This window comes from Dicentrarchus labrax, unplaced genomic scaffold (genome assembly GCF_905237075.1).
Source record: "Dicentrarchus labrax unplaced genomic scaffold, dlabrax2021, whole genome shotgun sequence".
Lineage (NCBI taxonomy): Eukaryota > Metazoa > Chordata > Actinopteri > Moronidae > Dicentrarchus > Dicentrarchus labrax.
The window spans coordinates 9,731,130-9,861,228 of NW_026136722.1; the positions used below are offsets into that span (position 1 = coordinate 9,731,130).

Genomic DNA, 130,099 nt, shown 5'->3' on the forward strand with positions numbered 1-130,099 from the left:
TTGATTTCTTTTGCATTGTTTTGAATGCACATGAATTTCTGATGCAAAGAAGTCTTTATTAAATGCTCTCTGCACTACTGCTGTCTGTTTTCTGCACTCTGTTTGCATGTACATCTTACAGTGGTGTTGCTGGGAAACCTGTTCACATTCATGGCAAAAAATGAACTGACTCCGAAGTCTTGAAATGCTGTGCCTCTCATAATCCCATGTGGTATGTTCCCACTTAACTAGTAATTGTATTTTCTCTTCACGTATTTAATAGAACAACATGGCAGCAGTGCTCTTAATTTCTTCCTTGTGCTTGGAGGACAACTCAAGTGTTGAGTGCACGGAGAAGTGCACACAATTAGCTAATATAATTCACAGATGTGCTCACTGAGGTTTTTTTCTTCTTCTTCTTCTTCTTCTTCTTCTTCCTCTTCTTGCACAGCAGGCTGGGTGACCTGAGAGTTTGGACACGGTCTCTGCTCTCACCCCACTGTGACCTACTGGCACATACATTTCAGATGACGTAGTAATTAAAATACACTAATTTGATAATAATGCAATAACAGCAGCACCCTGAAGGGCTAATTTAAAGAAAACATTTTCCCAGACCGCCAGTAAAGCGTATGTAATGCCCCATAGAAAATACAGTAGCCTGTTGGTGTGCTTACTGAGGTCTCGAGGGTATTTCAGGGTACTGATTTCATACCACATTCATTAAAATCTTCACTCCCTTTTGGCTGAGAGCGTCTGACTGGCGACAACTCCTGTGAATGATATTGGATCCCCAAGGTGTAAACTTGATGAATATCTGAGGCTGTTTTGCGAAGGGTTAAGTCTGAAGCTCCTCCACAGATCAAGGCACAGAGACGATTCAAAGCTGAACTTCGTATTATTGTAACTGGATTGCAAAGTTCATGAGGTGTTTCTGAAGGGTAAATAGATACACATGAGTAACTCAAGACAAGTATAAAGGGGCGAACTGATTAAAATTGCTGACCTAGATTTAACATCCCTGAATTTTTAAATGTTATTTTGTGACATCATCTACCTTTCCTTAACAGCTCACGGGGGGAGAGAGCAACAGAAAACATGTGGAGAGCATGGGGTTACATACAGCAAGGTTTGCTGGGCATGTTCAAACCAAGCATGTCTTCAACCATCGGACCACCAGGAAAAGTGATTTTGTTTGAAATATTAATACAAAACCATATAATTTTAAATAGAGAGGTCAAATTTTACACACAGTCTTGAATACTGATTTTGAGTCCTGATTGCTGGTATATTAAAGACCCAGCAGAGCCACTTATTTGGAGACAAAATGACCCCTAAATCCCCTTCGATCTGACCCTGTAGAAGTGTAATACACAATTCGCCTACAAACTTTGTTGAACACCGTTATGTTATTAAACAAAGTGCTGAGCATTCGGTCAAATTCTCCTGTAGCTGCAAACCAAAATAGGTCATTTCTGCACATCATTATCCAGAATCATAATGAATCATAATAACCGCATGATCCCAACTGTCAATCCCCCATGAATATCATTAAATGTGAGCCACGATGCACAGTAATTTTTTCCCTAATTCCTCCTCATCAAGAGACAAAGACTAGAAACAAACTCAGAGCAGGGGAAAGAATTTGGTATCCCCTTTTGTATCCTTCCCTTTGTACCATTGGCCTGGTGGCTTTGAAGCCTACAGAAGTGGAAGTGAAAGTGATTGAACTTGCTCAGTGAGGCTTGTCCTACAGGACTGAGTTGCGCAAATCACGCCTCATGACCCACTTGTGGGTGTGTTTATTAACCCCATGTACAATACTTCCACATTTGAGTTTGCTAATGAGCAGCGAGGACATGACAAGATAGCGCATGATCAGCATCACCTTAGCCTGGTGGATTCGGCTGGCTGACAGCTCTGGTTAAATCTGTCAACTTAGGGTTTTATCCGTTACATCATGATTTGTAGATTATTTATTTGGGTGAAATCTGGAAACCCTACGGTCTATGACTGCTCTTATGGATATCATTTGACGGCAGACTCCCAGAGGGTGGTCGCTGGCATGGTTTACTTTCACAGGCGCATGCTTCCATTTGTCATTGTTATGCTAAACACTGCTTTGGTATAGAGGAAATTGAATTAAGGAGCCGTCCAGCAGCAGTCGTATCCTTATCATTTTCATCAGTCTGATCCGAAACACATTGAGCTCCCACCAACAGAGGGTCAGAAAGTCAGCTAACCTTAGGCAGGCAGCCATTTCCTGAGCAGTCCATCATGGATAGCCTCTGCTGGCAGTGATGTAACATGTATATAAACAGCAATTTACTTGTGTCCTACTGTAGTACTGCAGTTGAGAATCTACAGTCTCTCAACTGAAGATGCATAAAGGGAAAAACAACTTTAAGTCTATTCAACTTTGCGAAACTAATTTATGTAGGCGTTCCAATGAAAACGGTCCAGTGATATCTGTGGATTATTCAACCAAGACTGGAGATTTCTGCAGAGACACTGTTCAATTTTTTAAAATTTTAGTAAAACCAACATTATCTGTATGGGCAGATACCACTCGGGGAAGTGAAAAACGTTTTTAACCTGATTTTGCTCATAATTGATTTTAGTCTCAGAAGCAGAATCATCAACAATTCATTACTTGTTGCCAAACTGCTGCCGAGAAAAAATTCTACTGTCACAACACGACTAAAGGATTTAGGGTGCAATTTATAGCTGACTGAGGAAATACTCCAGTTTGTGAACAATGGCAGATACAGACATTAAAAATGCACCAAAATATAATTGTACTGCCACAACATATTGACAAATAATTAAACAAATTAGGGCGATATTATATGAGGTGAATAAGACACCACATTATTAATTATTATTTTACAATAGACAAAACATACACAAAAGGTGACATTTTCGTTTTACTGGAAGCAGTACAGATTTTTTTTAAGCACAGGTGAAAAAAGTCAGGGATGTACGACAATAACAGAAAGTAGATTGTATTTTGTCAATGTGCTAAACTAATCATGATAATTGAAAAAAAAAAAAAAAACCCAAAAGGAAATAAACTTTAAAGTTGTTTTTTTTAACACAGTGAATTCAAAAAGTGAGAGAAATGGAAGTGCAACAAACATATGACACATCAACGTATCACAACTAAACAATGATAGAAAAAAGGAACTGAAATAACACCTCATACTTGATAAAGTGACTTCGGTCAGCGTGATCTTAAGTCCCCTGGAGGTAATCCAAATTTTGTACCTGAGATGTGTCAGAAATATTTTTTTCCTGCCTCTTTGGGACAGACAAATTCACATTACAAGTAAAGTGCAAGAAAGAAGACTTTCAACTCAATGGAAATGCTGAACATTTTAAGAAAATGGAAAATATTACAAAACAAAAACAGATAATGGATGCATTGTTCACATCTTCATATAGGTGTGCTGTAAATATGAACTGCACGCTTATTCTGGTGCACTATGAAGCTTAACAAATGCTTTTAAAAAGGCACATCTCTGCATACATTATATGTAAAATACAGATCACACATCCATACCACTTCAATGTTGTCGATTCATCATGATTGTAAACTTCTGTGGGATCTGATTTGAGGGGGAAAAAAAAGAAGGCAGACCAAAAAACACTTTCATCTCGTCTTCATTGTCTCTGACGCTCCTGCTTGAAAGCCACAATGAACTTCCAGGCTTCAACATAGTGGGACAGGAGGATCTCCTGGGGGAAAAGCTCCTCTACATCAAGGGGGATGTCCAGGTCTTTGCCCTCCATGTAAGGCATGAGTGTTTCTTTCAGGCTTTTAAGAGACAAAACATACACTTTATACATCAGATACACATACATACATAAACACATATTCCAGTCTATTTTTTTTGGTCTTTGTTTTACTTAAATAAAATAATACTATGAAGCTAAAATATGTAGCACACTACATTGAGGTTGTGGAGGTTTTGAAGAACTATTGATACAGAACATTCTAAGTTAGTGGCCATGTTATTTAACAGCACAGTATTGACTGAGGCGTAGTGTTTCAATTCCATGGTTTCATAGGGATAGAATTTGTACAAAATATATTTTCTGTGCCAACTTTGACCAAATTTAACTTCAGGTTTGTTTGAATGCAACAATGGGTTTTAAGTCCTCTTTTTTCTGTCTTTCATTGTGAGTTTCTACAAGATTTCTACACTTCAGAATAGACAGACATAATATTATTATTTTTGACATGATTTCAGTCATTTATACAAGTGTACAAAGCTTTGAAAACTACAAATACTTTAATGAAAAAACATTTTCTCCTACCCCCAGTCAGGCCTGAAGGTTTCAGGTGCATTGGGCTTTTTAAGGACCAGCACCAGGAACTCATGCATCTCCAGCAGGAAACTGTCAGCGCTGTTCTTGGAAAAGAAGCCAGTGAGGAGCCTGCGCTCGTCCTCACCCAGGGCCACTTTGTACTTCTTTGAGACTCCCACAAATGGATCCTGAAGAACACAGACAGTGCATGGAATAGGAATACTGCACTTTTATAGCAGTATTTATTAAGTCATCTGTAATACTGCTCCTATAAATGATAATAATTGTATTTCCATTTGTTTATCTGTATAGTGGTATTATGTGGTGCCTTACCCTCTTGAGCCGCAGCATATTTTCTGATTTGAGTGAGGCCAGCAGCTGCCACAGAGCCACACAGTGCTTTAGGCAACACATGCTTAGGGCCTTTGGGCAAAACAGGGAAAACATTAACTTTTATCTCATGTCTAGCACATAAAAAAAAGGACCCACACCATTTAAATCAATTATTCAGATCAGCTCAAGTCAGATAACAAAACAGTGGCTCTTAACACATTCGGAAAAACAACATGTATTTAAGTTTATTCTGTGGAAGCGAGGCAGGATGGGATAACCTGTGTCTTAGATAGGCTGACCTTGAGGATATGCGGAGCCAACTGGTTTTCCATCTGCAGCACCTCCTCCAGGTAGCAGGACAGCTGCATGTGAGGCTCTCCCCCAGTCCTGGCGAGGAAACCGAGGGCCACTTCCAGCGTGGACAAGGCCTCACATACCTCGCTGTAGGAGTGCAGCTCCCCAGCCACGGCAAACAGAGTGAGAATCTGAAGAGGCTCCTGTTGAGGGCAAGGTGTTTAATATAGTATGTGATAAATGAATAATAGTTAGTGGGCTACCTGTTGTACTTTATATCACAACTTACTTGCTGGACTTTTGCCTTTACATCCTTCAGGATAATCTCATAGTTGCGCTCATGTCTGTTCACCAGTGTCGGAATGCCCTGTGGAAAAAGGACATGAGATATATGGTATTTTAACAATTTTCCAAACAATTTTCCAAACAAACAGAACTCATTTTTTGGCAAAAGCTACAGTGCTTTTTTTCCATCTGCTCACATTGAGAGTGATGAGAGGTTTGCCCAGTAAGAAGCGGGACACAATCTGGTGTTGGATCTTGGGCAAGTCGTACTCATGAAGTGTCTCCTGGCCTTTTTCAATGCTGTACTGGGTGTTGGACAGAACCAGAGGCATCAGGTCCCTCTCCAGCTCATACCGAATCACATGCAGGTCGGTCAGATCCGCAGGGCTCACTTTGTAGCTGAGAGAGGGATAAAAAGACAAGTAAGCCAACAGACAGTGGAGTATATCTTCAAACAAGTTTTTTTTCTGTTTTCACCACTTTATGGCTGTGGTTTGGTAATTAAAAACTTATTTCTATAGTTTTGACAATATGTCAGTAAACCCCATACACAAATCTACAGCAGTATGCATTTGGGGAAGAAGTTCACACACTGTGCTCTTACAACCAAACAAGTGAGAAAAATGTGGCATGAGCGCCCCCACCTGGTCTCCTCTCCAGTGTGTTTATCCACACAGTAGACCAGGTCATTGTGCAGGGCGATGAGGTAGCTAACAAGGGCTGTAGAGCACAGGCCTGGGCCTTGTCGCCGTGGTAGCAGCACCTTAAAGTCACTGTTGAGGTCCAGGTCCTTCTGGCAGAACTCAACCGGGATCTTAATCTCACCTGAATGACAAAACATTTCAATTCAAGTCAAATCATGACAGTGTAAGTGTAATAAAGTGTGTTGTATGCAGTTGGTGTCTGTATTTACCGTTAGTTGCCAAAGACACTCTGACCTGATTCCAGGTTGTCAAGAAGATTTTGATGTATTTCGTATACCAGACGTTCAGCGAAGCTGCACACATAAAAAAAAAGATAATTGAATCCAAAGTGTACACACTTAATAAGACATAGTTGTTCACATCAGTGGCTCTCACGTGTGGAAGACATTTTGCTCTTTTAAGAATACTCAATCATTGTCTCCTTCCAGCTTAAAACAACTCATTCCTTGGCAGGAAGGTTTTTAAACTGAATGTTGCCAGCTATCTTACAACGACATTTCCGAGAAAGAGGTAATTAGTAACTGCGTGGAACTTTGTATCTCTTGTGTAAGTGAGTCATACAGTTGAAGTTGAGAACCGCTGGTGCAGACAGTTAGTTTCAGTACCTGCTTTCTGACTGCAGAGGAATTCGGCAATGGTGCCACAAGTCAGCTCCGTGACGTTCTGAAACTTTTTGACCAGATCTTTCTGGAGTGTGAGGATGTCAGGAAGGTGCTTCACCAGTCGGAGTTCTGCTTCCTGAAAAACAAAACAAAGTTGTGCGTCAGTGGTTTGTTCAGATAATTGCTTGTTAAATGTTCTTATGAAATGGTAAAGTATGTGGAAATCAGTCTTCCCATTTTTTTTCTGACATCATAAATTAAATATACAATTTCTGTTTTTTGTGGAACCTTAAATAAACAAAACTTTTTTTGAAAATAAAATAAATAATGTTTACAATAATTTATATCTTAATTATAAAGAGATCTGTCTGTGAATTACCAATAAATAAAAACATCTTAAAAACCTTTCCCCCTGAGCATTGCAGAGGATTTGGAAGACTTTTTTTCAGTCCTGAGTTGGGTCTTGTAGCTTCCTCACAAGCTGCGTACAACATTCACTATGAAGGGAGGGCGGTTTGGACGTTGCCTGAGAGGTCAAATCCAGGGCAAAAAAAACGCTGCCTCATAAGTGTCTACTGCTACAGCTAAAATGCTGGGAGTCTTCGTTAATAACTGAATGAGAGCCAGAGGAGCATTTTGACATTTTAATCAACTCATCTTCCATCCGCTTCTGGCGGTTGGACAGCAAGAGGACACAGTTGACTGCTCTTTTAGTGAATTAATCAAACTGAAACTTCCTTTTTTTCATATGTAGCAACACTGCAATTGACTGGTATCATGACCTGTTTTTAAGGGAAATGCAACACTGTCTACTCTTCAGTTTAGGAGTTACTTCTCCAAAACCTGCGTTAAGTAGGACAACACACAACTCTTCTGCAGTCTCGCTTGTTCGGTCACCGTTTTCTTACCTTGTGCAGAAATCTCCAGAGCACTGGCAGGGTGTCTTTGCCATCATTCTGCTCTACAATGTGGGTGAGGCTCAGCAGACACACTTTCTCCCTGCAGCTCCACACAGCAGAACCATGAATCAGAGAATTTGGGGGAAGCGAGGCCAAGAAGAGACCAGGATCGCCAAACAAGAGCCTCATGATTGGATTGGCAGAGATGCGAGAGTCAGCCCGGATGAATGTATTCACTTCCTTGAGCTGTCTATCCAAGTGCTGTGGAGATGACAGAAGAAAATAAGAAAACAATGTGTTATTTGCTGAAATTAGAACGTGCTTTTTTTGTTCCCTTTTAGAATAAATACATAGAAAAAAACATATTTCTACCTTCAATTGAGGTGTGATGATGGTATTGCTAACTTCCATCTCCCATCCATTTCTAGCCTCTTTGGTGGAGAGCAGATTGTCATAAGGAACAGGCCCTGAAAGGAAAGAGCAGCTGTGTTTAATAGTAGAAAGGTAATCCAATGAATTTAGTGTTTCATTTTGGGAGGGCCAAAAATAAAATAAAAATAAAACAATAAATCAACAAAAATAAACAATATGTACTTCAACATATATTCCTTTTGTGAAAAACATCTGAACATTACAAAAAATAACAACAGTGACCCCTTTTCACATAGATATTTTCTTATTTATTTAATTCCCTACTCAATTGACAAACTACTTTAATCTGTTCTCCTTGCTTTCCCCTTTAGTAGTCTTTTAGACACACGCCCACACCTTCTCTCTCTCTCTCTCTCTCTCTCTCTCTCTCTCTCTCTCTCTCTCTCTCTCTCTCTCTCTCTCTCTCTCTCTCTCTCTCTCTCTCTCTCTCTCTCTCTCTCACACACACCAGCTTGGCCCTCCCCACCTCTTTCTGTTTCTCTCTCCCTGCATGTTGACTTCCTTCAGCAGTTCGTTTTATAAAGTTGCCGCTCAAGTTTGGGATTTTTTCACCCACAATCCCATTTTCATACAGCAGGGAAGACACGTGTGGAGGAGGCTTGTTGTTACTGGCAAAGCATATTAAATCAATCGAAAAACAACGTGGCACTGAATGATACTGGCACCAGCTGATGTGTTTACTGCTGTTCATGCTTGCTTTACTTGGTCTGTGCTTGTAAAATATCTGTGCCAGAGAGACTCTCAGAGTGTTTCTCTGCAGAGCATGTGTGACAGTCACTAAGACTGTACAGGAGGTGGCTCGTCAGGTCTAGAAGAACTGATTCCCTGGTATCTATGGTACCTTTTTAAGAAGTTTGGCATTGACTTGGTACTGAAGTATCAGTTCTCGTCATCCCTACTACAATGATGGACACTATTTTGACATTCAGAATCCGAAAGTTTTTTTTTTGGTATCATTATGTCTGCCAAAATATTGACATAGCACATAATAGTTTTACAGCAGGAAATGTTGCTTACATTGTTGTTGCTGGTGGGGTTCCATGAGGCTGCTGATGAGCAGGTGAACAGTGCTGACTGTGTCATCTGTCCCCTTACCAAGGGATCTAATAAGATGTTTCAAGTCCTTTTGCAGGTGAGCAAGTAGAAATACATCTGGCTCAGGTACTTGAGGCTTGATGATGGCAGAGATAGACTAGAAACACAAGTAAACTGGATGATTCACTAGACCAGACATATTAACAGAGCTGAAATGATTGGGTTTGTTAATATTTGTTTTTCTGCTGTCACTAACAATGTACAATTGTATGTATTGTTGGGAAAATTATCACAATTAGAACTGTAGTCATTATTTTGTCCAAGCTACCTGTAGGTGGCTGCATGCACCAAGCAGCATGGCCATGTGAGTGAGCATGCGAACAACAGTGAAGGGGACAGGGGAAATGCTCTTTGTGTCCAGCATGTCTGGATTGTCCCTGCGATTGGGGTTGCCGAGGATGTGGCCTGTCTGAGTCCGGTCGCCCCTGTCAAACGAGAATTGATGAATAAACACAGATTAAAATAAAATATACAGTCATTAACTTCTTAACTTTCCCAAATTAATTTATAGATCGCTTACTGCAACTGAACAGCTTGAAATCCCTGAACAGGCCTGTGGTCGTTTCCTCCGATCACAACACCACAGTCCAAACAATGACTTGTTTGCATGGGCTGCCCACACTAGATAAAATAAACGTGACACAAGAAAATTAATTATGAAAAGAATACTACAAAAAAGAGACTCATTGCAACTTTATTAGGAGTCAGACTGAGCATAACATACCTCTCCAATGGTGCAGGGGTGACCATTTGGACAATCTAAGGGAAGAGTAAGTCAAAAATTACAAAGTATTAAGTGTGGCAGTACAGAATCTTAAATGATATTTCAAATATGAGAAGATATTTTTTTTTTTCTGTTTGTGACTTACTGTACCACTGCAAAGTTCCAAGAGCTTGTTGAGCTACTGCTAACATATCATCTGCCATGGTAGGTAAGAAGGCAGCCTGTACCAAAAGATAAAAACATTACATTCACTTCAAAGACGAGGAGTTGCCAAAACTGACAGCAGCTGACAATATACATACCTGCATGTTGGCAGGTGCCATTGCCAGGTGCTGCAGGGGAGCCAGGATCCCCTGGTTCCCGCAGAGCAACACAGCAGCCAAGTGAATAGTTAAGTCCACCAACACACACTGGGCACCCGGGGTCCCGGGACGAATCCACAAAGGCCCGATTTGGTTGGTCACCAGAGCCTTGGCGAAGGCCTTCACCTCTGGGTTGGCAAGGAATTTAGAGGTCTGGGTGAAGGCAACCAGAGCTTCCACCTGCTGTAGGTACGAAGATATATAAAGATATATATGTACTTTACTGACACAGACAGAAAGGTCCAGTAAATAACTACACAACTTGTATTTGGTAGGTTTAATTTACATTTTCCAATTGCAAGCTAACTATGCCTTAATTCATAATATGACACATTATATAACAGTAGCTCAGTAACTCTTAACGTAAGAACTACCTCAAGTTTGGGATGGAAGCTAACATTGGCTTCTCTGTAGAGAGTGGTGATCTCTCTGTACAGCGCCAACAGAAGATAAACAGCTGTCCACTGAGGTGAGCATTTGCAACCCTATGAAGAAAAAGCAAAACAGCAACATACCTGTGTAAATACACACACAAAAGCAGAGTCCTGACCTCATGCTGAGTTTCTAACAAGAAATAGATGAAACAATACCTCACAAGTCTCGTCCAATCCGTCCACTTTGCCTTCCATAACTACCTTTGCGACAGCATTTCTGATAGTCTTGTAGTGCTCCCCATACACAAGATACTGATCTATTGGTGTGGCTTCTTCATTCTGGGTGTAATGAAAATTTAACCACGCAATTTAATTACTACTAGCATTACATTTAGAATATAACATTTGCCTTCATTTGGGCAGTAACACTGAAAATCGTAATGTGGATAACTGAACCTTTTTCAGAACTTCTTCAGGGAAGAGCCAGCGCATTTCGTCCACTTTGAGGAGTTTCAGGACAAACTCCACTCCATGTTGGCTGCAGATCTTACGGATCAAATAGACACGATACCAGTTGTTCCCACTGCGTCTACACAGGTTCACCACACTGGACAGGAAGGCTGTGGTTCCACTTTGATCACTCTTTTTAGCCTCTGGTGTAATTAAGAAACAAAAAGAAAAATACAATTTTGGTAAAATAGACACGAAACACACAAATAAAAACACAAACCAATTACAAATGTCGTTACATGTTCCAGTCACTAAAAAGTGTACAGTATGGGAAATACTGTATTTCATCAAAATGACACACCTGTGGCTCTTTGTTTTTCCACAATGAGGCTAGCAGCCATTTCCAGGTCCATACGCACTCTGGCCACCTGCTGCAGGTACTCCACAGTGGCTGTCTCCTCAGACTGCGACTGCAGGTAGTCAGTGAGGAAGGCACTTTCATGTTGCAGACACACCTGCTGGTCTGCAGTGGACCTGAACTGCAACCTTTCAAACATGGAATCCTAGACAAATTAAAAGGTAAAAAGTGAATACATCCTGTGAAAACAGCTTTGATATTACAATCCACATGTTATAGACAGACAGACAGACAGACAGACAGACAGACAGACAGACAGACAGACAGACAGACAGACAGACAGACAGACAGACAGATAGATAGATAGATAGATAGATAGATAGATAGATAGATAGATAGATAGATAGATAGATAGATAGATAGATAGATAGATAGATAGATAGATAGATAGATAGACAGGTAGACAGACTTTATTAATCCCCAAAGGGAAATTGGGTCGTCATAGCAGCCAGGTACATTTAAATACAATAAATTACAACAACAGAATAAAATACTGAGGTAGAAAAGATAAAAAAGATAAATAGAAGGTGCAAGAAGCTGTAGTTGCAAGATGGTGGTATTAGTACTGATGATTATGAAGGGTAGTGTTATTGTTAATAACAATATATAATAATAATAATAATAAAATAATAATAATAATATGATATATAGCATATGTATATATGCATATATTTGCATTTTATTTATCTTAGTTTAAGTGTTGTTGAACAAAGGCTTTGTTTAAAACATTCAGTACAGTCTAATTCATGTTTACCTCCAGGCAGTTAATGTACAGTAAGTATAGTTCAGTTTTGTCCATCTCCTCCAAGATGTTGCTCTGCTCAACTGCCACCAGATGCTGCTGCAGGTAGCCTTTGACTTCATCGAAGCTGCAGAAACAGTACAATTTATACAGAAAATGAGAAAAACAGCTAAAAATGTTAGAAGTCTATATAAGTAGGCCTTATGCGATGCGTGACCATAGCACCTCACCTGTACTTCAGCAGGAGTTTGAGCACTACTGATCGAACCACTGGATTTTTATCCACAGAGTCATCAAATGGAGAGAGCACCTTTGTCAGAATTTGTCGTTTACCTGGCAAACAAACAAAAAAAGGATAGTCAGAGCTGGGAAAACATCTATAAGAAGAGACATGGTTGTGTACACACACTAGAGGGGCTGTGTCCTACCTCTGAGAATGGGGACAGTGTTGGCCTCCACCATGAGAAAGGACAGCAAATGGAGAATGATAGCTGAACTGGGGGGAGAGTTGTCCTTGAAGCACACAGTGGACACCAGGTCGATGAAGAAAGCATTGCACTGCTTTCTGAACCGAGCATGTTTGTTGATTAGAATCCTACACAGAATAAGAGACAGAGTTACAATTTCTTATGAATCAGATTCACACAGCATGATGTTACCTAGATCCTATGAAGGAACTACTACCAGCAAAGGATAAATTAAAGGATTTTGTCTGTGTGAGTGGACCAAATCAGGACCAAATCACATCTGTTTTGAGGAAAAATACAAATGAAAGTAAGTTCCTGTTTTTAATTCGCAAGAAAATACAAACCTTATGTCATCTGAAGGAAACAAGGGGAAGTCATCTTTAACTGGTTGCATGCAGAGGGGACAGTACATCTGACCAGGGCACAACCACTGTTTGATACAGGCTACACAGTAGATGTGTTCACATGGTAGGCAGAGCGGATCTTGAGGGTCTCCCATACACACTGGGCACAGCCTAAGACCAAACCTGGATAAAATGTGAACAACAGGTCAAGACCCAGGGTGGAGGCAAAGTACAGTAGAGGAGAGTCTGATAAAATGTACAAGATAGAAAACTGAACTTCTACCTGAAGATGTGTTCGACAGCTCCATCTTTGCAGGTTTTGAGCAAAGCAATCACTGCCTCAAATGCCTCATGAGTTTTGAGGTCAGAGTTCTTTTCCAGTACCTTATGAGAGAGCAGACAAATAACATTTAATTAAGGATGGAAGAATTATTGTTGTTATTGTGGATGCAGTTTTATGGTAATTCATTCAATTAATCTCATGAAGGAAATAATCTCATGAAGAACCAACCTGGCAAAGCCCTCTTGTATGCTCCAAAACCAAAGGTGTCAGCTTCTTCTCTACCTCCTCAATGCCCAACAACATGTGCTCCACAAACAGAGAGACAGAAAATATCCGATTCCATCCAGCTCTAAAGAAAGACAACAAACAAAACACAAACAAATAACCATCTGATACAATACAGCTAAACCTCCCACATTAACCACCTAAATATTTTTTGTTAGGCTCGACTTACTGGACTCTGAAGGCCATCGCCTTACTCCTCTCTCCATAGCGCCTCACATTGTCTTCTGAGCAGATCAACTCAATGGGAACCTGGAGTTTTTTGACCTGTCTGAGCCAGGCTTGTCTTTGGACATCTGAATCCAGGACTCTTGGCTCCAGGTATTCCACACATGCAAAGGCTGCATACACATCGAGTACCTTGGAGAGAGGGGAAATATGATCACTACACATCACTGGTTTAAAGTTACGCATGCACAATAAGTAGGCCCAATAATGCAAAATGTATATTATTATGTATAATTCCGATAGTTGGATTATAGCAGATAAATTGTAGGTCCATTAGATGTATCATTTATTTTGAATTCCTATGCAAAGCATTTGATAGAATAGAATAGATGAAATGACAAAATATTGTTCAAAAAAAACTTAAATAGTCTTAAGATGCTCACCAGTTCGACCCCATCTCTGGAATGATGATTCTTCAAGAGGTGCTGGGTCACCTGGGGCTCAATGCATATCATTCTTGAGAGGTTCTGCAGTCGGTTCTTGAACTCATGATAAGCAGCATGAACCCATGGAAGAGATGTTGTTGTTTCCATGGCATTGAGCTCATTCAATCGCAGCTCATTGACACAACAATTCAAGGCACTGCACAGGAGCTAGAAAGGCAAATAATGTGCATTAGTACAATACATACATGCACACCCCATCATACAGATGTAGCATGAAAAAATGAAAACCAACCTGCAGATCTTCCTCACAAGTCACGTTCATTGTCATGCAGATAAAATCCTGAAGGTAGCGGTGAAAAAATTCAGTCTGCATCTCTGGGTCTGCTTTTGCAATGTATCGTCCCAGTGGCGTCTTCCAAAAGAACTCATCAAACTCCCGTTGAGTGTGACCTAAGAGACATTTAATGTAAAAGCAAAAAGTCACAACAATATCACAGTTCAGTCAGGACAACATTTATTTATTTCCAAATGCAGAATGTTATATTTGGCAGTATGTTTCTGTTCTGGGACCTCCCTGCCCTTCCATGTTAGCTCTGATCAGCTGATGTAGCTGGAAATGAGAGCGAAGCTTGACTTTGTGGCCTGCCTGAACTAACGCTTAGCTTAATTAGTGACATGCCAATTATGGAGAGCACCTGACAACAGGACATTACCTTCATGTTGACGGGCATGAACCCAGAGTTCCTCCAGGTAGTTCTTGATCCTCCAACTGAAGGGCATGCTACAGCTCATATTCCTGTCTTTAGCAATGTAGTTCTGTACAAGGATTGTTCTTGTGTCAGAGCTGGGAAAAGAGAAAATAAAAATGTTAAAAGTGCAAAGTAAAGCACGGTAAAATTAGTTTTATCCTTTATGCAAACTGCAAAAGTACCATCACTTACTTGTGGTCCAGTGTTAGGTTTGGGATTTCCAGCAGCTTATCATTGCTAAAGATATCTAACCAGAGCCTCTTGACAGATTCACCACAGCTTTTATCTAGCAGGATGTTCATGTTTTGGTCACGGTCAATGATTGAGACCAGTTGTGCCAAGAGGGGGACGACCACAGCCTGAACACGCTTCCATAAGGTGTGCCTGTCATGAACCCCCAAAAGTTAACAGTGCTGTTCCAAAAAATAGGAGCATAGAGACAAATGTAGAAATGTATTCTGTAGCTGAAGCACTCACCTGAAAGTGCCTCCCTTCTTGCAAGGCATCAATGTTTGAAGCTTCCTTAATGACCCAGTTGCTTTTGATGGATGAAATAGTGCCCTCATGAGTTGCCAGCAATGAGTGAAGATGCTTCTTCACAGTTTGCAGAAATTCGCCTAAAAGAGTTGGATAACATGATGAGCACTGCAACTGCTGTAACAAAAAGAAAATACTGATGTAGCTGTTAATACCTTTTATTTCATCATTGTCATTGAGGAGCGTCAGCAGGATCTCAACTCTCTGAGTACTGCGGCGGCCACTTTCCACCTGGTCCCTCAGCATGCCTACTGCACTCTGCACACAGCTCCGCACAAGTGCTGTAGTGTCCACAACGTTATCACCGCCCTGCAGCAGGAGGACACACTGGTCAAAACTAGTGCCACAAGCAACCCAGAATAAAATTACATGTAATCGTTGTCAGACAACATATGTCCAGTGCTAGAAGAGAAGATTTTCAGTTAAAGTAAAAATTTAATTTGCAGTTTTCCCATAATAGCATATGTTTGAAATGTGTTGACTCACGTTTTCCTCTAACTGTGCTTCCTCCTGCTCATTCTCAGTGTACATATCATCCACCTCCATGGCTGTAGAAAAATAATTTGTAATTTAATGCCACAAAACATTTTAAACATTTTAAACAGAGGGAATTGTCTTTTGCTATCAATTATAGATCAATTAGTTACCTTCTGGCTGACTCATCTTCGTTTCAAACATTTGACTGATTGTCATGTTTTGCAAGGTTTTGATGTCTGAAACAATGTCTTTTGACCGCCTGAGGTCATCAATGTGAGCTGATCTCCAGGGGCCTGTAAACATCAATGTGTCTCAGATTATTTTTTATTCTTCAAACAATGGGATAATATTTTTTAATAAAGTACATGTAAGTCACAAGTTTAAGTAACCTTACCTCCATGAAAGCCCACATAGGAAGTCCCTCCTTCCATTCTTGGCAGTCTGGTGATAAAGTAGACAAAGACCTTGCTTCCCATGCTCTCCTGAGTTATCTTGTTGATTTCATTTATGGATGAATACCTAAAAATTAACAGTAAAACTCAATATGGCAAAACGACACAGTGGTTTATACCCAACAGAGAGAAAATGTTGGACCTACTTTGCAGATGCAATGAGATTGGCACTATGAGAGGCTTCATCAAAATCACTCTGAATGATGAGAATCTTGTTGCAGGGTCCAATGTTACTGCTTCGATTTTCAGCAGTGAGAAAGTTCCTGCAAGGAAACAGATCTTTAGACTCATACTTCAAGATCACAGGAGTTAGGTATATTATTGCCAATAATTCTTCAGCACTTTTCTGAACATCCATCATTACAAACATACTATAACAATACAACAATCACATTAAAGTGTATATAAGTAAGAGAATAACTGACCTTGGATATGACAAAGTTTCTGTCCATGTCTCGTTTGTATAGATTTCTTTATAACTAATCATACCAGTACTTAATAGAACAGCAACTATTTTCATAGCTCTGTTAATTGCAGTTTACTTTGTGAGAATACCAACCAATTTCACGTTAATGGACCATAACTGTGACCAAGTGTAAAATGATACGTTCCCCAATGTAATCAACACACCTGATTTTCTTCAGGAAGGAGTGCTCTGTGTCAAACTGCTGCAGTGAGAGAAGCTGAACACCATGCAACATTTGCTCCAGTGGTTCCAAGTCAGATGCTGTCAGAAGTCTGGAGAATGTTGTCACCTATGGATTCAAATTATAATTATTGAGGTCTTATAAAGGACATACAACTTCACAAAATACAGTACTGAAACTAGTATTGTATAACAACTTTACAGTTACCTCTGTGAAGGAGGAGTAGTAATGGACTTCCTGCCTTGTCTGAGCAAGAATGAAGTCAGCTAAACAGGTGCTATTCTGCTCTTCAAAGTAGACCCTGGCCAGATGTTCACTTTCCACTTTGGGAAGACCTGTGCAGTCCAACCGCACCACTGAGTCTGGTGTAGCACACTTGAGCAGTATGAGTTTAGCCTCATCCAGTAGTCTCCTCTCAGGATCTGAGTTTCCCAAACTGTCTTTCTGCTTCTCTATTACTTGAAGTACCACAGAAGCACATGTGTCTGAGTGGTAACCAATGAAGACGTCTGGTGGTTTGTACTTGTAAGTCTGAGCTACGGCTGTGTTTTGACTGCTGAGAGACACAAAAAGTCGAACCCATTTCTCCAATTCAGTCACCATCCTCTTCTGTTCAGTTTTAAGGACAGTGTGGATGTCCAGGTAGTGTTTCTCCAGCCGGTTGATGAGAGGTATTGGGAACTGTTTGTAGACCACTTCTCTTTCCTCAATGACAATTAGCCGGAAGTCTTTGTGCACCCTGCATTTTACACGGTGGGTTCCCAGTCCAAGGTCCACATATTTCTGTCCTCCCAGGCAGACATAGTATTGATTGAGGGCATCGTAGAGACTTTCATAGAGGTTCTGCAAGTTCAGGAGCACAACTGTCTGACCTGTCTCCATGCAGATCTTTACTCTATTGATGTTGCGGCAGATTTGGGTATACTCTTGGTCTTTCGGGAAACTGGATCCAAAGATTATTTCTGGCTGACCACTTTCTGAAAAGAAGGTTTGCTGCAGGATCTGTAGGGCTGCATAGTTTTTTGTTAGCACCAGCAAGTACCGACATTCTTCTTCCTGTCCAACTGCGTGAATGTTTTCTCTCACAAACTCAATGGCACTGATGTTCTCTAGATTGGGTGCAATTTGCAGTCTTTGAGTAAAGACAGTAACTGCATCCACATCATCCCTGCCACTGAAGTTTCTCAACACTGCTTTCACAGTTTCCTCTGCAGTGGGTTTCCGTTGAGAAGCCTTGGCCACAGCAAAAATCATCTTAATTAAGCTGTAATAGTCACGTAGGCCAAAAAATCCTTTGCCCCGTTTGTGGCAGATGTTCAAGTAGGCTCTTGCAAATGGTTGAAAGAAATCCCTGACCTTCTCCAAAACCATTGCATCAGATCTGCATATGCCTTTAGCACTCTCGATGAGTTCCCTCTCGTCAGGGTCACCACGGGAGACAAAAATCCCTCTGTTCATCTTTGCAGGGTCTAAAGCCCAGTTGGAGATGCCAATGAATCCAACTTTTTTGTGTGGTAGTGGCTCATCATCAATGCATCCCTCCTCTAGCAATGGATGAAGGGTTTTCAGTGGCATCTTTGGAGAGTCCTCAGCCAGCCCAATCTCATCAAGAACCACAACTGAAATATACTCATCCAGATTCTTTCCTTCCTGAAAGCGTCCGCATTGCTTGAATGTATTAATGATGCCTTCTGGTGTTGAGTGAGGGCTACACTGGAAGGACACCAAATGGACCTGTTTCAGCATTTTGTAGAGGTCAGAATGAGCAGCTTGGCCTTGCATTGCATCTGCCACCAGAGTTTTAGACAGAGATTTTGAACTTCCAGGTTTTCCAACTAAGAACAGAGGGATTCTTAGCTCAATGCAGATAACCATCATGAAGACATTCTCTTTGAGGGCACTGTTTCTTGCAATAGTGTCCCCCATTGGCACACCGCTCAAAAGTAAATCCTGCATGAGTGAGATTTCCTGCAGTACCTTTACTGGGCTGTATGCTGGTGGTAGGCTTTTGCTGACTTTCTGTCTGTATTTATCCTTATATTCTAGGCAGGCATGGTAGCACACTCCTATGGCCATGACTAGAGACCAGAGCACAGGGTCTCTGACCTCAGGCTGTCTCTGATGCCTTTCATTCTTCTCAGCATATTGATTACTCTCATATTCCTCAAGTTCTGCAAACAACATGACATGATTGTCATAGAACCAAACAAAAGACTGCATGCAGCGTTCTACATCTCTCAGGCTGACAAAGCTGCATTCATCCTTTTTTGTCCGCATATACTTCTGTGACGCTGAAAGTACATCAGTGATCCACTTGATGTAACTTTGATGGATTGCTTTGTTTTCAACCACTCTTTGCACAATCTGCTGAATGTATATTTTCTCTGTGTGATCATTTAACTGTCCAAAGTCCCACACCAGAGGAATCATACTTGGTGGCAATGCTTGAACTCTATAGACCAACTGGCGGAGAGGAATGGACCCAAGCTTTTCATCTGTTTCCTCAGCTCGAACTCTGTACCCAAGGCCAGCAGATTCTAACCTCTGAATCATCTCATCTGTGTGCTTTCGGTAAGGGTTGCACGCTGCAATAATCTTCAACCCACAGCCAGGTGTCAAACTTGCCCCCCTGACTGTCTTGTCACAGAGGACCTCCTTAATACTGCTGATGGCCTCGGTAGTGTTGGCCTCATCAAAGAAGAGAACAGAGTCAAATCCATAGTCTTGCTTGTTGATGGAAGCAATGTCTTCAGCTTCTCTGACTTTGGTGTAAATCATCTCCGATGTTGTCCCTCCATGAACCTTGACCAGTTTCATGTTCTCAGTGGCCACTCCACTCCTTCGCAACTCACAAAGGAATTTGATGAGCCTCGTCTTACCACACCCTGTCTCTCCCATGATAATGACAGGGATGCCACACCTAAACCGCATATGGATTGCCAGCATCTTCAGTATGTTGTCAGTTGTAAGCTCATATGTTTCATCAGGGTCAAGAGGCCACTGGATTCCAAGAACATTGCAGATTCGTTCTATTTTCTCCCCTCTTGGAAGGCTATCAAAGTCGATGTTGAAAGGGACTCTCTGTAGCTTCAGGCCTTCATACAATGCCCTTGTCATGACATTCTTTTTTATCACCCTGCCAGAGGTGGGCTCAATCGCATCAACAGAGTTGTGTTCATTGGGTTGAAGATGGAAACCAATGAAGGTCATGGACACATGGTCATCATTAAAGAAGATGTATGGATGTGGTTCTGTTTCCCATCTCTTTCTGATCAGAAAAGGAGCCAAGTCTTCATCGCGGACACCAGTCAAGTCCATCTGCAATCTTCCAGGGCTCTGGTCAGAGATGCTGAGTGATGGAGTGGCAAAGTCCTTTGCCATCAGAATCATGAAGTCCACCACAAAGGTTTTGAATCCAGTCAGCGTGTCTCCAGTGAAAGTAGCATCACAAAAAACAGATGTCTCACAGTCTTGCAGCTGAAGGTTAAGGAACCATGCAAAATTTCTCATTTCTGCCCAGGATGGGTCCATAATTCCACAGTACATGAGAAGCATCTGAAGACATTCCACGTGGGACCCTTCAACACCCTGACATGTAAACACATCAAGATCACTGTGGTTATGAAACCTTGTGAGATACTGGTATGGCCGCTGAAAGGCTGCACTCTTGAATTCTTCATCATCCATCAATGGGTCATCACTGCTCACAATGGTGGGATCTTCTTGCTTCTTTATCTCTAGCATTAGCACTTCTTTGGGTGGTCGGCAGAAAATATTTGGAAACAAATCTGTGAATGTATTGTTCACAGTCTGATCCTATGCAGACAAAGATGAAAACATAACATATGGTAAGCAGCTGTTTAAAATCAGATGACAAATGATGAATGATGAGTGTTAGTGCCAAACTTGGAAAAACTCTTACCTGCCGTGAAGCATTTCTGGTTGGCTCTAAAATCTCTATTAGATACAGCTGCTTGTCACTGCACTTCCACATCTTCCCCTCAGAGTCCATCAAATAGCGCAGAATCAGCAATTTGAAAAGAAACTCATGGAGACCTTTCTGCACCTTTTAATCAAATCAAATAAAACACAGTCCATTAACACCATATGTAATCTATTGAGACAGGTCCTATTTATAAGGCTATATTACTAAGCTAAGCATTAGCTTGAGACTTATTATTACCGATGATGTGATATCAAAATGGAACATCATGAGGTCTTTCCTCTTGGGAATGTTCAACAGAGATTGAAGGATGACATTCTCATCAACATTAGGTTCAATCAAGCGAATGCATTTCATCATTGATGACTTTTTGGTTGAACGCTTCAGCTTTTCATATAGCCTCTTGATGTAGAGAGATTTACCTGCAATTCAAAAAAAATTAAAATTAAAAAGTCATTATGGCAGGTATAAATATTCTTAGGAGTGAAATATTCACCATCAGTGAAATGTATTAATTTGAAATAGCTGCATACTGTAAATAAACATACACACCAACACCAGCCCTTTTGGATGAGACAACACCAACACACAGTCGGTCTTTGAATACAGCTGCAGCACTGCATTGATCTGCTGGGACAACAAAGTGGTTGTGGAGATACCACTGGATTCTCGTCAATGACTCCAGGGGAATCATGTGCAATCTGTACTGGCTGAAGACTGAAGGAAGGTAGGCATGTTCTCTTTCTGAGCTGCAGATGACAACTAGTCTGTAGTCTTTTCTGCTCTGCATTTTCATTCGCTGAAAAAAGTTCTCAACTTTAGAGCTCACATCATAAGTGAGCAGATCACCATACAGTAGAGAGTATATCTTCTGTCCCCTGTAGCCTGTGCTGAGACAGCGTCTGAGGAATAGCTCCACCTGTTCGTATGGTGTTGAGGAGTTGCACAGGAGGACCTCATCATAGGTGGGAAGTGTCTCGTTTTCGCTACTCATGTAAATGGAGATGCAACATGTCAAGACATCATCGTGCGGGCAAACAATGAGATTTGGATTTCCGGTGACCAGGCCTTTAGGCAGCTGCCTATTTATGTGACTCCCCATGTTATCATCAGAAATGTCTTCTTCACTTTCATCTTCTTCACTCTCATCTCTTTTGTTGGCCAGTATTTCCAACAGTCTTCCAAGACTTTTTATATCGAGAATTTGCGGAAGAAAATTCTTCATGTCTTTCATATAAGCATTCCATATCAGATAAAATTTTTGTGAGCCATTTGCTTGTTCCACAAGACTTGGCAAAGCCAATTCACTGGTGAAGTCTATGTCTCCTTGCGCACCTCTTGGCACTACAACAAAAGTCTGGAATTCAATATCCTCATTTTGCTCTTCTGGTTTGGTGAGGATTTCGTACTGGAGTTCATGCCTGACCTGCCTCAAGTCTGAAGCTGTGCAATTTGGCTTGATGAACGAGAGCATCATGAGAACTTGCTCCTCCACATTGGTCACATTTTGCTGAGTCAGCTTGCTGCATAGGTAGACAATTTGTTCAGCTGTGTAGTAGTTCAGATAGTAATGTTGGGATCTCTGTTTGTCCACAAAATCCATCCAATAGTCCAGGCATTTCTCCATTTTCCTGCAAAATTCAGGAAGCTGTTCCTCTATGCTGCCCTCCACAATGACAACACTGACAACACTGCCCAGGTTGAAGTCCATCATAATGCTGGGTTCCTCACTGCATAAGCAGCAGTTTATTTGAGCTTCCCAGTGTCTGAACAGAGGATTCCCAGCACTGTAGAGGGCAATGAATGCCTCAGCTAGTCTCTGAACACTGGCAAATACCTGAAAAATAAATACAAACCTACAGTCACATGCAACTGTTTATCTTTTTATGACTGATTGCAAATACTATCTAAAACACTTGTGATTATTTAAAGAACATTGCATAACCTCTTAGCTAGGGATGGGGATCAAGACCCGGTTCTATAAGGACCCAGTTCTAAATTTCTCGAAACCCAAAAATCCATTAGGTTTGAGCTTATTGATACTGCTATCAAGATTAGCAGGTCATATGTATTGATAGTGGTATTGATAAAGACTTGGATCGTTAAGCAGTCTCAAAAGTATAAATATCAATAAAAATAAACTATCCCCATCCCTACTCTTAGTTCAAATTTGATACTTGAAAAATACTTTCTTTCCATACTTTATTTCTTTTAATTTTTGTATTGTATATAATATTTTATTTTTATCTTGTTATCACAACCATCAGTATGCACTTTCGCAAATAGAAATCACTGAACAAAAATGTATGATTATGATTAGAAATAATTAGAGTGATCAAAATGACCTTTGTTCATTAAATAAAAAGGGAAAATTTCAATATACCTCTGCAAAGTGATCAACTTCACTCTGGCCTTGATCCCCTTTCCCTGACATAAGCATGAGTTTGTTCTGCAGCTCCCGCAGGTCCTCGAGAGAATAGCAGCGCATCTCCCGACCCTCATCATTCTCCTCTGGAATCTGCAGCTTCAGGACTGTGTCAAGACTCAACTGGATTGAAAAACACAAGTACACTCTTATATATAATTTTGTAGAAACTTTGCTCTTGGTGGTGATTTTTGGGCTACATGGAAATAGGGATGCTAGCATCTTTGATTTTGTTATTTACCTTTTTTACATTTTGTGCACTGATCAGGTAGATACCCTTGCTGTTGATGGCCGATGCTAAAGAGAGAGATGACAGCTCCACTGACCCATGACTGTCCTTCACAGTCTTCAGCCATTCCAAATGGCGTGCACTGTCCCGCTACAAAAGAAGATAGCATTCTTAACTGTGCTGTTTACAAGGTTAGGGTTAACCCAAGTACACACAACTGGTTACTGATGAAGTACATGCCTCTAAATTATTTAATGTCTATCAACATTCACAGCTGCCTGTGAAGTTACAGTGGCACCAATAAATAGTAGCATTAACACTCTCATTGTTGGGTAAAGGATCAGACCAAAAGGCTGAATTGCAATACTTCATCATAATGACGATTCTTAGTGTTTTTTTAGTGGTATTAGCAAGTCCTCCTCTTACCAGTTTCTTTGGTAGGTTGCTGTCATTCTCCAAAGCTCTCCAGAGCTTTTTGAGCACTTCTTTGAAGCCATGAAAATCTGAGTCTGGTTTGAGCTCATAAAGAATTGAAGAGTACCCGAGGACAGCATCATGGAAGCAAGCGACACGATCCACATCCATGTCATTCTCCCCCGCAGAGATAGAAGCCAGGTCAACAAACACCTTCAGCTCATTGATATCTGAAAATAAATAACATATTTAATTTAGGAATTTTCCTGATTGAATATAAAAATAAATAAATAAATATATATATATATATATATATGAAATAATAATAATTACTCTTACCTTCAAGTGCATCTTTTACCCATTTTACAAAGTTTCCTCTGAGGCCCAGCTCTTGCAGACACAGTCTGCGGGGCTCAGTGATGTCCACCAGAGCCTTCTTTGCCTGCATCAAGTCATTATCAATCCGATTCAGCTGCTCTTTCTGAAAGTCTGCATTAGTCTGAAAGGAGGAGAGAGCCAAAAGTTAAAACTAACTTTGCTCAAACACCTCTAAGGAGACCAGGAGACACTTATATTATGTTTTAATGTTGCATTCTCTGTACACATCTTTAAATACACTATATGCAGAAATGGGGTTTTAGCCTGAATTTTCTAATAATGTGTAATATTTTTAGATGCAACAAAACATTTCCACTTACAACTGTTGTGAGTGTCTCCAGAACCCTGAAGTCCCCTTGAAGTCGAAGCGTCTCTTTGACTTTCATGATAATTTGAGCTGAAACCACAGCTAGATGAAGTTCATGGTACTGCTCGATCTGGTGAACCCTTGTGTGGATCCACTGTTTGTCAGTCGATTTATCAACTCTGCACATGATGTCCAGGTCCTGCGCTAGCTCTTCGTACTTGCCCTTGTAAGCGCTGAAGAGCTGGTTTACCTCCTCAAGCATTATACTACCATTCTTCAGACAAGTGTAGATGTCTTGGTAATCAGCAAAGCAAGGCCTGAAAATGTTATCATGTATCATTTCTGGTGTTGCCATTATGTCTACTACTTCATGTTGATCAGGATCATCATCTTCCATTTCTTCAGTGGCCAGTCGTTTGGCTTGTTTCTCCCAGCACACTTTGAATATGTAACTCTCTCTGAAGGTGTACAGGACCTCAGCCATGTTTCTGATTTCTTCGTCCAGATTGAAGTAGGTAACAACGCCAGCCATAGGCGAGGACATTTGGTCAAACTGATGAACCTCCATGAAATGATTCAAGGGGCAGACCTCAATGTTGACCTGCTGCCTCTCTTCCATGTCGGCAACATCAACTATCATGGAAATGAAATAAATGCATGTTATATTTGCAGCTACTGCATGATCAAACCAAACACTCAACCACCAAGCCATACCTGTCATATGTTCCTCAAGTTTGTGGCTCATTGTTAAGAAGATGGCCACAAGCTCCTTCTCATGGTACACAGCGTCCACTTCGTTTTGTCTGCATTGTAACAGCCTCCTCATTTTGGCATTATCCCTGTACTGTTCATTCTCAGACAGGCAATCTGTTAAATCACACACACACATCTCAATATATATTTTGGGTCAATGCCCATATGAAATAAGCACTTTCTGGGGGTTATTTATTAATAAACTTGGGAGTTCTTTATGACAGGCCTACTGTTATTACCGATCTTCAGCAGGTCTAAGAAAGCGTCTCTCCTCTCCAAAATGACATTGAGTAGGCTTGTTTTAATGCTTCCGTTGACCAGTTGATTGTTGATGGCTGTGAATGCTGATATGGCTATAGCAATTCTGTCCCTGGCATCTTCAGAGAGCTTCTCAATCAGCTTTTCTTCTGCGCCTGCAATGACAGAAATTACACGTCAAAAACCACATCAATTATTACAATGCTTAACTTCTGTCATGAAGTCATAAACCCCTAACCCTAACCCTACTAATGGGGGGTGTTTTGCTTTTATAAGTGAAAGATCATGACAAGGTCTCACTTGGTTTTTTATCATTATATTCCACCTCCCTTCCTTATCGAATATGTCTATTTGTCTCTGGTGTGTGCATGTTTAAATGGTTTAGTTTTTCATAAGGATATACCGTGTAGTTGGAAAATGTTTTTGGCAGCAGTCCAGGAGAGGAGATGCTGAAGGACAACTTCTTTATCTTCCTGGTAATTTCCTTGATGGTCCTTTGGCCAGGATTTCTGGATAATGGTTGAGATGAGTTTCCCGAACTTCCAGTTTATCTTCAACCTCTCAAAGAGTTTTCCCTCAGTCTTGCTCTGCATATAAGATAAAAACAACCATAAACATTACTATGCAAAGAGAAGCAGAGCATCTGTGACTCAGCAGCATATTAAAATCCTTTAATTGTATTTTTTTATTTAACTGGTAATTTACTAATTTTTGTCTACAGTATAAAATTTTTATTGTTCTTAAATATGACCAAGACTGTTACAAGCTACGCCATTAATACTTATGGATTTTAAAATAAAAAGTCTTCATACCTGACACAAAGATGTAACAGCCTCAAGAGCACACTTCTCAATACTAGCAGCAACAGGTGGATGGGATTCACGGAGATCCTCTATCTTTGTGCAGTAGTATTCAGTTTGATCCAGAGCAGATTCCTAAAGACAGACACACACATAACATATATTTAATATTTTATAGCTTAGCCAAAAATCTAATAAACATGGATCTGAAAAAAACATGCCATGTACCTGTTTGTACTTGCCCTCAAAATCCATTGTGAATGTCTGTCTCCATTCTTTTGTGCACTCTTCATCTATGAATTGGATGGAGATTATGTTGTTCCACACCTGTAAAACACACCAACAAAAGAACCATTTTCTAGATTTCTCTACTAATAATGGGTTGTGAACACCCATATGTATATTTTGTGTATTATTTACAAAGTATAACAAAATTGCTCACTTCAATCTCTGGTTTGGTCTCATCTCTTATCATTGATGACCAACCCTTGGTGAGCAAACCCTGTCTGAAGAACCGACTGATCCATTCTCTGGTAATTGTTAATGCCTGAGAGATCAAGTCTTTTTCATATCCCTGCTCTGTTTCCCCTTGTTGAGTCTCCTAAATGAAAATTAGTAGAACAGTATGAGATTAGCAAGACATTATTGCATCTGAAATGCTAACAGCTTGCCTTATAAGATTCACTTCACATACCTGTTGCTTGTTACAGTGGACAAAGTTTGACACTGATGCAACCAGATTCATACAAGCCACAGGAATATCAGTGTATCTCTGGCTATATAACTGAGATTTGACTCCTTTGCAGAGCTTCTCCAACAGTTTCACTGCTGTTGATAGGCACCCTCTCCTATAAGTCTCAGTAAAAGTACTGTAAAAAACAAAAACAGAAGTGAAGCTTAAAGGATAAAATGTAATAATTATGTTAAACACAACGTGGAAGTTTGATTTCATGGCTTGCACAGCAAATTACTCAATACAATAAAAATGTACCAACAAATAGAGATTATCTATCTCATACTTTTCTTGAAAAGATTCTATTGAAAAGCTGTCAAATTTAGAAGAGCAAATCACCTGTATTTTTCATCTATGAGATTTCCTTGGATATGTGAGAGAATGTCAGATACAGTCTATACAAAAGAAATCAAAGAAAGATAAATTAATTTAACAAAACTTTCTACAACCCCAACATATATTATTCTCAACTAGTGTTTCCATTTTACCTCAAAGTTACTGTAGGAAATATCCACAGGAGCCTTGAAGGTGAAAACATGAAGAATGTCCAAAAGCTCAGTGTTAGTGTTGATGACACACTCCATCAGTTCATCAAGTGACACTAAGTACAAGCAGGATCGCACTAAAAGTGCATCCACTTCCATCAGGTGACTGTAGTTTTTCAACGCATTCAGCAGTGCCCTGAAAACAGAAGAGCAGGTAAACACATGTACAACACTATCCATCTATTTCTAAATAAATACATTGGAGGATATTTGTGCAAGTATTTTATGTACTTCAAAGGTAAAGGAGAATCTTACTTTTTATCTTGACTGTTCATGTATACTAAGGCACTCCTTTCAAGGCCTTGCAAACCTGCCCAGGATAAGTCGTACTTCGAGTTTACACAAGTTGGTATTTCAAAGGGCTTTGTGGTGCCTTTGAGGAGGTGGAGGAGCGGTAGTACCAGAATCCATCGGGGCATTCCCGCTGTTTTCACAGCATTTATCACAGACACCAACTTTTCTTGCAGACTACAACAAAGATAATTTTATGAGCATCTGAGCAGAAAATTAATTATTTGAGAAATCACTAAATTATTACTCTTAGTCAGTAGATCATAAGTGTCATTTCAAAATTACTGGATTATTCACAAACATTAGGTACCTACTTTTTGAGAATTGAGACATTTTGTGAAAAATCTGCCCAGTATTGAAGGAAATCCTCTTTGTTTAGTTTGGGAACAGGCACAATGCAGTGCAGAGCCGATTAAGTTCAGCATCATTCAGTCTGAATTGCTATAATGTCTCCACACACAAAACATGATCACAGCTGCCCTCATGGGATCTTGAATGTAAAGCATCTTCCCATCTCCGTCCTTCACCAACTGAGGAATCACGTTTGTCAGCATGAATTCCTTGAGCATCCTCCTCACCTAGTAAACAAAGGTGATTTGAGAGTAACATTATCGGGTTGTTTCTAGATGGTGTATGCTAATGTATGAATATTATGAATTTACAAACTTACATTATCTTTCCCATAGTCTAAGGAGTACCATTTCTTTTCTTGTTCCTCATACACAAAAGGTTCCCCATAAACCTCAAAGAACTGATTCAACTGGATCAGAAAACTTCTCAAATTGACATCAGTCCAGCTCCTGAGAAGATCAAAGATGGTCTCCAGCATTATATTCCCTGCAATCTCTCTGCCTTGAATCAGATTATTCTTTTGTTCAGGTAAGAACTTTTCTTTAAGGCGTTTGAGCAAGTTCTTTGATGGCTCTGCACAGATGATGTCATCATATTGATGCCAGTCCCCTTTAAGGAAAAAGAAAAATGACAGAAATTTCAGAATAATAATCAAAATATAATGTTCAAATGCTGATACCAAGCAGGCAGATGTAATTACAAATAGCCTCAGGTAAGAATGCATTTACCTTCTTGATTAAGGAGGTGGGGTTTCACAAACAAACATCTGTTGGTTGGTTGTGTAGAATCCAGTTTGTATATGAACTCATACTCATATTTTTCCTTTTTATTGTTGTAGACAACATATTTGTACGGTATCGACACAGACTCAGCTTCCCTTTTGATTGTTTGCAAACTGCCCTCCACCAGAAAACCATGTTCTCCAAGATCCCTGCATGGAAAGGAAAATAAATTCAAATGTACGTAGTGTTATGTCAGTGAGCACTCTTTTATTTTCTGGAGCAGGGAATTAAACAGTAGGGCTGAATTCCAACCCATCACCACAGGGCCAGTAGTCGGCATTGCAGTTGACCAGTCCACTGCTATGGCTGGCTGTACCTAGCAGTGGGGATTGTGTACTGAAAGAAAACTTAGCTTGATTTTATAGCAATTTGCCTAAAAGGCAAAGTTTCGTGACAATGCCATTGCAACGTAATAGTAAATGTATTCTATGTTTACTCTTTTTAATTGTTATATTATTTTTTAGTAATCAAGAAAAAGATATGTGGATTTTGCAGGATAATTTTTTGTTGTTTGTTATGCCTATGTATCAGGCCACCATCTGAACTTCATTAACCATTAATTCAAGTACCTGGACACAGACAGCTCAACCGCATCTTCCTCCCATTTCCCAATTTGGCGCCCTGCCCTGATGAAGATACGATCTTCTTTTGGATCGAATTTGAAATCCTTTGAGAGAACTGCATGGAAGTAAATTGTGAGTCTCTCACGTGCAGCAATGGTATTGTTCCTGGTCAGCCTACAAAGCAAAAACAAATAAATACAGATGTAGCAAATGTAATGCACTGACACAAAATAACTAAATCAAATGTGTACAAGGATATGAGAGAACTTCATCACCTTTTGGGTGGCGGTGCCGCTGGGGTGCTGGATTCGTTGTTATCCTTTCTGCCAACTTTACCTTCCTTGTCAGTGTCTGTTTTTGCAGCAGTTGAGTCCTGTGCGCTACCAGACTGCTGAACCACCATGTCCTCAACCTTCCCCTGTGGGTCAACACTTGAGCCTGTGCTGTGAGCCTGTAAAAGCAGCATTAAAACTGTCTGTCAAATATACAACTTAAACTCTTTCTTCACTAAACAAATAAAATTACAGCTTATTTGTAAACAACGATTGTTTTAATAAAATTTTAGCCAGCATTACCTTTGATGGTTCCTGAGAGCCAAAAACCATCTTTTGTTCAGCTGCAGGAGCCTGCTTCTGTTTCTGCTCCTGCTGACTCTTTCCCTTCGGTTTGGTTTGTCCTGTCTGTTTCACTTTCAGCTCCACGTTGGCATTCTGATCCAGTGCAGGTTGTTTTGTGGGGACCGTGTCTTTCTTGTTCTTTGAGTTCTTGTCAGTCTTTTGCTCTTTAGAGTTAGTGGCCTTTGTCCCTTTGCCTGAATCTGACTGAGGAGTCGTACTCTTGCTGTCCTCTGATGTGGGCTGTTTATTTTTAGTGTCAGTCAGTGCTGTCTTGAGTCTTTGATCCTGAGTTGATTTCGGTGCATTGCTCTCTCCCTCATCAGGGTTACCCGGAGCTTCCTCAGAGCTTGCGGTCTCCATTGGGGCTGCAGTTGTTTCACCTTGTATGACTTGTGCGTGTTCAGATGGTGCAGCAGGAGTGTTAGCTGTTAAGGAACTAGGCTGGCTCTCTAGGGAAAGCCCATCTTGGAGTGATTCTGGTGTTTCATCCATTGCATTATCTGAGCTTTCACTGTCAGAGGACTCTCTTTCGCCCTTTGTCGTCTGCCCCTGGTTGTCTCCCAGGGAGACTTGGGACAGTTCGGACTGGCTTGGATCTTGGTCTAAAGACAAGGTGCCATCTTTCTTCTTTTTGTTTTTCTTCTTCTTTTTTTTCTATGATGACCATAAAGAAGAGGAACAGTGTTACAAACCACTTTATTACTAATAGCTTGTCCTGACTGCATGCAGACGTCTGACTATTGCATTGAATTATGTCGGATGCTTTCTGTCCACATAGAATCTTTAAATATGTACTTCTGCTGCCCCTTAAACAAACCATGTACCATCATCATCAACACTCAAGTAAAAGATGGGTGAGTACTTGCTTAATTTGTTTTTTATTTAGGTTGTTATTAGCTATGGTGTGTTCTTTAACAAGAAACTCCCAGGTCCCTGGTGATTTCCCTCCAGCCGGCTGCCTCCACATTTAGCTTTTTGTACTTAAATGAGGAGGTATCATATAGTACTTATACTACTTATTTTAGCTTCATGAATCAGTTGTTCCTCATCCATATGCAGTGCTTCCACTTTGAGCAACAGGAATAAACAGAAACAGGCCAACTGACAAAAGTTCAGCTCAAAAAAAAAAAAAAAAAAAGCTCAAAACCCCATTGCACTGCATCACTTAGTGTGCCCCCAGTTAGGACATCATATTATAATATAAAACAATACAATCAAACTTATTTTGTTGATGTTTGTTTCTTCTAAAAGCTATTTCAGTAATGTCAGTATATAATAATTAGCTTAGAATTGTTTGACTTTCGTTTTCAAAGAATGTGTGTGGGAATTGAAAGTGGAAGTGAACCAGAACTGTGTGTAAGAATGAGCAGGAATGTTAAAATATGCATTTGCTAAATCAATTACAGAAAACCAACAGAACCCTGTGGGAACCTGGGACATTAGCTGCACTCACCCTTTTCTTTGGGTTGCTGATGGTCTCATCATTCGGACGTTTGGGGGATTTATTGGAGTCCTTGCTGCCCACAGGAGACACCGATTTCTCAGCCTCTGTGTCTGCTACCAAGGATTTGGGCTGATCGTTTGTATCTGGATTAAAAACATGTAGTATACAATTCAGACTGCATCCAGAGACATATGTAAAAACTACACAGTGCTGTTGGTCTGGGAGTTAGCAACAGGAGGCGAATCCAAATCACCTGGAGTCCACACACAACAAAACATACATATGAAACAATACATAGAACACGGGTAGTAGCCTGCCTGGTATTGTGGCTATGCTTGAATCATGAATTTCCCTCGGGATAAATAAAGTATCTATCTATCTATCTATCTATGCTTTCTCTCAGTTATGTATGAGTACAGACAATTTGATTGTTCACAGTAACAAATATTCCAAAAGAAACTCATTAGATTGCATGCCAACCTCTCATGCCAACGGACAGGGCAGTACGAGCTTTGCAGCTTTATTCTGAGCAATTTGGAGCTTAAACATTTTTGGCTACAGCCAACCAGACTGCTGAGCAGTAATCAAGGTAAGCGCCTGTGTCATTAGCACTCTGGAGGCTGGGGTAAGAAAAAAAAAGATAGAAAAAGACGCATTCAAACATTGCAAAGAATATAGTTTGGACAGCCATCTCCATAATGAGTACAATCATAACATAAAACATAATTCATGTATTATTACTATGGACCCATCTGGGCTTTTTATTTGTATTACTTATCTTTACTTAATTATCAGTTACAAACAAAACACCTAAACTTGAACATGATGTCACATGGCTCAAGTTTGCATTTTCCCCATGGGCTCTTTATAAAGTAGGTCACAATACAGACCTTGCTCTCAATGTCAACTTACTCAGTATGTAAAGACGCTGTTTGTTTAACCTGCCAATGACCATTTGTTTCACGATTTTCATGTCAAGCAGTTAGTAATTTAGGAAGAAAGTGACATTTATTTTTTTTCTAATTATATTTTGGATGCTGTATTAACAAACTGAAAGAAAATAAAACATATTATATTAAACCAGATTTCTAAATGAATGTACTTACCTTGTGTGTTTGCAGGTTGGACAGACAGCTTCCGACCACATTCACTGCAGAACTTGGCTGTTTTCTCCAAAACATTATGGCCACAAGAACACTTCATCTTCAGACTTCAGAGATGTCTGCAAATGAATAAACAAGTTTAACTCTAACGTGAGATTACATGTATGTCCCACCCCGTAGCAGAATCCTTTCACTTTCAATTCTGCCAGCTGAGGCCTGGTGAGACTGCGTTCAGCTCCACCACCCAGAGCAAAGCTGTTTCTATTATTTGAACTTTGAGCAGTCTTACTCAACAAATTGACAAATAATCATATTGTGCAGTGATAGAAATGGAAATAGTGTCAGAGAGCCACTGCACACCCACCTTTAGTCCCGCTAACTAACACCCAATAATAAACTGACTTCAGCCAAAGAGGAGAAAAAGAAAAGAGGTCTCACTGTCACTAGACCTAAAAAAAAATATGCTTTAGAAAAATTAACTAGTTAAAAGAAGAAAATATCCAAGTACTCTTCTGTAGAAAACTTGCTATAAACTTACTTATTCATAAAATATTTTACACACAGTGCTGCTATTAATTAGGGGGCAAAGGGCAGCATTAGATAGGCATTTACATACAGGCAAAACAGGGTTAGTAGACACTCCTATCCATCTGCAGATTTATTCTGGTGTTTTAGAGTGTAAAATGTATAATCTGATTATTACTATTATTATTACTATCATCATTACTTTCTGAAAAAAAATCACTTATGGAAATTAAAAATTAATCTGTGAAATCACTGCTCTCATCTCTCTCTGATGAAACTCTCTGGATTTGTGGCTACACTCTGAGGAAACAATTACCTTTACTGTTTAAACCCACAGTCAGCAGTGTTCTCATTTGAAAACTAAATAAGTTTTTTGCAGCTCTGGTCCATCAGGGCCAGTAAAAAGAGAGAGATATACATTTAATTCTGTGCATACATGTTCAAAGTTTATGACAACTTATTTTCACACTAAGAAATACCAATTTTAGTAATTATGTTATTCATGAAAATACACAAAATATATCTCCAAGTCTGCAAATTCTTAATATGGAAAAAATGCAAATGACTGGCTTTGGAGTGTAGCCTACTTAATTATACACAACTCACAAAACGTTAGGGATATTCGGCTTTCGGATGAAATTTCAGAATGTACATAAAATGCACTATAACCTTTCCAGGTGATCTTAATTTGACCTTCTACTTAAATGCCCTACTTTCATGATATAATATCACTGTAGCATCAACTTTTTACATTTTCCATAAATTTCACCCGAACGTGGAATATCCCTAACTTTTTGTGAGTAGTGTATATGAAGCCTGTTTACTTAGGTAAATAAAATCATAATAAAAAAACAAAAACACTGTCACTGAAACATAATATAAAATCATATACTAGTGGCAATTTTAGTAAGCATGAAAAATGCTAAGAAAAATTGAGCCCAGAAGGTGGGACAACGTTTATCAAGTGCGGAGTGATACCTCTCCTTCATGAACAGATCTTCGGCTGCTTCGTTCAGCCAATCTCAATATTCGCTTTTCCAAAAACTCTGAATACGTCATTTCCTGTTTCTTTTGCAGCCTACAACCTCATTTGACAAGCGCAAACCTGAGAACGCTAACTAAACAAAACCACCACCACCAGCACCACCAGTAGCACCAGTAGAGAGCGTTGTTATCACAGTCTGAACGACACATTTATCGGCCGCAGCCACAACACACTAAATGAGCGACCTCGCTTACACGTTAGCAGCGAGTTAGCGTAACTAGCCCACCACCCCGCTCCGTAAAGGCTATACTGTAAGAAGAGCTGCGTACGTTAGCTCACATGAGCTAGTATGCTCCCCTGTCTCACGTCCCAGATAAACAGTCATGAATTAAAAACGTGCAGGTGCAATGGCAGGTGTCAACCGCGTTACATGTGAGCCCCGTTTGAGCCAGACTTACTCAGACGTGTCCTGTGACAGCGGGGTCTGATAGCCACTGAAGCTAATAGGATTTGTTTATGCCTCGTTTGTCACAACGTAAGGTCTGACGCTATCATTCCCCCCCCACAGCTTTATACAAAACAATGAACGTTTTTTAGGAGGCTTACCCGAGCTGGGTGCGACCCTTTTTTCCACCTTTCCGTTTATTAGGAAAGGAAAAGCCCAGAAGTCATCTCTGCTGGAGCGGCGGTGTTACCGGCGACTGTCTTTTCACTTCCGTACGTCCTGTAAAGTTTCGTTTTGTCAGAAATGGGCGTCAACTAATAAAGTTGACTTTCTTAATGACTCATATTGGTATATTTCTGGAATATGGAGGGTGACTAAGCAAGTTCACGTGTGGAAAAGTTATAAATTAGGACACTGTGCTGTAGCCTAAATCCTCAACCTTCCTCTAAAGACATCCAATAATTCCAGTTTCCAGTGATGTTGGTCCTGATTTTGCTTTCTTTAAATTAAAATATGACTACATTTTATTGTGTTTTGGATTTGTACTGTTAGTTTAAGAAGCAGAAGTTGAACCCTTAATGAAAAATGGCCCAAATGGTGTGTAAGAGAAACATTTGTGTCCCTTTTTATTTTTGTTATTATGAAACATATTTCTTATGTTTTCAATCTGTTACATTAAGGTGCTTGATGTTCTCTCCTTAGAGAAACCTGAAGAGGAACATTTGCACTCAGCTTGATGGCTTGTGGCACAAAAGTATTTGCTGCGATTAAAATGACACTTTTTGGGTCGTTTTAAATGTCCTTAAACAAAGATTGTCATATTTCTGGTTGGTTATATGGTGACAAAGCTTTCAGGCCCTGAAAGAAAAATGTCTGTGTGTGGCTGCACACCCAACTGGTCGTTAGAAAACCAGGCTTTTCCCTAGATCAATATAAAATAAAACATTCAACAAGTAACCCCCACATTGAAAGAACATTAAAACAAAGTCCACAGAGTAGCAGGACTGGACCAGTTCCTATGAAACACTTTATAAGCACATTGCCCCCCCCCTTAGCATAGCAAGGTCAGGTTTGTTTCATTTTGTGAATTCAGACTGAGGAAGCATGTTTGTAGCTCTTGCATAAAGCTCCACTACTAATGCTGTGTGCTGTGTTTTCAGTGAGAAATCCACACGTAAAGGAGATCCTGTTACTGTCAATAAAGGGAAACACGCTCAACCTGCAGATGTTTATAGTTATAATATAATGAGTGTCCTGTGATGACCTTTTATCCCGTTACAAGCTGTGTCTCACATGACACCCACTCATCCACTGAGGTTGTGTGTTGCCTGTATAAGAGCAAGGGAGGTGTCTGTAACTTGTCTCAGAGTGCTATGCTGTCAAATGGTCAGCAGAGGGCAGAATAACCTGAAATTTGAGGTAAAGTTTTGGGTATGCATCAAGGAGTGCAGGGACTTTTTTCATTTCAACCAGACATCTGCAGCACCAAATGATTTCACACATGGACGCTGTGCTCTTCGGGTAAAAAAAAAAAAAAAAAGTTATCTTGCTAAAACACCCAAGATTGGTGTTTCTGTTTCATTTTGTGCGGGTGGGCTACATTACCATGGCAACTTGGACTGCACTCCCAGGTCAGGAGTCATGTTAGATTCAGGCTGTCAGACCAAAAAGGTATTAAGACCTGTCTTCACCACACTACCACCATCACTTCTATAAACTAAAATAGCAATACAGTCATAGAGTCCTGTGGCCGGAAATAGTTCAAAGTTCAAAAATAAAGTTTTTATAAAAAAAAACAGAGGAGCTGTTTGCAGGGTTGTTTATTGTCTCAGATACAGTATACAAGAGGAAATGTCAAAGCCATTTTGCCCACTTGGTTGCAAATAAAAGCACACATTGCAGGTATAGCTTACATATTTACTAATGATATTAAATGTGCAGGTGTGTGTTTTTTCATCATCCACATTCATGACAAAAGCCCCAGAGGACAACCAGACATATGTTGTGAAAAGAAATGAAAGAAAGAAAACTGAAGCTTAATTGGAGTCAATGAGTAAAAATTGTTTTAACATGAAAAGCAAAAACACTTCTTTTTACTGTTTTACTGTATAGTGTTTTTGTGTTGCACTTATTTGAGTTTCTACCTCACACAAAAGCCTGTATCTCAGTTCTTTCACACATTTCTATCTTTTACAGCCTGTTGAAGCCGTTGCAATTGTGTTAGTGGGTATATGATTTTAGTAACCTGGGAGCCTCAGGAACTAAAGACCACAGAAAGCAAATTAACTTTTGCACACAGTGCCAAGACCACAACACAAGAGCATCTATCAATATGTAAAACTCTTAGCAGCAGAAAACAACTTAACAGCTGATGGCGCACTTTTGATCCAGAGGCACAATGAAAGAAATACAATAACATGCATTAAAAAAAAACAACACTCTGAGAGGATTTTTGATCATCTTTTGTTATTGACTTTGACTGACTTCAGGAAGATAGACTAGTGGGAGGACGCCATCCGGGATGTGTCACCGTCTGAGTCTCACAGTCGCTTGTGTTGAATCAAGAAAAGAAAATGGCACACTATAGACTGAATACATTTTATAGGTTCTCACTGTGCAACTAACACAATCATGGCAATTATAGTAATGATGTATATCAAAACATTTATCCTCTGAGCAGCCTGTTTAAATACATTTCCCATCAGATTATGTTTTAATGTGTATCACCTTTACAGACCATAACATGATGAGAACAGAGGCTCAGTGCACATTTTTATTTCACGTGTACCAGAGGAGTGTTTTTAATTTCTATTAAAGTTTCTGTTGATTTATACCTCACTGATCTTAAGAGTACATTGTTTACTGCAACCTTAGATAAACATTTATTGAGATTCTGTTGAACTTTTTTCTTTTCTTTTAGTTACAAGTATTAGTGTCGGGAAAGGGGAAGAGTTCCAGCTGTGTTGTTTTTTTTTTCTTGTTGTCAGATTTTGACAGTGTAAGGAAATAAAAACCAAAAAATCATAAACCAAATACCCTAAAAATATCATGTCACTACCCCTCTTGGCACGTGTCAAATCAAGGCTCAGAAGAGTACGACGGCTGGCTCCTGAAAAAGAAAAAAAGAAAAACACATGCACTTGCCTTAAGGAAACCATTATTGATGAAATGTGTAAGTTCTTGTTGAGCCTTACTTGCACACCGTGCTGTAAATCACGTCTTCGTCATCGGGATGGGAGTCCATATGCTGCTGCCTGCAGGTGATACAGTTGACAAATACATGTGTCTCTCACGCAACATAAATTGTTACTTGAAAAATAGGAAACAGTTGTAAGGATATCTCACATGTTCGACTTTCTCTTGGTGTGAAAGTCAACCATTGCGTAGATGAGTTCCACTGTTGCTCCCTCACTCTGGCTTCCCTCTTGTGATTGGTTTTTGTCTAAAACAGGCCAGTTGGCATACACTGCATTCTGAATATATAACCACATGATTAATGAGTGCAGAATGAGTGCAGAACATCAGATTAGGGTTTGCAGACAACCTCAATGCAACTAAAAGCTTAACCTGTAACGTACAGCACACAGTTTATGTGGCACAGCTTTAATTTACATACAAATCAGACACACACTAACACTAGTAATATGAGAGTGCTACCTCTGTGTCGTCCTCACGGTCCGCCTCTGATGCTGTTGTCCTTTTTTTGTTGAGTCTAAAAACACAAGAACAGACTTCGGAAAAACATCTCATGGTTGTTGTGTATGAGATATAATAGTGATACAGTGTAAATACAGCTACCTTCTGAGGGCAATAACAGCAGTCACAATCAGAAGCACAGCAACAAGAGGAAGGATAAGTAGATATATTTTACTGTTAGGCGTTGCCTGATATTCTGTGTAACAAAGGAAAGAGCACAAGAATTAAATCCAATGTGATCTACTCAAAAGTGATTGATTGGATTAAACATTTATGATCCTTAAACTATATATATAAAATAAAATAGCAAAAGTGCCCTAGTGCTATCTAGGGTGCTCTTAAGTGGGTGTCCTTAAAATGAAAAAAACATGATACGGGGGCCTTCAAGGGTGCTTTACGTGAAATGGGGTATGTAACTGTTTCAATATGCATCACCGCTGTCTGTGCACTGAAGCTCCACCACATGCATCTGGTGCCATTTTAAAAACATTTTTTCACCCCTGCCCTTCAAACAGCCTAAAGGACCAGTTGTATCATGAGCATGTAACGCAACTTACCTTTGATCTTTAAAGTCACAACAGAGGAGTTTTGACTTCCATGTTTGTTGGTGGCAGTGCAGAAATACTGGCCTCTTTCAGCAGAGAGGAACAAAGGCTGATGTCCGACTGCTTTGTTGTCATCTTTGTCTATTTTAAACCAGGTATAATTCTCCACTGGGGGGTTTGCGTGGCTGCTGCAGATCATGGTGAAGTTGCTGCTGGGGTCTTTCTCAAACGATGGTCTGACAGACACTGACGTGTTCTTCGGACCATCTGAAAGAAAACCGGGGTTGTTAACTGACAGAGAAATTGATTATTTTGTTCATTTGAGTGAAATTTTCTAAATGTTTTAATTAAATCGTACCAATTGAATTCTCTTTCTGTAAAGTGATGATGTTGTGTCCAATACTTACATTCAACATCAATATTTATGACTCCTGAAGTTGTTCCTGTGTGTGACTTCAGAGAACAAGTGTAGTTTCCAGAGTTTGTGGAGGACATGTTGCTTAAATAAAGTACAGGTCCTTCACTGAATGGTTCTCCACTTTTAAACCAGGTGAAAGCAGATGAAAGATCATCACAGCTGTTTATGCAGGTCAGATTGACGGACTCGCCTTCGTTCATTGTTCTGTTCCCATTAGGTTTTGTCATGGAAATGTTCAAATCTAGAAGAGCAGAGCACTGCTTCAGTATCAAACTTTACAGCTTGAAGTGCGGAGAAGATTTACAACTATAGTTAGTTTATGAAAAAGAAAAAGAAAACTTACCACCAACCTTTAATGTTGAGCCCTCTACACCAGTCCATTTGCCAACTGCAGAGTCAGTTATGAATCTAAAGGTATATTTCCCTGTATCATTAGGCTCTACGTGGCTTATTTCCAAAGAACAATTGTGTTTTTTGTCACCATTATAGTGAAATCTTGGGAGCGTATTATTGGATATGCTTTCATATATGAAAGGACCATCATAAATATTATGCCTCTCATGACCCCACATAACTCTGTCCACTATCTGATTGCCTGGATAGTGAAATGAACAAGGAATGACAACAGTCGAGCCTTTCACTGCACAGATATGTCCCTGTTGATATTCCACTTTATATTCATCGCAGAGGACACCTGAAAAAAAAAATGCATTACTGCATAAATAATTTAATTCTTTAAATGTTACCTTAAGATTTAAATGTTGTACTTACCATATAGAAACAGTAGCATCAGAGTCCGTGTCAGGTTTCTGTGGTGAAGACACATGTTGAAACTCTGTCTAAGTAATAACAAAGCATCTATTTGATCTTAAATTCTTTGCGAACGGTTTTGGCTACATTGATCGTTTTCAACTCAAAATACCAAAAAACACAAATGACCATGTCTTCTCTCCTCTACCTCTACAGAGCAAAGCTTTATATAAAGTTTCTGATTGTTCTCAGCCCCTGAAATCAGGTCACACACACCACAAACTCAATGCACAGCTCAAATTTGGATGTAAGCGTATGAAACCAGGCCCTGCACAGAGGAAATATGTCACATGCTTATGCCACTTTTTTGTGGCACAGTCAGAGGTACTTTGGCATTGTGATATTTTTAATACAATTAGACCATTCTGACCAAGTGTTACTATGAGGTTGTCTGTATTCAATTGTTGAGCATTGTTTAGCCTATTTGTTTTATACAGGTTCAATGGTTATCTTTGGTAATTTGGTTCTTAAATGGAAAGTTATAATATCTGCATACATGGGATCTATTGTTGAACATGTACATTTTATATACTGTACCAGTAGCAGCTACTGAAAAGGGGGAACTCCACACTTTTACACATCATTTTATTCATCATGTCTGTTCAGAGGTCTTGGGGAGGGGACCGTACTCTAGTTTGCACCCTGATATTTTTTTTGCAACTACAGTGAAAGTGAAAAAAGGGAGGTGAGGGGGGCTGCGTGAAATCTGATATTGCCTCAAGTAATGTCACTTGAGTCAGCGTCGGTCGGGACTGAAGACTACACGTTTGAAAATGAAACGTCTGGAGGTGTGGAGCCCACCAGACCTCTATAGCTCGCTCCTCATCTCTGCTTCTGACTAGAGTTTCGAGGCAACATTAGCCGCTATCATAACACAAATGAATCTCCGATTGCACGGTGGGCGGTTGAGTTGCAGCGTGGGTAATGTAGATCAGGTTTTGACAAGGAAGAAGATTCTTTTGATGTTTTTTATTAAACTGTCCATTATGGGTCTGACAATGTTATAAGGGTAGTAAATCAGCGCAGTTCTAAAGGCAGACTAGAAGACACAAGTGTCACCTCATTCTCTTGGTTCTCTTGTTACAATTTGTTGAAGAACTTTTACGCAGCATTAGGCAGTTTTTGCCGTGAAGACTTGCATGCAGACTCTATGTTGTGTATATTTCTGTATGTGTTAGGTGGAACTATGGGGACTTTATCCTCTTTGGTACATTGGCACATTGTTGCATCAATAAAAAGAAAGACCACTAGCTGTGAGCAAATGTACCAAATTTAATAAGAAATAAATGTCTATGCATTTTATTTCTTTCACATTTTCCCAGTTTTTACTGCCTGTTGAACCTGCTACAATTGCTGGAGGTTTACAGTTGGCAACATCATTTTAGATAACTCTTGTTGAGCTCAGGAACTGAAGACTACAGAAAGCTAATGAACTTTCACAGCGCCAGAACCACAAGAGTGTATGTGATTTGAAAACACGCCAGAAAAAAAACTTTACAGCCGGTGGGTGCATGCACAAACCACACGTTTGACCCAGAGGTGTGATGAAAGAAATACAAAAACATGCATTAAAAATACAAATCTTGGTTGTTGTTTTTTTTTCTCTTTGATGAAACTTTTTCACCATTTGACAATAATTTTGGCTGCAAGCAGACTTCACCATCAGAGACAAGAAAAGGCATGATGTGAAAATATGTCAGAATGGGTCTCAGACCACCAGTCGTTCCTTTTTTATTGAATCAGGCACAAGAAGAACAATGAAACACTCTATACTACAGACTCTTTGTGAATTCTAATACTCACACAGCCAACAGAATCATTGCAACAGCAATATTTTTTATATTTACTGCAATGCAGGTGCAGCAAATCTCAAAATATTGTAAAATATAGAGCAATATATATACCCTGAAAACATTATGACTATCAATACACCTGTTTCTGTTTGTTGTCAAATCAGTAAGGCTCCATATATGAAGGGTTCAACGGTTGTTTCCTGAAAAAGAGAAGAAAAAATGTTTGCATGTAATCCGCTTTAAACAAATAATTGTTCATTAAAAGTGTTTCCTGAGCTTTACCTGCACCACACTGTGCTGTAAATCACATCTTCAGCATCATCATGGCAGTTCCTCGGCTGCTCCCTGCCGGTGATATAGTCAGTCAGTACACTTGCCTCTGACGCAGCAAATGTGACAAAAATAAATACAGGTAACATCTCACGTGTTTGACGTTCTTTTGTTGTTGAAGTTAACAGTTGCATAGACGACTTCTGTTGTTCCTCCCTCACACCGATTTCCCTCGTCTGACTGGATATTTTCACAGCCGAGCCAGTTGACATAGTCTGTATGCTGAACACAATCATGAAGAAATAACACAAGATTAATTAGTGTAGAATTTTCTCCTCTTCTTACATCTGCCTTTACTTTTCTGTGAGGAGGTTCTCTGTAAATCTTCTACCCACACAACAAAAACAACTTCTGTGTTCTCTTATCTGATACCAATCGTGTGTTTGATATTTAGCAGAGTCTTCGGATGTGGGTTCAGCTTGCCTTTCACCTGCCTATCTCAGTTGCAGACAATCACTGAGCAACTGACAGCCCTAGTTGTACACTGTGAAACCGTGAGTCACTCATTCCAATGAATGAACTCAAAAATAATCTTATGTTTTAAGTGCACTAAAATGTGTGCAGAATCTTAACTATTGGTGTAATCCCAGTTTGTTGACTGTTATGATGCCATATAGTTTAGGATTTAGTTTTATCTTTGTTTTTATTACAGTTTGTAATGCATCTAAATGATTCTCAGTGATCCCCCAAAGTGTAGAGATTTGATGTTGGTCACATAAAAAAAAGTAGTCTATTGTTGAAAAGTTAATAATAGCAGTAACAATTAGATTAGTTAATCCAGAGAAAATTAAGAAAGGCTGCATATGACTGTAATCTACTTACTAGTTACTTTATGAATAAATACTTGACTTAAATTGTTAATAAACTTAAACAATTTAAGACAGTCAGTTTCCTGAAACAGTTTTAGATTAACTACCTCATCAGGTTATGCAGTGTAATACAGAGTGTACTAAATATAATGGATGCCAGAAAAAGTCAGAATACAACAGAAAGTGATGAACTAAAAAGCCAGAAATAACCACCTGTGTGTCCTCCCCACAGTCTGTCTGTGGTGTCTGCTTCCTTTCTCTGTTGAGTCTGAAACAGATAAACAGAATTATTGTTATATAATTTTGATAAACAGTAATCTCCATTGCAGTGGTGGAAACTAAGTAAATACTTTCCACCACTTGTATTTCCATAATGCTAATTTATACTTCCACTCTGCTATACATTTTGTAGGGAAATGTCATTGTTTTTACTCCACTACATTTATCTGACACAATTATGATTTTACATAAAAACAAACATGTTATAGACTATGTAACATCCGATTAATGTAGAGGGGCACGTGTCTGAAAGGGGCTATAAATACAATTTACAGCTTAATTTGTGAAAATGAATGTTTCTTGAATTTCCCGCTTTACCCTCATGTAATTCCTGCAATGGCATCTTAGTCTTCATCATTTAAAGCCATAATCTCTGTCATTTATAATGAGCTTTTATAGAACCAACATTTCCGTCTGATGCCTTTAAAAGTTGAGAGGGAAACAGATTTAAATACCACGTTTTCAGATAATCTTTCATTCTATTCCACACTTCCTCTATTTGATTACAACATTGTTTTATGCAATGTAAAAAACTTCACCACAGACCGAAAACCGTCAAAATTGTTTCCTGAGGTGAGCCCTGCATGTAACCACTGCAAATCAACCCCAGTTCACATGCTCTGGTCATGCAGCAACATCAAAGAATTTCTTAAATCTTTTCTTTAATTTCTTGCTGTCCCTGTAAATAAGTCAGTGTCCTTCTCAAAAGCAGATTGCATTATCTTTGCCCATATCTGATCCTTCTGAAATGGAAAGACACTTCCTCACTCAGCTTTACACAATGGGTTCATGACTTATTGTTCTTCATTAAATTAGAGAAAAATACCTTTTGTTTGAGGGTTACAAGAATCAGTTTTACAAATTATTAACATCTAGCTGCCTTCTACAGCGTAATATAAACTGTCCGTAATACACCCATACATACCCTGTATCACGACTAAACTATGGACCAGAACCCAAATGCACAACTCTCAGACGAAAGTTTCAAAATAAGGTTTTTATTAACTAAACAGAAAAATCACTCCAACGAGGTAATACTAAGACTAAGGAAACAAACAGAAAGTCACTCTTTCACAAACAAAGTAACAAAACAACAAGACCTGACAATGACAATGACAATGACAATGACAGTGGCAGTGGCAGTGGCAGTGGCATGGATAAAGCACTGGTTCTCTGACACATGGGACAAGACGAACTGGCACAGGACAAATGGAGACACGGACTATATATACACGGTAAGGGCACAGGTGGAAACAATCAGGGCGGAGACAGGTAATCCCAAGAGCGGGAAAACAGACCAAAGGGAGAAAGTAAAACTGGTGACAAGAGACAGACAGGAAGTGGAACCAAAATAAAACAGGAAATCACAAGACAACACAGACACGAGACAAAACTGAATGAATTAACTTAACAAAGTTTTCTGGACATGACACCATGGGGTGTAACCAGCCACCACGATTTTTTTGTCTATATTGTATATCTATATATACTTACAATTCTAACCACCATTTATTTGTATCACCTCAGGTCATATACAGCTATTACTTACATTAATTTATGTTCATCTTTAGTTATATATATATATATATTTAGTAAACCTACTTTAATGTCATGTCAGTATTGTCATTGTTTGTTGTTGTCCTTTTTTGCTGTTATGTTAAAAAAAAAACCTTAATACAAAATACAAAAAATAAAATAAATACAGTTTACCTTGTGACGGCAATAACAGCAGTCCCAATCAGAAGCACAGCAACAGTAGGAATGATAAGTACATTTCTGGTAAATGTCGCCTGATATTCTGTGAAACAAAGGTTGTGTGTCAGCTCTGTATCACAAAATACACTTGTGACACTACATTATTTATAAAAGTGATTAAATAAATGAACCCTAAATACTGCCTGTTCGACTTCTCTGGGGTCAAAACATTTCTTTTTTAGCAAACAAAAGAGATATGTATTTTTATGCTTATCCTATGTAACAAATAATAAAACATTTAATATGTCCCTATTTAGTATAATAACAGTGCTTTATCATAATTTCTGTATTTTTGTCTGTGGGAACCAAAACAATGATAAAGCAAAGTCAATGTCAACAAAACAAAACAGTTAAGGAGTGAGGGAAAAAAAAAAAAATCAGTTCATTATGATTTAATTATTCACTAAACAACTGGTAACAGCAACCACATAAGGCAACTTACTTTTGATCTTTAAAGTCACAACAGAGGAGTTTTGACTTCCATGTTTGTTGGTGGCAGTGCAGAAATACTGGCCTCCTTCAGCAGAGAGGAACAAAGGCTGATGTCCGACTGCATTGTTATCATCTTCGTCTATTTTAAACCAGGTATAATTCTCCACTGGGGGGTTTGCGTGGCTGCTGCAGATCATGGTGAAGTTGCTGCTGGGGTCTATCTCCAACGATGGTCTGACAGACACTGACGTGTTCTTCGGGCCATCTGAAAGAAAACCGGGGTTGTTAACCGACAGAGAAATTATGTGGTAAAGTCACTAACTGATTATTTTGTTCATTTGAGTGAAATTTTCTAAATGTTTTAATTAAATCGTACCAATTTAAGTTGTGTCCAATACTTACATTCAACATCAATATTTATGACTCCTGAAGTTGTTCCTGTGTGTGTCTTCAGAGAACAAGTGTAGTTTCCAGAGTTTGTGGAGGACATGTTGCTTAGATAAAGTACAGGTCCTTCACTGAATGGTTCTCCACTTTTAAACCAGGTGAAAGCAGATGAAAGATCATCACAGCTGTTTATGCAGGTCAGATTGATGGAGTCGCCTTCCTTCACTGTTCCATTCACATTAGGTTTTGTCATGGAAATGTTCAAATCTAGAAGAGCAGAGCACTGCTTCAGTATCAAACTTTGCAGGTTACAAGTTTAGTTGATGTTTATAAAAAAATAAGAAAAAAAAACAACTTACCAACAACCTTTAACGTCGGGCTAAAATCACTAAGCCTTTTGCCTTTTTTGTTGCCTGTACTAAATCTGACAGTGTATATTCCTGCATCATTATGCTCCACTTGTTGTATTTTTAAAGAACAATTCAGACGTTTGTCACCGATATACTGAAATCTCCTGGTGACTTTATTTAAACTGCTGTCAGAAACGAAACGACCCTTTGTGTGAGGAAACTTAACATAACCCCACATAACTCTCTTCACTGTCTGGCTTTCTGGATGGTGAAACAAACAAGGAATGACAACAGACGAGCCTTTCACTGCACAGATACGTTGCTGTTGATATTCCACTCTCCATGTATCGCAGAGAACACCTGAAAAAGATTCATTCATACCCTTTAAGATCATTTTTTTAAAAGGATAAATGACATGCCTGCGTCGTACTTACAGGCCAAAAACAGCTGCATCAGTGTCCATGTCATGTTTCTGTGTTCAATGTGTTTCTTTCCATCAAGTCAGATCTTCAAAGTTCTTGATCCTAAAATGCTTGTAAAGAAAAAGATCTGTGAGAAATATTGATCGATTTCTACTCCAAATACACTGCAAATGAGTGTTTTCTTTTCTGTATGTGCTTCTTCATCTACAGACTGTAAGTAACAGCTTCCTGTAATAAAAAAAATAAGGTTTTGGGTCACAGAAACGTTGTCATAACAAACTTCGAAGCCTGTGAAATCAGGTCACATACACCACAGACACAGAGTGCTCCGCTTCAGCTTTTTTCTACTTTAACCTGACTTGTAGGAAACAAGCCCCCGCATGGTGGAAGTCCGGGTCCTCTGCAGCCTGATGGCGCTTTGTTGTGGTCAAAGTCACAGTTGTAAGTGCTGACAAGATGCGACAATGTGCAGACCAAGTGGTAAAAGTGACTGAGTGGTTTGCTTCATGGTTTTTTTGTACATTTGACAGTTGATTGTGAAAAAATGACAATGTAAAAAGTAAAATACTGTAGATTTAAGAGTAAAGTCGGGTTGAAAGGTTTCATTCTAGAAAAATGTAACCGGTGAGTGTGAAGTGCTCTTCCCCCCACCAAACAGTCATATCAACACAAGAAGTAGTCCACTCAAAGTGTTAATGTCAGCTGAATGTTTGATCTTCACTGTTTGAATGATGTCTGTGCAGAGTGTGACAGTAGAAGGAGGTTTGAACATTCATCTGCTGAAAGTGAAATGTTTATCTGTGCTCAATGAAAATCTTGATTTTTAAGGGGGCGGGGCCTAAGAGCATGATTTGTGACATCACAAATAGCTTAGAAGTCAACGCTGGTGTAATATGCAATTTACACAAGTGTGATAGTGCACATACACTGAGAATGGACTTTACAGTGAAATTATGGAACTTTTAATGAGTCAGAAGGAGTAGTTGTTTTTTTTTTTTATGTTGTTTTTTGCAGAAAAGTGTGTCAGTTCCAAGCAGACTATTTGTATGTATGTCTTAAAACACATGTGTGGAGGGGAACTTTAATAACTGAATGAAAAGGGTGGATAACAGCTTGTCTCATGCAGATATCAAATAATATTAATTTCCCTGTAAGATTTCAGAGTCACCTCTGTACACACTTTGGGACTACTTTAACTTTTCTATAATTATTTATAATTATAATTATGGAAGTCACCCATGAATGGACTCGACGCAACCGTCACACACTCTGGTATGTGAAAGTCCGAAAGAGCCAAGATTGGAAGAAGCAGTATGGTTGTATCCCTGTTGGAGCGTCACTCTAACACAGTTACACATTCCTGAGTTGTGGGACAGTAAACAGACAGATAGTGTGGTGAGATGATCATGTCCTTGGCTTCTTAGTGAAGTCTCAACACCCCACTGTTTACTTGGACATAGAGTGTAGTTAGAAACAGGGCTAAAGGTTATATGGGTATTATAATAGCTTCTTTAACAGTTGCGTATGGTTTTTACGATGACCAGGTCAAAGGGTTGTATAGGTTCTTAAAAATTGCCATTGCACTATATTTTATTTTATTCTATATAATTCTATAAATCCAGTTTTGTCAGTTGAGCATAGCTGCCTTATTCTGCCTCAGTTCATGTCAGAACAATCAATGCATGAAGACTTATCAGACCTTCACTGGCACATTTCACAATTGTTTTTAGAAACATAAGCTGTTATGGCAGAATATGATGCCTTCAGGTTCAACATTTTAAAGATAAACAGATATAATGAATAAAGCTGGCCAGGAGGAGTGGATTTATCTGAAGTGTGTGTGTGTGTGTGTGTGTGTGTGTGTGTGTGTGTGTGTGTGTGTGTGTGTGTGTGTGTGTGTGTATGTGAGTCGCCCACTCCGGGGCACTTTTCGTTGACGAAATTGCGATGCTGATCACGGGGTCCCTATAAGAAGACAGGCAGCGAGCGGTGCGAGGAAGACCAGTCACTTCAGTCAGGGATCAGGACCCAAGTATCAGCGCTCGACATGGAGATGTTCGCTAAACTCGCCTTCCCCGTCGTGATAATCTCCGTGCTGGTCGCTTGCAGTCCGACGGAGGCATGGTACAAGCAGGTGGCCGGTCCAAGCTACTACTCGGTGGGCAGGGCGTCCGGCTTGCTGTCCGGTATCCGGAGGTCACCGTACGTCAGGAGAGCCGAGCCGGAGCCGTCAGACAGCGCAGAGTCTGCGACCAACAGCGTCTTTTCTGAGTTCAATCCGCAGAATTTCATCCTGAAGACGATGGTCAGTGCGCATCGATTTTAACAAGGCATTACGGGTTGGATGGGGTTGCCATTACGCATTACGCGTGAGCGCACAAGTGTATTATTCACGTTTAGTGTTGAATGTAGCCATTTTTCTTAAAATTACAAAACATCAATTATTAGCTTTCTTGACAAAATCCTAAAATTACTTTTTCAGATTTAAAGACTTTTTTGCACCATTGTATTGAGCTTACTTTATAGTTTGTTGTACCTTAACCTCTGGGTACGTTTTTACAGTAAGAACCCTTTTCAAAGCTTTGTAGGACCAAAATGTATTCCTTTCTTTAATTTATACATTTTTTAAACCAGAAATCACTTCAGTCATTGAGGAGCTGTCCAGTCAGCACCACTCAAACAACAATAAACTGTAATGAAAGCCGCATTTATGACAGCACAAATGGTCTTGGGATTCCTGTTTTTACGCTGTAGGGCTGAAGATAAAGTACTCAGCCACAACAGTATAAATCCACTTTATTACAATCAAAAGTTGAACATTCAGATTATCAACAAAAAAAAGCAGAAGGGCTTCTGTCAAATTATATCCTGAATTATATTTATGGATTATTACTGACACATATAAATGAATCATTCTAATGTAGCTGGTGTAGGTCGACCTGATTTTAACTACTTATATACCTTTGGCAGTTAAATCTGTTATAATGTATCCCTGTTTAGGAACTCACTTCATGTTTTGCATTATGTAAAGTCTAGTAATAATGTTACTAGTACACCTGTCACAAATGTAGTCAAGTACAAAGTGCAGTGTTTCCCTCTGAAAGGTAGTGGAGTAGAATATGAAACACTGAGGCACAGATTTGTAGTTATGTACATTACTTGTGTACTTAGATGTCATTCTGTGGTTGAGATTAAGTAAATCGATTGGTGCAATTTGTTGGGATGTAAAATCTCACATGGTTTGTCTGATTCAAGTGCGCAGAATTTAAAGGTTGAGTTTTAAAGTATCCTCTAACGTAATGGCATCATTTGTTTGTTTCTCTCCAAACAGCCTGTTTGTATCAAAGACATTACACCAAATCTGCAGAGCTGTGAACTCTTCCAGGAACTCAAGGGTTCATTTAAGTGCAAAGCGGACGTCTTCCTCTCTCTGGACTCCTCAGACTGTGCAGGAGACTGAGCAGTAAAGCCGACAGCAGGGCTGGATGATGAAGCCTACTTCTTGAAGGCGTTGCATTTAAAAACTGTACCATTTCAAGTTTAACACTGGTGTTGCACTAGATGGAAGATATGCTACTTTTCATTTACCATTTCACCAATTTATTTATTGATTTTATGATAAACCTGTTACAACTTTACTCTGTAAAAGTAATGTATTAATGTATATATATAACCTGAGTTTTCATTAATAAATTAATCACATTGCAGCCCCTTGTTGAAATTACTCAATGCAAAACACAACAGGATTTTTTTGTCCCATCTATACTACAGATAACTAAATCACACTGCATTTTTTGCAACATGTTACTTGCACAATTTGGTAGTTGATTCAGTTATGGGTGTTTTAGAAGCACTGAATGTGTCAAAACAAGATTTAAACCAGAAAAACCATAACGATGTGTCAGTTTCTCAAAGTTATATTTAACATGCGTGTATTAAAAACAGCTCACTGATATAAGGATAAATGTTCATGTTGAACATGGTGAGATTTTATAATAACTGGAAAAAAACAACAATAACAATAAACACTGTACTTGGAAATAAACAGAATTAAGAGGACTAGGCATGTTTATCAATAAATATTTTATTTAAAATGTTTTAAAATAAATTGGGGAATGTGCAGCTTGAAGAATCCCATTAGCTGCTTAAATAAGTTATTGAAAAAAAACAAGGAAACAACAACAACATGAAAATAACTGATAAAAATAATATTCCAGTGCTGAATGAGTAAAAACACAATCTCAATAGTCTTCGGGAGACTTTCACACCATCTGGACAGCTGCCAGGTTCTCCTTGATGATCTGATCTATGACCATGTGAAAGACCACCTGTATGTTTGTGGTGTCTGTGGCAGTGGTGAAGTGGTGGTACACGGGCTTGTCGGGACCGTTGTTACATGATGAGAACATGTCAGTGATGTGGTGTGCTGCAGCCTCCACGTCACAATTTGCTCCTGGATGGGGGCGAAGGCAGAACAATGTATGATACATTAAATATTCATAAAAGCAAGGCACTGGCTTCCGATCAGAGTCTGTACATACGCTTTGCTTCTCAATCCCCCAAACACACAAATAAACATGACACAGAGTTTGCTTCTCAGTTTGCTGTGAATAAGTCTGAACTATGTATGACCATGATCTGGCCAGAATCAGTGATCTGCACATAAACAGAAGACTGTATGTGGATACTGTGACAATCTCCAGCCAAAAGGAATTCTGATTACCCCACGGACAGCACCGCCCAACCAAAATCAGAGACACACATGCAAACAATCCTTTGAGGAATTTAAGATTGTAAAAACAATACCAAGTAAGAAGTACTGAGTAGTAAGAAGAAGAATAAATTGATATTGGATATGTTTTTATTAAAGATTGACTAAAGTACGTTTAAAATCTGATTGGTAAGTATGTATGTCACATTTAAATGTATGCATACTTTCAACAGTTCTAACAGCACAAAAAAAATAAATCAACTCTCTCCAACGTACCTACATAACTAGAAAGGTAAAATCTCAAGTGTCTTCCAGAGTGTAGGATCTTCTCACGGAAAAGGTCAGTTTTGTTCATAAGCAGAATCTGTAGGAACGAGAGATGGCACCACAATTGTGAATACAATTTTAAAAAAATTGACAGTGACAACATACAAATGAGCCTCCAGTTGATGTCTTTCAGGACAGTTAACACCTCAGTATCTGTAGAAAGACAAAGCTCTGTCAAGTTGTCCACCTGAACAATAGGTGGATTTGTTCAAACATTTGTCTTGTAACATATGCAGCATTGTGCTGTTTCACAAGCATTATACACTGACGTTCGAAAGTGTGAAGTGGTAGGATCAGCCTCATGAATAAAATGTTTCCTCCACACTGCCGTATATGAACACAGAGCATCCTAACATCCTTTGTGATGAAGACATTGTGTATCTGTACACAGTTAAACTGCAGAGCCACACTGCATGTGTCTGTGGTTTAAGCCATAAAAACACACATTACTGGCACTAAAGCACTGAAAGGTGGAGTGAGCGTTAGTGTATTAAAAACTCTATTCAGTGGCACCTTGATACCAATTGCTGATGTTTTACAAAAAATTTCATCGCATCTTGAAAAAAATAGAAATAGAACAAATATATGATGGATTAGTCTGTCTGCTGCTTCAGGAAACAGACACAGGAAGAGGAAAAGCCTGTTAACCTTTCCATTTTTTTAATTATTGATCGATTTTGGCTTCTATGCTAGTTGAGTGTGCCAATACTTTCCAATAGCTTTGCCTTAAATACACCATTATGGCGACCCTTTTGTATTTCAGTATGTACTCTACCACCTATATAGAATCTCTTCATACTGCTAAAAGAAATCTCATTCAACACAAAGTGGCTGTAACCCTCACCCCTAAATGCCTTCAATTAATCAAGTGCAGATGCTACTTACCAACAACTGATCACCATTCACGCCCATATAAATGGCCCCACAAACTCACAATGTGAAAGAATCAAACAGACTAATTACATAAAGGTTTCAATAGCGCTACAGCCAGCTTACCTCCCAGAAATCACCTGCCCACATCTCAATTAGACTTCGTATGTTAATTACGCATGTCAGACGCAATCATAGCCAGTTTGTGTCCTGTCTGCTCGGCATGAATGAATATAATTAAAGCCACTCAGTGTTTCAGTCACCTCCACACATGTAGATGAGACATGGTAGACGTCTGCATAAAGGTCATAAACACAAAACTCTGACGTGATGCCTTGTTGTATTCTAAACACATTCATATCCCTCTGTAAGAAAGCCATTTAAGTGCAAATTAACTTACCAGTGAGGAGCTGCTAAAGACGGCGTTGGAGCAGATGGATTCAAAAAGCTCAAGACTTTCTGTCAGACGATTCTAGTAAGGGAAAATATGGAAAAGTAAAGTAGGCAAAGGCTTAGAGAATAGATGCAGTTTGCACCTAATTCAGCTAAATTCAGCCAAGTAAGAAAACAAAAGGCATTATTTCATTTTGTCTTTTTCATAACATACCCCTGAAGGATCCTCCATCAGTGTCATATCGTAGCTGCTGAGGGCCACGACAAACAACACGGCCTGAATGCAGTCAAAGCAGCGGAGCCACTTCCTCCTCTCACTCCGCTGACCCCCAACATCATACAACCTGTCAATAAGCACAACAAAGTGCATGCTTGCTTTATTCATCCAATTGAATGCTTTCAACTTTCAGAGAAAAAAAGTTGTGCATAAGCTTCTACTGGAGAGCTCATGTGAACCAAACACTCTTTATAATTGGTTGCAGAAATGGAAAAACCAATAATAACAAGCTGTTTTAAGTAAAAACGTGAATAAAATCCAAAATAAATTCATAAATAGCTTTATTGATGCAACTAGTCTCAGGAAAGGTCTCACTGCAGTCTACACTAACAGTTACATAAACTATAGATAAACTGCCTTAATTGTAGGCAATACGGCAGCATTAGGAAATAGCATTAAACTGAAGCAAGGACAGAGTGTCGTACGCTGTACAGACTGTAAAGCCCCTCAAAGCAAATTGTGATTCTGGGCTATATAAACGAATTGGCTTGAAACATTCAAACCCATTTCAAATATTTTATTTCCAAAATATGATGTGGCGCCGAGTGAAGCCGAGGGGTCTTGGTGACACAGGTAATGAGTTCCCATTTGGGCCAGACAGTCTCCAGGTGCATGATTGCGGTACTCATGTCAGAGGCAATGAAGCATTTATCCCCTGGGTCAAGAGTCAGTTTTAACAAGCTGGGGGACAATAAGCATTAGCTGTGGCATTTGACAGCTTCTGTGCTGCACAAAAGAAAATCATCACTCATGACCACAAGAAGGCTTTTATGGTGTTTTCGATTTAGTGGAAGAGCAAAATCACACCTGTAAACTGCAAGTTTTTAAGAAAATATAAATGTCTTAAGCCTATAATTAAGCCTTTAATTTAATAATGTGGAGATGGGAAGCAAGGTCATATAATATGCACAGATGCATGTTAGAGCAGACAGAAATATTAACTAATGCAGGGGAAATAAACAGATAGCATAAGAACAGTGTATTATACTATTTATATGGTGTCCAATGCTGCTAGTTTGGATGGTTCATTGATCACCATGGTAGCTGTATGAATCTCACTTGACCTCATTGAACCACTTTCAAACCGTACTATTCAAAACAAAAGTAAAAGAGACCAAGGAGGACTCGTTCACAAAAAACTGGTACCTCCGTTTTTATTGATTTTCCTAAATCATGTGTTTTGGGTGTGTGTCGAATCCAGGGATTATTAATCAAACTGGTGTTGGTTTAATTATTGGTTTAAAACTCTTAAACTTTATACTGTAACTTTGTACTGTAAACTTAAAGTACCACAAAATCGAGTCTTTAATATTTTATAAAGTGACGCATTTTGATGCTGTAACTGCATCAAAATGCGTCAATTTAAAGAAACTACAGTATATGTGACAGTATATGAAATATTCATGAAGCCCCAGTCTGTATGCATCTTATAAATGACCCACAATGGACTCCACGAATGGACGGTGGGGTTTCAATGTTTCATTGCTATGCTTCCTCCACATTTTTGTGTCATTATTCCTGGAATAACTAGGCAGAGCAAAGGCATCAATATTTCATGTCTGAGTCATGCCCGAGCAGCTGCCTCCCTTAGCTCAGAAGAGCTCAGAAGAGCTCAGCCTTCATCAGGGACCCATGGTGAGTTGATGGTGAGGCTGAGTCTCCAGAGGCTCAACAACCTGCCTTTAAGACAGCAGCAAGTTAGAGTGTGTATAACAACTCCATGAAGGGTAACTCAAGAAAAAATAATGAAACTCTAAAAGTAAAAAAAAAAAAAAAAAGCTAATCCCCAACTCATCCAAATGTCACCATCATGATATGCATGTGCATTAGGGATGGGACAATATACAATATTATTGCATATTGTGATACAAAGAAATTCATTGTGGTGAATTTCCCTTATTGTGATAATCGTGAATATCTTCTTATGGTTTGACTTGAAAAAGTTGTCTAGCTTGCCAGCACACAGGCCTATATCAACTTCCTGAATTATTTTTAACAAGGGGACAAGGGGAAGCCCATATCTTTCCAGTCAATCCAAAATCCTAAGCCTGTCACCATGGCTGAAGGCTCGGCTTGCCCGTTGTATCCCCACAAACACAATGTAAACCAGATTAGTGGAAATAGAAGATAGATTCCAAAATAAAAAACAGGGATATGAGATGCCTCTGTGATGCAATAGATATGCATTTAGCAAAATGTAAGGTAAGATGATTTTAGTTCCATTTTAAAATTATCAAGTATATTTTTATGATTATCGTGATAATATCGCAATTATTTTGGCCAAGATAATTGTGACATGAAATATTCATAATCATCCCATGCCTAATGTGCATCTTTGTGCACACGCTGCTAGAACATGGAACAGAAGTAATACGGCGAACCATCATTAAAACATTGCTCTCCATTGCAACTACCTGTCAGAAACCTTTGAAAACAATCAACACCTCTTGTAGTACTAGTAGTACCTACACACATTATACAGTATATCTATATCTTACAAGATATAATAAATGCATCTAGAGTGTTGAATACTGTGTTAAACTGCATGTGTAAGTGTGTGTGCAGTGAGCGGTGGATGCAGTGATGTCTATCTGATCGCTTTAATGTTGTTTTCAGGTTTAATATCCAGTTTATAATCAAGATTTCTTCATTAGAATTGGTGTAAGTGTTTTAAGATAATAGGACGCTTCACTGTGCATCAATAGTTTGACTGTTTATGTGAAGGTAGAAGATGCAAACAGTTCTATTGTCCCTTGAAAGTCAATGAAGGTGAAATATTCTTTTAATATTAACCACGCATATCCAGGATTCAATTGTCTCTCTAACAATAAGCGTATAATATAATTTTCAGGGAGCTTTCAGTGAGCCAAATGTGAATCATTAAAGTCTTTACTTTTATGAACTCAGCATTATGTTAGCATATCTGTGCACAGTGCTGTATCATGTTGCAACCACAGCTGAATTTGCTCTGCCAGATTAATAAATCTTACCGAAAGATCATTTCATTAAGTTGAAACTGCGTCTCAACGATTCCACAAGTCCTCACTCTCACTCTCAGAACGTCGGTCTCGGTGGGAACGTATTTGGGAGCGATGATTCGATTCATGTTCTCAAAGAAACTGGGAGGGGAATAGGAAGAGAAAAACAAACATCACTAACTGATGAGAACGTTTTTAAAAAGTCAGTTGTGTGCAGGTATACATACAGTTTGTTTTGCTTGTCAGTTTTAGTTCTTAACCAAGGCAGACAACATTTGGGCTTTGTAAATGGAAGCAGTGACATGCACTTTTAGGTTTTACAACTTAGTTTAATGAAATTTAAACCAAGTTTAGTTTATTTGATACACGCTCCAACTAATCCGTTCTAATACAACAGCCTCACAACAAGTCCTACCTCCACGAGGGGTATAATGCCAATTTCCTGGTGAAACTCAGTGTGTTTAGTGATTCTGGAGGTGGTGCAGTTTAATTATATTATATTATATTATATTATATAGTGTTATACAGAGTTGTTTGTAATATGTAATCTTAGTTGTATAAAACCAATTGTAGAGGGAGCTGAGCGAAACCTTGAGTCAGTGCCAGTTGGGGGTGAAAACTTCAAGTTAGAAAATGTAAAGAATCTGGGGGGGGGGGGGTTAGAGGGAAGTGAGCTTAGAGACGTCTATAGCCCACTCCTCGTATCTGCTTGAGGCTAATGCTATGCTGGCCCCTATTAGCAGGTCATAACAGGATGTCAAGCTGTATTGTAGATGCCAGGCTTTGACATGGAAGAAGAAAGTGTGGAGTAAAAAAAGATGATCTCTGGTTCTGCTGCAGGATTTAAAGAAATGTTTTAAAGTGTCCATCATGAGTCTGACAGCGTTATAGGAGAGCAATGCTAACTTGGCGGTGTGCTCTTTTAAATTTGACCTAGTACACTCACATCTGCCATCAAAAGCACCAATACGTGCCGTTTCCTGGGCTGTAGGGGTCATGTTGCTGCAGAATACACAACTTTTTAAACAATGCTTCATACCATCAATATATGGGTCAAAATGTTAAACCCAGCTGTTTAATTTGTAATGAGCTATATTCATGAAGCCTTGGCTCTGAACAAAGTTACATATTGTGTGCACACATGCTAAGTAAATGTGCTGCCTTACATCGGCTCCAATATAAATATATTTTCTCAAACATACTTTAACAATCTTTTTAAAAACACAAAACATCATCATTTCATCGCATTTTCATGCAATTCTACCTGCCCAGTGTCATTTTAAATGTTTCCATGTCTCAGCACTAATAAAGCTTGCGTTAGTTATTAGAATCGATTTCTAAAAACACGGAGGTCACATCGATAGTTAACTTCCTGTACCCGCAAATTTCTTTTTAGAAACATTAACAGTTCAGTTCATGTCAAAGCTCATGTCCGAGAAGTCATTTTACACGTTGAGGTGCCTTCGGGTTCAGGGGAAGTCAAGTGTGTCACGACTCAAGTCTAATCCAATATTTCTGGAGGGAGAAATCAATATGATGTCCAGCAGAGTGAGAAGACTGAAAGAGAGCAAGTTGAGTTTTTATATCATGCTACAGCTCCAACCTTATTGAGTTCCGATAATGAAGCTGTCACTTCTTCATTTTTGTCAGCCTGGCCAGCTTGTGTAAGTTTTAACTTGGCAGGTCTCCTCCCTGTTGCCTCAGAGATAAGGACTTCTACTCAGTACATTTATTTGAAGTTTACTTAATGATAAAACTTACTCAAATCAAATTCCAACTTCACCACCATTTTAAAAACTATAAGCTACTGCCAGTACTGGTCACCATACAGTATTTTGCACTGTTGTTACTAAGTGATGCGCCCCAAAATGCAAGCTACGGCTAAAACACAAATACAAAAAAGGCATTTTAATATGAGCAACACGAGTAGTTCATTCTCGCCATTTTCACAGAGAGGTACAGGACACAGCTGCTGCCGGCATTCTCTGTCAGTGCAATGTCTTCACTGATATATAGTGTTACTCTGTGCTATCTTAACATGCCGATATCCATCTTGTATTTCCCTACATCTCCCAGAAGAAAAAGAAAGAAAAACCCCATGGACCATGCATTGAGCTTTCTATTTGATTAAGACTGAGAGCCACACATCTTACTGCACGCATTCTTGTTGATTGTGCTGCATTATAAACCCCCTCTACACTCACACACACATATTTCACTTGGATAGAAAAGTGTTTAAAATTCAAAAAGGGGGTAACATATTGGTGTTGTGATGAAAAAAAACAGAAATGCACTTCCCCTCATAGTCGGCATGAAACAGAGTGCAAAACAATAACGGCATTTATCACAATGTATTCCACACTTCAGCTAATGATCCACACTTCACCTGATGATGCAACACACACTCAGCAAATGATCTATGCAGAGTACCTTTTTTTTCTTTTTGATGAACAACTGAAAGGGCACAATTGCTGAAGGACAACCAGTTCTGCCCAGATAAATATAAAATGGAGGTTGTATTTCAATAATTGGTGTTTCATGATACATGGAGATCATTTGCAGTGAGGTATAGTAGTAAACTACAGTTAAATCAAAAGCTTTAAGTTAAAAGCAAATGCAATACAGCTTCACACATGTAATGCTGTTTCATTTCTTACTCATTAAAGAAGAAAACTGGGTCTTTAATCATGTCTGTTTTATGTGCTCCACCCTAATTCCCTCCTTCCTGGATATCTGCAAACATTGCCTTTTAATTTGGTCCCAATTAAGCCTCCCAATCCACAAATGTCACAGGAATCATTTCCTGAAGATGAGTTATTCTCAGCACTTGCTTTACGGTTGCTCTGTATTGATAATATGTGATGACACGCTGCTTACTGGGCAATTTCCCCTGACATTTCCACCGTCAGTCATAATTGGGCAGCGTTGTGCAACATAGATCATTTAAGGTCACTCTACTCACTAGAGTGCAGAGTCATTCAGCTCAAACTCGTAACCTCTGGCGGCAGCTTCTCGCACCCCTTGGTCAGCCCACAGTGCGCAGAAAGCATGAGCCACAAAAGGAAGCAGCTCCTGGTCGTCCGCCAAACACTGACTGCAGGACAAGATGGAGCGGGCGTGCATCTACAGTAAATGGGACAAAATATTAGATATATTTATATTTGAAGTAAATGAGAGTAAATATGAGGTTTTCTCATCATGTAATGCACTGCAGATTGTGGCGGCTGAAGGTACAAACGGTTTAATACGTTGTGCCTTGCAACAGGAAATATTATGGTCACCAATCCAGTGGTGGACGAAGTATTGAAATCTTTCATTCAAGTAAAAGTACTGATGGCGAACTTTAAAAACACTTTAAAGTAAAAGTCCGACATTGAAAACATTACTTAAGTAAAAGTATTATTACATATAATCTGAAAAATGTACTTAAAAGTAAAATTACTTATATAGAAGCAACTAATAATTATTTTAATTATATGGATTGGATAACACACATGGATCTGCTGATTATTTTCTGCATTCATTAATTGTTTGGTTTGTAAAAGTTTGGAAAAAAGCAACAAATCTTCACATTTCTGGAGTTGGAACTAGCAAATGTTTCGGCATGAAAAATGACTTTTAAACAATGATCAAAATAGATGCCAATTAATTTCCTGTCAATCAACTAATTGATTAATCATTCCATTTGCTCTTGTACTTCAGGCTAGTTTAATTTGAAACAAAGCCTTATATTTTATAAACTCTTTGTATGTGTTGTATTTAAAATCTTAATGCTTAAAGTAACAGTCAGATAAATGTAGTGAAGTAAAAAGTACAATATTTAGTTTTACAGGAGTGGTAGAAAGTGGCATGAAAAGAAAAGACTCAAATATTGTACATTCCACCACTGCGCTCAACTCCATGAATCCTATCTACTGCGGATGAAGACTGACATCTAGCGTGATATAGAGGGACTGCAATGACAAAACTTCACTTTCTAAAACCTTCACAGGAAGCTGCATCATCTCTCGTCACCTTGTTCTTCTTGTTAGCGAGGTTAATCCTCAGCATCCCCATTCCTCGAAGCACAAACTTCATGGAGGTCAGCAGGTTGTCTAGTACTGCAGGCTGTGGGGGGGAACCGCAGTCAACATTTTGTCATTTAACCGATGCTCAGACTTGTTTTTGTCTCAGATAACTTTAATATTTCATCTGCTTTACAGCTGTCCAATACCTTGAAACTGATGAGCTCTTGTTTGGAGAAACCGTGACTGTGGATTATCTTAATCTGTTTGATCAGAGTGGTCTTTCCACTCTCTGCCGCTCCTGACACACAAAACAAAAAGAGAAATATTTTCTCTTTTAATTGTCAAATTCAACACTTCAGTGAAGCCTGATAAAACAAAGTAGTGTAAACTTACCAAGCATGAGGATTTTCACCACATTCATCTCAGTCCTGGCATGTTCACAAAGGTCTTGCTCTATTTTACAGCTCTGGAGTTTCGCCTTTTTACCCTCTTCTGTAATATCCTGGTGGAGGCACATTCCCATGCAGATCTAAGGAGGAATTCAGTTTTCACATGCCAGCTGGAAGCTCTTGGACTGCAAAACAGATCTGGGATGCGTTTTTACGACATTCGTCTTTAACATTAAGCACATTTTCCTAAGAGGAAAAATCTTCAGCAGTCAAATATATCATAGAAGTGGAATTTAGATCTAGCCTGCGACAGTGATTTTAATATCTGGTTTGTTATAATGTGAAATAGCTTAAAAGAACCCAGTGGTGTATTCATCTCACATAATGGTTATTACTTTGGTGACAAATGCACATAAAATTAACTTGTAAACAGTCACAACTCCTGATAATGTGTGGCTGTTTTTTTTCTTTGTCTTGAACTGACTGAATATATTCTGTACGCAACAGTTCACACCGAATGACAACGAAATCTTACACATTTGGAGGCGACTGTTGATTGACTAAAACTTCAAATGAGGGCGCACAGCTCACTTTATGATGTTAGAAGACGCAACAGAACATCGCCATTTTTAAATTATCTTGAAACTACTACCTGCAGTGGGCCTGACAGTACATTAAGACAGCAAAACATCTCTGCCTTTGCTCTGCGCGTCGGTCTCGTTGGATTCACGGCCCTAACGAACAGCGTTAGCAAATAACGGAAGAGCCAATTTGCGTAATTAGGGGCACGTGTGCTGCTTCCAAGCCAGTCTGCTCGAGGGGCGCGCGTGTGCTGACATCATGTGACGTCAAATGACGGAAATGCTGAAAAGTGGTGGAATGAATGAATGAATGAATTTAATTTATTAATACAAAACATTCAATAAACTGAGATATCATGATGTCTGTTGTAATAGATTAAACTACCCAGTAGCCTATATAAAGTAGCTGGAATTAGCTCCACCTTTGCCAGCTGCAACATTAAAGTGATGTATATTAATGCATCAATAATTATAATCCAGTAATATAATATAGGCTACATTATTTTACATTATCAGTGCTTTTGGTACTTTAAGCATGTTTTGATGCTAGTACTTTTACTTAATTAAGATGTTACTTTTCGATTTCAAACTTTTTATAGTGTGGTATTGCTACTTTTAATTCGTTTTTTTTTTTTTTTCTTTCAAATCTCAGTACTTCATAATGAATTAACTTTACTTTCCAACATGAGCCTAAGGTTCTGTGCCACTTAGAGATTTACTGTAAGAGTCAGCTTGCTTCCAGTTTAGGGTGGGTACTGCTGCTGAAATAATCTATTCTTAATGGCCTGACATTTAACGAACTCTCTGTGTGACTCATTCATATGTTGCAAAATTCAGATATTTCTTCCTAATCAAAGGTCCAAAACATGACGTTAACCTTAAAATAACCTTTCATAATGTGACTCATGTGCAGCCTGCTAATTTACACCAATCACTAAAGAAATAAATCAGGCATCACAATCCTTCTACGCCCATGCCTTTTCTCTTTTAGTGAAAATAAGATGACAAATAGCCTTTCAGATTAAAATGTTATAATTATCAGCAGTATTATACTGTAGTCCAATCAGTTTTTCTACAGTATTTGTCAACTGGGAGTTGTCAATAACATGGATTAACCTACACTAAATACATTCCAACTTCACATACAGACATATTTTATCCTTTTAAACAATATGAAATCATCTATACAGTAGTTAATGGAGAGGAGGTGAGTAAAATATACATCTACAAAAAATATATTATTTAATCCCATTTGATATAGAGACAGAGGTTAAATTGTTCAGGGCTTAATGACAGTAAGAGGTCTATTTCATGAGTAAGAGGTCTATTTCATGATCAAGTCAACAACACTGAGCATCTGTCATAGTTCTCTAGATATATTAACAAAAGTAAAGGTTAAAAGCAGCCTGTTAAAACTCTCTGTAGTGTTATCTATGTTAGGATAAATCTAAGGAGTGTTGCTTTAAAAAAAATTGCACTCAAAAGGCCAGGCGTGCAGGTCTCAACAGTGTGCATTTTTGAGTTAAAAACCTGCTCTACCAATGAAACAGAACAGTTCTGATGATTTCTGTGCAATCTGATCGAAGCAAGGTCTGATATGTACATGAGGTCCCGAGAGAGTCCATCAACACCTTCTCACGTCCGAACAAGGTAGACGCAGAGAAGCAGGGGAACTTTTCTCCCCTGATTCTCTAGTGGTTTAAGCATCCTCTAGAGAGACTGTAATCACTTTATAATACATACATACAGAACATACAGTATATACAAAGATAGACTGGTTGTGGGGCTGTGCCTATTGCTGGGCAGAAAGCAGCAACAACCTCACATAAATTACTAATCAAATCACTTCTTTGTTGCCATTTAATGCCTGAATAACATCTCAGATCGCCTAGACTTGCCCTTCATATGTCCAAATCCCATGATATAATACTTAAAAAGTAATTTATTTTGTTTTTGAAGGCAAACGTACTTGAGGAATTAAAAATATCTGAAGACATAAAATACACATTTGAAGACTTCCTTGCTCCAACTTTTTTTCTATTTTCTGTACGTGTGATTGTTGACTGACATGAACATGTAGTTGCATATGCAGAATATATTAATACACAGAAGACACACACACACTGTATACCTGATGATCCCACAGCAGACGTTGCCGCCCTGGCTATAAACAGGCTGCTCTAAAGACTGCTGTTATTAGCCAGGATCGTGTGTGGAGGGTGTCATAACACGTATAAAAAGGTTGATTCTTCTACTGTACATGAGTTTAGATTAATTGAGCTTGTCAGTGTTCGCTTGGTTGATGGTGCTTGATTGGGGCCTTTCTACGGCACAGCCTGGGCTCTTTCTTTAGTCTTTTCCTCCTCTTGTCGCTTCAAGGCCTGGATCACAGCAATCTCTTTGGCCTCTTTCTTCTGGTTCCTTGCTTCAAATAGCAACCTGAGGAAATTGGAATAAGTATATAGTAAACCCTAAGACCAATTTAATATATTACAGCAGTAATCAAACTATGTCCCCCTTACTTTACCTTAGAAAAATACTATTTTGCCCAGTGGATATAATATAAATGACTATTTCTCCCCCCAAGCCTTTGTGTATTTTTCTTGGAGTTGACAAGAGCTTATATTTTTTTTCACCTGTTTTTGATTATTCTCTGCACAATGGCATCTGTAGTAAGGCTGTTCCCACTGTCAACGGTACGCAGGATTCCTTTCCTCCGAGGCTCCTGGACATGAATAAAACATCGCCAAATGAATGTGATTCATCATCCCTGCAGATTACAGTATTTCATGGAGGCGTAAGGTGTTTAGAGTCTTACAGCATAAGGGTCGGACCCATCCTTGTCAGGATATATTTCTGTCTTTCCATGGCATACAAGATCCACCTGTGGATGGAGAGATGTGCTATTTTATTCGTTTTTAATTGCAGAGGACATTATTATCTTGTGGTGAGAGATAACAGCACTGCCTGTACTTACCTTGAAATGGTCCAGCAAATCTTTTGTGACTGCAAAGGGTGCACCAATCACCACTTCTGACACATACTGTGAAATAAAAGTCAGAAATCAATCACACAATGAATAAAGTATACACGCAGTGCACAGCATTGATGGGGAAAGAGCATGAAGAAGAACCTACTCGACAAGCCAGGACGCTCAGCGTTCTCTCATGGACATTCATGATGGGGTAGTTTTTCCCTTTGTAGCGATTCACCTCCTGAAAAACATGAAAACATTTGAAACGTACAGTGAAACGCCAACGCTCGACTCAGTGAGGTAAAAAATGTCTCACACAGATGCAAAAAAACAAAAAACAAGGCCGACTCACCTGATCAAAGTGCAACCCCACTATAATGTATGGCTGTTCTGCAAGCTTATGCACTGCTTCCAGGAAGTCCACATGACCAATGTCTGATAGGAGACTAGTCAAGGGTGACAGAGCAATTCAGAAAAGCTGACTACAGAAACTTCACAGTCCACTAAACTAGACCTACTTTTTGAGTGAAAAGTAAAACAATTTCATTGAGGTTATAAAAAGATACGGAAGAGGTCAAAGGCTCCTGCCACGTAGATGATAGTGTCTCCGGGTTGAGGCTCCTGGCCTGAAGCAAACTGGATGATCTTCTGCGAAGTCTGCAGGAACTGAGACACCCCCGTCCAGGGACTGTGGCCCTTCTGACCATGTGACCCCCATAATCCAGAAACAGACACAATGAGTACAAAGTGACAGTGTAGCAATGAGACAGATGCACTTCAGTACAGATACAGTTATCATCACTGGACCAGAATGCTGCAGCATCGCCACCTAGTGGTGTGACTAGTGGTGCAATATTTGGTCAATAGCTAACTGAAAGCTGTCCCACAAAGCCTCAGCACATGTATTCAACCCTCGCCAAATTCACAGCATTAGTCTTCCAGTCTTAACTGAGACCCTCTACTGCTTTCACACTATTTAAAACCCCAGCATTTTAACTCTGAGTTACTTTCTCCATCCAGGAACAGAAGTAGCATTCACTGTTTACTGGCAAGGCCTGCAACTTGATTATAAAGTAGGTCCACAGTAAAGACTTTTGTCTAATAATGGTTGACATCTGGCCCACATTTCAACTTTGACTACTTGAATGACAAAACAGTCAAGGAAGAGGAAGCTGCATTTGGTTTTAAACAATTAAGAGCTTGGCAGGCGGGATCAAAGCATTAAAACAAGCTGGAAATAAGTTTGGTACCTACCTTTCCAAAGTTGTCCGTGTGCTGCTGATAGTCTGAACTATCCTAAAGAGAAAAGAGAGGATTGGATTAGGGCCTGAGCTGTGTACTGAGGAATTTAGAGAGAATAAGGATGTACTCACAATGTTGCTGTGGTGTGCTTTGGTCATCAGTAGCATCCTGCCAACCAGATCTGTGGTTGAAACCCCCTGGGTTCTCTTACACTCCCTGTAACAGCATAATACACAAAACTTAACAACAATCCAAATTGTGTTATTATTATCTGCTGCATATTTAAAAAGGAAACTCACCTGTACCGTCCTGACTTCTTCACCTCTTCATATGTGTCTTTCCCATCCACTGTTAGTGTTATATCATCTGGAACAACAGGACACACGACATACTGCTTATATCAAGTAATAACATATCCAAAATCAGGGATCTAGCATAGTACATGGACCCGATCAGCACTGTTCATGACTATTAATCTATTAGTGTGTCTAAATAAGGACACAGGGTATTCATATACCGTACCTCCGTGCACACAGAAGTCACAGTTGTACTTGTCGAGGGTCCCGAGGGTGGTGACGTAAGGTGCTCCTTCCACGACCTCATCCACCCATTTTATGGCCCGCACCATCTTGTATCTTTCTTGCTGAGTGAAGACTGGCGGACCCTTGTGCTTTGCAATCTCACCTTGAAAACAAAACACGTACAGTCGAGCGATACCGCAGACACAGATACATAATGTAAACTGAGATTAAAAGAACACAGAGAGAGAGAAAGAGGGACAGACATCTCCATTTGCATCTGATAAGCAGCTTTACAGCGACTGAACGGAGCATCGTCTTCGTCATTGAGCTATTTTATCATCACTTCAGCAGTGGGAAAGGTTGCGGATATCTGTGCTGGCCCTAACTATGAAGTCATTCTTGGTTATCGTAATGTCAGAATGCTCCAGTGTGCCAAACAAGGGTGAGGCACAATCGCTGAGACGCTGCACTACTGTCACAACAACTCCTCCAAAGTGTATAAGCCACAGCTGGTGCCTGGTTGGTAATGATGGGACTGAGGAAAACAAACAGGTGACATGACCCAGCAGGTCCAGGCCGAAGCGTGCCCGGTAAAAGGAAGGAGGGGATGAAAAAAGTGACGAGCTAAACCTTAAATATTCCTGGTAAAGCAGCCAAGAGAGGGTTCCCACTAATTATGCACTGTGTGGTAGGGGAAATGTTTGTGCTATGACAGTACTTACTGTCTGTGTGTACTCCAACGATGAGGTAATCTCCCATGGCCTTGGCCTGTCGCAGCTGGTTGGAGTGACCGTAATGGACCATGTCATAGCTGGGAGGAAAAAAAGATAAGAGGAACAAATGTTCACAAAAGTTACATTATCGTAGTGAGGTACAGTAGCTGTAGTAAAACTCACACAAAGATAAAGTATCTTGTGAATCTGGTCATATCTTGAACTAACTAAAGTAAAACACACCGCGCACATCTCTAGTACACCATGCTGGTGATTAAAACATGGATTAGAGTTGTTTGACGTGTTTTTATGAGGGTTAGAAATGGCAGCTTATTTTTAACACTCAGTGTTCTTGAACACACCAACGAGGTGTTTAAAACAGTTAAGTTGATTCTAACTGTGAAATAAATGAAAATCAATGACTGCCTGTAACGTAGGAGAATAGATTTTTTTTTAATTTGTGGTCTAAACTACTAAACATTTAAAACTACCAGTGTGATCCTTTCATATTTAGAGTGATTCTGATATTTTCGACCCACTTATGTAATCCATGTGATCTGCTAGATATCTGATCAAAGTCTCAACATAAAAAAGTCAACGGCACAGTGTGTTTTCCCCTCCCACTTCACTCCTCCCAGGCTATGATACCATCTGTAGATAATTAGATTAGCACTGATTGGAGACTGAGATTGTAACATGGTAATCTAGCATAGTAATAGAGAACAGATGGGCATTAGCCTTCAATCACTATTAGCACTGCCAACAGCTGACATCAGCCTGATAATTTGTCTTTCTGCTCCACTTTTAACTTGATATTGACGTCTACTTTGAACAGAAAAAAAGAAAAATGCTCTGACTGATGAAAGTGACTGCAGGTATCATTGATGGTGAGTTTAATGGGAGTAACTGCTCATATTCATGCAGTGACAGTAGCTACTACAACTATCAGCAATCCTGTGTCAGCAATTAACTTAGGAGTATCACAATAATGGCAACATAATGATGGTTATAGTGGAAAAAAACAAACATTAGAATTGGCAAAATTGTGTCCTCCTCAGTAAATTATATTACATATAAGCACTCTCAGGGGTCAGGTAAAACAGAACTATGAATAGCATCCTCAAAAATCAATAAGAAAACAGATGAGCACTGCCAGAACTACAGTATGCACACAGCCACAACAGTAACAGTATCCCATGTTGTTTTCAGCCCCCAGGCTATGCTAATGAAAAACAGATTCTGCGCCTTGTGTCAATACACAGCCTGGACTGCACTAAAAACAACTGTTACTAGACTGTAGGGCCTCGTCTATGTGGTTCAGTTATAGGTGGACCGCAAACAGAGGCTCACGTTGTCGAGGAAGCTCATCAGAAACCGAGAGATTTTTCTGAGCGAGTGCCTTGTGCTGCCAATCTGTGGAAATGGGATCCACATGTGCAGGCTCTGAGGCGATAGCGCAGGGCCAGGAGAATGTAGTAAAGGAGGGAGAGCATTTGGAGGTGAATGAATAGAGAAGAAAACTCTGAGACCCAGACAGAGTTACATAAGACCGGGCGGGAGGCTGCTTTTGTGGGTGTTATACTAGTAATATGCAGATGACGTGTGTTACCGTATTCCTGTTGTATTTTTTAGCAGGGATGGGTTGCGACGGTATCACAGTGGGATGATGAAATATTAATTAGTGTGGCCTGTTAGCGGACACCCAAACAGCACCTAAGCTCCTTTAAGAGAAAAACCAGACAGAAATTTGTGTACACAGTGGCAGAATATGTTGGGACACGTTTAGGAACTTTAGTTAAGTTTCAATTGAATTCAATGACACTGTTCGATTGGGTCTATCCAAATGAGGACATATAGATTTTTTTATTCATTGAACACGACCAATTTCTCAGATAATGAATGGGCAAGAAACTGTTACTTCAGAGAGGCTTTAAGTAGCATGTTTATAGTCTTGCATGGTTAGACAATCTCAGCAGAAACAGAGTGGAAGTGGACTTTACACTCCTTGATGATGCTTCTCTGACAACTGATCTTTAACCCCTGTCACCTCTTTTCCGGGCGACAAATAAGTCTTGACGTGCAGAGAGAAAGGGGCTTGGTCAGAGATGTCTCAACAGATAAAATGACTGTGCTCTTTCCTTGGAATTTTCCTCTCACACTGCTGACACTGCTGGATGTCTGTAAGAGCATGGCGGCGTCCAGTAGGGCTTCGGAGGGAAACAATGTGCTCAGTGACGGGACACTGCTGCACGAGCTCCAGCGGCCGTAGCAGGTGTGGGTTGGAGGGGTCAGAGGGGTTAATGACATGAGCTCTGTTGACATTGGCTCTCTTTGCATGCTCACCCCACCGGTTAATATTCTGGCATCCCAAATATTCTCCAACATTCCTTCAAACCACGGATAGGCAGCCACACCTAAATGGCAGGAAATCTACTAGAGAAAGCCACCATAATCCTGGCCTTCAAACACAGAAATTCAAAACATTTATGGTGCCGCTGCACCGTGGAGCCAGACTCTGTCCACCAAGGCTTGGTGTTTCTCCAATAAAAGGCATCTTATTAAGGGGGCAGTTCTAGGCCTGCAACTAATAGAACTAAACTAAAATATTGCTTTGCTATCAACGAAAAGCAGCAAATAATCACATTTGAGAGTGTAGTAAATATTTGGCATTTCTCAAACGATTATCAAATTTTTTTGAGATATCTACTGCAGAAAGTTCTTCTGCCAACTCAAAACAATACGGGTGAAAAAAAAAATGGTTTTCAGCAATGTCCCGTTTACTTTTGATAAGTGAAAGACCTCACTGACACTCGCTGTGTTTCCATTAATTTTTTCCTTCAGTTGATAAAACGTCCTAATGGACGAGAGACAGTCTTCTGGAGAGACAGGTTGTAACTGAGTTTTTCAAATGCCTTGTATAAATACCATAAAATTCCATCTGCATCCATTGTTTTGGGGTACCCAAAGCTTTCTGCATGGCTCGATACCAGTATGTCCAAAGGGAATAATACTGTGTGCATAGTGACAAACGTCACTTTGTGATTGTTAGCTTGAATTCAACAGTTTTTCTTGTAAATCTAGTAGGCAGCAGCAAAGCAATATTTTGTATATGATCCTCCAGAGGCGAGCCCAACTTTCCTATGGACTCTTGAAAGTGCCAAGGTGAGGTGACTGAAATATTAGCACACTGAGCACCATACGTGTATCTACGATGACACTGTGGAACATGTTCACACCTTAAATTGAATCTAAACTCCATGAAACCTGTTCAATGTGCTCAGGGTCATTAGGCTTGCCTGTCACATGAAGAGTGGCAAACAATTAAGTTTGGCTGTCACGGCTCTCATTATTAACGAGTAAACATGTTTTGCCAATTGCTGCAAACACAAGTGCTAATTCCCCGTGGTTAGCCTAGCCCTTTCCACAGCTGTGTGTTCACATTAATCCATCACCTGTCCGTCATTAAAGGCCACGCCTGGCGCAGCATGATCACCTCGTCCTGCTCTAATATAGTTGTTCTGTATTCCATTACATCACGTCGAAAGGAGACACCTTGTTTGTAGAGGTGTCATTATGGCATCATGAAAGTAATCCCAAGAAAAGTCAAACTAAACATATACAGAAGGGCCTGGTTACCAAGTGGCCTGAGGTGCATTATGTGCAATTGTAATGGTTTGAATGAGAACAAGGATCTTTCTCCTTCCTCTGCCTCCTTTAAGAATCATGCATGCATGTGCTGCATGCCTACTGAACATCTTGGTGGTGGCTGAATTTCCTGTTACAGGTTATAGTACAGTGTAAGAGGTTGCACAGTTATTGTTTTGAAAGAAGCTCATATATTTCTTTCATAAAAATGTAATTAAAACACATATTTTACACCCATTAGTGACTATAGTGTGGAACGATTTCATAATGTTTGATAGTATTCATCTTTTTTTAACTGTTTTTTTCCTAATCTGTTTGTTCCTCATGAAGATCAGTATACATTTAAACATCATCTCCATGGCAGTGTGACCATCTTGGCTGTGCGTCAAGGTGTAGTCCTATGGATTACACGATTGCTATTGCTTTTGGTTTATTCCATCCTCCAGCTACAGTTTTAAACCAGATAATTAGTCAAGTATGAGGACATTTTGGATTTTCATTCATTGAATGAAAAAAACACTAAACAATTAATTAAAACAAAATACTAATGACAAAGTTTAAAGTATGAAATACTCAACAATACTCAACATTTATTGGCCACATCCATTGACTTATGGCAGACTTTACACATAAATTCATACATCTATTGCCTCACTTGATAATGGTATCTTCTATATTTTAATAGGTTTGTTGTTTGTTTTGTAAAAACAAATACTAAATGGCATATGATACTGCATTGTGTTGCCTCTAACTTTAGTAAAGCTCTGCATTAAGTGAAGCATGTACTTACAATACATTACAATAGATATATTTGACAGACACTTTGGTCCAAAGCATTTACAGTGATGTGTCATTGCCAGTATAAGCATTACTATTAGGGCTGCTCAAAGTTAGGAGGTCGCTTCTACATGACAGTGAGTCATTATGAATTGCAGCAACAAAGATCAATGTAAATCTATTCTGATTTTATTATGTAATAGTGTGTCTGCTGAGATGGAAAATCCAGATAGGATGCCTCACTGCTAATGTAAAGTAATGCAACAATCCAGTCTTTAATCACAGTGGCTACATGTCTGACCATTAAAACTCTGGTGGTCGAATACATACAAGATATCCAATTAAAAGTTGTATGTACATCTCTGGAGGATTAAAGCAGCGGTCCTGTGGCAGCTCTGCAACCTGCAGCGGGCCTGTCCCGGCGGTAGGCACAGTAGGTGACAGGCTGACACATCCATTCAAACGAGCTCGATGCAAACGATGAGGAACAAACGTAGCAATCTTCATCACACGACCAATCAACCGGTACTCACTCACCAGCCATCGCACCACACCCGGATTCTTCTCCTCCTCTTCTCGGGACTGCAGGCTGCAGCACCGGGGGTCGTCCCTGCGTCTTTCCCGGCCGCCGTGCTCACTTGGTGGTGGTGATGTCCGTTCTTGATCATTTTTTTTATAAAGCCGCTAGAGTTAATGCCTGGGGGAAAAAAAGAAAAAAAAAGTGCAAGCACAGCTACTACAGAGCGTCTCACTCCAGATGAGATGGTGAACGGACCGTGTCGGTTAATTGTGTGCCCCCTCTTCAAGTGCAGGACAGCCGGTTTATGTGTCAGCAGCGGCAGCAGTAGCGCGATGCGCCAACGCCTCCTCCTCTGCCGGCGACGCAGCGACGCAGCGACGCACGACGCCCGCTACGTCAAGTCGGCCAAAGAAAGCAGACGCACGGCGGTGGAAGGGCGCGCTGGTGGTTAAACTCCGCGTATGGCGTCTTGGTAGACACTGGTTTTATTTTGAAAGGTCCCAGCGTGGAGGTGTGTGTCTGCTACGGCGGACTTGACTCAGGTTGAATCGTACGATGAAGGTGCCGGTGCACGCAGCCGACGTGTTGTTACATAATAGCGGCGCTTGCCACTGTCATGTGACAATATCTGTTTTCCCACAGAAATAGCAGGCTATCAGCCAAAGCTGCCTTTGATGACATGCCAGTTTACATTTCGCTGGAAGTTATCCCTTTGAGATAAAAACCGTGATAAAGACAAAATAAAGGGGTGTAGATCCTATTTTAGAAATATTTTGTATTATTTTTTTTATTTTATCCTTCTGGGGAAAGTACCAATAATAATATCACGATGAAACAATGAAGATAAAATAAGATAAAACAAAAAATAACTATAGTGTAACATATTTATGAACACACAGAAGCACCTGCGCCACCTACTCATTCACCATAACTCAAAATATATCAAACAAACTAATATGATTTTAATTTGTGGTGACTTCCGAGATCACAACCAAGAAGAGGAAAAAAAACAACCTAATCTTAGAAACTTAAGCAATAAATATGCCCTGCAATAAACTCTTATCTTAGTAAAGATTGCACTGTTCAGTCTTTGTGGACACTTCAGTCAGAGTGCACTGTGTTCAGTACACACACAGTTCATTTTGTGGTGTGCTGTATTGGCTGTAATTAAAATGTGTGTCATTTCCTCTCACACACTGTCAACAATCTGAACTCACAGAGATTTACTGCATTGTTGTTCTTAGTTTGCATTAAATTGTACTGTGTTGCTGTATAAGGCAGTGATGGAATGTAACTACGTATATTTACATAGTACAATTTTGATTTAGTGGTACTGCACTTATTGAGTATCCTCATTTGATGCCACTTTGTACTTTTTGGAGGGAAATATTATATTGTATATTTTTTTTACTTCCCTACATTTAATTTAGCTTTAGTTACTTTGCAGATTTGGATTATTAATACAAAATATAAATCAAATAATAGATTATGATTTATCATTATAGCTTAAACTACCTAGCACTATAAAAAAATGAAATAGCTCTTTACCACCTTCTATGATGAAAATATACTAATATTCTAAATCTGGTTATCCTGCAAAATTAGTACTTTTATTTTTGGTACTTTCTGAATCTGAATACTTCTTCCACCACTGGTATAAGATTTAAACAGAAAGTCACAATTTGCCCACCCATAAGAACAATATGGGACTTCCATCTTGTTAGAACAGATCACAGGAATAGTTTTTTAGGGGGAATATTTCAGACTTCAACAAGTGGGGTGAAATGAATGCCTTTCTCTGTTTGATACAGTAAATATGTGTAGTGTAAGGGAAATCCTGCTATTAGGAGACTGTGGCGTCATCTTGTGGAAAAACCCTGTTAAATCACACAAAGTCTTTACACACAAGTGCCAGCAGAGGGAAACCCAGACCCACATAACGCTAAACTGTGATCTATTTAATAGCCTTGTGTCTGTAGTCTTGCCTCTCCAGTAGTCTGGAGTCTTTTATCTGGCAGGAATGCACACTGGCTTTTTGTCTTATTGCTGGAAAAGCACTGACTGTTTGACAAATCATGGTGTTTGATATGAGGATAGGAGTTGGTGTTGGTCCCTCATATGCACCATCAAAGCAGCTGCGAGTTATTCAAATAACTGCTGATGTGCAAGAGGAAAACACACACCTCTCGCCCAGTGTAGTATCTCCCACAAACACGCATGTCCTCTGCCGTGATGACATTTTGCAGCAGAGGAGCCCCATGCCAAGCTTTTGGCAGTGTAAGACGTGCTAAATGAACGGCCTTTGCTGATGGGGATGGCAACATTAATTGTACAGCGGGGCTGTGGTCGGAGAACTGGGGCAGGCACCTGCTGCAGAAGTGGGTGAAGATGAAGAATGCTGTCCTAGATTGCCCACCAGCTCACCTTAAACCCAACCCGCCAAATTAATCAACTCTTCAGAGGCCATCCGGTTTTGTCTGGGGCAGGCATCCGAGGAGGAAGAGGAGCCTGTTTTAAGGCACAGGTCACACAGACCTGTAGGAGCCTCCTCCATTTAAAGGGAAGAACAATACCACAGTGTGGCAGTGCAGAGGCACTGGGGTTTAGACTTGCCCTGCAGGATGGAGTGGTAAGATGCAGCCTGTCTTCAGCCATCTGTCTCTTTGTCTCTGCATGTTCTCTCATGAGATGTGTTTTGAATGTGCTGGGGTTGAAACGCTTGCTGAGGAGGGGTGATGTTTGATGAGGTGCGCTGAGACAGAGAGAGGGGTCGGGGGGGTTTAGGAGGCCCATAGGGAGCACAGATGACTAACTCACTACTCCTCCTAATCTAGGACAAGCACACCTAGACATCCTTCATGACTCTAATGTTTTACTCGTGTCGGGCCAAAAATATGTCCACTGAGGTTAGCCAAAGTGGGTCGCCCAACGGCTTTTTTTGGATCACAGAAAAAGAAATCGTGCCATCTAAATGATCGCTGTCTTCTAAAACCCACCCTGGACGGCAAAAAAGCCTTCCCCGCCAGTTTATTTTTACAAGTATCAAACTGGGTCAATGACGCCACAGAATATGACAAAACCCAATTTCAACAGTGTTTAAAACGCCTCCAAAGACAAAGAAGTAGTGCTTAAAATCCTTTTTCAAAACATTTTTATTGGTCTTATAGAAAATAAAGTAAGCTGTATCAACAAACATACAATATATACATCAATAACTTAGACACCTCAGAGAATCACGTTTAAATCCACAGTTGTTACTGTATATATGAATACATAGTACTTATCTACAGATTGCAAAAAGTACAATAATTTAATTTATAAATAGTTACAATTAACTATTGTCTGTTTTCATACAAAGTACTGCAATATTTTATTACAACCCATACAGAAAAATAACAAAACAGATTATTAACTTTGTATTACTCGCTTTAGTCAGATTTTCATACCTTTGAAACACAGACCCAACTCCATGGAGTAAGAGGAAAAAACCTGCACAGTCAACTGTATACAAAGCATAATTTCATGAGAAAAAAAAAAAAAAGCCAATGTCTTGAGAGCTATTAAATTCAACTGCCACACAAGTGCTGTTATTTATCCTCTCTAACATGTTGTTTGTAAAAAAAAAAAAAAAAAAACAACACAAAAAAAACAAGAAAATAAAAAAAGCCATAACGAATTAAAAAGGAAATCTGCAGAACAAATTACAGTGTTAAGATCAATTTCAAATACACACTCAACACATAATGAGAAACAGAAATGCTGTGGATGATGCTACAGCAAACAATGAGCATTAATGACTGGTGTAGCAGCAGAGGAACCTCAAACGTACAAAACACACGCACACACACACACGCATACCAAAGAAAGGAAAATATTGCAAGTGGCCCTTGTGACAGAATCTACTGTAGCATCCATTTCACTCAGTGCACCAACATTTAATTAATAGCAATATCTTTCAGTCAGATATCCAAGTCCAATTTATGGATCCTGTAATTCAGCTAGTTTAAAAAGACCAGAGTAATTAGTGAGTAAGGCTTAAGTGCAACTGTTCCATGATTCTTTTTAAAAAAACGCTGCACGCTATTACGGTTTTAACCTGCTAGCTACCATAAACAAGGGCCAATTGCTTCTTCCGTTTAGGGATTTCAAAAATGTGAGGGCAAAATGAAAACACGTTTTACAAAAGAAAACTACAAAACAGCAAGAATTATTAAATAACAGACCATAGTCACTTTGACAATATTGATTACTCTTACATCTACTCTTTCACACCTTTCCACTGAGTTGCATATTAAGGGTCACTTTTTCACAATGGTCATTAATACCTACTGTAGCTACATATTATACACCTGTATGTGTGTGTGTGTGAGAGAGAGAGAGAGAGAGACTCGTCATTCTCTAGCGGAGATTGAGAGGATTGGTCGACGGTGCCACTCGAACACCTTTAAAGACACTTGACACGAAAAAAGATTCACTCCACAAGACTTGCCACAGCAATAAGGACGCCAACATCAATACTGGGCTATGTCAAGAGTCAGATATATATTTTCCCACAGTTAACCAGTCAATGTAGATAGCTAAGCATGTTGACAAAGTGAGGATAGGATACTTGCGCACAGACAGTATAACCAGCACCCAGGTCTGGCACGGAGTTTTGAGAGTGACTGTTAAGATTAACAACTTGCCGACACCATAAGACATTCTGACCAGCAGGAGAGTGAGATCTGGATGAAGTGCATTCTGTTTTAATGTCATTGCACGACTGCTTTCACCTTGAGGTGTAAAAACTCCTTCACTTTTAAATTCCTTTTAGAGGAGCAGGAGAGTGACGCGACACTTGGCACAGAAGGAGCGCTGCTGGCAGCTGCTGTTGATTGTAATTCTACGTGGTCGTGCTGTGTCTCGTTCCGAGTGTGGATTGAAGCCCTTTATGACATGCTTATTATAAAAAAAAAAGGAGACAAAAAAATGAACAGAGCTGCCATCCTTGCCTCCCTTTCCCTTCTTATTTAGAATGGTTTGTTCATTTTTCGAGTGACCTGTTTTGTCCTGAGCAAAACAAGCAGGAGCTTAGTGCATACAAACCCTACCGCTTTTTAATCTGACAATCTGAAGACCAGTGGATAAATTTACACAAGTGATGCTGCACCATTTGGCTGTTAATTTTCAACTGATGCAATCTTCTTATTGATTTTTCAACAGCATTTGGAGGAGAGGGAAGAAGAAAAAAAAAAAAAAAAAAAACACGTCCACAGGTAAACTACAAAACTGCTAACTTCACGTTACATTTAGCCTGTCAAAAGCGAAATTTGATGGGCTATTAATTTCTATTCCTGCGATTTAATTCATACCAATTAGGTGGCTGGAATGAATAGGATAATGAAATTTCCCCCAACAATGAAGAAGTCATTTACTTTGAGGTTAAAGAGGATGTATTTAGAGGGCATCCAGCACCAGGCGAAACCATTATTCAGTTTTTTTTTTCCAAGTGACAGTATCACTTTTGAGCTTCAGGTAAAAGTCTTTTGAGTTAATGTTCACTAATGCCGTTTCACCCAATTCTGTCTTACATGGCTCAAATGTGGTAAACTCTTAATGACGATATGATTTGTAACTAACACCAAGGAAGCGGAGGATATCACAGATGCCAATACGCACAAAGACAATTGACCTTGTTTACACCACCTAGTTTAGCTCTACAGATTTGTTTTAAATAGCACAGCATTGACATCTATACAGTGAACGACACTGCCAACTTGTCACTTACACATCACATCACGCGCTACCCCACAGTACGCGCCTAGTCACTAGAAAAAAGCTATCAGACTTCAATAGTAAGCCACTTTCGGTACAATTGCAAAAAAGATGTCACAGGATTTTTTTTTTTTACATTTTCTTTATCTGTATTTCTATAAACAATGGAAGGTAATCTACCTAGTAATAAAAACCAAGAACTCAACATTAGACAAAGTTTTCTACACCTTAACAATTCAAACAGTAAAGCTTGTGTAAAGATTTTTCTTTTGGAAATATCTGACGGCCCTGTCAACAAGTAATTACAAAAAATGCAATATATATCTTTTAAACAAAACAACTTGAACATATTTTCTCTATGAGCAAAAATTATGTTTCAAAATGTTTGTGGATTTCACTGTCCCCACAAAACACGAGGATATTACTGTTAAAACATTCAGGTTTTCAGATATTGTAGAAGAAACTTGTCATATTGGAATGGCACTCCGCTCTGGAACAATATCATTAAGAACTGCTGATCATTTTTAACGTTTCCACTTAACCATAAATATGCAAGACCTCTTTGTATTTTCAGTGCATACATATATTATTGCATCTACCAGTCATATTGATAATGACAAGTTCATTCAAGCCTGTCACAGATGCATAAACAGAAATGAATGCTGGATTTTGAGAGCATTATTTCATGCTTATATTCTTGACAGACGACCAACAAAATCACAAATTGGGACTAATTTACTAGTTTTGGGTTAGTCAGGCTGTTTTGAAGACATCTGTAGCATCCACACCAAAAGTTTGTGACCATTTGTTATTCATCCCATTTTAAGTCAGTGCATAATAACAAGCAAAAAGGGATTCATAGTGAGATATGTGCTGGCTCTTTCTTCGGCTTATGTTGGAGTAATGTCTGTAATTTATTATCACACTGGTTGTTTTGGAGACTTTAAAAATGCCAATTCTTAGGACGGAAAAATCTCAGTGCTCAGTCTTAAGGAAACAGACAACACATACTGTCCCCTATCAAAAACCAACAAGCTGTTAACAGTCTGAACTTGATGCCACTTTGTACTTTTTAACACCAAATATTGCCTTCTTGAATATTTGTACCTACAATCTGCTTTTTAAATGAAACATTTCAGTATTGCCAATAGGTCGCCATTCTTCAGTCACCGACTGCGTACAATTTGATTGTGTCACCCTAAAGCACAATATGTCTGCTGACAGGTGCAGACTGCTGAGTCATACTTTGAGAGTGAATTTGGGAAGCATATTGTTAGTGTTAGTGACAAGGGTTAAAACTGAGAACTTACACAGGTAATCCTGCATGCGCCATGTTACAATGCACTGACTAGTTTAGTCTTGAAAATCTTCCTCCCGCCCCTTTCTGCTACTACGATCGAGCCTCCGTTTTGGATTTGACGATGGTGATGACGCTGGTGGCACCTACTTTACCAGGGATGAGGGGCCCTATGACAGACGCCATGGGTCCCCTGGCTGAGGTGACGGGGTTGCGGGCCACAGTCCTGGCAAAGCTCTGCAGGGCCTCATACTTTGAACGCAGAGCGTCCAGCTCCACCTTCATGCTGGCATTCTCTGTGGCCAGCTTGTCCACTTCCTGCTGCAGCTGAGCCTTTTGCTTCTCCAGCTCCTCTTTCTGGGTGACACGCTTCACCCGGCAGCTGGCAGCATAGCCCCGGTTCTTCAGGGTACGCCGCCGCTGCTTCAGCTGGAAGGATTTCCTCCTTCGTCAGGCCTCGTAAATGCTGGTTCAGCTCCCGGACTGACATGGTCACCAGCTCGTCGTCTGTCAGGCTGGTGCCATTTTCCCCTGGCTCCCGCTTCACCTGGGGATGGGGATTTGTTAGTGTTGGGTTTTATATTAGCATTTAACATTTGGCAGCTACCATTTTTTCCCACTTTGACAAATTTAATTCATGCATGCTAATTACCTTCAAGGCCTTGTTTCCCTTGTTTGTGGTAGTCATGCCACAAGAGCCGGGTCCACCTGTACTGCTGGTTGGTCTGTGGATAAGAAAAGCCGCCATCAGTATGTAGAACTATGCCACCAGAAAAAAAAAAAAGAAAGCTTGGAGGAAAAACATTTACGTGCAATTCACAAGAAAGTATTTTCTGGCAGAGAAGCTACAGCATGACTAAGTCCTTCAAATACACAAGGCACAAAGTGGGTCAAGGACATAACACTTCCTTGTAAGTGATGCCAAGTCCGTTCAGCGAGTGGTACCTGGACTATAACTGCACCTGCCACTACGAACAAATAACGTGGTGGTATGCATTTCCCCCTCCAACATAATGTCTTTCGCTTGAATCCTGCACTGCATTCAAACTGCAGCGTGGCAAGTCACAAGGAGGATGACATTTAGTTGGCTGGCAGCGATTCACAACGATTTCTTGGAAAACAAAACTCAAGTGAAGTCACTTTCATTAAGTGCAGCCTCTCACAGCAGAAACAGCCGAGGACGTGGATGGACTACAACAAAGCCTTCAGTCTTTCTACTGTACATACGACCTGAGCTAAAATACATCAACTGGAGGGACACAGGGCAGACTTTCATCTACTGTACAAGCTAGTCTAGACAGTCACACTGTCAGACACAGATGTGGCTGCTGTGTGACTATAATCCAGTAAATTAATAAAAAGGTGATATATGCTGTAACTACTGCAGAGCTTCATTTACCATCCAGAATAACAGGTCTGCACTGCAGTTTATTCTGTCATGTCAGTACTGAGGGAACACCAAGAGAAGCCGTGCAGGCGAGAAATCTAACCTACTGGTGTTAAGTCAGACAGAAGGTTGGGTGCCCTCCACCGTCTGAGCTCTGTCTCAGGATAAGTACGCACACACATAAACACACACGCTGTTCTGGCCCTGGGTGCTTTACACTACACACGGTAAATGCTGTGTCAGCGACACAGGCACCCACCACAGTCAGCCCAGCCAGCACATTGCCTCTGTAAGCTGATTTACACAGCCCGGCACAGTATGTTTGTGTTGAGCACATAAACAAATGCATGTGGGCTCTTACAACTTTTTTTTGCATCAAAACAAGAAACAAAATAATCCCTAAAAAAGAACTACTGTCAAGTGTGTGCATGTGTTTATAACCTACATGCCCACTAAGCCAGTCGTCATGTATATGTATGATGTGTGCAGAATGCTCAGAAAGGGGTTGGGGGGGGGGGGTGTAAAGAGACGAGTCTTAGCTCTGAAGTGCACTAAGATGGCCAGGATATTTCCATGGCAACAAAAGGGTGCTACAGGTGGACTGGTCACCTGAGCCAAACAGGGAGAGACAGACGCTTGTTAAAAATGACCTGAATACGACACTATCACACAGGCTGGGGACATAACATGAGGTCAGATTGTGACTCGCATTCTTGATGCTTTCACTTCAAAAAGTCCTCTGGCTCATAATAAAACAGCAATGCTTCTCAGTGCTGCAGATGCCCATATAAAAAGCCTTTCACGTTCTGCAGAGGACTTTTTAAATGTGATACTTTCATCCCTGTTGGGCTGGCTATGAATAGCTGACTGATAGTAACACCTACCTTTCACCGGCCTTTGTGGTGACTCATTTCCAGTAAGCATTTGGACCACAGATGCAAAACATAATGGGATAATGGTCTGCCTGATGATGCACAGATAATGGACAAATAGACAGGAAAGTACTCCACTAATAGCTACTGGGATGAGAGCAGGAAAAAAGGCTGCTTCTTCCAAATTTCACATAAGCCTGTCATTTTCCCCTCAGCCGCCTAGACCCAACATTGTTCAATAACCAGTTGGAATCTTGAAAATGCAGAGAGATGGCACATTGTCCAGGTTGGAGAGGCATATTTGGTCACACAGCTGTGGTAGGGTAACATAGTAGGCATGGCTTGGCATGGTTGAAAGCTCACCATATGACACTGTGGAAGGATTGCGCCCAGGCTGCAACCCTCCAGCACAGGCTGCTGCCAACAGACGGCTACCAATGACAGGGCATGGCAGCACAACACAGACAAGGTCCAATGCACAGCTGCTCCCTTCCACTACCAGGCATGTCATACCTCACAAAGACAAAGAGGCTTGCTCACACAAACACACACAGACAAGAAGAAATGAAAAACACACCTGTAATTTCTCCCCCCCCCAAAATAAAATAAAAAAAAATAAAGTGGCAGAGACATGTCATACTTGCTGCACTGATTTGAGAATGCCCTTGCATTTGACAAGTACACCCTCTAAATAGTCCCCATCGAGAACAGAACACACCAATGTCTTTCTTGTACGCATTTATTATTTCCTATTAATGATTTCAGGTCTTTTGTGTGCGCCTAGCAGGAGGAGCAGGAGGCGGAAGCTGCAGCTCGGAGCACAGGGGCAGCAGAGGTAGGGAGCAAGCGCAGGGACACAGACGTCTTTTGTAAGGGCTTGCTGAATTTTTATGAATCGCCTGGAAGAACGCTGACAAATCAGAGCTGATTGCTTGTGGAGGAGAGACATCACACCCACAGGAAATAGAAATTGCTGAGTGTGGTCACCCAGAGAAAGGGAAGGAGGGGATGGTGAGAGAGACGGACAGAGAAAAGAGAGAGAGAGGGTGAGAAGAAAAGAGAGAGAGAGAGAGCAAACAGCCTTGTGAAAAATGCACGCTCGACACATTTGGAGGAGCTTGAGAAGAACAGGTTGAGGAGTAAAAAAAAAAAATACTGATCTCAGCAAGGACCAAAACCAAGGTGCCAATTAGGAAGTTGTGAAGTTGAACTAACACGACGCGAGCAACCCAGCCACCCTTCAAAAGCTGTCTGTGTTCATCTAGATCTATAGAGGGCAGCTCGCGAAGGTGGGGTCGGCTTAGGTTGAGACTCAAGGGAGGGGGGGGACTGGTGGGATAAATGCTGATGTGACATGATAGGTCCGGCCTTGAGCCCGTGTCGTGCTTTAATGATCTCATCGCCTCCACAGGAGCTCTCCAGGGGGGCTGCCAAGGATGGACACCATTAGCTAGGGGACCCTTTGTTGAGGGGGAACCGAGGCTATAGCATCCATGCACTGCGTCCCCCTGATGAATATTTATCACTGTCGTTGGCTGCCTAAGGTGGGGGTGGCAGACAGGGGGCGGGGGTGGGAAGCTGAATAAAGATGCTCAGGAGGTGATTCTTCAAGGATACATCCAAGGCTCTTCCATCAACGGCTGTCTCAAAATGGCGGCAGGCTGGTGGGGGCGGCGAGTGGGGGGGTGGGAGAGACGGGTAGGCGAGTGGGGGTGGATTTCTGGTACTCGAGGTGGCACGCATGGTGGTTCAGGGCTGCAGGGAGAGCCAGCTCCACTTGACAGCAGTGTAACAAGATTATCAGGGCCATAAGAGCAAACAAAAACCCCAGCAACCTGCCTCAGAATCCAGATTACGACAGCGCCTGCTCTCTGAATACTAAACATGGCTGGGGAGGACTAACGGGGCGCAGGCTTTACCGAGACATGAGAGTGGATTCTATATCACATAGATAATCACATGCACATGTATCCACACAGAGACAGTTAACCAGAAAACCACACAAGCACATAGAAATTTAACTTGTCATGATCAATTCCTGAAAAGAAGCGTCCGAGGCACTTGGCACTGGCAGCTTGCTAATGAAGTGAATAAAAACTAGACAGTGGAGGTGCATGCTGATGAAAGACTGTTTTCAGGAAAAGCACAGGCAGCATCCAACAATGGCAACTCAGTTCTGTGAAACTAACAGCTGAATATCATCTCACACCAAACAATGCATTTCACTCCAAAAAAGAGAAGGACGCACAATGTGGCTCATTTTGCTCATATGCCTAGTTTAAAAATGTTTTAGTTCCTCTGCTTTGACCAATCCAGACTTGTAAAGCCAAGAGAAGAGACAAATGGTCCAAATGTAAATTAGGCCTCAGATGATAGGACAGCTTAGCCTTGTTTTCAATCCATTGTCTTTGCAAAAACCTGCACATCTTAGACCATTAACACAACACAAAAGAAAGGAGCTGGATGTGAAGTCAGTACGAACACCTATTCAGTTTCCCTGATCAATAATGTATGAGACTTGTAGCCTCTCGCTCCATTATCATGGACTTTCCGCAGGAAATAGAATGACGATGACCACAAAGATACTGAAAAAGCACATGATGAGATAAGAGTGTGAAGAAAAATAAAAGAAATGTCAGCACTTTCTCACGATGCTGCGGCTCATTAATTTATGCTTTGTGCTTATTTGCTTTCTTGTCCACTTGCTCTACCAGGGTGGAGATGCTTAATGCAGTCATCCAACCTTGTCACCCTGTATGCCATAAATAGCCATTCTCAACACTTCATGCCAGATCAGAGCCACTACTTTTACTCCCTCCCTTCTCGTTTGGAGTTGAAAAGATCGCCTAGATATTCAGATCTAATCATTCCTCCCTTCAGCTGAGTGAAGTCAATTATCAAGCAGGCTGCATGTGTTGGGCGCCATTTAACTGCAAATTAAAAACCAGACTCCACTGATAGCTCTGGAAGAGTTACTGGAAGACCGATGTAAACTTGTGCATGGAGAAAAACGGTGTGCGAGTGTGTCTGTGTGAGAGAAAGGTACGATGGGAAGAAGGGAGGGAAGCTATTAACTACTAAGTATTTAGAGCGTGAAATAAGAGTGACAAAAAGAGGAAGAGGGGAAATCATTCAGCGGCTTTCAGAGGGAAATGTGATACGCTTGTAGTAGAGGGGAAATACTAAGCCAATACTTTTGACCAGCGGAGGTTCACGGCAACGCTGAAATAGCAGTTATCAAAAATCTTCTGCCTGCCTTTTGGATTGGCTGACCCTTAGAAGAATATATACACAGTATGACTATAATTGATTAATTAAACAGTTGTTAGCAATAGTCTGTTGTCACCTGCAAGTCAACATAGATAAAAAGACAGGTGCTGAATATGAGATTTAATCACTATAATAAACATTAATAGAAATTTGTTCTGAAACAAAATTTGTGATTGATGTTTTATCTGAGGATTTAGTGACTCTTACTCCCTTTTACCACAAATTGTAAGTGGAGACTTGAAAAAGACTGAACACAGTGAATTTCTACCTGCTGCATAACGAACCCAGGGAGAAAGTGCATGGGCGCCCATGATTAGACACTCATTATTTATTTGAAACCAAACCTGGGTCAGTCACGATGTAGCCTACAGGTTTCTAATTATTGTTTTTAAATAATCAAAATTACAACTGATAATTCTCACCCTGGATAATTTTTGCAACACGATTATATTGATGAGAAGTCAATGTAAAGAAGATAATAATCATAATAGTTACATTTACATTTAAAATGCTAAATAGTTCAATAATTCCTAAACTAAAATAATTAAATTCAATTACATTTTATTTGTATTGCGCCAAATCATAACAGAAGTTATCTCAGGACACTTTTCAATATAGAGCAGGTCTAGACCGTACTCCTTATAAAATTATTTACAGAGACCCAACAGTTCCCACCACGAGCAAGCACTTTCAGGATTAAGGTTTTAGGCTAACAATTATCTAGTCAAACAAATTAATTCTGTTCTACTTTTCCCAGACAATAAAGAGATAAAAGATACATATCTGTAGATATTCTGTAACTTCACGTAGCTTCCTGGTGCACAATATTCCACATTTGATAATCATAGTTTTCGTACAGTTGGATATGCAGGACTGAACACTGATCATTTGTCAAAATGTGAAAATAGACACCATAACATGATGTGCTATAATAAACGTTGGCACTCAAAGTCCCATATGGAACCTAGTAGGTTATACCATGCAGAGGAGCATGTGGTACATTCATGTCTGGAATTTGCATCCAGTTCATGTGGTCTAAAGTGAAAACATGAATCACAGCCCTCAAGTGATTTTGTATTTTCTGAAATCACTGATAATGTGAAGCTTATTTAAAGGGACTCGGGTTAGACCGGTTTGCATTTACCAATCTATTCCATACATACAGAATCTATCTCCAAGCTCAGTAGCTGCTGTTTACTTTCACAGCTTCTCTGTTATAAGAGCAATTGGACAGGAGAAGAGACTTCACTGGCCTTCCACAGCATCTGCCTGGAGGACTTGATTAAACAGGAAGAGAATAGCTCTTGATACTTCGGCCTTGCACTGGCAGAGGAAGTATGGGTTGCAGGCAACCCACACACGGCAAAATATCAGGAGCTTTACTACACTGGTTGCATACATATTAAAAGCATATCGCATTGACCCCACAGCTACAACACAGCATTTGCAGCACAAAAGGCTAAACTAGAGCAGTTCAACACATTTTAATGCTAGTGAAAGTAAATTAATACTGAATTAATCCACGTCTTTGATTGGTATCACTGCACAGCTATGATTTATCTTCAATTAAAACACCATTCTGTGAAAAGGCCATCAAACAAACAGAGCTCAGCAGCATCACTGAATTAAAAACAAAAACAAAAAAAACTAAAGAAAACAAATGTATCATCTTACTTTTCCTGTGGAGTGCTTTGATTCAAGTGCAGTCAGTTATTACCTGAAAGTAACAAAGATGCTAATTTCTATTAATAACACTGCCAGCGCTCAGTTCAAATTATGCCAAGTGATTGATGATGTCTGCCTACAGGATATTTGATGGAGCCTCACACTTCATGTGGTTGTCCAAAAAAAAAAAAACCCAATTACGTCAGAGGAGAATACAGCCTGAATTAATAACAATGCGTTCAGTAAGAATTTTAACTCAACCTCTACTGATTAATGCAATCTGTGGCGTTCTCTATGTAACCATCCTCCATTACAAATTTGATCAAAGAATGTAGAAGGAAAAAAAAAATATGGTTAAATGGTCTAATGGTTTAAAACATTTTTTTGAAAGGGTAAGGTCACAAGTTTGATCCCCACAGCACCCAGTGTGTTCATCCATAGATGAGCTGAAATACTCTCCTTCTTTCTGCTCACTGTGTACCACAGCTAAATAACACATAACTGAATAATTACCAAACAAATACCCTTTTATATCTTTTATTTGTGTCACTTTGCTTTTGTAAATTAGGATTTTTAAAAATATAAATCAATACCTCATATTTATAAAATTTGATTGTTAGCATTTTGTAAATTAAACTGGCTGGACAAAGCAAGTGATAAAAACAAAAATATATAAATGCTGCATCCTGCTGCATAGCTTAATTTAATCAGGTAGAGTACAAATAAAGTAGGCATTTATTTGGGAAACCCACACTCATTTCCAAAGAATCTGTTACTTATGTCCAGAAATAATACAGGCAGTACTAGTGTCAGTTTAATGATCTGCCTGAGCTCCTTTTACAATGTGGGTTACACACTGCTTATCTTAGAACAAGGTCTCACTATCTTTAACCTCCTTAAAATTGTTTATACATATCCAGAATATATCAGAACATAGGGAGAATTTTGTCTCCTAAAATTCTCAAAAATGCCTGGAAACTGTTTTTGTCTTCCCTGTGTCGTTCACTGGTATCATTTTTACATAGCTTCTTGAACAAGAATAGGTACGGTTAAATCACTTGTTTTTAATGTCAGTTCAACGCTGATGTGTCTCAAACATTAATCAGCCGAGATAAAAGTAGGTTACATGAAAAACAGCAGCCGGTGCACGGCTCTGGTGCTTATGCTCTCCATGTTCTGTCCAACATTGGCTTATCTAAATTATAAACACACGGAGAGCGGTAATGAACATGCCAAGTCTAACTCAAGTTCCAAACAGAAATTCATCAAACACACTTGCTACTCTGTCTGGATGAAAGTATTACTTTGAGAAGTGGAGCGGGCATATCGCAATGCTAAGCAATCATAATCCGCACTACACTTGCAAGAGGTTTCATCACCAACATTCCCTCCCTATTGCAAAAAAAAAGGGGGGAAAAAAACTATATTGATCTTTTTCTCCCTTCCTTCCAGGCATTCCCATTTCCCCGTGCAGCTTAAGCAGCACTTTTGTGGACAAATCCCACATTTGTGTTCCTTTCTGGAGGCTATTAATTGTCCTGAATAGGCGTAACTACTCCCAGGGCACATCTGTGTTGGCCATACAGAGGTGTTGGTGGCCAGACTATGCTCTATGCTGTGTAAAGTCTTGCCTCGTGTTTCATCAACCTCAAATATCCTCCTCTCCCCTCCACCGCCTGCCCATTCTGAGCAACGCCACTGGGTATGAGTTGTGCACTCGGTTCACCTCTGTGGTACCCAGCCTTATTTTATCTTCGCTACCTCAATGCAAGAGGCTATAAATCTCAGAGCTGATCCCCACCACTCCCTGCCTCCATCCACACACAATTGCCATCCCCATCGGGCTCTTATATGGGCCCTCATCTGTTCTGGTTACCTGCAGAGAAAGGCAGAGATGGGCATTACGCTTTATTGCAAAGCCGAGCTTCTGATGTAGGGCTGGCCTGTCTGCTAAACACACTTCAATGCCCTGCTCGCATGAACAGAGATGATGAAATAAGTTGGATATCTGAGCAAGAATGGGCAACTTCTATCTGTTTAGCCCTGCCTATATATGCTCAACAGTTTCCAAGGTGACTTTTCAAATTGCACAGAGATTCTCCATGGATAATTCATTACCTTCCCTCCATAAGCGTGCACTCTAATAGGCAGCAAATTTCATCATGTCACACACAGGGAAACAAGAGCATCTGCCAACCCAAAATAAAAGAAATGAAGTGTTATACTGCATTAAATAATGCCACAAGCAAGCTGGTACTCTATAGTATTTAGCATATCATTCAATAACAAGAAATAAGGCATTTACAGCACACCACACACACCAAAATACCTATTTCCTACAGCAGCATTTCATTTCAAATACTACCTAAATTATGTGTTGTTTTCAACTTCCCATACATCCCATAATTACACATGACCCAATTTAAACAGCCACTCATTGCAGAACTCCATTATAACAACACAGGCATAATATATTGCTTATCATGCATTTTTAAAATGGATTTGACATCGCACTTGACACTTAAGCACTTAGTCTAAATGTACTCACACCCTGTTTGTTGATGTACATCATGACAGCACTGCAATAAAATGCACATTCTCTGCTGAATGTAGATGAGGCTATTGATAAATGCATGATGGTCATCACTTGATGCTCATGGTTTGATGACCGACTTGCACGACAGATCAGCACCATTTCGATCCATCTCTTTAATAACGGCGGCTTGGTGATAAACATCGACCCTTATCCACCGAGCAGACCTTTGTCCGGTGGTGCCATATTTCGGGGTGGATTCTGAGAACGTCTAAATACATCATTGTGATGATTCAGCACGATAAAAAAAAATACCGCTACTTGTTTATTGGCTCTGATGATAAAATAATACTGTGGTTAACTGTCTGGTATTATAAAAAGCCAAGGACGGCGGGGTTTTGTGTAGCTCTCCCATTGTTACAATTTAACCAGTGGTTAAATGAATTGTCACTTCAGGTGAACCAATTCAATACGAAACGATGGTTACTGGAAGCATTTTCCTAACAGATTAAATCAACGCATTGCATTTTAAAGCCGCACACAAAGCACCACACATTGCTCCGATTTTAACCATCACATTCATGTTTGACAGAAATGTCATGAGGGGAAAAATAATGAAAAAACCAACCTGATCTCGCTAAACCGCTGCCTCGGCTCGCTCTTGCTCCTTCTTTTTTTTTTTTTTTTTTCACAACGAGGTGATGAAGCAGCAGGTTTGAACAGCAAAGAAGCGCATGAGTTGACAAACCACCACAGAAGCGCTGCGATACAGTGGACGCCGCGGCCAAACTATTGATCACAAAGGTAACCTAGTTACACAGTTCTGACATTCCACGACTCTTGTCTCCAACCTCGCAACGCCTGCTTGTGAAAGTGGCAAACAACTCCCCGCCTACAAAACAAGCAGGCGAGGAAATCCCCGTGCTCAGCCTTCCTACTATAACTGTAGCATTACAGCGCCACGAGCGATTCCTCAACCTGAGGGAGGAAATCGCCGTTTAGGCGCGAAGCGGCTCGCTGCCTCGCGACGTCAACCCCAAAATCTGAATGACATTTTTTTTGTTTGTTTTTTTTTTTTTTTTTTTTTTTAATCGGAGCTCACGAGCGCGTACAAAAGATTAGCTGCCATCTCAGCATAGTAGGAGCTCGAGCGTCGTCGGTTCCCAACGACTACACAAGCATTTCCGGTACATCCTTTTCAAAATAAACCCATCACTCGCGGGGACGCGTGTGTTTTACCGGTCGAGTGAATGCGGACACTCTTAGTTTGAAAGCCCACGTCTGATGTACGTCAGGCTACCTTGACGAGGGTCGGTGTTGCGAGGCTAGGTATGCTAGCCCACGGAGCTAGCCGCGGCCAGCTTGTCAGCGGCGAGGCGAAGGCATGCACACTCAGCATAACAACACCGACTCTGTTTGGTTTACAGACCCACCTGACTTAAAAATGACGCTCTCCGAAGCTGCTGCTGTCAAGCTCCTCTTCTTCTACCGTCACGACGGTGAGCAAACATTAGAGGCTCAGTTAAATGTCGGTTTCACTGACAGAAGCGATAGCGCTTCCAAATGCCAGCTCGTGCTCTCCTTGTTGATTCCTTTCTCTTGTATCGAAGCCAGACGTCATCGTGTTTGGTCACGTGCCTTCATTCATGAAGGATCTTCTTCCTCGCAAGGAAACAAACATTTTAAGCACAAATATACCACCTATTGTTACACTGTTAGGCGACTGGAAAAAGTGAAGTGCGTGGCAAGCGTACACAAATAAATCTAATGTGTTTTCAATATTTAAAAAGGTTTTTTGATAAGGTCAATTTCAGAGCATCATAACATGTAGTATTTAGCATATTTTAAAAACGTTTTAAGTAATCAAATATGTAAAGAAAATATACTTTTTAATTGCATATAATACAAGTTGACCTGTAATATCATGTTGTAGAGCTTTCCACTTTACTGCATACCACCTGAACAGTATTGTTAACTGTAAACTACCATCAGAAAATACATACAAAGCCATATCAACCACAGATATTGTAATTATTATTCTATACAACTAACTGACTGGAAGTGATAACACAGGAGTCAAACCTTAAATAGGGAGACAACCAATTAGACAAATAAAACATTAAGTCTCACAAAGGAATTACATTTTATTGCAAAAAATATATATTGCTCACAGTTTACACAGTATCATTACAACTTTTTTTCTCCCCCCTGAGAAAGTAATCCACTAGATTAGTTTATGTTTCAACACCGATCCGCCAGTAGTAATGGTTTATTTACAGCATGTACTGCATCTTCACTAATGGGACAGGTTATCGTTAAAATGTGCTGTTTGCAAGAGTTACAAAAATAAAAATGATCACTTCTTTTTAGTCCTTGGGCTGCTGAACATACTGATCCCACGAGGTTTGACTCCAACACCCTCTGCAGTCACTCCTGGCTGCTGCAACACTTTGTCCAGAGTTGTCTTCTTTATGGCAGCTGGGGAGATTTTCTCTTGGTCGGCCAAAAATTGAAGTTCCCTTTTTAGTGAAGGACAGGAACATAGAGACATTTACAACATAAAATTAAAAAAAATACACATATTTAGCACAACATAACCTCCTAATAATCGTATCGTTGGTTGATTAGCAACCAGAGAAGGACAAAACTCTCATTGTAACTATCATTTGCATATAGCTCCATCTACTGTCCAAGTTATAAATCTCAAAATATATATATCACTCTTTGGTCCATTGAGTATGACAATTAACTTAAAAGCATTTCTTGTGTATCCAAATGACAGGATTTATGATTTGTTAGTTTGTTTGTCAAACACTTTTCTTAACAACTCACCTAGTCCTAACACAGGAGGCTTCCACGGCGTTGATCAGGAGGCTGCGAAAGCCGCCGCTCTCCATGACATGCAGGGCGTGGATGGTGGCACCCCCTGGTGAACACACATTGTCCTTGAGCTGCCCAGGGTGTTGTTCTGAGTCTAGCAGCATTCGAGCAGCCCCCTTTAAAGAAACACAAATGGAGATTCATGTAAGACTACCACAGAATTGACTAGATCATTATGCAACTTGTACCTTTTATCGAGATTGTGTATATTCAGTGTCTAGAACCAACCAAGACAGATTGCAGCTCACACCTGGCAAACTTCTATCTGGATTTATAGATTTTTTACAAGGACAGCAAGGACAGCACTGTTTATATTTTCCTGTGACAGTGTTATAATGGGCAAAGATAAAGCAGATAAGACTGATTTAAAAAACCCAACACAGTAAAGCCTGAAAACCTTCATTGACATGGGAATGTGAACGGGCTCTGAGGTGTTTCTGAGAAACTACAGTGGCTGCAAAACTTGCAAACAACGTAAAAGGCCCTGTTGTATCTACAGCCAGTGTTTGGTATGTTCATTCTGGGCTACTGTAGAAACATGGCGGTTCAACATAGAGGAGGCCACGGAAGGCGACCAGCAGCATCTGTTGATAAAAATGGCTCATTCACCGTAAACACAACAATTCCTATATTCAGGTGATTTTACACTAATTAAAACATAAATATTACATACCGTTTCCACTTCATGCCAATAGTTGCTCTTAAATGTCGCACACTGGATATATAACGCCACAAGACAACCAAGAAAGCACATGCTTGCAACACATAAATCTGTTAAAAAAATAAAAAGGTATTACCAGCAGGGCCTGGGCTCCGAGGCGTACAGCCAGTCTCCTGGGCAGGCCCATTTTTACTCCACCATCAGCGAGAGCATCTACAGCTGTAAACGCCTGCAAGGCCACAGTCATACTTGTTAGGATGATGAAATGAGGGACAACAATTCAAAAGACACATTTTTTTCACCATTGCTACAAGTAAGGCAAAACTGTGAAACAAAATCAACTTTATATATAAAAGACTCACGTAAGCCGGGCCGCTGCCGCTGAGGCCAGTGACAGCATCAATCAGGTCCTCTTCCACCTCTGTGCAGTATCCTACACTGGCCATCAGCTGCTCCAGTAGCTTTCCGTCCTCCACTTCTGCATGGGTGCCTGTGGCGTACACAGTGGCCCCCTCGCGCACCACCACTGGAGTGTTGGTCATGCAACGCATTACCTTTGGAGCAGTGCGATACTGGCGCAGCTTCTGTAAGGAATAACAATGTACTGAATGAACTGTCCTGAAATAAAAGAAAGTTAGAAAGGATACTTTATAGATTTTAACTTTAATAACACAGATCAAAGTTTTGTAGATTAGCTTTCATTTGCTTTTGTCTGACACTTATTATAATATTTTTTAAGACAACATATCTTAACCTTAAATGGAAATGAAAGGGTGTTTTCAAGTCCAAGCTGCTACCCAGTGTCATGTTACAACATGTGACTGTTTTGCCTAAGGGTCTGCTGAGATCAGAGCACAGAAATACAGTGAGAGCCTCGTGTTGAAATGAATAAAGCCAGAATTTCATATGCTTTAGCCATTATCTAGAGACATGATTGATGATTAACATGTCATATAAAACTAAAAGCAATCTGGGATTTGCCTATCATTAAACTGTGCAATATTATAGTGTAAATAATCAAGGTAGCATTAAACTGAAGTGTTTCTTAGTGTTATTTGACTTTTGTAGAAACCAAACAATGACTCCATCTACCTACTGGACATCACATTCACATTACTGGTGCTTTTAATGTGCTTTATATACCTGAGGTCCTACCCAAGATATTGTAAGCACTGAGAGAAAACAATCCTATGACTTGCCTTCTCTATAGAGCTGATGGTGACACCTGCAGCACAAGACACAATGAGGTGACGATCTTCAATATTTGGTCCAATCTCATCCAGTACAAAAGGGATGATGTGTGGCTTCACAGCCAGGAAGAGAACATCACTTTTGTCCACTGTCTCTTTGTTGCTGGTGGTGAAATTGACCCCCAATTTCTGTACAGATGACAGATTTTTTTTTAGCACTTTCACTGGGCAGGAGTACATAGGAATTTGTTACATTCAACCAAAGCAATGTTATGTACCCAGAAAACCCACAAACCAAAAAAAAAAAAAAGTATTCAGAATTAAACAGATGGAATAAAGCATTGATATCCCTAATTGTCTACCCACCCGCAGTCCCTGTACGGTGGGGAGATCTGTGTCTGGGGAGCTGGCTGTGATTCTGTGGGTGGCAATCACGCCTTAAAAAGGGGAAAAATGCCCAGAAATAAGTTCAGTGTCTGATTGCAATCAACATACATCAACAACACAAGTCGAATCTGAATTATACATACATACATACATGGTAGAAGTATGATTCAAAACTCACCTGCAGCTGTGAAGCCTCTCACCAGAGCGTGGGCCAGCTGGCCTGCTCCTATGAAACCCACACTCATTCTACCTGCGTGTGCACAGAGTTGAAAACATTAAACTTTAGCAGGGATGGATCCATCTTACCCTCAGCAAAGACAAATTATTTTTTTTAAAGTCTAAACAACTGCTGCTCTGGCTTTTAGCCTCTTTACAACTCTGGGCATTTGCTGTAGTAGTAAACAAACTCTTCCTTGTTTAGCGAAGACGACGTTTCTGGCAGCAGCCGCCGCCATATTGATGTAAAGTAACAAATACTCGCAGAGAAAAGACTTACGAATAAGCTGTAGAGCCCCTGAGCTGACCGAGTGACCTATTACATAAACAACTTAAAAGAAAACACCTGAAATTACAGCACTGTCAACGTGGCCCAGCTGTCTCGCGCTCTGCTGTACCTGTGGAGGGACATTTGACTGACAGGCGAGAAAGCCAACGAGCTCGCAGGTTTGGACAATACGCGAGACGTTTGACCAATCGCAGTGGGTTGGGGGCGTTTCCTGTAAATCCATGAAGCCAGTTGAGTCAGGTTGCGCCGTGGGGGCAGAAAAGTTGGTCAGGGTACCGGTGCTATACTATCATCTGCTGGCGAAAAGCTTGAAAGGCATGGTAGAGACTTTATTTTGTTATCCTGACCCAGAAAGCCAACTTGTAGCCTAGTTAACAGCCTGAAGAAAGTAATACATTTTGGGGTTTATTTTCTTTAGTGCCTCAATTGAGCCACATTTCATATTAGTTTATCTTAATACACTATTATTGGTAGGTAGGCCTACTTTCAGCTTCTAAACCTTTTCCTCTGATTTATGATTGTAAAGGCAAGCTTTGGTATAGAAGCACCAAAATCTGGGGGAAAAAAGGCCTTCCTTTGCTACAGATGTTACATGATTTTATATCAATTGTTGAAATATCATGCTAATTTTACTGTTCATCAAATATAGGCTTCTCATCTTTAGCAATCAACACAACTGTACCAATATCAATTTTTCCTTTTCAAGTTCTATATCTTCTGAAAAGTAGAGAGAAGAAAAAAGTAAAGGTTCACATATCAAAGGATACAGACAAAAAGATCAAAAAGACCAACACAACATTTGATATTTTATTAAACAGGGAATACATCAGAAATCATAGCAAAAGAAGAAATATTACACTACAGGTTTGTGCTTATCCCAAGTAATCAGTTTAATACTGTTTAATACTGTTTTTGCCTTCAAAAATGTATGTATCAGATACATTTAACATTCAATGGATAACAGGAAAGCCTAAGAAACTTCATCATTTGGCATTATGAGTACAAGGCTACAACAAAATGGCTTGAGAGCCAAAAACCACTTTACTTGTGTAGGGAAGGATGTATTGTAGTTTAATGTAGCCTATGTGTTGGTTCAAACTCATATTGTCATCTTTGTCTTCCTGGAAAGAAGACCACAATGAAAGTAAGTGTGTTTTTTTAAAAACTTTTTTAATATTATCATTGACATTTTCAATGAATATGTATTTGTTTGACGTGGAAGGCTATTTTGTGATGTCAAAAAAATCCAATCCAAACAAATCAAAAGCTATGCTCAGTGCATACTGTAGACCTAACATATGCTATGCATCTCTATGAGATATATTTTAATCGTCATTCATAGTGTTTAAATACATTTTAACACATACATTAATACTTAAATAAATGGTTGAGTGTCTGTAAGTCTGACTTACATAACCCTGTTCTGATATTCCAAACATTATCCCGCACTCCTATAGCTCCATCCTGAATGTGACCACCAAAGGATTCTGTATTTGGTGTTTCCCAGGGTCTTCTGTGGACAAAGTTGCTGAGATCAGCTCATCAGCGCACCTGGCAGGCTGTCCCTGGTAGGTCACTGCAGAACTGGAGAAAGGCCTTTAAGTTTGTAGCAATACTGACAGTTTTGTGGCCTACAGGCTCAATTCTACACAAATACTGATAATAAAAGAACGTCATACATGCATACAACACCATGAATTTATGTATCCAAAGGTATGAGTCCTTCACAGGCACAAGGCTGTGGAGAGCATGTGGCCTCAAAATTTCTTTATTTGTCTTTGAGGCTAAAAAGTCTTGAGATGGGAAAGGATTTTTTTAGACAGCAGAGCTAGAGACGAAGCGGATCCTCTGGGAGTAAACAAGATCAACAAAATACAGGATCATGTTGACGTTGGTGAACACTGCCACCACCAGCTTACTCTCCCAAGGACAGTCTCCACGTAGGCAGTCCTCAGGACGAGTAGTGGTACCATATTTTTTGTCAAAGCTAAAGATGGGCCAGATCAGTGCAGTGCTGAGGTAGAGGACCACAGCGAAGAAGGTGTAGACAACCACAAACCGGTCAAAGGGGAACCGCAGGGCCGAGGTCCTGCCAGAAACTGTCAGTATAACCACTATGACCGTTACGGAGAAGCAAAGGCTGTACACCACCACACAGTACTGGGTGGCAATGTAGAGGTTGTACTCACTGTCATTGGCCAGGGCCCCGAAAATAATACAGGCCACAAAACCCTGGACCACCTTGAGTAGGCCAGACACAGTGGCCATGTAACCCACCACAGCACCTGGTTTGGCCCGAGTAAGGAACACCTCAGCACCGTATGGGAAGCAGCAGACACTGGAGCATACAGTCACAGCAATGCGGTACATTTGGACTTCACAACCCTCATCAGGACAATCTGTTTGGAGGAAGTAAACTGGGTAGACCACAGAGGCAGTGATGTACATGAGCGTTGCCAGCATGGCAAAGGCCACAGTGAAGTTATCCCAGGATATGGGCATGCATGTGTGGAGTCGCGTAATGTCCAACGTGAACACAAGCAGTGTGACGGCAAAGCAGAAGCACCACACAAACATGCAGAAGGTTCCATAGGTGGCGCTGTAGCCCGCGCTGTGGGACACAAGGGCCATTATGGTGCAACCGAGTAGCAGCTGGCACATTCGGGCTGCACCTAAAGGTGACAGCACAGCTTCTTTGTTGAGGTAGTGTCCTCCATTAGAATCCATGGTTTGTGTCGTCCCCGCAGAAGCAGCTGCTCCTGTCCTCACTTTTGATGTCCTTGCGGCCCAAGTCGCAGACCTCACCCTTTCCTTGGTTGCCTTTTATAGATGGTCCTTAATTACAAATGTCTGTAATTTTTCCCTGAGCTTGCTTTGTAATTACAGTGGTGTGCTTGAGTTACATTTAGGCACTGTTGTGTAGAACTTTTACAGTAGCTTGTAATAGGAAAGGATGTTTATTAAGACCTTGAAATAAGATATATTTTTTAATGGGTAGTTTTTTTGTTTTTTTTAAGTAATGTTTCTACTTAGCTGCTATAGTCTATACATTTTGCATATAGAGACTCATTTCTGTAAATCATACACCACTGGTATCAGTCCTTTCGTAGCGTTTTTTTTGTTTTTGTTTTAGAGATTAAGAATTTGATCCTGGTCTTACTCAAAGCTGTGGTGTATGTCCTCCAAAATCTTGGTTTTCCTTTGCTTTCTCGCTTCAGTCACCAAGTTGTCCAGTGTATCAAAAGTTCAGTGAAGTGCGTTCCTCATTTCCAGGGATCAATCTTCCAACAATAGCCTCAAGTGCCGAACAGGTGGACCGGTTTGTTTTCCTGTCAGTCAAGTTCCATTACTCAGTATCTCGGTCCTTATAATTTCTTCACTGTAGGCCCGTAACTGCCTGTTAAAATCACTCAAAATGTTGGCTCTGTGTCTTCCTCTTTGTCTTGCTGTTTCTGTCTCCTGTTGCCTCTTGGATTTGGTCTCCCACTCTTTCTTACTCACACAAACACACACCCTCTCTCTTCTGTATGTCCCGTATGTGTGTGTGTGTGTGTGTGTGTGTGTGTGTGTGTGTGTGTGTGTGTGTGTGTGTGTGTGTGTGTCAGTGTGCACTCGGTGGATTGCTAGGGTGGCTGTTTAACTGAAAGTTTGTGCCGAGCCCAGGGTTACAGGCCTTGCCAGCTCTATAAATAGGGGGTCTATATTCCACAGTGGGGTGGGAGGCTACATGTGGCAAGCAGTATGGGAGTCGTATTTCCAGGGAGCACCCAGAGAGGCTGAGTCAGAGCTCCCTGAGTAAGAAACTGGCATTTATATGCAGTGTAATGACAGGGAGAGAGGCTAAGACTCCCATTAGAGACAGAAATTACATACAGGTCCAGAGGGATGATTATGCATCAGTGATGACAGATTCAAGCAATGCATGTCGGAGGGAAGTGGAAATGGATTAGTAGTTACTTAAAATACTTTAACCTGTGATATTAGTATGCTGTGATTTTTGATTTACAGTGTGCAAGGTGAGTCTTAGAGAAAACCACCAACTAAAATAGTTTTTGAAATTGTTTGTGGTATCAGATTGTATACAGCTGGTCAACCGTTTTTTAAACCCTCCATATAGGAATGTTTTTGTACAGGAATGTTTTTGTACAGTCCCATGCAATGAATTTTAGGAATATGGGATGGTGAAAATCATATACAATTAAGGTAGGTATAAGTGAAATTTAGTGGAAATATCTTAGATCACTGTTGATTGTGTTCCCTAATTAGATTAATCAGGTTATTGGTCTTTTAAATAAGGATGAAATCAGGCACTTTCTATATGCTTGACCATGGATTTTACACATCAAAATCACATGTGTTTGGTAGGAATACTGCACATGTTGACAAAAGTTATATAGCCTTTGGTGACTCCAGAAGGAGCTGTGCTGTTAAATTGCTTAAAAGTAATGGCATGTAGACATTCATGCTGGTGTAGTTTATGAAGTGATTTATAGGTTTTTGTTAACAGTACTTGGATGCATAAATTATTTGGGATTACATTTTACACAGTGGCCACAGCGGGAAAAGGATGTAGGGAGCCAATGGGTGTTTTTCCAGAATGAATCTGTCTCTTTCTGATTGCAAGAACCTTTGACCGTGATCAAAGGAGGCACAGAGCTGATATTATTTAGAGATGGATCATGTTTGTGGAAATTCCAGTGTTTGAGGTTAATGTCTTTGACCCTGACTGCTAGAGGAGGATATTCTGTGGAGAAAGTGATCAGTGAGGAAGTAGTTGTTGTTTTTTAACAGGGATTCCCTATCCCAGTGGTTCCCAACCTTTCTCTTTAAGGGGACCCCTTTTCTATCATTAAGTAAACTGACAACCACTGACTAAGTGACATATTTTATGGATATTTTTCATATTATATTCAATGCATAACAATAACAGTACAGAACAACTGTTAAACTGAACAATTTAACCAAACAGTGAATACAATAACTGCATGAAATCTGTGTAAAATAAGCAGTTTGGATGAATTTTAAGCAGATTATTTCCATCAGAGATGAGTTTTCCTTATATTTTTAGGAACTTCATTATGTATTCTTTTAGCTTATGCTCAGGTCTCTACTGTGCCCTTATCCTGTGAGATTTTTTTCAAGTTTATAAATTCTATAATAATCTAAACATTAGAAATCACAGAAATGAATTAAGTGTTTAGACAGAGGCATACTATGTTTACTTACACCCCTTAAAATCAAGAAGGCCTTATGACCATTTGTGAAGCTTTGGCGACCTCTAGTGGCAGTCACAACCCAGGTTGGGAACCAGTGCCCTTTCTGTATGTAAGGTCCTCTGATAGGCTGAAGAGATATGCGTGCAGCTTTAGCCAATTGATTGACTGATTACTCTCTGCTTCAATAGTACTGTTCTTTTCCTTGTCAAGTCTTTCGTCTACAAAGTGAATGAAAGTTTTGTGCTGTTCCACGGTGAAAGAAAGATAGTTAGTTGTAAAATTTATATATTTTATTAAATCAGTCAACTTTCCTCTATTACCATTCCATATGACCACCTCCATATGATCATCATTGTGTCTTTTTCAAAAAGCAGTCTTGAACAAAAGTTTCAACAAGAACATCTAGACTTTGGGTAATGCTTTAGCCCCATCATTGCTTGTCTTGCTATGAGTCTTTGTGAGGAGATATTCATTCATAACCAACTCCAAAAACACATTTTTGTCCAAAATTGCTTTGTGAAAAAGATATATAGATGATATTGTGGTCATATGGCGATGGTCATACCATACACCACTGTGTTTGGCGCATTAAAGTGACCCAAACTAAGCATGTGGCACACTTAGATTTGCAACAAAATCAGAGGTTGTCATAGGAGCCTAAAGACGGCCGTGGCTCAGCAGGTAAAGCAGATCGTGTAATCGCCGGGTTGGTGGCTCGATCTCTGGCTCCTCCTGACCACATGTCAAAATGTCCTCGAGCAATAACTGAAGCCTGACTGTTCCTGATGGTTAGGCCAGTGCCTTGTATGGATGTGTGAGTGTATGTGTGAATAGGTGATTGAAGGGCAAATGGTAAAGCGCATTGGATAAATGACTGCAGTCCATTCATCATAAAGACAGTGAGTGCACGGCTGAATAAGGGTCACAGTGTAAGAAAGTGAACATTTAAACTGTACAGAGAAGATTATGAATGCAGGGCAGACAGATGATAATGGCTACCACTCGCATCTGAACTTGCTTTAGCTATTGAATGTAAGTTAACTATGGGTCATTTTCAATAAAATAAAAATGCAGTTTCTCAGTTCAATTTTCTCTGAAATAGCTTTTTATGATAGGAAATGGACCACAATTCTTGAGATTTAACAAAAGCTGCTAAAAGGCTATAAGCTGTCTGACTGTCAGTGTGTGTACAGAGCCTCATATCTATTATCAGATATGTCAAAATAGTGGCAGGCCGTGGTGGGAGCCAGAGGGAGCTGTTGACCTTACCTCCTGCTAAAGGTTGCTGCGCTGCGACTGTAAAATGGGAACGAGAATTGTGCAAACAAGTCTGATACCTATTCCACGATTATTACTATTAATAACAATAATAATAACAAGACTGTACAGCAATACCTTGTAGTATATGTAATGTGTCTTTTCTTTTAGGTCTGATACAAAGACATGCAATCAACACAAAAAGAAAAAAACAGCAATGTATTTACAATTTACAAAGAATCACTTCTCTGTGAAAATAGCACTTATAAATATGATTTACATAACAAAATAAATATGTAAATTACCAATATAGCTTGAGTTTTCTTCTGTTAAAAAATATGTTACAGAATAAAATTACAATTAGTAATACCTTTCCTTCTCTGGTGTGATGCAAAATAGAGGTCCTTTAAAACATCATTTATAAAGACATCATTACATACAAACATTGTCATTATATTAAAAAGTGATCTCTATTATGAAATATAAGAAGGGAGTTACAATAGTGAACATTTGAAAGAACCTATACAAAAACTCAAAAAAATATACAATACACGATATTTGTCTCCCTTTAAATGTTCATTGCATTGATCTGAGAATTGCTGAACTAATGAGGTGATTTAACATCAATGTGAACCCAATGTTCGGGTTTGTGATGATGTGGCCTGTGAGAAAGAGGTATAGACTAGATATAATGGCACTGTGGTGTATGTATAGATACTGATAGACCTTAAAAGGATTTCCAGGTCCACTTTAGGACCACAATCAGCTTCAGGAAACAATTAAACCAGGCATTATGGCATCTTCACAGCTTTCGAAACTGAGAATATGCCACTGCGTTGTCAGGAATGAGTTACCTCTACGGGGACCTTTTCTCTTAACCTGTGATAATCATAATAATGACAATATAAAATGTGTCTTTTGTTCTTTTTTACTGTTTCCTTCAATTCATTAGCAAGGAACATCTTTTGTCAGTTTGCAGCTCATTTCTGTAGCCTGACTATGTAAAGAGGGTGTTAACTGGTTTTATACCACAAGTTGATTAGAGGAGTATTGGTGTCACTTGTCTCTCTCTATTGTTCTCGCCATTATTTTAGAGATACAAAGTTTCCTTCCTGATCCAGTGCTTATCTCACCTTATTATGTCCCTGTTTCTGTCTTGATGTAGCTTTTTTTTGTGTGATGATATGTTGTTAGAACCAACTACAAAACAGAATTATGTCCTTATAAACTCTATAGTGACTACTTAACAAAGACATCATTCTTACGTCATTGTGGCTTCTTTTTTTTAAAACAATGACTAAATATAATCTATATGGAAGGACGAAAATAATATAAAAAAAAACAAAACATCAATGAGCATCCTTAAAACTGGATTTGTGATATTTTTTTTTCTTTTACAAAGCAAAAGATAATTTAAATGGAGAGTAGCAGAGAGTTGTGCCTTGTCGTGGTGTTGTGTTGCCCCTGTACTTGTCATCAGTTGTGAGGAAAAGGGATTGTGGGACAAATCTAAGCCCCTGTGTTTGACTGAGGCCTGGATTAAAGTAAACAGTATTTCAGAGGAGAGTCGACTATAGGTAGAATGGGTTGTGAAGGTGGATGGGTAGTTGGAGGTATCAGGCATGGGAGACCGGCCAGGGAGACCTGCCAGCCCTGCTCGGACTTAGCTTGTAGATACTGTGTGTCCCTTTAGCTGCCGCTGCTGAGCATGCCCAGTAGCTTGCTGGGGTCCATGCCCTGCTGCTTGGCCATCTTCTGCACATCAAAGCCCATGTGCATGAGGAACTGAATGACGTTCATCTCTTGTCCTGTGAACTGGTCTCGGATGGTGGGGCAGGTGGGGTTGCAGTGTGGCCACGGGCAGCTGTCGATCAGATGTACAGGGCAGCCTTTGGGTGGAGCCTTGTTGTTCCTGTTGTCATGGAGACTGCGGTCCCAGCAGTGCAGCGCTCGGGGCAAGGAAGTTCCTTTAACCTGCACGTCAATCCAGTAACTAGAACACAACACAAGAGGGCGCTGTGAGCTCACAAGTAAGAAAGCCTCAACCAGATTAGTGTCAAAATGATAAAGACTGGTTATACTGGACTCACTTTCTGGTGATAACTTCGTGTGATAGGCACGCTGGAGCGAACATAGCCCTGGAGGGGGGGGGAGAATTGATAAACAAATCTGAATCCATTCACTCATCCTACTTGGATTAACGTCCTTTATAATGCAGAGATTTGGCCTTACGGGACGTCCTTGAGTGTGTTCCTCAGCTCAATGCCCAGGTTCTCGATGTAGCGCCACTGGCCTTCCTGCACGGGCTGGCCTGTTAGCTGGATGTTGTCCACTGTCAACTGGGCCTCATCAAACAGCCACTGGACAACAAACACAGGGCCTGCACAGGGAGAATGGATGAACAAGATTAATATAGGATGATAGTATACTCAAACATGTACCACACAGAGGTTTTGGGCTTGCAAACACACTAACATTAGCATGTTTAGATACAGAATGAGACCCCAAACTCACTTTTTATTGATGGGAACACTCTATATCCAAAGAAACAGTTCCACTCCTCTCCTTCGTGGGCTTGCCTGCACCTCTCTGGTACCACTCCTCCCCAGTACCTGACGCAGCAGGTGAGAAGGACAGACATTAGCAACTTGATCATCTCGTCCCCTTACTAAAATACCATTAAGCCGCTCAGTGGCTCCCATACTTGATTCCTCTCTTGATGGTCTCAGTGGGGGCACAGCTGACAGCGTCCACGCAGTCCGTGCAGTGGTACTGCTTGTTGTCCAGGAACCAGCCAGAATCGGACAGGCCTCGCACTTGTATCCCAGTGTGCCCCAGTTCCTCCAGCAGCTCTGCCACATGGTCCACATTCAGGAGGACCCCAGTACCACCCGCGCTGCATGAAGAAATATGACATGAGTACTGTTCATACCCATACAGGGATACAAAGGAAATGTAGAATATTTTAAATTTGAAATCACAAGCAAACACGAACATACCTGCTTCCCGCTAATAGGAGAACTTTAGCGTTGTCCAGACCTTTGTTCAGCAGGTCCTTCACAACTTCTTGAATAATCAGTGAGCCCATGAAGGCATAGCCACCTGCACACAACACAAAGGGAGCAGATCTGTAGAATAACACTTTTCTTAAAACGGATTACTTGTCATTGTACTCTTGTTTTGATGATTCAGTCTTGTCTTACTCTGCTCTGTTTTGGCTGTCGCACCGCTCCACACATCACTGGAGCAGTACGGGATGAACCTGCGCAGCAAACATAAAGTTAAAGTTGCCAACTATGATTAAAAAATTGAGCTTCGATAAACATGCAAACATGAGTCAACTTACACCATGTTGGCATTCCACCAGTGAGGGTTTTCCTCAGGCAGCGGAGACAGGATCCCCGTGCCTGCAGAGACAGATCAACATGTATCATTAGCCATCCTGGCACTCCCAGACACATCCTCTTCTTCCTCATCATCATTACCACATGGATTACAGTTATTACACTCCAGTGAGAGAGGGAGGCGTCTCTGTTCCTACAGCAGTGGGCGCCAGGTAACCCTACACCACAGCTACATTATGACGGGGTGTTGGTTGCAATAACACTGCAGATGAACACAGATACATCCGATCCTTTTAATTACCGAGACATTACAGTGAGATATGTGTGCTTTTATCACCATGTTAGGAGGTCAGGATTTGCTACAGGCCCCAGCTGGAGCACGAGCGGTGCTTATTGGAGCACAGTGAACTATACAGTAGCTGAGGCTGACCTGTTTTAGTTTGGGGCCACTTGGAAGAGCTCATCAATCTTCTCATGGTCTCATATCGGCTGTCACAGTTCTCCTTGTTGAAGCAGTACCAGCCGCCTGGAAAGAGATCCACAAAAAATAGTGATAATTACTCACACAAATTGTCTAATATTATTCTTATTTTGAGCATGAAAGCAGAAACATGATGAAATTTGTTACATTAGTCCTTAATACCGACCCTCTAAGAATATCAACCACCGTCTGCTGCCTCGAGATTCTTTCAGATAGTACCTACAAGAGACCAAAGAATATGAAATCAGCACATCAGGAGCTTGAATGGCGTGCAAATATTAAAAAGAAGTTGTTGTTTTTATATACTGCCTGCATAACATGTGTAAACAACAGATAGATACAACCACATTCCACCTCTTTGATAATGTGTTCTTTCTTGAGAAAGATGAGATAATCACTGAAAGGCGATACCCTCACTGTTTCTACCACCAGTGACGGTATCCAAGCATGAAATATAAACAAACACAAAATCATCACTTTAATCTAAACAAGGATGTCCTGTTGCTGTGTTGATTCTTATCTTTCAAAGGTGACAAAAAAAACAGGTAAAATTAAATTCTGCCAACATAAATTCAGCGAGAACAATGAGGTTGTGTGCACAGTAACTGATATCGATCACACCGAGATAAACATCTCGTCCCCTATCCTGTTTGTACTGTAGATGCCAGTAGATGGTATTCGTGTTTGTTTAATGTACCATCATAGTCTCTTCACTCTGAGCTCATCATTCCTCAGCAGTGTCCTCACACACGACGTGGATCAAATCAAGGCTCAGGCCAAAGAGGAATGATATGATGGAATAACACAACAATATTTGGCCTGCGCTAATGTCAATACGTAGACATTCGACTGTCTGTCCCTCGAATATGTCCTGGACTAGGACTGAAAAGAAGTGAATGCCCACTAGAATATAAGAGATATGTGCTGTATGTTGTAAGCCCAGAAGAGGGCAATGCTATCATGATTCTCCCATGTTGCAGAACGCACTCATGTCTGATGCATCACCAAACCTTTTTTCAACAGGGTTTTTATTTAATAGCAAAACAAAATCACATGCGAGGCCAGTTAAAAAAATTCTTGTTTGTAAAGTACCTTTAGCCATAGAAGCAAGATGTGCTTCTGTGACGTTGTGTGTGTTTTTTTTTTTTTAATTCAATCAGTATCCACCCGACTTTACCAGTGACTAAACTCAAGAGGATTGCCAAAAACATTTCAGTGACTTTAAAGAAAACAGACTTGGCTGAAGCTCTGAGCTGTTCGCTCAGACACTGAATCACACTTTGGCTGCAGTTAATGTCTTGTGCTATTATTGTGAGCCACAGTCAATGATGTAGGCTGAGGACAGAGCACTCTACTTACTACTTCCAAACAACAAAGTGAAGGCGGGCTTGGCGAGCTGATGAAGCCAAAAGGCGCTCTAACAAGTGCAGCTCCAGAAGATGAATCACACCACCACCTTCCTGTCTATTGTGAATGATTTTATTCTTGTTGCATCCTTGTTTATCTGTAACTGTAACAACGCCTCTCTTGTAACACTGTTACACTGTTAGGAGCTGATGGATTAGCATCTCAACTGACAACACCCACAGTAGTGAATGAAGCGGCCATCTGCCAGTAACTGTCTCCTGCTCTCGTCCTCATGCTGCGTCTCTTAAGAGCTTTACATCTCTCGCTCCCACTTTGGGGTTTAACAGGAATTAGACAGGATAGTAAATCCATTAAGAGACATGTATAGCATTTCAGTCAAGTCTGACTGTGTACGCACAATGGGAGACAGTCACCAAAGCCTCCAGATATGGTACAGATAACAGTAACAGTAAAGCATTTATATAATACTGAAAACGGCAAATAATAATGACTACACTACATGATGATGATTGAACAGTGCTTTTCAATGTGGCTACAGAGAAATAGGAGCATGCAATCTTCTTTCATTGTGGCACAATTTGTATATTTGTGTTCTTGTGTTGCAGATATAATATGTTTGAGACACAAGCAAAGACACTTAGAGACAAGAACCGTGTAAATACATGTATGAATATTAAAAAGGACACCTGCTATAACTCAATTATCAGTATTATTTGTATAAGAATCAGTTTAACCTACATGACACAATTTGACTCCCTGCAACCAAATAGAATACAAATATCCAGAGACACTGTACCTTGTTTATGTATTGATAAACAACAGGAGATGCAGTGGATCTGGCTGTTAGTGCTTTTAGTTCCATGGCTTATCCCGCTCAAGCAAAGAAATCATGCAGGCTTCCTTACTGCCAAATGGATTCCTGCTTAACAGGACTACTTTACAGTAGCCAAGTTGGAGAAAACATACTGTTAAATGGCTGTAAAATCACAATTCAACAGTATGCGCACTGCAATCATCAGACAGAGAGAGATGGGCGGGTGTCTGAAAACTTAAACCTAAACTTTCTGCAGAGCAAATCCTGCATTCTAATTTGAAGCAAAGGAAATGAAGCATAGGCCATGTGGCTATCCGCAAATTTCACGCTTCGCTGACGCAAAGCAGCTGTCTATCTTATCCAGACTGAACCTCATTCTGTCCCAGAACATTACTTTCTTACGAAAACGTCCGCGTTGATTTTTTTATTTTTTAAGTTTCTATATTTTCATTTTTTATTTTTGTTGTCAGCATGTGAATATTTTAGAGATTGAACCCTAATTTTGAACATTTGCAAAAAAAAAAACAAAACAAAACAAAAAACTTGTTTTTTTTGCGCCCACTCTCCGTTGAGACGAGCGTTGCTGTCCTCAGGCCAGAGACATGTGGGTTACTTCGGGTAGCAAGATGACCAGCAGGGACGGGGTGCGCCCCTGCTGAAGCTACAACACCAGCTCCAGGGTGCACCGCTGCACGGCCGACAATGCTCTGACCTGTCGGCGATCCAATCACATCCTCATTTATCACATTGTGCGTGTGCGTTCTCGGTTGGTACATACCCCGCCGGACTTCCGTCGTTGCAGGTGACTGACGTATTCTCCAAAAAGTTCAGCTTCATGTCGTAGTCGAGCTTCTGCGCCGAGCACGGGTAGAGGGACTGCGCAAGGTTCTTCACTTGTGTCATGAAGTTATCCATGTTCTCCTCCACGGCGGTGAAATCCAGAGGGAAGCTCTCCGTGGTGTCACCCCGGTCCGCCCGGTATGTGGGAGGAGGTGGTGAGCGTCGTGGTTGCGGGTTGCGGCCACCCCGGAACCTCCGTGCGCAAAGAGCCCCGGACTGCATCAGCACCAGCAGCAGCACTGATGAAACCATTCTGATCGCTGTCATCTTTCAGCCCCGGCGTTAGATGTCCTTCCTCCAAATGCAACGTCTCGTCAGGGGAACACAAAAAGTTTACTGATGGAGCAGAAAAAGGGTCGACAATTACGCACGGTTTAAAAAAAAAAGAAGATGCCACAACACTCTCATCCGCTCCCAGAAACGCACAAATTGAATATAAACTAAAGGTTTTTTTTTAAAAAAAGTCCTTTTAGATAAATCACAGTCATCCACTCAATTCTCTGGATGTATTTCAAACTTCCAAAGAATGCGCCTACAACAGTTTTTGCCAATCTATCTGCTGCAACTCACCAAGCGCACAAGCCTCAATGACAACACTGGTGCCATGCTCTTGTATTTTATTCAAACTTTCCCCCCTTGTGTGTCCGTCCAGCCAATCGCAAGAGCGGGGCAGGACTCAGGGCATGATCAAGCGTGGCAGACTACCCCCCTTTTTTAATTTATAGAGGGAAAAAATGTCCATGCGTTGGTTCTTTTGATCCGCGAAGTTTTATTTGATGTGGTGGCTTTTATTGGCCTTGAAATGCCCATTTCCCATTCCACCACAAATTTATGAAGTGAGAATACGCATCTTGTTACACACTTGCCTGAAAATCAAGTGGGGAAAAAAACAAAACATGGTCAAAACTTGTGCACAGCTCCAACAATATTTGGCCAGGAGGAGCAATTTCTCAAGATACTTGAGACTCAAGAGAAATGTATTTATTATTTATATTATTATTATTATTATTATTATTATTATTATTATTATTATTATTTGTCCACTTATTTTTAAGGCAGAGGTTTTTCTTTTACAGTATCATCCTCCACTCCTAAAAAAACCCCACACATACCTCTTCTAAAGAATCCCTTTCACTTCTGTTGAGTTTCTCATGTTTTCTTAAGGTTTAGAAAAAGGGGACTTGGACACTTGTTGTTTTTTTTTAATCCAGACAGGGCCTCCAAAGATCAAAGCAACCATCACTCTTTCTCCCTCCCCCCCCCTTTCGTCTGGCCTCCTCCCTCCCTCCTTCAGTCTCTTCCAAACTTTCCTGGTCTACTGTATATTTTAAGTCGAGCAGAGAATCCTGACGGGGAGCCAACTTTTTAACACAGGAATGCCTCGTTACGGTTGAGGTGGGCTTCCCCTGAACAACCTCTCATTTTGAGGACACATTTAAGTTAAAGTGCAGCCTGCAGACCCAACGTGATTAATCATCAAGGTAACACTTCATGGTGGTGTTTTGGTGACTTTTGTCTTTGATTGAGCTCATTCCTACCATGCTAAACTAACTGACATTGACAGTTTAGTTTCATGGGACTGAACATTTCAGGGGATGGCTGGCAATTTTGATACTACTAACTACTAATGCACTTTGCATTTCTACTTTTGTAATAGTCTACCTGTAGCCTAAATGTTTACTTGAAGCAACAAGCTCTTTAAGGGGACAGTGTGTGAGCAAAGGTACAGTTGCTGTAAAGCACAGACTCAGGTAGCCTATTGATATGGTCTTATTGATGCAGTATAAGCTTTGGCAGTAAGGTCGGAGTGCAAGGGCCTCATGTTCGGGCACTGAGAGCCGTATTTCTTTAGATATCAGAGGTAGTTGTGTCTGTCAGTTAGAATCATCAATTCATGATCAGTTTGATCAGTTTTCCCTCACTGAAGCATTTTTTAATGTTTGATTTCCTATGGGAATATTCATTTGTGTGTCAAAAAAGAAAAGACATTATTGTAAGCATGAGTCATGATATAATTCCTCCGCCAGAACAGAATTTTAGAAGATGCCCTAAACACAACATCATAACTTTAAAACTGCTTCACATCCTATCAGAAGAAGAGCCTCAAGTCTCCGTGCTTAATCACTGTGCCAAAAGGATGCCGAACTGTTCTGAGCCAGGTAAGATGGATATGAAGTCACCAGCCGGACTGATGGTATTCATTGAGGAACTTCAAACAGATGCTCATATAGATTAAAACATGTGGTAGGGCCCAAGAGGAGAGGCTCTGTCACAGATTGAGCCTAGTCACTTTGACCCATACCTCCCTGTTTTATCACACGTCATCCCCAAAAATGTAACCCTTAAATCACTCGCAGATGGACGCTGGCCTCTGACACACACACACACTACCATGAAGAGATGCCCCGGCGGTGTGTCGAAATGTCCTTTGACCCGAGCGAGTGAGAAGCGTGAGCTGCAGATGCTCGAACTTCGAGTGATCTGAATGTGTAGATTCAGAGAGCGAACAGGAGGGATTCTGTGTTAAATTTACAGTACGAGACAGAGCTAGAAACACTGGTTATCCTTGCTACTGTTCGGGCGTAGTGGTTTGTTCTCTACTGTGCACCTTGTTTGAACTCCACGTGCTAAGCCTTTCTGGCTTTCACTGGTAATTCTCTCTCTCTCTCTCTCTCTCTCTCTCTCTCTCTCTCTTCTCTCTCTCTCTCTCTCTTTCTTCTCTGCCTCCCATCGTCTGTGTGTAGTGTAGACACAAATTTAACCATGCAAGTCCGAATGGATTAATCCTAGATTTAGGTCATTTGAAAATGACCCAGCTGTTCTGATGGCAGTCTCTCAGAAGTGCCCCCGTAGCCCCCGTAGCCCCCACCCCAACTCCAGGCCTCCTGTGAAAGTCAAAGCCTGTCTTTCATCTCCGATCAGTTGCATGTGCCCTCATAGATCCACAGGTTTTACTGCTTAAGTCTGGGCTGGCAGCATTGATCATGTGACCGTTGCCTGCCTGGCGTTTAGACACATCATAGCTCTGCGAGTGCTCTCTGTCTGCGCAGCCTGCCAGTTCTGCTCACACATCCCCATCGTCCGTCTCCCCATGCCTGTTAGTTTTGATTTGCACATGCTGTTGTCGAGGGTCCATCCGTGATCATCAAATCCTGCTAGTTGGAACTGTTAGGTCAGGTTACATCAAAGAGATCAGGAGGGATCAGCCTCTTGAAAGGGACAGGCTCTGGCTCACATCATCAGAAACAGGTGGAGGTCCTCATTGGAAGAACAAAGGAGAGATCACCATCTATAAAACTTTTATATTTCATAGAAGAGTTTCTTTAAATCCCTTTAAATTGCCACCTTCTCCTACATGGAGTGGGCAAACTACACAACATTAGCATAAAACATATGATATCAGGTTTGAGATTGTGGGACTCGACCGCAGCAATAAATCCAGTGAAGGTCACAACAGCAAAGCCTGAGACTTAGTGGAATTATAGCCACAAAGTGTCTTAAGTGTGGAAATCTGCAAAAAGCCAGGACAAAAAGGAAAGTGGAAATGTATGGAATACACTTCAGGTGTTACAAATTAGTTGAAACGTTGTCGAAACCTTCAGAGGTTTTGTGTATATAAAAGTAATCTTCGGCTAACATTTCTGTGCTGCACCAGGCTTTGACATATTCTTTATTTCTTGTCATAGCTAGTTAAGGGTAGAATCGTGATATTGTACTTAAAAAAGACATTTAGTAGATATTATTCATACAAATATACCACCTCCATTAGTTTTATTAACAAGTTGATCCGACTGTAATGTTAGAGAGCTCTGACGTTTTAGGCCCCTTGTGAAAACGTCTCAAGCTTCAGCTTCTGTTCTGTGTCACCTTGAGACAAACCTCCGGAAGCAGGTCCCCTTAATTTCATGTTGAAACTATTGTTTAAAACCCAAAACAAACATGTACAGAGGGTTGTGGGTGTTAACACGCTGTGGAGTTCCTTTTATGTGCCCCCCACCACATGTTCCTGATATTACCCAGAGAATCAGTAAACAACCTTGATCCTGACTTAAGTCAAGAAGTGCCATCTAAGATGTGGATGTAAATGGGGAGTAAGAGAGAGTAAGAGAGGCAGGAGACATCTGTCGAGCAGGCTCTCATTTCGTAAGAGGAGGCCGTCTATTGGTTACAGATGATGCCCTGTTTGATAAAAATGAACTCTTTCAAGATAGGACAGCCTGTATTAGGGGTCTCTCTGGCACCAAGGGGTAATCAAATAGTTCAGCTGACAGGTCAGCTGTTTGTTGTCCATCTTTCATCTGAATGATGGTCACAAAATAGTTGCCGCGGCCTGTAAACAGTTCTGTCACGTCACTCATACTAGGCGAGATGGATGTTTGTGTCTGACAGGGTGAGGGGTACGTGCGAGTTTCGCGTGTTTGCCTGCATGTGTTGGCGTACGGGGAGGATGAATGAGGCGGACCCTGGCTCTCTTGGAGGTACCGGTGCGTGAGTGCGCGGCCTTCCTTCAAGAGTTTTCCATTCATGCCTAGTGCTTGAATCACCCTTTGCAATGCCCTCTGCCAGGTAGACAGAGGAGGGAGCAGAGACCAATTACCATTCAAAACCTGCTATTATTATCATCAGAGAGGCGGCAGCCCTCCTTCCCCTGCGCTTATTCTCATCTCCACAGAGACAGAAGGAGAATCGGGCTCTTTTGTCTCGGAAATGTTTATTTATGCCACAGATTTGCCAAAGGACATGGAAAAGCCCTTATTACAGGTCATGACAGTAGAGCCACAACACATTATTCATTTTCTGTCCTTTAACCTGGTAGTCTCTTTGGGGAAATTCTTTTGAAGTCCACACCCTGTAGTAAAACATGGTCATTATTCAATTATGTGAGAGCTGTATTTGAAACAGTTTCGAGGCTGTAGAACTTAAAGAATCTTCTTAGGAAAGGTTGAGAATTACCATTATTTTTATTTCTGGTTTTATAAAGAATACAAATATGAAGGAGAGAGAGTTGTTGTCACGCAACATAAATCTGATGTCGAGTTGAAAGTCTTGGTGCCAGTTTTTCAGACAGGGATTAAGACTTGTTTTAGACCGGAGATATACTTGCTTTTAACTACATGTTCGCTAACACATGATGGCTGACTTGTGTATCCCGCGTATCCGTTTGGACAGTTTTTTGTGTCCGTGACGCAAACGCATGGTTAGACAGCAAGTTTATCTCCGGCTTTAGACTGAAGACAGAATTCACTGGAAATATCCACTAAAAAGCACCATAGTCTTGGACCAGACTTAATCCCTGTCCGGGAAATCGGCCCATAATGTTGTGAGTACACGGTATGTGCTTCCATCCACTGAGCCACTGGGACACCATTAGTGCATGGTATGTGGCTCATTATTTTTGACACTCTCTTAACACCAAGCAGCCGTTTTCTTTTATCCTCTCAGCAAGAAGATGAGGCTACTGTAATCAAAGAAGACAATGATCAGTGCCAGCCTCTTGGCCTGGCCTGGTACCTGCTTTGATGTCATATTTTGGTGTATAGCGGGCTGTGGCCCATGCCAAAGAGCACCCATAGTCGCCAACTGTCTGACAGGCTGCCTTTCATCAGAATGACATCAGTCTGCTACTTGATTACTTTCCACAGGCTCTTCCAGGCCTGGGAATTTTCTCCCAGGAATCTGAAATCATCATCCCCGCCTTTACACCCTTAGTCTCAAAATAAAAGAAATGCACATTAGAGACACACATACGCTGGTGCGCTAACAGTAGACTAACTGTTAGTGCAGTGAGGTATTTGCCTTCAGATTTCGTCAGGCATCGTTCTGCAAGAGGCATTTCTGAGTTCAGTTTGCTTTTCTAGAAGATTCTTTAAAACAGCGTGCTTGGGGATGCTAGTGAAACCAGATGGAGCTCAATAAATATTAAGCAACACGGAGAGACAAAATGAAACATGGAAAATAAAAACAACTGTACACACTGCAATCTTTCAACTCAACATTTCCCCTCCCTTGATTTTCCCTCCATGGGGGAGAGAGCAGTGATAAATTACAAGGCAGAACCTGAAGTGTTTGCTTTTGGAGGAAACTGAGGAAACTGCTGTGTGAGGTGGATATTTATAACCAACTTCTCCTGTTGGCACCATTGCCACTCTGCCCAGCGCTGACTTTCACAGGACCGCCGTCTGTCTTCACCTGTAGGTCAGGAGCAGGCGGCCTGTCCTCCCCACATCATACAGACTCTCCTGTAGATGCCCTGAGGATCAAGAGGTGTCTGCGGGCCCCTGACCATCCTACAACTGGAAACTAAAGTTTAGGATTTTCAAAAGAAAAGAACATTTCAAAGGATTAGAGAGTGTTTGTTTATTCTCAGCAGAGAGGATGTAGAGAATGACTGCATATCTTCAAGAGGCTGAAGTGGGATAGACAGTACATAACTCATGTGGCTGCAAAGTCCACACTGCTCTTTGATGTATTCAGATGCATGCAGCACATATCCTCTTACAAACACCAGTGGGTATAATTATCATCGTGTGATCTAATTAGAAACACGGACTGAGATATATTGAAGTCAATTTAACCGAGGTGGAGTACTACTTCCTGCAAAGCCACCAAAGCCATTGAAACCTGGGTGTCTTCCCACAAAGACCTCCTCTTTGCTTATGAGGTCACTTGTGGTCGGCCGGTGGAAACATTTATTCAAAACAAGGTAACATATATGTTTGGGAATATACGGCACCCACTTCCCTTTCTCCTGTGGCAGGAAGAAGGTGGTCATTTGTGGGAAGAAGAAAGTGTTACTCAGGCTTTACTCACAAAGAATGCAAGACGAGCCGTCACCGGGACACATCATCTTGTTTTTGTGATGAGTAATGGGCAGATTGCTACCAGCACCTTTCGTTATGTCTATCTGGTTTTGATCTGTTAATAATTCACAACACCGGAATCAGAGGATGGGGGCTCCTTTTGGATTCTCCCTGAAAAAGAGTGGGGGAGGCAGTTATTGTGAATGATATATAGATTAATTATCAATCTGTGAGTAACTCCACATTTTTTCTCCTCATTGTCGGTCTATAAACCAAGAAAATGATAGATATAAATAAAGAAAAAGTATAACGAAATACTAGGCACTTCTACCATCAAGTGATATTCCTAAAGTGAGGACTACAAACACAATTAAGGGAAAAACATCAGGAGAATAAGATGAAACCCCATCAACATGATTGCCCTCACATCTGGAGGACAGGTGTAGGCCTAATTCTCATGTGTCAGAACTTTCTCCTTAATTTACTCGTTTAAGAGTCCACAAAAGTAAGAGTGAAACGGTTGTGTACCTCTGGATTTGATACGGGACAGGAGTCTTAGTCTTACGGAAACCAAAATGCATGGTTATCCCTCTAAAATGAAAGCACGGCGGGCAGGTAGGGGAGAGGACAACTGTAACGTGTCTGAAGCGTAACCTGTTCTCCGGCCCTCGCTTTGAAACCAGATGAAGATCGGCTGTGGCCCTGAAGTCATTACACCTTCAAAGGTAATTAACACATGGCTTTTGTTTGGGCCCGATGAGCCCCAGATTATGTAGGTACAGATGGTCAGGGGGGCGGACGACAGATACCAAGAGCAAGGTGTGCTTGGATGTGCTTTCATGTCAGCAGGAAGTGCTTGACCCCTGGCCCCATCCTGACCTCAAATCTAGGCTGTCAACGCCACTTCCTTGAGTGCCCTGTAAAGATTAACATGTGGACAGAGACAGGGGGCCTTCGGACCCCTGCACGATGAGCAAGAGGACCCAGCTGGCATCTCTGCCCTGCAACTCCTTTTTTGCCATCCTTATGCTAATGTAAGGTTATATAAGATCAAAGGCTTGTTTTATCTATTTTTACTGAGGTCTTATGAATGGGAATGTGGATAATGTAAGAGCAGGGGAGCCGGAGATCAGAGGTGATCAGAAGGTGTTTCTTAACGTTCATCGCCATCAGAAGGTTTGTTTCTGCTCCGCTTTCACGTTGTGAGCTTCTGTTTCACTTTGTGCTAAAAACTGCCACCTGGCGTATTTCTCGAGGAGGTAAATAGCAGCACTTCCTCCTTTTTTCCATCAAAGGGAAGGAGGTCTCGCCTTGACCTTGGAGCCACTTTACCCTTCAACCCCTCTGATCTTTCTCTCAGTACAGTTACTACAGGGACCCTGCGTAGCATCATGTGTAGAAAGGTATTTTGAGTCATCAGTCTTATACCACCATGGTATTCATCTGTGATCAATTCTGTTTTATTAGCATAACTTTAAAGGAAAGGTTTGACTCATTCACTTTCTTGCCGAGAGTTACGTGAGAAAATTGATACCACACTCATATCTGTATGCAAAGTAAGAAGCTACCCCCAGTAGCTGGCTAGCTTAGCTTAGCAAAAAGACCTGAAATAAGGGGAAACAGCTAGCCTTACCTTACCTTACCTCCTCTACCTTGTTTGTTTAATCTGTACTAAAAACAGCAATTTGCCATTTTAAATGGGCCGGGACAAGTATCTTCCTGGAATCAACAATGGTTGCATAGCAACTGGTTCTGGCCAAGAAATAGTTAAACATAATAACATCTAATTAAATTATTGTCATTTTTACACTTCAGCCTTTGTATGAATAAAAAACAACAACATACAGAGTTAATTTGTGAGTTTTAGAGGCTGTGGTTGGCAGATTTTGTTACCTTTCATCAGAGCCAGGCTACCTGTTTCCCCGTTTACAGATTTTGGGCTAAGCTACGTTAGCAGCCTTTACTTGAGAAGTGATGCGATCCAATCATTTTTAAATGGTGTCCTTACACCACATTCTGATTGGTGCTGGTGCAATTTGTGCAGTTTGTTTGAGTCACTGTGGGCTTTTGATTCTGGTGACAAACCATTTAAACATCCACTGTGATTCACAGAGGCAGAGTAATGCTACACTTGGGGCAGACAAATCTCACATGGAATATGTCAACATGTAAATGGAAGGTGGTAAGACTCAGATAGTAGTAGTGAACTCCACATGTCTTCAGTCAGGAGCATCAGAAAGCTCCAGATCTACATTATCTGTGCCCCTGCAAGCATCAAACACACACACACACACACACACACACACACACACACACACACACACACAGAGGCATACACACAGACACAGTGATCCCTACAGTTTAATATGAATTATCTCAAGCAGACACATGGATCTGTGGGTCAGCAGTCTGTCTCAGGAGAGTGTTTGATGATTGCGTTTTATTGTTCCAGAAGGTCAAGATCTTCAAAGCTCTCCTTCTGTTCTCCACAGGGCACCCGGGCAGCAGCTGTCAGAATACACTCGGCTTTGTGTTTTTATACGAGAGAAGAGGTAGGTCAAGCCCACTCTCACAGAAATGTTTTTACTGGGGGGTAGGCACTCAGTGGATACCATAATATTGTTGTTCTGCCCTTTTGTGCTGGAGAGCGGGGAGCGTGTGAATCCTGTCGGATGGGACGTCACCTCTCCCGGGTCTGACGCTGAGCAAATAGGCTTTTTGGCATGATTCAGCAGTATCCTTATGTGTGTGAATGAATGTGTATGTGTGTGAATTGGTACAGACAAAACAGACCACCACTTGGGCTTTAGAGAAAATGTCTTCCCTCTTGTGCTCCTATAACGCCCTGTGTAAGAGCTTATACACTAAGGCAACACCAAAGCCTTGCGCAACCAATGTTATTTTGAGAGGTTTACACAGCAGATGATCTGATCTGACTTGTTGGAACATACCAAAATGCAAATTATTGTTCTTGTCATGTTATTTATTCCCATTAAGCTTTCATGGTCTCTGCTGAACAGATTGCTTCAAAGATTACATTTGTAGGAGACTGCGTTTTTTTAAATTAGTTTTTTGCGACACTGCAAATACTATTAGTGATAAATGTGGATATTTTTAGTACATTCAAGCCTCTTGACTGACAAGTGAAGCATCTCTTTTGAGGAACTTGACCTGGCAAAAACAAAGGCTTGAACATCTGTAAATGCAGATAAGGATTAGCAGAACTACAACCGGCCCACATTGCACCATTTTGTTTACTCTGGGCCCTTTAAAAAGGGCTTTACCACATATTTTAGTCCTGACATCTTCCAGCACAGAACACAGTCAACAAGGCGCGCGTGGCATAACTAGAAGGAGCCTGTAAGTTAAGGAAAATGGCCTTCCAGACCCACTCCACTGACGGGGAAGAGCTGAGACTACTAGGCTAAGTGTCAGTGGTTTATGAGAGATGGCTGATGGCACCCCATCATCTAGGAAACTGAAAGCCAACAAGGATGCAGTGATAAGACCTGCACGGTGTGGCCCAGTGTAGAATAGTTCACACACTCTTCCTCTGACCTCCTGCTCCCTCCCCGGCTGACCACCCTGAAGCGCTGACTTTTTCTTACGGTCGCTGTGATGCTGCTCCACCCGTGTCCTTCCCTCTTGACAGGATGTCCATGAAAAGACTCCCTTTCGCCCCCTCCACCTGTTTTCACACCCTGAAAGCTGAAGAGGCTCCTTTTCATTCCGTTGCTATGCATTTGAAGTGTCCAGTTGCTGAACACATACACTCGAGACGGTCTGTGGTTTGCGTCTTTTGATAGCTGGAATGCTTTTTTGAGTCTTACACAGCTACGGGTCAGAATGCAGCAACCCTAAGCCAATTTATTTTACAGCTTTACAGGCATGTAGAATAAGAGTGGCTTTCTATACTGTAGCTTTGTATCTTATCCACTGAAATGACAGTTTGTTTCCACTTAACCAGCTGTAATTCACCCACTTCTTTGCTTATTGAGGTGATGAAAGCCACCTATTCTGCTCCACTGTACATCAGTCGTTTGTCAAATTAAAGTAGTGTGCATAATTCCTACTCTACAATAACAGAGCTGTTTTATCTTTCCCCTGAGAGCCACTATCATTGAAGACAGTCGGTTGACTCAATTTGCCAGATTTCTTGGGTCTGCAATTCTCAACATTCCCCAGGCTTTTTCGGTCCTTACAGTGCCAGGAAAATATAAAACACAGATTACATGCTATAACAACAGGGAGTTTGGATCAAAATATCAGTTTATCGTCCTTGCAGGCGTCGATACAAATGGTAAAACACAAACTGCAGCGGAGAAGCTTGCTAGACTTCTGTCATTTCATCAGATCTCTAACGAAGCGACATCAGTGAACTTGCTGGGACACAGTAGCAGGAAAGGGTTAGCGCTCAAACAAAATGCTGTCACTTTGATCATTTCCTACTGGTCTTTGATCTCGGCACTTTTGAAAGGGCCGATAATGATGTTAAATTGATTATGTAGAATGAACAAGCATGGTTTGCTCTCGTATCATTCATTCCTCCCCGTTTTTGTGTGTGCTCTCTCCAAAAGAAGATCGCTTGCATGCCATATTGCCCCTTCCCTTTCTTCTTCTAAAACAAATAAAGACGTCAAACATCAAAGCTGTTCTTGGTTAATAAAAGACGACCTCAAATATTTTCCATTATGTTTGACATGGTTTTGGGTTTCGCCAACCAGAGGAATAACAACAGGACGGAATAAAATGACGCTTTTTTTGTTGTTGCTCCATTTCTGTGTTACAGAGGTTAAGCAGACCAAACTTGAGCCCGTTCTTTGATCTTGTTGGCTCTAATTATTCAAAGGTAGTCTTTCTCTCTTCTACTTCTCATCTGAGACACAAGTTCTTACTGTCCCTTTCCACCCTCCTGATTATGATATCCAGAGTTCCCGGCTAAAACAACAGTCTGTCGAAGGATCACTTTCCTTTGAAGTCGATGTCAGTCAGTTGTGTTTCTGTCTTGGGCCAGAGCACTGACCCCTGACCTGCAGTGATTACTTCCGTGGCGCAGCCAAGCAGAGATAACTGTAAATGCAGGCCTTTGATATCCACTTGAGAGCGGGAGGTTGAGCCTGAAGGGAAATACAATGACGGTCAGGCATCTTACCGTGTTTGTGTGCACATGCTCACACACAGATAGACAGACAAGGAACCGTGACACAGAGGTCAAGAACACATGGGTATGACTACCTGATCAAAGCCATCAAATAATATAAGATATCTGAACCTCTCTGAACCCAAATCAGAGTCTCAAATCTTACTCCTGGTGTCGAGCATTTGAGGTGATTTAAGAAAACATATTAGAAACCTTACTGACATTAATGTTACCTTAAAAAAGGATTAGCATGACATACTGAGAAACCCAGGTAGCTTAGCTTAACACAAAGACTGGAAACAGCAAGCCTGGCTCTGTTGTAGCGAAATCCACCTGAAAGCACCTGTAAAGCTCACAAATTCACATGGTATGTCTCTTTTCATTCATCTCTAAAAAAAAAGCTGAAGCGTAATAACAGGTAATAATGTTGCGGGGGTATGGCGGGTTGTGGACGGACTGTTTCTTGGAACGGTAGCAATTGCTCTGAGCATAAAAAAATAGTTTCCACACCTTGGCTTTTGTATGGAATTAAACAAATGAGAGCAAGTGGATTTTGTCAGGCTAGATTCTTTTTTTAATTCTCTTTTACAACAATTTCTCCTTTTAAATCTCACATTAACAGCAGTATCTCGTTGCATCTGAATACATTAGTGTTATCTGCTTCCACTCATTCGAAGGCTTTGCCCCGAGTGAAGGCTGCAGAAGTTCATAATGTGTGAGATTATGAGGAGACATGGAGACAAAAGGGCTGTTGAGTTACTGCTTTTCTAGCAGGAGTTACGTCTTGTTGAGGTCTATTAGAAAAAGTGAATTGAGGAAGAGTAGAAGTTGAGACTTTAACACTCATCATTCAACACGTACATCAGTGATGAGTCTGTTTTGTTATTCAGTGGATTTTCTGTTCCTGCAGATGCCTTTTTTTCAACAGATGTGCTTTTATCTTTGAAATAAGTATTTAGTCAACGTGACAGTCCATTTTCCTCCATGTCCAGATGGTGGACTTAAAAATGACAATCCACAAAAATGCACAGATAATATCCATTCTCATGTCCATGAAAATGTAAACAATTGTAAATATTCATGCTGCATTTTGGCTCGTGAGCCAAACCCGCTGTAATAGCTGATTAACTCTTTGTGAATGGTGTTACAAAGCTATTATAATCATGTTTTGTTTAAATGTGAGTGAGTGGATTTAAGTCTTCAGACAAGACCATCAAGGGCCCAACACCCTGACATTGACATACATAGTCATTACAGGAATGACTGTTGACATGCGCTGCTAAACAAGACCAGAGTGGACCGCGCTCTCATGTGAGGGACAAATGAAGATGAGCAGATGAGAGTTCCTGATGGGGACTCACTCTCTCTCTTCATCCTCTGCTGTAATTATGGCCTTTCTTTTTTCACTCTGTACTTCCAGTCGGCTGTGGTATTTTCTTTTTTTCTTTTTTTTTTCCTGAAGAAAAGAAAAAAGCCAAAAGCAACTAGCATGCTGCCGGACTGAATGCCATGTTCGAGCTCAGAATAGTAAACATAAAGCCTTGTAATTTGCAGAATGCTTTTGTCATCTTTACCTCTAATTTCTCTTTCAGCACAGAGTGAGTGCCACATATGAAGAGTGGGAATCAAAGGAAGCCGTGGAATGCGTCAGGGTAAAAATGAACACAAAAATGAATGGCGGTTGCTCAGACCGCTTGTGTTACTAAATGTGTCATTTCTCCTCATTTCACACCCAAATAATACTCAGTTCACATCCTGTTGTATTAAATTTGTCCCAGGGAGATTGATTGATTTGCAGAACAAGATAGATAGATAGAATACTTTATTTATCCCCGAAGGGAAATTATAGATATACAAAACACAAAATGTTTTAGTTTCTGGTTTACATGCCAAAAACTGTAAACCAAAAAATATAAAGCTGACTCAACAATGTGTATATTATATTAGTTGAGTTATGTCATATCATTTTCTATTGAATCATCTAACTTTGTCAAATAATGATTCTCAGAGCAGGTGGTTTTCTTCCCTCTTCTTTATAGATTTATTATTTAGTATAACAATATATAAATCACGTGGTCCATAGTTGCTGCAACATCTCTCATGGCTAGACATGAATGTAAATAGCTGCTGAGGGCCAAATGCAAATTGTATCCTAGTGGGCTGCTGGCAGGGACATCCACGCAGGCCAAAGGAGGTTGTGTTCTGCCTGACTCGGGTGTGTTTGTGCAGCCATTTTTTAAAGGGTGCCGAGCACTTTCCAGCTGTGGCGCTGCAGTTTTTTGCCCTGGGACCATCAGAAGAACAACATCAACATTTGAGATATTTAAGTCAGTGCAGTGACTTGGTAGAGGTAAATCTGGCATGACTAGATGTGTGGAACAAACTTCTGCCCTCCACATCATAAAACAAACAATACCGCCTTAATAAGCACTTCTGCAAGCGCCTTATCGACAGCCCTTGGTAATTTCAATGAAATAGAAAATATGTCATGTGTCAAGAAGCTTATGCTGTTTCAAACAACTACCTCAGGAGGGAGCTGCAACTTCTCAGGATTCTGCTCTAGTTTCAGTCACAACTATTGACCGCAGGCCCTGTCACCTGTCACCTTCTCGCCCCTGTCTTGACATGAAATGAACGTAACAGCTTTTGCTTGTAAAGTACGACAAAGTCATCCCTGCTCTCTCGCTCACTAAAATGCCTGCAGCATTCTGGTATTTCAGGTCATTTCTTTTCTTTTGTCCTGTCAGTACCTGCTGGACGACTTCCTCCGTGGGACAAATGCTGCCGTCCTTTGCTTTGTGCGCATTATGTGTGAGTCTACACCTTTTTTCCGGTCTTATAAGTGAATAGAGTATTAGTCTGACTCTCTGAGATTTACTCTCATGCCAAGATACACTAGTTACACTAGTGTCAGCTGTATATTTATCATTTTAATTTGCATCATATAAAACTAGGATTAACAGGATGAAGGACACCAAAAAGTAAGCCCTTCATACATAGAAATTGTGTTAAGTTGTTAGAGTGATTTTGGCCCCGTCTTTCTTCTTTGCATTAAACAGCAGCATGTTGTTCTCAGTCTTTGAAATGTAAATAATTTGACCGCTCCCATGGTAACACCTCCCATGGTAAACACCCTCAGCGCCATTCACCGGCCCGCCACTGATATGAACTTTGTTTAGGAGTAGAGTCGGAGCAGAGAAAGGGAACTACTTGAGAAGACGTAACTTCGAAAATGCCTTTCATGTTGTGGAAAAGCGATGAACTTCTGTTGTAGTTTATTGCCGGTGTGATTTTTAAAAGCATCCCCCTGGCTCTTTGAAGTGAGAATGGGTCTGTTTTTCCTCTGCAGCGGTGTTACTGTGTCATTGCTCATCTGCTTCTTGTCTCTGATTGGATCAGATGAAATTCTTTTTCAATGTCCAAACTGGTCAGACTGAACTAAAACTAATTCTAACACACAGTGACAATTTACACCCTGCAAATGCAATCAGACAGGTGTCTTAAGAAAGGTGCTGGAATCTTGCTCTAGATTGGATGACTACTGTTGCTATTCACTATATGTTAACCTCAGCTTTAAAGGTTCTGCGTCACATTTTGGGAAACATGATTATTCGCTTTTTTTGACTAAAGTTAGATAATAGATGAAGAAGTTTGTTACCGTGGTAACACGTCGACATGAGAGCACACTCTTATGTCTGCCAGCAGCTGGTTAGCTTAGCTTAGCATAAAGACTGGAAATTAGGGGGGAAACAGTTGCCTGGCTCTGTTCAACAGAAACTACTTTTACGCATTAGCATCTTACTAATTAACATGTTTTATCTAATTTGTTTAATTGGTAAAAAAATTGACGTGTCAAAAAACATTTTTTTTAAGGATTTTGTGCTGACTGCTCAGAGATAAGAAATAATCTGGCATATAACCAACCCATAAAGCAGGGAAGTGCCGTTTTACAGATTAAACAAATGAGATATAGTTAATTTGGGAGTGTAAGAGGTGCTGGTAGGCAGATTCTGTTATCTTTTTCTTAAAACCAGGCACTTTCCCCCATAAGCTAACCCTCTAATTAAAGTGTACCTCCCATAATGTTGAATTATTCCTTTAATATGACTGTTTGTATAGTCCTGCTTTTATTAGCTGAGAGTAAAACCGGAGGCTTCAGTGAATGATTGGACTTAAGAAGATTGATGCAGACAAAAATGCCGCCTCTCCAGAGTTAGCTGACCAGGCCATAATCGTAGTATCTTTCCTCACTTTTTACTGATTTTGTCATGCATGCCTTCATGCTGCTGAAGCCAGTGCTTCATTATGCTTTTACGGCCTATTCCGGTCATACTCGCGCTGCAGTCACACACTTCGAATTGTTCTCCTGACAGCTGTCTGTGCCTTTTTATAATAGCTACTTGAAACAGAGGAAGGCTTTATTTTCCTTCTGAGCATTATTTTTACTGATTCATGTGTCTTTTTATGATGTTATTTCAGCTCCGAGCGGGTTCAAATATAGTTGCAAACTGCTATTCCCAAGCATTTATATACCTAACATATAAACATTTTTATGGCTCAAATGTAATTTTGTGGTCAGAAGTAAGAAAGGAAGACAAAAAAGACACGCATTTTTTGATTTCCTTCCAATAAATGTTTGGAATTGTAATAACCTCTGGGACAGACAGCCTGTTATGTCTCATGTGGCTAAAGGATCCGGGTTGCTCTTTCTCTCTGTGGTATGCGTGTCCAAGAGCTTGTTACTCTTTGAGGTCTTGGTTTGTTTAATGAAGTGGTAATCTGTCTACACAGAGGATCACCCTTGAATCCCAAGTTCACTGTGTCAAGTGGCTCTGTTTATAAACTTCTTAGTGTCTCTAATAAAAATGGCTTTTACTACCCCCGTGCTTGAGAATGGTATGTCCAATATAATGATGTATTTCAGCGGCGTCGACTGTTCTTTCTCCTCTGTGATGCTACTACCTCTGGGTTTGTATATATTCGACTTGTTGCTGACATTGAAACCTATGCTTGTGGCTCTACTGTGCTGAGGGCCAAATGCAAATTGTATCCTAGTGGGCTGCTGGCAGGGACATCCACGCAGGCCAAAGGAGGTTGTGTTCTGCCTGACTCGGGTGTGTTTGTGCAGCCATTTTTTAAAGGGTGCCGAGCACTTTCCAGCTGTGGCGCTGCAGTTTTTTGCCCTGGGACCATCAGAAAAACAACATCAACATTTGAGTTACAGAGAGGGGACTGAAAACACGATCCGCGCCGCAGTGTGTTTGAAATGTTAACTAAAGAAAACAAGCTGGCTAATGGTTTTGTATTTATATATTTTCTTTGCAGGCTTTGAAGTCAGAGCCCACGTTGCATGTCAGCCCCAGGCAACTCTCGAAAGTAGCCTAACTGTGAATGTAAAGACACCAAAAAAAAGCTTGATTTCACCTCTGCCTCCGAGAACTTCACAGATTAAGTAAATGTTAACTGAAACATTTTCCTGCATTTGCGTGTTTAAAGTCGAGCCAGAAATGTGTCAATTTTCATTCAAATGTTATCGTCACTGCTCCAGATTCCAAACAGCTAATAGTTTGTTTTATGAAGGCACTTTTCACATATTTGATGGATGGAGAGAATTTTCCATCAATCACCAAGGCTTATTTCTTGTATTTACCTCATAGGTACGAGGTATAAGAAGTAAGAAGGCGTAACTTTGTTTTGCTGCCCACATACTGGTATTATATAATATGTCTTTGATGCAAAGAACATGAGGTGGTAGACCTGCACTAAGCTACTTACAGTTTTTGTGTAATATTTGCTTTGTAGGTCAGTAATGTTTCCATACCCCATATAAAGTGCATTGCAATACCCTGTAATTTAAAAATAAAGTATAGAGTAATTTTTTAGAAATGCTTTTGCTTGAGGCTTTTTCTTTTGTACCCCATACCCATATCATTATACCTCACTAATTACCCCACAAATATTGAATAATTATACTGTAATTTACAGAGTTTCATCAAAAGCATATTTTTATGCATGGAGTCTAAACTAAACGGACATTTTTCGACCAGATAATACATTATTTTCTCCATCTTTAGCAAGAAATTCTTCCTTTTTCCCTTTCAACCCTAATTAATGACTTCACCATTTACCAGGGAGTTTGGAACTACTTTCTACCAAGAAAATAGTCCCTATGAAAATGTATAGAACTGTTCTCTGAAGTACTGTAGATCATCCAGTGTAAATGGGACATTATCCACCCTGGGAGACTGGGACAGTGTCTTACATTGTACTGTACAGAGGTAGAGGCAAAACCTTTGCAAAGATATCTGCATGGACAGATGCCATTAGAGTCATGAGAAAATGTGTTTTTGACCAAGTTCGGAGCCACATTTAATGTTCTGAAGAAGATTCAGTGCAGCCTACTAGATCCTGTGTCAGTGTATGTGTTTGTTTTGTTTGCGTGTGTGTGTGCGCATGGGTGTGTGGGCTGGGGGGTTATTACTGCTTCTTGTTGGTTGCGGCGCAGTCCTGTCTGTCCTGTGGGACATCTGTGGGTTGCGTGATGGGCTTTGTGGAACGGTGCTCTGTTAGCGGAGTTAAACAGGCACAGTCACGAGCTCTACCAGACGCCATGGGCACAAGTGGCCTTCTCTCTTTGAGGCTTCGTACACACGCACATATGCCGACATACAACAACATAAAAACACAAAGTGACACTGATACACAAACATAAAGCACAGTCAGTTATAACCACAGACATATATATCCTGACACATTTTTAGGAATACTTAATGCCACGGAAAATATTTCACTGGAAGACCTGTAATGTGTTCCCTCTATCCTGCCCAAGCTGAATCCAAAATCTCAGAAAGCTGTGAATGAGTTGTCCTGCAGCTGCCAGTATTTTTGGTCTTTATTGGCCTACCAGCACATGTTTGATACATCCCAACCACACCAGCACCCACCATCCATTTATCAGTGATGTGTGCGGCCTGCACCGTCTTTGAAAGCCTTTTCATAGCAGCCAAAATCCTAGTTTTATTCCTAATGTGTAGCTATCCAATGCTTTAATAGCTGCCTTTTTATGGTTATTGATTTATTTTATTTGAGCAGGGAGTGGGTGTCTGTGTGTGTAAGCGTTTTATCTCCCTCTTGCCCATTTGTCAAAAAGCGAGCCATAAACCTCCCTGGAAGTTGAGAACAGAACATCCATTACAACTACCAACCGTTTCGTTCAAAGCGGCGCGAGATCCCACATAAGATGTGCAATTTGGTAAGAGATGAAGTGATATTGGCTGGTAAATGTTGTGTATCGGAGTGGTCACTTCCCAGCTCTCTCTAATTCTATAGCTGAAACGCTACATTCTCCCTTCTCATGTCAGACCCTGATATTTTAAATGATTTTAAGGGCAGAGGATAATGAAGACCAGAGTGTAAACGGGCCAGAGTTATGTTAAAAAGAGGAAAAACTTCCAGCCAGATCAAACAGCCAGTCTATTGACTTTGATGTTTGTCTCTTGCGTTCTGACTTGCGGTGGTTTCAGACATTTTATTAGTCTTCCAGCAAGATGCTTCATCTCTTCTTCCTGTCGCCTATTGTTCACACGCAAATTTTATGTTTTAGTGGCACAAAATAGCAGTGTCTTCCTTTACAGAAAACTCTCAAATGAATGTGTAAAGCCTCAATTTTCCACAGTTGACGTATGTTTTGGTGAAATATTTAATATAATGGATCAATAACAATACCTTTAAGGAATCTGTATACTGTCCACGTAATTCTAGAAAGATCAGGATTACATTTAGCATAACCAATACCTATGATATCATTGTTATATCCTGTAATATATAGTGCATCGAAGGTACTGATACCTGGATCAGCATGACGGACTCCAAGGCATCTTTCGATAGAAACGGCTCATTCTAAGGTAACAAAAACATAATGATTCATACCATCAGGTGATTATACACTGAATCAAAGCATAGTTCTTAATATTATATTCCATTTCTGCCAATAAATCTGTTACACACCAGACCTTTAATGAGAAGAGGAGGTGACGCTAATGTGTTGTACTATCATAGGGATGCTCTTCATGCTGTTGTTCGGCCTTGTTTTGTTTTACTCTGAGCTCTGATTTCAGGAACAAACCAGCGGAGCTACACACACACACACACTGAGGTGCCAGCATGGGAGGCCCGGCTGGCTTGGCAGGCAGGCTCAGTCCATGAGAGCAGTTGGCCTTTTATGAGATTACATGAAAGCGCGGGAAATAACGACGAGCGTTTGATCATCGGAGACCAAGCTGATTTACTGCCGAACCCAACACTGTGGCTTAGACCTGGCAGAGCATCACCTACGCCTGCCTGAGAGAAAGATAAGAGTGAAACACAGCCCCCACAACTCCTCTTTCACTTTCCCGCAGTTTACTACGATGGCTTCAGGTAGAAATTAGGTGCCAGGCCTCCACCGCAAAGCTTTACCTTTACGGGGAGCAACTAATGAGCTAATGCAGAGGAAATCTTTAAATTGTATCAGACACCCACGCTCAACAGAAAGGAATTAACAGCATTCCTGTCAAACAAAATAGAAACGTCTGTTTTTCATTTCTGAGCATTATGTCATGGGATCGCACTTCACTTTTTAAGTTGTTTTACCTGAGTGCGGTGCAGATTATTCCCCACATGTTTGTGTTGATCAAACACTTGATAGATGATTGTGTTATTTGTGTTGGCACGTTAGAATTCTGGAGCAGGTTGTAAAGAAGCACCTGGCTAATTCTCAGCACCAGTGCTTGAGTACGGTGTGGCGTTGTTACAACTTGTTAATGCAAGTCAACAAAGAGCAATAAAATTGTTATTGTACCATTTTCATTCACACCAAATGCTTTTTTACTAATACTTAGATTATAGATTTTATCACTAGGAATTAATGTGTTTGTTTGATAGCAGGTTTAATGATTAATAAAAGCAGCTATGATGTTTTTATTATTATTATTATTATTATTATTATTATTATTATTTCGTGTCATATTTTTGAATCCAAATCTGGGATTGGGAATTGATTATGTAAAGATTTGCCAAAAATCGACACACTAACTGGGGTTTTAAATATTATTTAAAGCACACTCCTTGTCCAAAAGATAGGCCTTTGATGGGTGAATGCCTGACAGAGATGGAGACAGACGGGAAAAGACAGAGACCCACTGGAAACCACAGTAGTCAATGGCATGCTTTACAAGAGACAAAACATCGAACAAAAGAAAAAATAGGATAAAGGATGTATTTGCTTCAAAGGTCTTACTGTAAGTGTAATTTTCAAAAGGGCTGGGTTGCCCCCGTTCTGTAATTAAGTTCTTCACATTGGGTTTGTCTGGCATTAAAAGGACTATTGCCACTTTTCAACATGGATGTTTTTATATGTCTATGTTTGTCTGTGGTGAAGGATGAAAGGGAGATGCCTTCCCCTGTCTCCTGAAAAGTCTTTACACCAGTGGAAAGTAGACGAAGAAGAGACTCTGCAGTGTTTGAACTTGTGTCTCGTGCCTTCTTAGTCTTCAACCGGGAAACAGAGGTGGTTTCATTTTTATTGTGTGCTTGACACTGTGATGCTTTTGTTTTCTGTCCATAAACTCTACCCAGATGACTCTAGATGATCCCAACAGTAAGGACAATGTCATAAGTGTCTGTCTGTCCGGAGGTCTTATTGTCTCCTCTTGATGAGAGAATGCTTTATTTATCTTGTCAGGTCACTTACAGGCCTTCAAAAGTGTTACAAGTTCCTTATGTTAATTGGAAAATGCATTCATCTACTGCAATGCCCAGGTCCCAGACATTCATATGTACTACCACCATTTCAGTTTCTTTTATTTATTCTCTGTAGTAATCATCTGCGACTTTTTACACACGTCTCATGCTCTTCGAACGTCTCCAGTTTGACATCAGTGCAGTGCCCTTTGCTCTGGAGGAAACCGGAACGACAATCTTTTTCAAGTATCTTACAAAGTGAAAATCTGATGACAGTAGTTGAGACTAGTGGACTGTAAAGCATTATCTGTGGTTCCGTGGTTTCTTCCTCAAAGTACAGCTCCGGGGCAGCTCTCAGAGTTCAATCACAACCCCTGCTCTGCTTCCAAGACTACTCTTGAAATGACAATGATACACTGACGTCAGTCGCGGGTGTTTTGCTAAAAAAACCAAGGCAGAAAAATAATAATGATACAATAAGACGGGGGCCTGCTGATTTTCCTGGAAGCTCTGATTCATTGGAGCCAATGAATTGAAGCTTCTTTGCTTTCTTAAGTCTTTTTTTTTGTGTGCCAGACATTATGTCTTCCCGATGAAGGATAGTCTGCAGCATTCTTCAAAGACACTTAAGATGTATAATTAATAACAGAAATCAGTAATTTAAAATTACAGCAGAGGACACCCAGGTCTCTTTGAACCCATCAAATCTCTATGGATGACTTGTGGTCCTTTAATTAGCTAGGATTGAAGATATTGGGTGGGGTCTGTCTACCCTGTACCCAGCACCTACCACAAACCTCCACCCAACACCCTAGACTAAAATAAAAAGGAGAGTTATTCTTGATGCGCAAACATTTTCTGCTTATCTGACCACAAAACATAAGCTGAAGTCATTCCTTGACAACAATATGCCCTTTTGGAAAATATCTCCTCAATCGGACATCCATATTGATTGGCCTCCGATGAAAAACATTACTAACAATCCTACTGACGGAGCCTGCCCTCATCTATCGCAGCGCT

At 40.4% G+C, this 130,099-nt stretch overlaps 9 protein-coding genes and 1 long non-coding RNA gene across 24 annotated transcripts; 2 read left to right on the top strand and 8 right to left on the bottom strand.

Annotated features, from left to right (window-relative positions):
- Positions 1-2,893: 2,893 nt before the first annotated feature.
- Positions 2,894-35,046, bottom strand: LOC127356015 (E3 ubiquitin-protein ligase rnf213-alpha-like). Its single transcript, XM_051387404.1, is given in 70 exon segments — positions 2,894-3,796; positions 4,300-4,478; positions 4,624-4,713; positions 4,923-5,120; positions 5,207-5,284; positions 5,400-5,601; positions 5,847-6,027; positions 6,116-6,199; positions 6,512-6,644; positions 7,417-7,668; positions 7,780-7,874; positions 8,857-9,031; positions 9,203-9,359; positions 9,455-9,555; positions 9,659-9,693; positions 9,804-9,879; positions 9,961-10,203; positions 10,395-10,505; positions 10,611-10,733; positions 10,851-11,047; positions 11,206-11,407; positions 12,017-12,131; positions 12,235-12,337; positions 12,433-12,599; positions 12,816-12,998; positions 13,099-13,199; positions 13,327-13,447; positions 13,553-13,740; positions 13,992-14,201; positions 14,287-14,444; positions 14,708-14,838; positions 14,936-15,127; positions 15,221-15,234; positions 15,236-15,360; positions 15,436-15,589; positions 15,767-15,828; positions 15,928-16,050; positions 16,152-16,276; positions 16,356-16,472; positions 16,840-16,964; positions 17,064-20,672; positions 20,779-20,922; positions 21,040-21,221; positions 21,352-22,636; positions 23,183-23,347; positions 23,466-23,603; positions 23,880-24,097; positions 24,207-24,366; positions 24,566-25,185; positions 25,267-25,419; positions 25,545-25,718; positions 25,967-26,150; positions 26,376-26,498; positions 26,592-26,690; positions 26,806-26,964; positions 27,058-27,232; positions 27,436-27,491; positions 27,585-27,777; positions 27,897-28,109; positions 28,247-28,317; positions 28,320-28,370; positions 28,373-28,510; positions 28,603-28,892; positions 29,012-29,214; positions 29,635-29,802; positions 29,904-30,079; positions 30,204-30,899; positions 31,699-31,832; positions 32,796-32,911; positions 34,909-35,046. Coding segments are annotated over 69 exon segments (15,654 nt in total). The 5' UTR covers positions 32,893-32,911; positions 34,909-35,046; the 3' UTR covers positions 2,894-3,642.
- On the top strand, positions 30,918-31,761 carry LOC127356016 (uncharacterized). The gene is made up of 2 exons (XR_007881878.1): positions 30,918-31,099; positions 31,652-31,761. It is a non-coding gene; the product is annotated as an uncharacterized LOC127356016 (long non-coding RNA).
- A 1,505-nt stretch (positions 35,047-36,551) lies between the features above and the next one.
- LOC127356864 (B-cell receptor CD22) lies at positions 36,552-47,071 on the bottom strand. 10 transcript variants are annotated; one of them, XM_051388912.1, is made up of 9 exons: positions 46,786-47,071; positions 46,361-46,711; positions 46,017-46,268; positions 39,001-39,255; positions 38,546-38,639; positions 38,405-38,459; positions 38,093-38,220; positions 37,942-38,001; positions 36,552-37,856 (listed from the first exon to the last, which is right to left on the bottom strand). In XM_051388912.1, exons 1-9 carry the CDS (start codon positions 46,817-46,819, stop codon positions 37,826-37,828), a joined length of 1,260 nt encoding a protein of 419 aa, XP_051244872.1. In that variant the 5' UTR covers positions 46,820-47,071; the 3' UTR covers positions 36,552-37,825. The 10 variants fall into 10 exon arrangements, 9 of the variants coding, with proteins under 9 accessions (XP_051244872.1, XP_051244871.1, XP_051244877.1 ...); XM_051388911.1 differs by lacking the exon at positions 39,001-39,255 and adding an exon at positions 45,625-45,879 and having other exon boundaries at positions 46,786-47,064; XM_051388917.1 differs by lacking the exons at positions 46,017-46,268; positions 46,361-46,711; positions 46,786-47,071 and adding exons at positions 39,396-39,647; positions 39,757-40,100; positions 40,178-40,479.
- A 1,687-nt stretch (positions 47,072-48,758) lies between these two features.
- LOC127356354 (neuropeptide B-like) lies at positions 48,759-50,474 on the top strand. The gene is made up of 2 exons (XM_051388029.1): positions 48,759-49,078; positions 50,105-50,474. Exons 1-2 carry the CDS (start codon positions 48,821-48,823, stop codon positions 50,231-50,233), a joined length of 387 nt encoding a protein of 128 aa, XP_051243989.1. The 5' UTR covers positions 48,759-48,820; the 3' UTR covers positions 50,234-50,474.
- Positions 50,475-50,896: 422 nt separating this feature from the next.
- LOC127356332 (guanine nucleotide-binding protein G(o) subunit alpha-like) lies at positions 50,897-61,450 on the bottom strand. 4 transcript variants are annotated; one of them, XM_051387989.1, is made up of 10 exons: positions 61,378-61,450; positions 60,730-60,865; positions 60,543-60,634; positions 60,344-60,436; positions 59,292-59,452; positions 56,342-56,470; positions 53,289-53,418; positions 53,082-53,153; positions 51,765-51,848; positions 50,897-51,226 (listed from the first exon to the last, which is right to left on the bottom strand). In XM_051387989.1, the coding sequence occupies exons 1-10, from the start codon at positions 61,414-61,416 to the stop codon at positions 51,080-51,082; spliced, it is 1,083 nt and encodes a 360-aa protein (XP_051243949.1). In that variant the 5' UTR covers positions 61,417-61,450; the 3' UTR covers positions 50,897-51,079. The 4 variants fall into 4 exon arrangements, with proteins under 4 accessions (XP_051243949.1, XP_051243946.1, XP_051243948.1 ...); XM_051387986.1 differs by having other exon boundaries at positions 51,761-51,848; XM_051387988.1 differs by lacking the exon at positions 61,378-61,450 and adding an exon at positions 61,261-61,319 and having other exon boundaries at positions 51,761-51,848.
- An 870-nt stretch (positions 61,451-62,320) lies between these two features.
- On the bottom strand, positions 62,321-72,052 carry LOC127356830 (ethanolamine-phosphate cytidylyltransferase-like). 2 transcript variants are annotated; one of them, XM_051388850.1, is made up of 13 exons: positions 71,716-72,052; positions 66,766-66,854; positions 66,045-66,206; positions 65,822-65,888; positions 65,654-65,738; positions 65,535-65,576; positions 64,847-64,979; positions 64,633-64,715; positions 64,444-64,521; positions 64,284-64,349; positions 64,125-64,190; positions 63,943-64,031; positions 62,321-63,745 (listed from the first exon to the last, which is right to left on the bottom strand). In XM_051388850.1, the coding sequence occupies exons 1-13, from the start codon at positions 71,844-71,846 to the stop codon at positions 63,631-63,633; spliced, it is 1,206 nt and encodes a 401-aa protein (XP_051244810.1). In that variant the 5' UTR covers positions 71,847-72,052; the 3' UTR covers positions 62,321-63,630. The 2 variants fall into 2 exon arrangements, with proteins under 2 accessions (XP_051244810.1, XP_051244809.1); XM_051388849.1 differs by having other exon boundaries at positions 64,847-64,993; positions 65,534-65,576.
- A 2,780-nt stretch (positions 72,053-74,832) lies between these two features.
- Positions 74,833-90,110, bottom strand: LOC127356429 (transcription factor MafG-like). The gene is given in 4 exon segments (XM_051388156.1): positions 74,833-79,181; positions 79,183-79,296; positions 79,402-79,474; positions 89,910-90,110. Coding segments are annotated over 3 exon segments (489 nt in total). The 5' UTR covers positions 79,438-79,474; positions 89,910-90,110; the 3' UTR covers positions 74,833-78,842.
- Positions 90,111-90,602: 492 nt separating this feature from the next.
- pycr1a (pyrroline-5-carboxylate reductase 1a) lies at positions 90,603-94,259 on the bottom strand. Of its 2 annotated transcripts, none has more exons than XM_051388155.1 (8): positions 94,157-94,259; positions 93,773-93,844; positions 93,574-93,644; positions 93,217-93,396; positions 92,380-92,601; positions 92,154-92,246; positions 91,309-91,472; positions 90,603-90,995 (listed from the first exon to the last, which is right to left on the bottom strand). In XM_051388155.1, the coding sequence occupies exons 2-8, from the start codon at positions 93,837-93,839 to the stop codon at positions 90,833-90,835; spliced, it is 960 nt and encodes a 319-aa protein (XP_051244115.1). In that variant the 5' UTR covers positions 93,840-93,844; positions 94,157-94,259; the 3' UTR covers positions 90,603-90,832. The 2 variants fall into 2 exon arrangements, with proteins under 2 accessions (XP_051244115.1, XP_051244114.1); XM_051388154.1 differs by having other exon boundaries at positions 94,091-94,244.
- A 632-nt stretch (positions 94,260-94,891) lies between these two features.
- LOC127356917 (myeloid-associated differentiation marker-like protein 2) lies at positions 94,892-97,718 on the bottom strand. The gene has a single exon (XM_051388996.1). It carries the CDS (start codon positions 96,824-96,826, stop codon positions 95,915-95,917), a length of 912 nt encoding a protein of 303 aa, XP_051244956.1. The 5' UTR covers positions 96,827-97,718; the 3' UTR covers positions 94,892-95,914.
- A 2,989-nt stretch (positions 97,719-100,707) lies between these two features.
- On the bottom strand, positions 100,708-107,995 carry notum1a (notum, palmitoleoyl-protein carboxylesterase a). The gene is made up of 11 exons (XM_051388883.1): positions 107,358-107,995; positions 104,564-104,616; positions 104,347-104,442; positions 103,919-103,979; positions 103,776-103,834; positions 103,572-103,674; positions 103,277-103,468; positions 103,087-103,184; positions 102,805-102,952; positions 102,663-102,710; positions 100,708-102,565 (listed from the first exon to the last, which is right to left on the bottom strand). The coding sequence occupies exons 1-11, from the start codon at positions 107,684-107,686 to the stop codon at positions 102,262-102,264; spliced, it is 1,491 nt and encodes a 496-aa protein (XP_051244843.1). The 5' UTR covers positions 107,687-107,995; the 3' UTR covers positions 100,708-102,261.
- Between the last annotated feature and the right edge of the window lie 22,104 nt (positions 107,996-130,099).

What these genes read in the sequence shown, in the direction of transcription:
- notum1a (XM_051388883.1), bottom strand. Translation starts at nt 107,686, where the DNA reads ATGACAGCGATCAGAATGGTTTCATCAGTGCTGCTGCTGGTGCTGATG. An exon ending in CTCCTATTAGCGGGAAGCAG is followed by an intron (nt 103,469 to 103,571) that starts GTATGTTCGTGT and finishes TTCTTCATGCAG; the next exon opens with CGCGGGTGGTACTGGGGTCC. An exon ending in ACCATCAAGAGAGGAATCAA is followed by an intron (nt 103,185 to 103,276) that starts GTATGGGAGCCA and finishes CTGCTGCGTCAG; the next exon opens with GTACTGGGGAGGAGTGGTAC.
- LOC127356332 (XM_051387986.1), bottom strand. Translation starts at nt 61,416, where the DNA reads ATGTTTTGCTGTCTTAATGTACTGTCAGGCCCACTGCAG. An exon ending in AAGAGCTCATCAGTTTCAAG is followed by an intron (nt 60,437 to 60,542) that starts GTATTGGACAGC and finishes TCCCCCCCACAG; the next exon opens with CCTGCAGTACTAGACAACCT. An exon ending in TCTTTAGCAGCTCCTCACTG is followed by an intron (nt 51,849 to 53,081) that starts GTAAGTTAATTT and finishes TCGTTCCTACAG; the next exon opens with ATTCTGCTTATGAACAAAAC.
- LOC127356830 (XM_051388849.1), bottom strand. Translation starts at nt 71,846, where the DNA reads ATGATCAAGAACGGACATCACCACCACCAAGTGAGCACGGCGGCCGGG. An exon ending in AAGCACACCACAGCAACATT is followed by an intron (nt 65,577 to 65,653) that starts GTGAGTACATCC and finishes TTTTCTCTTTAG; the next exon opens with GATAGTTCAGACTATCAGCA. An exon ending in TGGGGTTGCACTTTGATCAG is followed by an intron (nt 64,522 to 64,632) that starts GTGAGTCGGCCT and finishes CATGTTTTTCAG; the next exon opens with GAGGTGAATCGCTACAAAGG.
- LOC127356917 (XM_051388996.1), bottom strand. Translation starts at nt 96,826, where the DNA reads ATGGATTCTAATGGAGGACACTACCTCAACAAAGAAGCTGTGCTGTCA.
- LOC127356354 (XM_051388029.1), top strand. Translation starts at nt 48,821, where the DNA reads ATGGAGATGTTCGCTAAACTCGCCTTCCCCGTCGTGATAATCTCCGTG. An exon ending in ATTTCATCCTGAAGACGATG is followed by an intron (nt 49,079 to 50,104) that starts GTCAGTGCGCAT and finishes CTCTCCAAACAG; the next exon opens with CCTGTTTGTATCAAAGACAT.
- pycr1a (XM_051388155.1), bottom strand. Translation starts at nt 93,839, where the DNA reads ATGAGTGTGGGTTTCATAGGAGCAGGCCAGCTGGCCCACGCTCTGGTG. An exon ending in CCACCGTACAGGGACTGCGG is followed by an intron (nt 93,397 to 93,573) that starts GTGGGTAGACAA and finishes TCATCTGTACAG; the next exon opens with AAATTGGGGGTCAATTTCAC. An exon ending in CCATCAGCTCTATAGAGAAG is followed by an intron (nt 92,602 to 93,216) that starts GCAAGTCATAGG and finishes TATTCCTTACAG; the next exon opens with AAGCTGCGCCAGTATCGCAC.
- LOC127356864 (XM_051388909.1), bottom strand. Translation starts at nt 40,232, where the DNA reads ATGTGTCTTCACCACAGAAACCTGACACGGACTCTGATGCTACTGTTT. An exon ending in GATGCTACTGTTTCTATATG is followed by an intron (nt 40,101 to 40,177) that starts GTAAGTACAACA and finishes TTTTTTTTTCAG; the next exon opens with GTGTCCTCTGCGATGAATAT. An exon ending in ACCGTGAGGACGACACAGAG is followed by an intron (nt 38,221 to 38,404) that starts GTAGCACTCTCA and finishes TTATATATTCAG; the next exon opens with AATGCAGTGTATGCCAACTG.